General features: G+C 48.3%; 6 protein-coding genes and 1 long non-coding RNA gene across 9 annotated transcripts; 4 read left to right on the forward strand and 3 right to left on the reverse strand.

Annotated features, from left to right (window-relative positions):
* Positions 1-1,518: 1,518 nt before the first annotated feature.
* Positions 1,519-10,921, reverse strand: ZCCHC10 (zinc finger CCHC-type containing 10). The gene is made up of 4 exons (XM_048960404.1): positions 10,813-10,921; positions 8,696-8,857; positions 6,282-6,323; positions 1,519-3,291 (listed from the first exon to the last, which is right to left on the reverse strand). The coding sequence occupies exons 1-4, from the start codon at positions 10,887-10,889 to the stop codon at positions 3,027-3,029; spliced, it is 546 nt and encodes a 181-aa protein (XP_048816361.1). The 5' UTR covers positions 10,890-10,921; the 3' UTR covers positions 1,519-3,026.
* A 7,338-nt stretch (positions 10,922-18,259) lies between these two features.
* Positions 18,260-33,967, forward strand: HSPA4 (heat shock protein family A (Hsp70) member 4). The gene is made up of 19 exons (XM_048960403.1): positions 18,260-18,487; positions 21,770-21,827; positions 23,714-23,854; positions 24,530-24,652; positions 25,088-25,187; positions 25,555-25,688; positions 27,159-27,403; positions 27,761-27,837; positions 28,111-28,262; positions 29,162-29,268; positions 29,564-29,697; positions 30,127-30,308; positions 30,664-30,753; positions 31,248-31,400; positions 31,821-31,946; positions 32,402-32,509; positions 32,790-32,909; positions 33,300-33,461; positions 33,709-33,967. The coding sequence occupies exons 1-19, from the start codon at positions 18,381-18,383 to the stop codon at positions 33,910-33,912; spliced, it is 2,523 nt and encodes an 840-aa protein (XP_048816360.1). The 5' UTR covers positions 18,260-18,380; the 3' UTR covers positions 33,913-33,967.
* A 1,312-nt stretch (positions 33,968-35,279) lies between these two features.
* Positions 35,280-42,867, forward strand: RNF14 (ring finger protein 14). Of its 2 annotated transcripts, none has more exons than XM_048960694.1 (8): positions 35,280-35,419; positions 36,000-36,461; positions 36,954-37,105; positions 37,438-37,959; positions 38,350-38,578; positions 39,202-39,374; positions 39,932-40,062; positions 40,738-42,867. In XM_048960694.1, exons 2-8 carry the CDS (start codon positions 36,308-36,310, stop codon positions 40,787-40,789), a joined length of 1,413 nt encoding a protein of 470 aa, XP_048816651.1. In that variant the 5' UTR covers positions 35,280-35,419; positions 36,000-36,307; the 3' UTR covers positions 40,790-42,867. The 2 variants fall into 2 exon arrangements, with proteins under 2 accessions (XP_048816651.1, XP_048816652.1); XM_048960695.1 differs by having other exon boundaries at positions 36,299-36,461.
* A 544-nt stretch (positions 42,868-43,411) lies between these two features.
* GNPDA1 (glucosamine-6-phosphate deaminase 1) lies at positions 43,412-48,066 on the reverse strand. The gene is made up of 6 exons (XM_048960696.1): positions 47,868-48,066; positions 47,690-47,791; positions 46,576-46,758; positions 45,793-45,977; positions 44,950-45,124; positions 43,412-44,660 (listed from the first exon to the last, which is right to left on the reverse strand). Exons 1-6 carry the CDS (start codon positions 47,989-47,991, stop codon positions 44,563-44,565), a joined length of 867 nt encoding a protein of 288 aa, XP_048816653.1. The 5' UTR covers positions 47,992-48,066; the 3' UTR covers positions 43,412-44,562.
* A 4,321-nt stretch (positions 48,067-52,387) lies between these two features.
* On the forward strand, positions 52,388-66,441 carry NDFIP1 (Nedd4 family interacting protein 1). The gene is made up of 8 exons (XM_048960751.1): positions 52,388-52,551; positions 59,636-59,723; positions 60,862-60,992; positions 61,840-61,927; positions 62,129-62,253; positions 62,917-62,983; positions 63,583-63,688; positions 65,469-66,441. Exons 1-7 carry the CDS (start codon positions 52,513-52,515, stop codon positions 63,684-63,686), a joined length of 642 nt encoding a protein of 213 aa, XP_048816708.1. The 5' UTR covers positions 52,388-52,512; the 3' UTR covers positions 63,687-63,688; positions 65,469-66,441.
* Positions 66,442-79,092: 12,651 nt separating this feature from the next.
* SPRY4 (sprouty RTK signaling antagonist 4) lies at positions 79,093-92,187 on the reverse strand. The gene is made up of 2 exons (XM_048960887.1): positions 92,064-92,187; positions 79,093-82,606 (listed from the first exon to the last, which is right to left on the reverse strand). The coding sequence occupies exon 2, from the start codon at positions 82,558-82,560 to the stop codon at positions 81,667-81,669; it is 894 nt and encodes a 297-aa protein (XP_048816844.1). The 5' UTR covers positions 82,561-82,606; positions 92,064-92,187; the 3' UTR covers positions 79,093-81,666.
* Positions 92,188-92,271: 84 nt separating this feature from the next.
* Positions 92,272-117,704, forward strand: LOC125700188 (uncharacterized). Of its 2 annotated transcripts, none has more exons than XR_007379805.1 (4): positions 92,272-92,354; positions 97,851-97,942; positions 102,363-102,600; positions 115,105-117,704. It is a non-coding gene; the product is annotated as an uncharacterized LOC125700188 (long non-coding RNA). The 2 variants fall into 2 exon arrangements; XR_007379804.1 differs by having other exon boundaries at positions 116,579-117,704.
* Positions 117,705-118,025: the final 321 nt, after the last annotated feature.

Here is a 118,025-nt window from a genome sequence, read left to right on the forward strand (position 1 = left end):
TGTCTGGTTAGAGACACATCTTGGATAAATGTGACTTCATAAAACAGATTACATCCATGAGGCTCAGGTACATGGAATGATTTCTGTATAAAGCAAATCCACCCAATAGCTTTACACTAGAATATCAGGTTTCCCCCCTTCTTTTGCTCTCCTATCACTCAGCAGTGTTTTCCCTTGAAATGCAATGCCTTTTCCTGAGGCTGTTTTTCTACCAGACTGCATCAATTGCTTCACTTCAATTAGTGATGGCAGCTTTGCTTGAAATAGGAAGGATTAAATTGAACCTGATCCAAGATACACAACTCTCATGTAAAAATATACGTGCTCAGTAAATAATTTCAGAGAAGGGAGGGTTGCTTTGTTTGCTTCCAATTAATGCCTTTCTGTACTTAACCTAGAGCTCTGAAGGATGGTAATTAAAGAAATACCTGTCAAAAAGGATTGGAATTGAAGCATCTTGTGACAAGGTATCAGGATGCAGTGCGTTGAAAGGTGAACTGGTAAGGAAGGCTCTTCATATGCTGGTGGGTTTTAATCTGTAAAACAAGATACATAAACTCACAAAAATAAAACATACTCAAAAGTAAACACCCAGTGTGAGAGTAGATAGCTTTGTGGCTGGTCTGGGACCTTATCAGCTCTAGGCAGTATGTGATATGCAGTTAAAGCAGTAAGACACCTCAGTCTCCCCACTCATAACCCAACAGTGGGCTAGAAATTAAGGTTTCCTTAATGTTATCTGTAATTATGTTACCTTTTCATATCTCCTGCTAACAGAACATAACATACACAAGGATTTCCTTTTGCCTTGGTGAATTGACCCAATTTAGCTGGCTGCAGACACTGCAAACAGAAGTAGGAAGAGACCAACCCCCTGAACTTAGTGACTGGCTTTAGCACTTAGCAGGCTGTTTGACAACCATCAACTTTCCTTTCTTGGCAGAGATGAGTTAATGAGGAATATCACTACACTTCTGATGAACCACCCACACAAGTAGTGGCAGCATTACAGATTGCATAAACAAACACCCCACACAATCTTAATAGGGCGGCAAAGATAATTGAGACTTGATCCCTTGTCCCCTCCCTCCTGATTAACTGCTGTTCCTCATCACAGTCCCCCTTCACATCCACACTGCTGCTACTGCTGCTCAGCTCAACGCCACCCAGAGCGAGAGCCTGGATTCTCTGCACACAGTCTCCATGAAATGGGTGTTGTGTCCTCTTCCAGCAGTCCCCCATTCCTGCTGTGCCCCTACAATGGAAGTCAGGGCTGCAAGCTTCCCAACAACCTGCTTCAGTCATCAGTTTGCCAAAGCTGTCACAGGGCTGGGATTCGGGTCACCTCTAAGAATACAGCTCTCCAAATGCCTTCTCCCTACCACCACCGCCTCTTCCACACTTTACTACTGTATCACTTACATTTTGATTGCCATTAAGCATGAACTTAGAAAGCACCGTTTAATAATTTATTAACTTTTTCCCATTAAACAGTACATTCACTAAGGAGGACTTCAAACGATTTTCTGTTAATTTTATTTACAAGTCTGCAGCGTTCTGTAAAACACAGTAATGATTACAGACTAAAACACACAACATACATATTTTCAAACATTTAAATATAAGCACAGTTTATTCAAAAGTAATACTACACACTGCATTTTCCATAAAAATATAAAAAATAGTTACTATATTTTACCTAAATCAAGATATTTAAGAATTCTTCCACGTGTGACGTCCCCTCCCAAAAAAAAAGGGAACTCCAACAATAAGAAATCCAGGAGACAACATCCCAAGTGAGAACACGAATGCCAATGCTCAAATCCACCAAAAGAACACAGAAGTTTCAACCTGCAACCAGCAGTAATTGTTCTGCAGCACGTTGGGATTCCTTTGCACCAACCTGCACCTCCTGCTGCAGAGTCTCACAGACACACACCTCCCATGAGTGCAGGGCTGCTCCTACTGCACACCACAACGCCAGCCACCACCTGCCCAACAGCACAGCTTGGCAGTCTCACATTACACAACTTCTTTTGTTTTGGTTTGGTTTTTTTGCAAAAATATCAAAAGGGAAACTCTCTCCTTTGGGAATTCCATTTAGAGACGACTCTTCTCCTCACTGAACATTCAGTGAAAATAGCCTTCCTCTCTCCTAAAAATAGTGCCATTTTTGTTTGTTACTACCGTTTTTACTGCCTATTCTATACTGAAAGCTAATAGTTCTGAAACACACCTATTCAAGCCCTTCTTTCAATAGGATACAAGTGATTTACAAAACAAGGCACAAAGATGAAACTCCTAAGCAGCATCAGTCAATCCTTCCATCGTGCACTGCTCCTCTTTCTCACACAGACATTGCTGCAAGAGACACTGTCTCAGAAAAGCACTACAAATACACCAACTGTGGAAACAGGCAAAGCCTCTGTACAGCACAAGTAGTACATCCAGCATGAACAAAGGAACGCCACTGAAAGTTCTGTGGTGCAAGTGAGACTCAGCCTGGAAGCATCGGGAAAAGCCACCAGAAAAAAGCTCAGCAGCATGTATTTGTTAACAGTGAGATGGCAGGTCCTCCGTGTGCACTGTGCATTCCGTGTCAGCAATGACAGTGCACTACAGGCAGCGTGAAGCTTTTGCTTCTGATAGTTTAGAGGATTTTCTAAATGTAAGAGAAGTCGCCATAAACAGAGCAGTAGAACATGATGCACAGCATGATCTGAAATAAAGAGATTTTGCTTTCCAGCACGTAAACATCCAGGTTACTGGGCCTCAGCTCATATAAACAAATCTGATGATAGACTTTTAAACTAAAAAAGATTTCCCATAAAATGATAAACCTCAAAAATACTCTTTCAGTAAGTTTCACGTGCCATTTAATACCTTTCATGTCCTATGAACGACACAGAACATTTAGAGAGTTTTAGCAGAAGAAATGTTGACCAGTTAAACTGTTTGGCAACCACGTGCTCAAAACCTCTTTGAAGAATGTTATAATTCACTCAGAAGCAGTTCTTCCCTGTTCATTATTTCTTCTTCTTTTTCTTTGGTGGCTCATCATCAGAACTACTGTCTGTGCTGCTACTGCTACTGCTGGAGGAACTGGAATCTGATTCAAACTCCGAAGATGAGGAAGTACTACTTGAGGATGGAGAAGAGGAGGATGTGGAGGAGCTCTCATCACTGTCACTATCAGAAGAAGAAGAGGTAGAAGAATCATCACTGTCAGATGAGGAATCACTAGCTGAACTGTCACTGCTGCTGCTGCTGGAACTTGTTACACTTTTAGATCTGAAAGGAAAAAAATACACAGATGAGCACAGTTCTGCCTTTTATACTCTGCTGTAATCCAAAGATCGATTAATCGCTCTGAACATTTCCAGACCTGACAATCTAAGAATCTTCCCTCCCTCCTTGTCCTCCTCCCAGCTCCTGCCTTTATTCTGAAAGAACAAATTTTGGCTATTTGAGCAACAGCAGAATGACACCACAGATGTGAAGTAAGTTGGCCCATACAACATCAAAGCGAATGCAGGACTACAGGGAAAAAAGGTAAGTTTGAAAGTTGGCAAGGCTTTTAGGAACATCTAGTGACCTCACTGGCCTACCTCAACACAAGAACAAAGTTGCAGAAAAAGCATGAATGTGCTGCACTGCTAAAGCTTCAGGCAGAAATTAACAAAGACTGGATGCCCAGAACTGTAATAACAAGTGACATTTTGGCTATGTAAGTGTTGGTGGAAATTTTATCAGTGATTTCACAGATGTCAGAATTGTGCTCAATGGAAACTGTTCCTAGATTACTCCTGGCCAAAGGAGCCAAACTTTCTGCAATTACACAGTGCTTACGTTTGCAGGGTAGGAGAGAAGGTGTGGAAACAGTCCAGGATAAAGACATTAGGAACACTGGAAAGTGGGTTTGTGCATGCTCTGCAACTTCATTTATTCTCCCCCCATTTGTAGCCCTTCCAGTAAGACAGCTGTTCTCAAGATCAAGGTCTGTAACGCAACGTAAACAAACCACTGAAGTTTTTGTAATACATCTGCCATCTCTTATCTCTCCTCCTCTGTGCAGATGTAATGGCTGTTTATTAAAAAAATCCCTAAGGTCTGGTTAAATACAGACTTCTTGCTGATGTAAAACCAGTCGTAAAATGAGAGAGAACGGGACTATTTTAAACTGACCTTTGGCAGCTCCACACAAACTCTCTCTGTCTAAACAGCTTCACTGAATTTCAGACCCATTTATATGGGCAGGAATCTGACAAAGGATTCACCTATTCTAAAATTCACCTATTTTCTCTTGTCCTAATTAGGTGATGTAACATCCTCGATGCTAACCATCGGTAGATTCCAGATTTGTGGGTACACCACTGGAAAAGCACAACATTTCTCCAGCATCCATTCACCTCACAAGCTCATAAGTGTTACTAAACTCGTGAGTTTCCATGCACAAATCATGGAACAACTGCTGCATTTTGTAATGCATGTTATCATTCTTCTCAGACTTTATCCTTCCTAACTCCCCCTAAATCATCTAACAACCTCCAGTGATTTTAACACGCTACTTAAATCAAACCTGCAACGTGGAGCACAGTTACCTGGATGTTTACGGCTGTGTGCCCTGAAGGAACGAGTGAATCAGGACAAGTTTCACCCTTTAGACAGTTAGAGTTGTTTGTGATTCATAAAAAAAAGCCCTCCACGAAGGGGGCTTTCAATTACCAAATGAAGGATGCCACACAGCAACGATGAAGCCAACACAGAAGCCAACTCTGTGCCACCTGATGTTACAGCATTGTACAACGGCAGTTTTGCCCATTCCTGCTTTTCTGGTTAAGCCTGTAGCTTCGTGCTGCTATCAGAACACACACACACTGTGTCAAGGCTTTGTGCTCTCTGCCAGAACCCACTACTTTGGCTTTTTTCTTTTTATTCTGGAACCTGCATACTTAATGGCAATGCTTTGCTGAATTTTCTGCATTTAATTTTTCCTGGATCACAACAAAGAGACAGAAATCCCACATTATCTCAAAAGGAATTTATATTGCTGGATTTCATACTTGCATCAAAACAGGACACCAATTTGAAGAGCACAGAAGTTTTAGGGGAAAAAAATGGCTGAACAACTTCCTACCACAAATCCTTCTGCTCCTTTTTAAATCTGGCAGCAGTTCAGGGCTCAAATGCTCTGAAATACAGAATGCCAAATAGAGCACTGCAGCACACGAGAAAGCTGAGGAAGGAAGAATTATGAACTCCGTTGTTTAGAAATCGGTTGGATTTATGACCTCACCATTTCCAGGTAATTCCAGCAATAAATGGAACCTCCTGATAAAGAGCCCCTCAGCAATCCTGAGCAGCACCTCAATTCTGCTGTCAAGTATTCCGATAAAGCCAGATGGAACAACAGCTTCATATAAAGGCATGTTTTTAAAAGCTGCTGAGAACAACTGGCACACAAAGCAAAAGGCTTCTTCTCAAAAACCTCCTGAAATTGGTTTTGGATCAGATTTAGAGATAGAGGACAGGCTACAAAATGCAAAGAGACAAGGAGGTGATTATTGTAGACGTGCCCCATGTGTCAGACTAATGCTCAGCAGCACTGCAGCAGGGCTCAAGCTGCTCCTGAAAGGGCTCCGCTAATAGAGATTGCAGTGGATCCCCAAGCTAGCATTACCATGGATTTAAAGGAGGAAGAACGTCCTAAGAATTTCTGGCTCAAATTACTATTTCTTTTCCAGGAGTGAAGAGGAATGGGAGGTGGGCTGGGAACAGAATATTTACCTCCCTGATTTTTTATTATTATTATTTTTAAGATACTTATTTCATTCTTTAAACAAAGCTTCAGAGAGACAGCTGTTAAGAAAAGGGGATGCAAACAACAAACAGAAGAGCAAGACAGATAGGTGGAACAATACCTACTACAAACAGTGTGCTACTCTTGCACGTTTAACTATCTGATGAACTTTGAGGCAAAAACAAGAAGATTTCTACTAAAGCAAAATCACAAGAGATAAAAGAGTCAGTATGAAAAAAAAGAATCAAAAAACAGAAGACAAAGAATTTAAGAGTTTTTGGACAGGGAAGAATAGAAATTCTCCCAAGTATCTGCTATACAAACATCTGTAACGAGGCTAAAAGCTGCAGCATCAAAGTCAGCATTCACAATTTTGCCTTTCAGTTTCCATACACACCCCTCCCAAACTGCCTGCTGCAACACCCAAGTGCAAGATCCCACACTCAAATAGCTGCACATCTTGCCATCATTACCCACATACCTTTTTTTCTTGGTCTTCCTTTCTGCAGTACTTTCTCCAGTGCTAATTAGGGGGGAAAAAACAATGCCTTTAGTTAATGCATAGGAAAAGGAAATATTTAGCAGCACCGTGGAGCTGAGTTCAGTATCAATGAACTGCTGTCTCACTGGCAGAGAGTTGTGCTGCCCAAAACTCATTCAGGATGCATTTTCAATCATTTTTCAAACTAGAAGGAATGTCTGCAAACCCAGGGGAGGAAAAAAAAAAAAAAGCAATTCATCTGTAATTTCCTGTGTAAATATGCTTTATCCTTTACTCTTCTCTTTGTACTGCACAGACAGCATCTTGGGACAGGAAAAGCAGAGGGGATAAGGATACAGAGAGGTCCTGTGCAGCCACACTTCACAGTAACTGAATTGACTGAAACAAAGGATTAGAAGATGAAATTAGTCTGCAGCTTTCATCACATTTCTCACAGGCACAAAAGGCACAGAACAACCTGTTTCTACTGACCCTACCAGCAACCTGTCCTTCATATTCCCATATATTCATACACTCACAGAAGGCTTTAGTAGCAAATACCACAGGACAAAGTTTCTTTTAACAATCTATCTTAAGAGGTTCCCACCAGTCATCAAGTTCAGATTTTTTTGTCCCCTCCAAACATTTCAGTTAAATTTACCAGTTGCATCCTTTTCACACCTGACTGTCAGAACACAGCATATAACTTAGCCTGGAATTGAATTAAACTGATTAACGTCATTCCTCATCATGTATTTACAAGGTACTTAATGCACCTCTGACACATAAGGAGGTTGTCTGTTCCTTCACAAAGAAGAATACCTTTTCCTCAGCTGAAATTATTATTGAAAGCCATCTTAAGCGCACAGAACAGAAAGCACATAAATTGGAAGAGCTGCTAATACTTCATATTTAGAAATACTTTATATTTAGAAATCAGAAAGCAGTATTTGTTGAGAAAGACTCCAGAGAAGGGCAGGAACAAGAAAACATTAAGCATAAGCTATGTTATTTCAACAGAAGCACTCAGTGCCATTTGCACGCTGGCAAAATGAAATTTGGCACATTTGTGTTTTCATACAACCACTGTGAAAATATCACAATTATTACACGAGGAGTTTTCCACACCCTCACAAAATCCTGTAGGCAAGAAGAAAATTCATTGAACTCCAAACTGAACCAAGTTTGAATCTCTCCTGTATCTCTGCATGTTATAAACATTCCCATTACGAAGGCTGTAGAACCCTACCACAGGCTGCCAGGTCCCAGAGCCACCGTGAGCACACAGTAACACTCTGAAGCACCGTTAGGACTGAGCCAGGCTGCAGTGGCACAGCGCCGTGCCTCCCTCTGAGCTTTAACCCTCACATGAATCCAGGAGTTTGCTTCCCTAAGAAACTACACAGCTGAGAGTGGCTGATCCGCTGCAGATCAAACAAAGCTGCTCCACTACACCTGGTTATTTTCCCCGAGGCACCACGCTGTGTTTGCAGAGCCATAAATAAAACTGCAGCATCCTGGTTTCAGTTCAAAGTGGCAGCAGTCCTCCAAAACGCCTCGAAAGGAAGCGAGTTTTAGATCCCAGGCACTTAGGCTCTAGGAGTGCTTATCTGCACTACTAGAGGATTAAAATTGTTTCATGGTTACTCACTGGATCAGAAGTTATTTCAAAATCAAATGTTTTATAGTACTCTTAACACAAGACAACTCCCAGTTCAGTCAGTATTTCAGCACTGCAATTTACGTTCCTGTCTCAGCTGAAACAGACAATGAGGTCAAATCAGATCACTCTGACAGAGGTCACCACCTATCCTCTTCTTAGCAAGATAACAGAGCTCTTTCATAACTCACATCCTGGTAGCACTGATGACCTATGGTCAAAACACTGAGCTGCACGAGGTGGCGACCAGGAGGCACGTCTTCAGGTTCTCAGGACCAATACACAACTTAGTGGGAGGTCTTCACACTGCAAGGAACACAGGACTGAGAACCCAATAACATACCGCTCATCTGTTTGAACCATTATGCACTTAACAGTGGACCTTTGCCACCTGTAGGAACAGTTTAACAACAAAACTAAGCAGAAGTTAAAGAACCGCTTCTAGACATCTTCAGCTCCACACCAACCTGCTTGGCCAAGCACACAAAGATATGAAACTGAGCTACTCAGGAGTCAGCATTTCACTAAAAAAGTCTCCAACTATTTTAACTTCAGCACACTTTATTTTTTGCCTCAGATGCAATCTGAGTGTACCTCCCCCACCCAGCACACACTATGGCTTTAAAACTGAACAAGTATCACAGAGTGCAGATGAAAGGACAAAAGAAAATAACCTAGGGCACCACCTTTCCCACGCTCACACCAAATTACCTCTTCATTAATAAGCTGAACATTCTCATTCTGCCAGTCTTACCTTTGTTGCAGCAGTAGTTGCTTTTCTTTTTCTTTCAGAATTTTTGCTAACTGAGCTGTCCTTGAAGGTCTGTGCAGGTATTTTCTCTTCCCCGTGCACTCATACGTCCAATGTCCAAACTCTAAACATTTCTGACATCTTACATGCTGCTTGTTCGCCTCCCTACAAAAATGCAGAATTGTTTAAGTGACCGATCCCACATCTGCCTGTTTTACCTATTGAAAAAATACGCATTTTCTTTAGCACAGCCTTCACACCATACATCACTACGGTTAAAGCAGGCTGATGTCCATGGGTGCTTTCAAATCAGAACAAGAACAGTAACATCAAATACACACAGAACTTTGACAAACATGCTACTGCAGTTACCAAGCTACTCTCATACCAACTATTTATGGAAGGAGAAAGATGCTTTTACTCTATTCCAGAGCTTCAGCTTAAGCCTGCTTCTGGTTAAAGCAGCAAATGCTGAACTGGGACACTGGCTGTCGGTACAGTGATCAATTGCAGCTCAATTTCTTTTCTCACTTGTACACACTTCTGGAAGTCTAGTTTGCACTCCTCAGTTTCACACCCTGGTATTTATCACCCAACTGCCAAGCACTTCCAAATTCACTCAAAGCAGCCAGGATCTGAGCAAGTGAAGCAGAGCTGCTCCCAGCTGCAGCTTATCTGAATTTCCCTACGATCTATTAAAGCCTGATAGAAGATTTATTGTAAGAATGATCAGATTCTTATTCACTTTCTGCAGTGTAAATCAACCAAACACCAGAACCACAAGTGGGCATTTTATAACCGCATTTCAGTTTTTAGAGATAAATTTGATCACTTTTAGCAGAAAACTGAGAAAAAATTGTGTATTCAGATTTTAGCATTTGCTCCACGATTCTAAAGCTTTATTTAAGTTTTATTTATTTATTTTAAAGAACAGCTGCTTTTGTATCTTCTCACAGATACACTCCTGCTTTACAAATAAGGACACTCATAGAGCACTTAAGTGACTGACTCGAGGCCATACCATAAACTACTTCTAGAGCCAGTGAGCTTTATGAGAACTGCTGTATTTCTGCCCTTGTATCATGTTTTCAGCACCAAATGACTCATTTTTCAAGGCCAGGACACTTAAAACAAGGCCTGCAGAACAGTTAGCTTTGTCTCATCTGGGACTTCTGGCTCTGCCACCACAGTTGCACACAAGCAGAACCAGGAAAGCCTCTCTGCTTCATCAACAGAGATGGTGTCACAGACCAGGCCAGACCTGACTCCACAGGAGTAGAAGTTGAAAGCAGCAGTAACACAACTCCATATTTCTTGGGCTTTAACAAGGCTCACGTGACTAAGGCAGAGAATCCCATGCAAGCTAAAATAAGATCAAGCCCTAAAAGTAACGCAATTACCAGAAAACAGATCAAAAGAGCTCAGCAGAAACAGGGCTATAAATACCATCCCAACACCAACACGTGTGAATGGAAAGCACGAGATTAAGGTAATCATTTAACACAGATCAGTGACTCCTGCCTGAAAGCAAAGACTGGCAGATGCACAAATCAGTATAAACCTAGCAGGCATATGAAGACTTCAGAAGCGCTGAAATCAAGCAATGACTTCTTACAACTTAAAAGAGCAAGTACTGCAAAAGCGCTTTGAATTCCCAGTTACTTTCCTGTGGAAAATAGAAAATAAGTTACGGTACACAATGACAAAGGAACTGAAAGCAATAATGTCACAAATGCTTCCACCACTGTAATTCTCTGAAATTCAACAAGAATCAGTTCTGCCGGACAGAGCCAACGAGTTTTTACAGAGAGCAGCTCCAGCTCGTTTCTGCTCTCTGCGGTCCCGCACAGCCCCGGAGTGCGACCAAGCCTCCGACCTGCGGCACTGCGCGCACACAGAGCCACAGAGCCACAGAGCCACAGAGCCACAGAGCCACAGAGCCACAGAGCCACAGAGCCCCGCGGCGCGGCCCGGCCCGGCCCACCACCCCGCGCCTCGCACGGCGAGCTGCGCCCAACGGCCGGGGATCATCAAGCCTCGGCCGCTCTCCTCCCGCTCGCCCGGCCCGGCCCGGCCCGGCCCGGCCCGGCCCGGCTCGGCCCGCCGCCCGCCGCACTCACGCCTGTCTCCGAGCGATGAGGCGATGCATGGGAGTCGCCATCTTCGCGGCCGGGAAGCGAGGCGCGCCGCGCTGCATGCCGGGCCGGCGCGTCCCATTGGGGGAGGACGAGCGGCCGCCACAGAAAGGAAGTCCTCCCGCGGGCAGAGGGGGCGCCCTGCGGCAGGGAGGCGCGCTGCTCGGCCCGTCTCTCCTGCTTCGCCGTTGCCGTGGCAGCGATGGGTGGAGGTGTGCGGGAAGTCTGTGGCGCTGCTGGAGGCGGCGGGCGCTGGTCAGGAGGACGTCGATCGCACGCGGAGCTTCGCCTTTACTCGCTCAATCGAATAAGCCAACGCGGCCGCCTGCTGCGGCTTCACATCAGCATGAAGGTACGTCGCGAGTTGGGAGGAGGGCGTAACATCTCTGGTCGTAGCATGAACGCTCCAAAGAAGTGCTGGGAAGGGCTGGATTTCAGAAGAGGGAATGTGAACCTGTGTCACTCCTCAGGTGTTGCACCTCGGTAATTTTAAGCTGGTCTTTTTTTTCTTTGCCCCACGCTCTCAAAACTCCTCAGTACCCGAAAGGCTCGTTTCTGCTGCAGGCGCAGTGTGTAACCACGGCTCAGTAATCCCTGATCACCGGCCTTGCAGGCACTGCAGGTGCAGCTCATGGGGACCAGAGCTGTCCTGTGCTTGATTGTGAGGAGACACAGCTCAGATGTAGGAATCCAAAGGCACGTTGTTTTCTCCACATCACTAAGCCCAACACAGAAGCCCCCCAGCGATGCCAGCAGCTCCCCTTGCTTCCATCACCTCCTCGCAGGCTGTGGCACAGCAGAGCTCCGAGGACAGAAGAGGAGCAGCGTTCTGGTAGCGCACACCTCGGGCTCTGCGGGCAGCAGCCCTTACACTGAGCACGGGGAAGCACTGCGGCTTCATCTGTTTGCCTTATCAGAAGTCATTGTTATCTCATGGGATCTGTTTTAAAATATCTTAAATCTCCTTACAAAAATCCTCAAGAAAATACACTTTTTAATGCTGGCTAGGGATTGCGCCTGCTGGGAGCACTTTCTGTCCAGCTGTTCTCAGTATTCACTCTGAAGCGTCCTGTCACAGGGGCAGCTGGTGGGCAATAAGCAGGTATTCCATTAGACTCTTATGTTTATTCGAGTGCATGAACTCTTACGGATTCTCAGTAGGTTAGTAGCAGCTGAAATGTCAGTATTATGTCTGGTACATTATAAATGTGGCAGTTTGGCCTCAGTACTGAAGCCTGGATGTATCTCACTTTTAATGGAGAAAGTCTGACAGAAGCATTTCCTATTTTAGGACTGATCTATTTTTAATAATCCATGCTTTATAATGAATTCCTGATCCTTTTTTATTTCAGTATCACTTAAAATCTTGGAGTACATTACACACCGATAGCACTGTCTGCTCTAAGCTTAACAACACTGGGTGCTCCTGGCATCTGCTCTAAGCTTAACAGCGCTGGGTGCTGTGGATCTCTCCTAGTGTTACTGCAGCAGAACTACAGTTCCCTAAGTTTGCCAGTACAGCAAGGTTTCTGATGTCATATGCCAGAATACTCAGTGAGCATATGGGCTTTTCCTTACACAGGAAAACTGGATTGCTTTTGCTTACTAAAGCAATCCACTAAAAATCCTTCTATTCTAGGAGTTTGGAAGCGTATTTGTGCCTTTCAGAGCTTGAAGTTTCCTTGGAGCAATGCTTCAGGGTCATTCCTGTCACTCAGAGGGAACCCACCACAGCACCCACGAAAGCACTCAGCTCCCCCCAGTCTAAATGTGCAGAATCATTGCATGGTACTCGGCTCCCTGGCAAGTGGGACATTTCCCTGCTGTTCAATGAACTGAGTGTAAGCAGAAATTCTGCCTTTGCACACTTGGTTGCTATTTAAAGTCACAGTATCACTCATCAGGGAAATTACTTTCCAAAATGTGCCCCTCTCTATACAGGAAAGGGAGGAGATCTACAACAGTGCAGGAAAAAAAGCTGGGGATGGTGGTGAAGCTTCTGTGGCACGGACACTGAGCTGCCTTTTCATGGTATCAAGATCACTCCTGCCAAGCCTCAATTCAAGTTAGTTTTCATTGGGTCTGCTATTGTGAAAACGCACTGGAAGGAGTAATGTGCCCCAAAAATCTGTTATCTAACTGGAAGTCCAGCCACGGTTCGCACTGAAAGAAAAATTAAAAATCAGCTTTATTATTACAAGGCTCTTAAATTAGATTATTTCTGATCTTAACTGTAGATACCAACAGGAGGAAGTACTGGCTAGCTACAGATGAAATACTTAAAGGAGAAAAAGTCAGTATTCCCATTTAGAAAATTCTGTAGCAGTGGATATTGGACACTTGCCATTTTCAATACACTTTTCTATATTTTTAATGCTCCCAATCCATTCTGTGTGGGATTTGGGGCTCACCCCCTTCCCCGAGGCAGCAGGGCCGGTGCAGTACTGCTATGGGGGCGTTTTGTCCTCACAGCACCTCTGTAAGAGTGAGCAGTGGGGCTGCTCCAGCCTATAGCACGGCGCCGTATTTTTAGATCCTCAGCTCGCATTTCAGTGAACATGAAGTATCTTTGTGTGTCAACAGACCCAAAATGTCTCCCAATGGAGCGTGAAGCACGTCGACGTAGCAGGGACGTAATCTGGGCAGTTTGTGGAAGCTTACGTCATTAAATCTATCACTGGAATGTGTTTGATGTACAGCAAATTCAGATGTTTTCTTTCCTGGGAAGTCATAGTGTGCGAGGGAGCTGGGATGGCAAGGAGGGAAGGGCTGGTACCCGGGCAAGACATGAATTAGGGAACTTTCAGTTCAGCTTGTTGAAGGTCTTCATGGAGAAATAAGGCCTGAGCTTGTGCCCAGCCACTGTCCTTCATCTGTCAGTGAGGAGCCCATGGGACCAAGCCCTGGCTTTGTGGGCAGCCCAAGCACAGGAGCTGTGGAGGAGGACAGAATGGCAGAGCCCACCTGCAGACTGTCAGCTTTTTGTATGCTCAGGGATTGAGAAGCTCCTGGAGGTGCCCTGCTGCGGGGTGCCGCAGGCTCCAGTTATTGGGGAAACATTGCACAGGATCCCATCTACACTTCTGTGTCATCTCTAAAGCTGTTTTCTTCCTCCCACCTCTCTGTAGAAGGCTTCCCAAAGCTCTATTGCTCCAGTTAATCCAAGATCCCCACAATTTCTGAGTTAAATTTGCTAGCGATCTGTTTGCCCATTAATTATTGTCAGCTGTTCTTTAAATTAGTAATTTTCCATCTCCAGTATACTGATGGGCAGTGATAGCATCACATCTTGTGTTCATTTTACAGCATAAGGTCAATCTCCATCTGTAATACCGCAATACAGGCTGCCCTGATGTACTCATTTCTAGCATTAAGAAATATATGGAAAGCTCTGACCTAGCCTTAATTATACAGCTTGATATCTCCGTAGCAGGCAACACTGGGAGCAAATAATTGCCTCAGGAAAGACTTGTGTATTCTTCAGACTTACATGGTGTTTGTTTACCACTTTCCATTATTATTTGTGTCCATTTTTTGTCTTTTTTCCTCTTTGCTTCTGTTTTGCTTCTTTGGGACAATTTCAGTTGATTGCTTGAGGTTTGGTGGGCAGTTATCTAGCCCTGATACTTCAATACCCACAATGGCTGTATTAATAAACACATGAAATCTAATTATCTATTAAGCCTGAAGGAAAACTATGGAAATCATTAGAAAAGGGAAAATTCTCTTTTCAACATCTATTTCACTGCAAATTCTTGAGATAACTGCACGGGGGAAAATGGTCCCAGAGCAACTTTTCATAGGACACAGAGCATGGAGCTGGGATTTTCTGAGAACTGCAGTGTGATTCATATCAGAGTTGACGGCAACACGATACTGCAGCTACCCTCAGCTCAGGAGATTGCAAAGCCCATTTGTGTCTGCATGTCCCAGAATAGCACTATGAACCATACGTTAGATGACATGCAATGACTATTTACAGCAGACCAAAGAATAGCCTGTGACAGATATCAGCTAGAGCTTATTTTAAGCCCAGATGCGTTTTCCTGATTAGCTTTTGTTAATGAATTGCAAGATATGCCACTGTAAACAAAGTCTGAAAACGCTGGATTTACACTGGGATGCTCTGTAGTGGCAGATCTGTGGTTTGTAGGCACTTCTGCTTAGCACAGAGATAACAGGAAAAAGGAGGGTGTTTAGTCTGCCAGGCAAGGGTTTATCTGTGAAGTTCCCAAGAGAAAGTTTGTCACCTGGTTATGGAACTTCAGTGTTTTTCCCATTTTGTTAACATTATCTTCAAAAGTCTAAGAACTTCTGTTACATTTTGTTCTTGGAATAATTGACATCTATTTTAGAAGAGTCAGACAGCATCTTTAGCAGCGCCTTATTCTCTTTTCAGCTCTCCGTAATTTAAATCATGCTTATTGTTCAAAAGTCAAGCGCTGAAAAATTGTAGGAAAAACCCAGTGAGGTGTTGTCCCTGCCACTACTTTGCTCTTCTATCTTGAAGTCGCTTTCCCTACTGCAGAATAGTCTTCATCAGGTAAGAAATGCTAAAGCCTCACTGAAGAACGCATACTGCAAGCTGTGTCTTTCAGCCGCGACCAAACTCTGCTTAATTCTTAGCAGTACTTGTTACAATGTTTTCACATTTTTTACATTGGAAGTCTCATTTAAAAAAAAAAAAAAAAATACTGAGAAAATAAAGGAGAGTGGGGAGGCCCACAGAATCCTTTTAATTCCAGACCCCCACATAATGACAGCTCAGATTTGGAAGTGATACACGTGTTTCCCCCCAGAGCACCCCGTGTGGGGCCGTGGAGCTCCCTCACCCCTTGCACCCCTCAGGCAGCTCGGCTGCTCCGGCTGCTCGCTGCTGGCAGCGCACCAGGACCACAGCCCAGCGCGGTCAGCTGCGCGGAGGAGCGGCCGGAGCCGCTCAGCGCCTCGAGGCGTGAGTCCTTCAGTGCCGACCGCCCGGTGACGCCAGTCTGTCGTTGCCCCACAGCCCCTGTGCTGGCAGCTTTGCTCGTTTCGAAAATGAAAGTGAAAAAAAAAAAAAGAGGAAAAGCAATGATGTTCTGGTTCTTGACTGTGCCTCGAGTATGCGCTGCGTGATATTCTCCGTCCAGAACGGCAGGCTTGTTTTATTCACTGGCCCTTCCCCGTAAGCTCAAGGACGTCGGAGGTTAAGCACTTCATTATTGTTCCGTCATTAGCACCATGATGCAATTCCCAGCCCACGTACAGCTGCCAAAGCGGTGTCACTGAGCGTGCTGCAAGGAATTGCAGGCACTCAGAGCTGTCTTTGGGGCAAGAGTCCTTCCTGGTTTAAATATTGAGTTTCTCTACCATGTGTTTTCTGTATCATTAAAACAAAGAGCAGAGTTGTAAATAAAAGATTGGGAATTTCGAAACATCCTGTTTTGACACATTGCATTTCTGTATTTTAAGCACATTTTATCTCAGAATTTAATACATTCCCAAATATTAAGTTCCACAACAGTCACGAAGCATCTGAATTGCATCTGTGTCAGGGTGAATCAGCCACTCTGTTCCACATTCTCCCCTACCCTCTTCCCTCTCTATCATCTCTACTGTCGTCCCATCTTGGTCCACCACAGCCTTCCTCCACCACGCAGTCTCACCGGGTGACAGACCTGACACCACGCTACGCAGCAACCTTGGCTTTTCTTTCTGGAGTGAGAAGCCCACCCACCTTCCTGGTCAATGGCTCCCCTGAACCCTTCTCCCCAGTTTTGTTATACTGGGCCACCTGCGCTGCATCAGCATGGCCCTGCAGTGATGCCCACCTGACAGCTCCCCCACCACTGATGCTGTGGAACATGCTGGAGTTCTGTGATTCCCCAGCCCTAAAAAGGATTTTTCTCCTGCATACTCACAAAGCTCTTGCTGGCCAAATGCTTCCCTGGAAAACACGATGCAGCTAAACAAATCTGTAATACAGCAGCAGTGGCATGAGCTCTGAAGGTGGTTTTGCTTATTTATACTAAAATTCTACCTGTTAATTAGAGATCTGCTGTTCTGTTATTCCCACTGAATATCAAATCATCATATGACAAATTTTATTTGTAGGATAGGTGGGAACAAACTGTATTTTAGCCACATTTTCAAATAGTGAAACTATGAATCCAACCTTCTTGTTTCTGTAATTGAGAAATACAAAACTCAGCTGCATCACTGCCCAGCTGTGTTTTAACTGTGGACGTCTTTTGTTTTATCGGGGAGTTCCCACAGAAGGAAGTACTTTAGTAAATGCTGTACGTGCCCATGTATGCTTTAGATGTGTTTTTCCCAGTGCCCCTTTTGCTTTGTGTTGCAGAGGAGGCCTAAGAAAAACCAGCTAACAGCAGCCCAGCTGCTACCACTGTTACTGTAAAAACTGGCAGATCCGTGGAAGCGTTCCTGTGACATACAGGCACCTATAAAACATTACTGATATTTTAGCACCCAAGGTTGTGAAAATAGAACAAGGTGAAAGAGATGCATGTGTACCTGTGAAAGGCTTCAGGTAGAATCAGCGGTGTGGTTCTGTTTAACCAAAGCAACGTAAGATTGCAGTATCCTGACAGCAGAAGAGAACTAGGCTGTGGATGCCCCATCCCTGCAGGCATTCAAGGCCAGGCTGGATGTGGCTCTGGGCAGCCTGGTCTGCTGGTTGGTGACCCTGCACACAGCAGGGGGTTGGAATTGGGTGAGCGTTGTGGTCCTTTTCAACCCAGGCCTTTCTGTGATTCTGTGAACTACTTGGAGCCGTTTGGGTGCTCATCTCCTTCTGTCACATAAAGCCTTGATTTCTGTAAATTTTCCTTCTCTTGGCACTCTGTTCTTCCTCAAGATCCATTATAGTCAGGTCATCATAATAAATCACAAGTTTAACTTGGTGGGAAGAAAGTTTAAATAAAATTTCTGTGCTCACACTGAAAGCCACAGAAGCCTCATAAATCCTCAAAACCAAAGGAATCAACCCTAGGGATCTGCGGTGCTTCCAAGTTTTGACTTTACTGCACTTTATGACATTACATGAGAAAAGCCATTTCTGCGGAGGAGCACAAAGCACGCTGCCAGATCCTGTGGTCGCCAAGGGACGCGGGAGACCCTGACAGGTGAAAAAATTCTGGGAGCGAACTAAAGTGCCAACGATTCTTGATTTTCATATCACAACCAGGAGCCCGAGGTTCTCTCCACGCTCTGGCGGGCACAGAAGCTCTCGCAGCCGCTCGTCCCAGGCCCGGCACACCGAGCTCCGGCCCCCTCAGGCGGCGCCCCTCTGCTCTCCAGGGCCCTTCTGCGGCTGCGCGGCGACGCCGCTCTCCGCGCGCCCGGAGGAGATCTCGCGAGAACACCGGGTCCCCTCGCGTCCCGCTCGGCGCGTCGCTGCGGCCCTACGGGATCTTTCGAGAAGTGCCGGGCCCCGCCCCCCCCCCCTCTTCCACAGCGCCGCCACCGCCGCCGCGCATTTAAACGGGCCGGGCCGCACCGCGCCGCTCTTCAGCCGTCCGTCCGGCTCGACCGCCTCGCCTGGCTGCGCCATGTCGGTGGTGGGCATCGACCTGGGCTTCCAGAGCTGCTACGTGGCCGTGGCCCGCGCCGGCGGCATCGAGACCATCGCCAACGAGTACAGCGACCGCAGCACGCCGTGAGTGGGGCGCGGGGCCGCGGGCCTCAGGGAGCGGGCGGGAACGTGGCGTCTGCTCGCCGCCGCTGCCGAGGCGTCGGGCTGCGATATTGACGTCCGTAGCGCCGAGGTCTGCGCCTGCAGCCCGAGTGCTGCGCCGGGCGGAGCTCTGGACCTCCCTGCCGTGTGTGCCGAGCCTAGAACCTGAGCCACTGTGAAGGTGGGGGGTTTGAACCCCAGCGGAGGGTGAGGAGTATGGCTGTATAACGAGCGCAGTTGTGACGGTGGAGCTGGGCCGGCCGTGTGAGCCGGGGAGCCCGATGGGAAGCTCTTAGGAATGCTTTTGCGACTCCCTCTGTGCTGGAGCGTAGCTTTGTTTTGAGCGTGCTGAAACAAATGTCTGTGTTGGTGAGGAAATTGCCCTGTCTCGGTTTTCTTACCCTCGTACCTCCTTAGGAAGATGAGCATAGGGTGACCTTGTGTTTCATTAGATGCCTCAGCTCTGTTTGCTTCTTTCTGCTGAAAGCGGTGAATAAAAGGAGAATAATGCTTCTGTCTGGCTGTGTGTGCCAGAGGAAGGGCCGCTCTCTTAGGCTTCTTCAGCAATACAGTACATAAGTACAGATGGACTGAGGCAGTGTCCCACATAAAGCTGTTGAAAGCAGGAGCTGTGTGTCAAGTCTTCAGGCTGCTGAGGTGCTGCTTTGGTATATCTGAGATAAGAGCACAGATTTCCCTCATTGAAGGGAGATGAGTGATGGAAAGTGTTGTCCAATGTTGTATCTTTCAGGAAATGATTATGGAAAGTCAAAAGTGTGCAAGTGGAAAAACTGTCATATTGAAAGTGGCAGTTTTTAACTGGCCTTAATCCTCAAGTGCTGTTCTGGAAGCCTGTACACAATACTGAGGGAATACAGAATACAGTTCTGTGAGCACATGTGTTTGTATTAAAATGTTCTTAATGACTTTAAATGTCCAACTTGTAAATGAAGGCCTGGCTCAAAGTGTCGGAGCTCGGTGTCTCCTCAGTGAGTTCTGGGCTGTTGTGTGAGCTGCTGGGACCTTTCCTCAGGAACTGATTCCTGGTCAGGGTCAGGCAGTGTTCTGTGCTTTCTGCAATGAGCTTTGGGAGGGATTAGCAGGAAGAGTTTATTGCAACTGAGTGTTAATAAGCAGAGCCCAGTGAACATGCTGTGCTTGTTGCTCAATGGCAGAGATGACATTTTCACTGAATCTTCTTTCAGAATGCTGTGATTTGGAAGCTGTGTATGCAGAGTTGGTGCAGAATGATTGTTTTTGAATGGTGGTCTTGAAGAGGACTGGAGTAGAGAGTGAGCTGGAAATAAATGGGATGGGGGAGGATTAGGGCTGTTTCCTGCTCCACGTGGGGATGAGGGTGCTTGAATTACATGAAATAGTTGTAAGTGATCTGAGGAAGCTGGTGCTGGGTTTCAGCAGCGAGGAAGTGTGCTGTTAGACTGTGGGTGTCTTCCAGGGAAGTGGGTGAGGTGGGGTGGGTTTGGGGCTGTGCCTGCAGGGACCTCCTCGGGTTAAGGCAGGGCAGAGCTCTGCCGGGGCCGCTGTTAGACCTGACCTCCACTGTGGTTGTTTCTATTTAAAATGCTATGGTTAGTTATTCAACTTTCAGTGAAATGCGTGTAGTTACTGGCATAATTTGTATTTAATGAGCTCACCGTGGTTCCTTTGGGCTGACTGGGGAGTGAGGCTGGCAGCAGTCCCTGCTGTGGCTGCCACAGCCCCGCAGTGCCCCATGTGGGGCTGCCCTGCTCCGGTGTCCAGCGCCAAGCAGGTGGCAGGCGTGGATAAGAAGGATATTTGTGCTGGAGTTTTTGTTCCTGATGTTCTAACGGAGAAGTCTCAGTAGGTAGTTACTGTGCTCTATCCTTTTCTTGAGCCAACCTTCTGCCTTGAGGTTTAACTCTGGCAGATCTAAAGAGGTCTAAATAAATTAGTGGTGTGTGGTGATTGCGGCCTGATGATCTGTGTATTTAGTAGCAGGATATTTTTTTCTTGTAGGAGAAAAACACAAATCCGTGCTCATGCCTTAATTTCCTTCAGGAGAGCAAAGTAAATGAATAACCAGCTCCCTGCTGTGTGCTGCGGGGCTTCTGGCTGTGAGCTGTGCAGCCCAGCAGAGGCCTTAAAGTTTGCGTGGTACCAGAGTGACTCACTTTTCATTAACTAATCCCTTAATAATTGTTTCAGAAGATTTATTCCTGGAATGTTAGTTTGGTTGCCACGCATGCTTAAAGGGGTGGGCCTAGTTTCAGCTGCTGAACCTTTACTAAATTGAGATCTTTAAAAAAGAAATTATCTCAGTGCAGCCATCCATTCTGCTTTTGGCTCTTTCAGTTCAGAGGACCAGTTCTAAACCTTGGGATGAGCTGAAGTTTAGTTTGTGTGGGGCAGCCCTATGGTATAACCCTGCTCCAAGGTAGTCTCTAAACATAGAGATCAGCTTAATTATGTTGTTAATGTCTTGTTAATAGTAACGACCTGCTTGACTAATTGACTGATGAGGGCTTTTCCTCAGTAACTTCCTCAGTATGAGGGTCTGGGACAAGAGAGCAAGGTGGGAAAGAGTTTACCTTCAGAGCCTATAGAGTTAACTGAGGTGGAAGTTGGCAGCTCAGTAGCACTAGGCATTTCCTCCAGCAGGAGCATTTATCTGTTTTCTTCCATCTGTGAGCCCTGTGTAGAGTTTGGGGTAAATGATAGCTTTTTATCCTTTGATAATCTGTGCTTTCCTATCTTGAGTGCAGGTGAAGCCCATTAGTAGCAGTCTTTCTCTCCAGTTGTTTTAACGTGTGCTGTTGAAGGGTTTTATTTAAAAAAATCTTAATTAGCATTTGGTACAGGTACGTAGGAGTAATTTGTTACAACAGTGAGGTACCAGTGTGCTTCTGAGCGTTTGGGTGCTTTCTGTACTCTCAGCTGTCACTTTCTTTGGCTGGCCTTGGTGCACTACTAACCACTGAGATGAACTGCCTACCCATTGTTACTTGTTATTATTTAGGCTGTTTCAGGTTTATATCTGTTGGTTTTAGTGCTGTTTGGTGAGCAGTATTTGCGTGAATCCCAGAATGCCTGCATCTTTCTTGAGATCAGAACTAGATTGCATGTGTGAATTAGAATGAGTGGCCAACCTTCCTAATGGGCCAGATGTTAATTATCTGCAGAACCACATTATCAACATCTCTAACAAAGAGCCACCACCACTGGGACTGCTGATGCCGAATGCAGTCCTACCAACCACTAACAGGATGCTTCCTCTCCTTCTAGGTCATGCATAGCCTTTGGACCCAAGAACCGCTCTATTGGTGCTGCAGCTAAAAGCCAGGTACAGTTTGGGGTAAAAGCAATTTCAGCACTCAGCTATCAGATTAGCACAGTGTATTTTTATCAGTGAAGCTTAGAATGTCTCTGAACTGGCTCCTTGAGGGTCTCACCATAACAAACAGCTTAATGCAGTTGTTCAGCCTGTATTGCTGCACTGTCCTCTTGGATGGGAATCTCAAAGTTGTACATAATAAAATTGAAGAAGTTCATTACATGGAAATCTGAAACTTTTTTGAAGTTACAAATGTGGGCGCTAAAGAGAAGCTGTAGTGTTTTGCCTCCTTTGCCCGTTTTGCTGTGTGCATTGGGTAGCTTTTCATTATGTGATTCTATTCCATGTGAGTCTATTAAGTGCTTTCCTTTGGTAGAAAGGGGAAAACCTGAGTATGAATACATGTAGCTGCTTCTCATGGTTGAATTACAAGCTAAATGTCTGTAGGCTTTCTTGCATGTTCTTCTGAGTTTGTTGGTGTAGGCAGGCAAATAGCTGAGAAGACCAAGAAGAGGTTTAGCTGATTTTCATCCTGCTCCGTGAGACTTGGGTCCTGCTGTGTTGTCTCTTGTGTTGCTGTGAAACCCAGTAAAACGCGATTCTTTTTGAAGTCCTACAGGAGGTGACTATTCAAACACTTGGTTTTTCTTAGCCTAAAATACCTAGAGATGTGTGAAGATTCAGTATCTAGGACAAAAGTGACTGGGCACAACTGTGTTATTCAAGAACAGAAGAACTGTACTAAACTAAATCAGATGTTTTTCTGGAATTGGGTGTCTGCTTAGCTTAAAGAGATTCATTGATACAGAGATCCAGTAGAGGTGAGGTATGTCCTGCAGAAATTGAACTTACAGAAGATCAAGACCAGGTTACTTAGGAAATGTGATTAGGAAAACAGAGCGGTGCAGTGCTTGTCTGCTTGATCAGAGACCGTGGTTTTTTCCTCGGTGTGTCCTGCTCTAACTTAAGTGAAGGGGTTAAACAGGGTAATTTGTTGTAGTGGAAATGTTAAGTCAGGGCTTGAAGCAGTGATGGAGCACCTGGTGGGGAGGCAGGGCCAACCTGGAGGAGCTCAGCTGCATGCAATGCACTGAGTGATGGAAGGGCTGGAGCAGGATCCACCCCTTCCCTGCCCTCATTTAAGGGTTGGCAGTGGAGGCAGGGGGATCTTGCTGGAGATCCCTGCATACTGAGGTCTTCCAAAGGTAAGCAGCTCCTTTCTTTTGTCTCTGTGCCCATGGCTGTTGCATTTCAGCAACTCACTTGCTGCAGCCTGGGTCCTTGCTGCTCTGCTGCCATGGCTGTGCTTTCCATTGCGTTATACTTGTACTAGCTAGAAACAGGCTCTAATGACTTTTCAATTCTACTTCTGCACTATCTTTTAATGACATTCTGCCTTTTGTCAGTTATGTCAAATTGGCAGTGTCAGCCTGGGGGCCCTGCTGACTTTTAAAGCTTTACAACAAGGTTCTTGAGCTGTTTTGTAATAATGTTCATATGTTGAATGTCACTTGCATGTGAGGGGCTGATGTGAAGTATACCTCACTGCTTTTGTTGTACTTGTTAACTTACTGGCTGCATCACAGTCTAAAAGAAGGGTGGTAGGAAACAGGTAAATGAAAGAGGACACTTTGGAATGCTGTGCATACAGTACGAGAATTTGATGCTCACTGTGTGGCTCAGTTTTCAGGCGTACATTTTATATTGAATCTCCAACTCGTGTAGGTTGCCTGAGAGATCAGAGGGGAATTGTATTCTCACATCTGCCCTGGTACCATTAAGGTACCGGTGACTAATTCTCAGCAAGAAAAGCACAAGAGTAGATCTCTGTATGGTCTTTGTTTGAATTCAGTTGTTCCCTTGACAAGTTGTATTAAAGATTTCTTTTCCTCTAGGTTATTTCAAATGCAAAGAATACAGTACAAAGTTTTAAAAGATTTCATGGTCGTGCATTCTCAGATCCCTTTGTTCAAGCTGAAAAAACAAGCCTTGCCTATGAACTTGTCCAGCTGCCAACAGGCTCAACTGGCATCAAGGTAAGTCTGGAGTGCTTGAAAAGGTGCCAGAGGAGGGAAGCAGTAATGGTTTCCTTTTATCTCATTATTTTGAATCTGCTTGCTGAGGTTTCTGTGCTCTTGTGACTAGCGGGTGTTAAATAGAAGGCTAATAGTGCTGATGGTCTTTCCAGGTGTTCCATGAAACTGGTTCTGCAGTTGCACATTATTCTCCTTGCAAACCCAGTCCCATGCAAACTATTCTGTCAGTGCTGTTTTTTCCACGGTCACTTTTGGAAGGCATTTCCTTGACTGGTGTGCTTATTTAACTGCTGCCATGCTCACATCCTACACTCTTAGAATATGAGCATGTCAGGTGAAATGGTGAAAACAAATCATGTTTTTAAGTGATACCTAACAGATTTTAGCAGTGACTGATATAACTTTCCAAAGCAGTGGGAAGGAGGGTGTCCTGGGCATTGTGTAGCACCCAAGATGTAAAAAACTGTCCGGAGCAGTTTCATGTGTGTGAGCTCTGAAAGGCATTTTCCAGCATTCATGTGTAGGAGTTACAACTTGCTGTGTGTCAGTTAGGCCCTTGGGGAGGGTGGCATAGAGCTGTGTTACTTTTGGAGCTTACTTCCAGTAAGACAGCTTCTTGTGTGTGCTCTGTGCTTGCAGTACGTGGTTCTTAATGCAGTGTGCATGTTTTTTAAGGTTATGTATATGGAAGAAGAAAGAAACTTTACTATTGAGCAGATGACTGGAATGCTTCTTACCAAATTAAAAGAGACCGCTGAGAATGCGCTTAAGAAGCCTGTAGTTGATTGCGTTGTTTCTGTAAGTATGGGAGGAGCTTTTCTTGGACACAGGATCATAAACTGAAATGGTTGTTGGTAACAGTGTGGCGTTGCCCGTAGCACCCGAGTAGTCAGCTCTGTGTTCTCTGCTTGGGACTCAATCTTCTGTCCTGAAGTTAGACTGACTTCACTGATGACAAAGTGTCTTCAGGTTTTATGTCTGGTAAATGAACAGCTGAGACCTCTTTCTGGTTCTGTTTCTGTGCTAGTGAAATGAGCAGTTTGAGAGGGCAGAGTGCTCCCAGCATTTTGCCCTCACATAACATTGTGTGCTTTCTCCCTGTTGTGTCTGAAATGAACATCAAACTGGAATCCCCATGGAGGGGAACAGCTGTGCTCTGTTGTCTCTACACTTCTGTCTAACGGTTTGCTGTGGGTGATTCTTTCAAATGGTGGCCATCTGATCTTCTTGCAGGTTCCCTGTTTCTACACAGATGCAGAGAGGAGATCTGTGATGGATGCCACGCAAATTGCTGGTCTCAACTGTCTGAGACTAATAAACGAATCAACGGCAGGTAATGCCTTGTTTTCTTCTTGAATCACTTGATGTTTTTGTTTTATTAGGACTTGTAATTTGTCACTGCTCCATACCTGCTGGAGTTACAGCTGACTGTTAAGTTTCTTAAGCCTATTTTTCAGTATGTTAGCGGCATAAGGATGTTTCTGAAATATCTGTGTAATGCATGTAATCTCTTCTGGGAGTTGCTAATAACTGTTTGGTGTTCTTCCATGTTGCTTTAGCATTGGTATTTAACTTAACAAGAAACTTCTGTAGCTTGGAAAAGAAGATGAAATGCTAATGCTGTTTACTGCTGCACCAGTTAATGCCTGAGGATTTGAGAAACTGAATGCCTAATTATGCTGATTCTCACTTCTTTGCAGTTGCCCTTGCATATGGAATCTATAAGCAAGACCTGCCTGCCCTCGAAGAGAAGCCACGGAACGTTGTTTTTGTGGATATGGGGCATTCTGCGTATCAAGTTTCTATTTGTGCGTTCAATAAAGGAAAACTGAAAGTAAGCAATCAGTTCTGTGCCTATTCTAAGTACCAGCAGCAGTATTCACTAGCACGTATGAAACTGTGGCAGTCAAGTTTGCCTATCTTTATCCAGGATCTTCTTTTTATACTTCTGAAGTTGTACTTGGAGCTCAAAATGTAGAGTTTAAGGTAGGGCGGGGATGTAGAGCTTTTGAATGGTACAGAGAGGAAGCAAACCTGTGTCAATTGGTGACCTTTGGCAAAGGGGGAAAGGGCTTGATTATGTTCGTTCAGAAATTGATTTGAGCAGAGGCTGCTTTTGAAAATGCAGCCCAGTCATGAGGTGTAGCATGAAAAGAAATTCCTGGAAGGATGCGAGTTCAAACATCAGGTCACTGAGGTGCTCATGTGAAAGAGTAATTGCTGTTAACAATGTGAAGCTGCAAATGAAGCTAAGAAGTTAGTGTACTCCTCAGGACAAGTTGCCAAAGCATTACTGTTTTGCAGCAAATGCTGGTATTTTTCAATTAGGCTTTTACAATCTGTATTTCTGTAGCTGCAGTAGTTTTCCCTTACCTGAAGAAACACTTCAGATGTAATGTAACATGAGAAGGCAGGACTTGTAAAAACATTACTTTTCTTGTAGTTCTGTTTTCTCTTATGAGGAAACTTAACCTAGATTAAGTTCTTTGGAGCTATAGTAGTATTGAAGACACTTGAGTATGAACAGTGATGGATAGCAAGGCAGTTAAAAGCAGTGCAGTAACTGGCCCTAATCATGAATGGTCTCAAACTCAGTGCTGTAAGAACAGAGCAGCAGGTGTGGGTGGGCTCTGGGTTTTCTGTAGGTAATTTCTTCATCAAAAATGAGCTCTGATTTTCAACAGTTGCACTTTGTTGCTTTATTTTTAGCCTTGTGTGTGTTCCACCCTAAGGCATGAAATACTCAGCTGGGATGCATTCAGAGTGACAGTGGCTAAGCAGAGTTTGGAAACTTATGATCTGCTTATGGTACAGGGTGCTGACCAGGCTGCACCGAGGCCTTACCAAATCCTCTTAACTGGAGAAGTTGCTGCTTTCTTACAGAACTAGGCTGCTTTTTGGTGTGTAGCATAGTGGATATGTTTTTTTCTTGGAGCATATGTATGCTCTGCAGTTTTTTGAGGGAATACCATTTACTGAGTTGAAATACTTGTGGAGCTTTTAGAAGTCTCCTTTTAATGACAGTTCTTTCTCAGTAGTATTTAGGACAAATATTTAATGCCAGCTACAAAAGTCATTTATAAACCATGGTACAGGTTTTGTAGGCTTAAAAACCCAAAACAACAAAAACACATTCACATCTTCTAGGGTGTGTGCAGCTGCTTCTGCAACTGCTGTCAACAATTAAGTATAGGATGTTAGAGATGTACTTGAGGTGTAGATTTTTGGCATCAACCAACTGCCAACTGACTTTGAAGGAATGATTTGGTTGTACTGTTACTGAAGAGCTCTTTATTTTTTAAAGGTTCTTGCCACAGCGTTCGACACAACGCTCGGAGGCAGGAAATTTGATGAAATGTTGGTGGAATACTTCTGTGAAGAGTTTGGAAAGAAATATAAACTGGACATAAAGTCAAAGATCCGTGCATTGCTGAGGCTGTATCAGGAATGTGAAAAACTGAAAAAACTGATGAGTGCCAATGCCTCCGACCTCCCAATGAATATTGAATGTTTCATGAATGACATAGATGTTTCTGGAACAATGAACAGGTAACGTATGTGCTTTTACAAAGGTAAGTTGTGCAGAGTGCTCCTTTGCTGCTTCTGGGAAGGAGATGCTTTACAGAGTAGCAGGACTGGAGAGAAGTGTATGCTGGTGTGCTGCTCACAGTGGTCTCCACAGACTGGTCAGTGGCCTTGAGATAGAGGAGGAAGGGCTGTGAAGTTCACAGGCATCCCTGGGTCACAATCCCAGACCTGAGTGCAATTTACTCCAGTGCAGAACGGTGGCTGAGAAGCATGTGCTGCATGCAGCATTTGAAAACTGAATGCTTTCTGTTTGGGCAGCCTGTTGTGTCAACTGTAGCTTGCTTATGGTAACATCTTATTTATGGTGTCTTTCAACAGAAGTAAATTTCTAGAGATGTGTGATGGACTTCTTGCAAGAGTAGAAGCCCCCCTTCGTAGTGTGCTGGAGCAAGCCAGTAAGTGTGTGTGCATTTGTGTGCAGAGAGATGGTGTTCCTAGTGCAGACTTCTTTGGCTGCTGACAGAACGTGGGCAGACTGATTAATACAATTAACGTCTTTTGGCTGAGCGGTTTTAAGCTTTCCAAAGTTCTTTCACACAAGCTGAGATCTAAAATCTTACTGCTTTAAATTAATAGTTGGTTTAGCGTAACTCAATTCACAATGTTAGTGTACTCGCTTAAAATACAACAGTGGAATCAATAAAAACTAATGCCTGACTCCTTTCTAGAGTTAAAGAAGGAGGATATTTATGCAGTAGAAATAGTTGGTGGCACAACAAGAATCCCTGCTGTTAAAGAGAAGATCAGTAAATTTTTTGGCAAAGAAGTCAGTACGACTCTGAATGCAGATGAGGCTGTTGCACGAGGTTGTGCACTGCAGGTAATAAGTGCTATATGTTTTAGCTGTGAATACTTGTATTGAAATCACAAGTACTTGAGCTGAAGTCCATAGGTAGCATGAAAAATGCTTCGTGTGTATGGGAACGGAATAAAAGAAGCATCAGGAAGGTGGCTGGCAGAATGAGAATGGTGGCTTTAAGTGATCCTTTGCACTGAGCCAGGTCAGTGGGTCAGTACAGATGGAAGTGAAGCGTGTGCTTTGCTTCTGCTGTAGTTGGAAGCTGGTACTGTGATGACTGTCATATGAGCACTTCACTTCTCTGGGCTCCTTTGGGGGGCCTGAGTTAAACAAAAGCTGCTTTACAGCACTGCTGATAAACAAAACCTGTCCTGAGCTGGAATTGCAATTGCCCAGTGGGCTGAAGCATAGCAGATACTCTGTAGTTACTAGTGCTACCTTCTGCACCTTAGTTTTGCTCCTATCACCTTATTTTCCTCTTCATATGCTTAATAGATGCTAATCTGTTTGTCAGTGGTGCAAGCCAGCTGTTGGAATGGAATCTGTTTAAAAGGGATTGGGTTACAGTGTGCTTTGAAACAAAACAAAACTGTAAGGAAACAACTGGTAATGTCACACTAAAACTGTAGTGTCTGATTTTCTTACCCCGGCACTAAAAACAACTCAGTAGCCAAAGCATAACAAACTAAATGTGATTTGTTCTAAGGCAAAACCTGTGTATTTCCATTTTCAGAGTGAACAGCTGTGACAGCTTCCCAAAAGGAAGTGCACACATGCACTTCTGGTGCTTACTGTGCAGTTCTGCAGTCCATCAGTATTAGTAATCCTATGTATGAGTAGCTTAAGTAGCTACTTGCTGAATTAAATTACTGTTCCTCTGAAGCCTGGATTTTTGTAATAGAACTCCTGTGCTCTTTCAGTGTGCTATTTTATCACCGGCGTTCAAAGTGAGAGAGTTCTCTATCACAGACCTGATCCCGTATCCTATTTCTTTGCGGTGGAATTCGCCAGCAGAAGAAGGGTTAAGGTGAGAGTTCCTTTTTTCTGCACGATTACCTACAGTTTAAAACTCTGTGATGATGATTAGAGAACACAGCATTTTTGGGACAGCACCCATCTAACAGCTCCCAGCATGTTTGATAATTTGAAACTTGAGAGAAAAAAGGCCAAGCTTAACACTGCCTGCACTGCTGTTGCTCTTCAAATAAACAGGTTGGCTTTTGAAAACGAGGTTTTCCTTAATATATGAAGAACATCGGGAGATGTTTATTAACATCAGCAGGGTCATCCTGCATGCTATGTAAGTGCTGTTTTCTTTTCAGTGACTGCGAGGTCTTCCCCAAGAACCACGCTGCTCCGTTTTCTAAGGTCCTCACGTTCTACAGAAAGGAACCATTCACTCTGGAGGCATACTACAGTTCTCCCAAGGAGCTGCCTTACCCAGATCCTGCTATTGGTACGTAAAGCCTTCTTGTGGTTTGAAATGCTGATTTGCCTTGTACAGCTTTCTAAACCTGTTTCTGATTACATTAGTCTGGACCCTGTAGCTTACTACAAATTGCGTAGGGACAGACTTCTAAAGTCACGGATCTGCATTTTTACAAATGAGTGAGATAACATGAGTTTTCTGGACAGATATTCAGAATGTAGAAAGTACTGGTGGTGAAGTCTGTAAAGGGAATGCTCAGAATGCTGCAAACCCTGATGCAAATAACTCCATTTTCGTGACATACCATACGTGATTCCTCATAGCATGCAGTAAAGCACTGTTGACTCAAACTGCTTTGCCTGAGTAGGATTTGAGTGCATTCCAGTGATCTGTTGCCTGCAGTAGTCAGGATTTACTTCACGTTCAGTGATGGTTTTTGTTTCTGGAATTGTTCAGCTCACTTCTTGGTTCAGAAGGTCACTCCTCAAACAGACGGATCCAGTTCAAAAGTGAAGGTCAAAGTTAGAGTAAATATCCACGGCATCTTCAGTGTTTCAAGCGCATCGTTGGTGGAGGTTCATAAGTCTGATGACAGCGAGGAGCCTATGGAAACGGATCAGCATGCAAAAGAGGAAGAGGTAATGGACTGTGCTGTTGGCTGCTCTTTGAGGCCCTTTCATGAACCTTTTGGCCAAGTTCTGGAAAGGTTCTAGGATTTCTAAAAGGATTTAGATGTGTTTAGCAATTCAGTACTAATTTAGGTATGTCACAGCTGTGACAGATGCCTTGAAAGCAGAACTGGGCAATAGGTGAAAGACTTGATCGTTCTAGGAGTGAGCTGTTAATTGGCAAAGCAAAGGCTAAAAGTATGTAATTGATCCCTTGAGGCTCTACTTTCTTTCACCCAAAGAACACTGGAGGCACGTAGAGTGAGCAAGGCAAGAATCGAAGCATTCTTTAATATGCTGAACTGAATCTTTCTATTGATTTCAGAAGATGCAAGTAGACCAGGAGGAGCAGCAAAAGACTGAAGAACAGCAGCAGGTCCAAGCTGAAAATAAGGCAGAGTCTGAAGAAATGGAGGTAAAGTGAAAATTGGTTTTCTTACAGGATTCTTCTGAAAGATTCCAAAGGATGGTAATGTCTGGGCAGTCACCTGTTAGCTTTGTCATAAGCTTTGTCATAGCTGTGGAAGCTGTATGTGGAGTATTTGTGGTCTGTACTGTGAGTAATGTTTTAAACACAACGTAGCACTGATTATTGAAGGCCTGTCAGATGAGCTGGTACTGATGGAGTGAGAGCTCTCCATGGGAGAAGGCATTGAGATTTCAGTAATGTGGAAACTAGAGGGGGGCATCTGGAAACATTTGGGGGCACATAATTGCTGTGAATGTTGCCAGTGGCTGGTAGAAGTGAGCAGTTGCACTGCTTGACTCCTGTGGCAGCAGAGTGTGAGAGTTACAGATGTGTGTCAGTGTCAGAAGTGCGTGTGCTCAAGCCTTTTTCTGTTACCAGCCTTCAGTGCCTAATTTGAACCAGTAATGTTTTTTTACTTTGGATTTATTCCTTCAATATAGACTTCTCAAGGTGACTCTAAGGATAAGAAAGTGGATCAGCCACCTCAAGCCAAGAAGGCTAAAGTAAAGACTACCACAGTGGACCTTCCCATTGAGAACCAGTTGGTGTGGCAGATAGGGAAAGATATGCTCAACTTGTTCATTGAGAATGAGGTAAGCTCTACTTGTCTGAGCTGAAGAGGTCTGTAACTCACAGGGAATCTTGCTGTTCATGAGGTGTGGTTAAATGCTGATGGTGGGCAAGGAAAGATGAACATAGCTTTTTGTGGTGAACAGCAGTGGCCCTTGGAGCCAGGATGTGATACTCCTAATGGAGACACTTGTTTTGTAGGGGAGCTCGTGGAGTGACTCAGCTGCAGGCTGTGAGGCTGCTGCCCCTGGGGGCTGACTGCTCAGCTGGGGCAGGCTGGTCTGTACTGGATGTGCCTCCAGCAGCAAATTGTGGTTCCTTTTTGTCGTAGAGTTCTGCACATTGTTTCAAAATCTTTAACCAAACTGATCTCATTAAGAAGTATTTTGAGGTCTTGTAGATAATGAGCTTTTTAGCTAACTAATGTGTCAATTTGTTCTCAGGGTAAAATGATAATGCAGGATAAGCTAGAGAAGGAGAGGAACGATGCTAAGAATGCAGTAGAAGAGTATGTGTATGATATGAGAGACAAACTCTGCAGTATTTATGAGAAATTTGTTAGTGAAGACGTAAGTATTTCTGGCTTTGTCCTCTGTTTTATTGCAATTAACAGTTATTTTTAATAACCTTTGTATCATATTAGTGTGCTTACTTAGACTGCACTTGTAAGCTTTCAGACTTGAAACATCTCTAGCCTTTTTGTTTATGACAGTGACCCAAGTGTGGGCTGAGTGCAGGCAGGTGGCACCCAGGGCATATTGTTCTTTCCCAAAACATTTGCAGCTGTTGAAGTTATTGCCTGATCACCTGCTTTTAGACTGAAACAAGGAGCACTTGACAATCATTTGAAGGCAACCTGACCTACTTCAGCTCTTCGTTGATTTTTAGGAATGGTTTAAGATTAAAAATTTTTAAAAGTTCTTCACATTCTAAAAATGAAACCCTTCCAGAAAGATTCCAAACACCACTTTAATGTCATCCAGTGGGATCATTTCACTTAACTGTTTTGTGTGGATTGCTTCAGGATCGAAATGGCTTCACGCTGAAGCTGGAAGATACAGAAAATTGGCTTTATGAAGATGGTGAAGATCAACCCAAGCAAATTTACATTGATAAATTAACAGAGCTAAAGGTGAGTGGTTCTTGCATTTCAGTCAGAACTCAGTGAGTCCAGAGAACTTCATTCAAGTGAGGAGCTGGCTAGCTCAGGACCACTAATCTGGAGATTAATGCTTACAACAAACTGATTTATTTACTAATGATGTAGGCAGACCTGCAACTGGTCTGTGACAACACACAGGAGAATCTGCCCTTCCTCTAAGTGAAGGGAAACATTGCAAGGAGTTTGGAAATGCTGCTGTGCCCTGCTGAGAGGCGACACGGGGTGATCATGGTATGTTTTACTTTTTCAGGCCTTGGGTCAACCTATTCAGGCGAGATTTCAAGAATCAGAGGAAAGGCCAAAAGCATTTGAGGATTTAGGGAAGCAAATCCAGCAGTACATGAAAACTGTTCATGCCTTCAAAGCAAAGGTATTTCCACTCTTAGTTTCTGGCGGGTGCCCAGAAGTGATGTGAGGCCTGTTTTGAATCTTAAGTAAGCTGTGCAGAAAGTTCATGCAATGTCCTGGTTAGCTTCTGGGTTCTCAAGGCCGATCGTGTTCTCAGAAGTGGGTTTTTGGCTTGAAAAATGTGTCTTCATTAGGAAGTCAATCTTGATTTTCCTTATGAGGGGGAAATACCAGCAGCAGTGCAAGTTTTGTCTGTGCAGAGCTGAGGGTGGTTGGGTTGATTGCTAATCAAACAGCCTTCTAGCTAACTGGTCTGTTTGGTGTTTTATGGTGAGTTCTGGGCAATGAAGTGTTGAGAGTGCGTGCAGTTTGGATGTTCAATCACTTGCACAGCTACCATTATGTGTTTCAGGATGAGCAGTATGACCATCTGGATGAAGCAGATGTGGCGAAAGTGGAGAAAAGTGCAAATGAAGCAATGGAATGGATGAATAACAAACTCAATCTTCAGAACAAGAGAAGTCTTACTTTGGACCCAGTTATAAAAGCTAAAGACATACAAGCTAAAACTAAAGTAAGTCTTTCTAGGCAGTTATTTCCATGAGTCTTATGCTTCTTGATGAAGTTGTATGCTTGGATAAGGACTGAGGTGAGATCAGCTGTAGAAAAAGATGGTGTTTGGGCACTGACTTGTTAGGTGTGTTAGGGAACATCTGCCTCTGCTCTGGGTATCCAGTCGGTACCAAAGGTTGACTGGGCAGGCGGGTAACGAAACAATTGGTGAGAGACACCTCTAACAGTTCTTAATTCCTGTTTTACAGGAGCTGACAAGTATTTGCAATCCTATAGTTACAAAACCAAAACCCAAAGTTGAACTCCCGAAGGAGGAGCAGAAACCAGCCGAACCAAACGGACCAGTAGAAGGGCAGGGAGATGGCAGCAGTGGGGCCCAGAGTGCTGAGCCCAGCGCTGCGCCCGCCCCGACAGCTACGGAGAAGAAGCTTCCTGAGATGGACATTGACTAAACGTCAGTACTTGTTTATATTACTGCAACCCACAATAAAGCTTTAAGTTTGTCAACTTTGTATGTTCTGAATACGAATTGAAGCAAGTGAATACCACAGCACTTGGTGATCTTTGGAGAGGTTTGGTCAGTGCCTGAGGTCAGAATGCTTAGGTAGCCGACGACTCGGTCAAACAAGCAGTATTTCTTGCCATAGTGATTGTAGCTCGAGGCTTCTGGTACCGTTACTGCTCCTGCGGAAGCAGCCATCAGCTGTCTCCATGTTGAAGCATGTTCATGCTGAGTCAGTCTTGTTTTAAGAAGGGGACTGCACTTCCTCTAGTCCTATTTTCATTCTGTTCTTCATGTTCTCTTGTGTAGCATAGCGGTGTTCAGAAGAGAATGCCTGCTAAAGCTAGGACAGTGAGATGGGAATGGGAGGGGGCTGCTCCTCAGACCTGCAGCCTCCTCTCGCTGCTTACCTTAGTCTAGCCTGTGTTTAAGCATTAACACACCTCTAGGTTTTCTCTTGGTCTGCACCTGATCAGCTCCTGCTTGCACAAGGTACGCAGAGCAGCGGGTGAGTGTTCCCATGCCTTTATTCCTGCAGTGGGTGTCATCGCTTCACCCATAGCCCCGAATCAAATCCATTTACCTGAGATGTAGAATAGTGACTGCACTCCTAACAGCTCAGGCACGAATGTGCTCTGAACCACCAAGTTTAGATTCCCTGGTTAGTCTGTGAGCCTTGTCTGCAGCTCAGTAGGTGCTTGTAGGAAGGATGAGGGCTGCAGCCCAGCTGCCCGCACTGAGCGCTGACTGCTGTGTTCCTAACTCTTTAGGGGGTGTGCTTGCTTCCATGAGGCCTTCATTTGGAATGTTTGTTTTTCTTTTTCAGGAACAAAGCATTTTTTTCTATGAGTTTATGCAGTAATTTGCTTCTAGTACTGATTGTCATTAAACTTGCAAACATTAATTTGTATGTGTTAAAGCCGAAGTTGAAACACCGTTCAGCTGTTGGAAGAAATAAATGCACTGGATTCTACTGGACAACTTTCTGAAGCCGTTGATTGGGAGGGGGGGGGTGGTGTGAGCGTCTCCTTAGCGCCCGCGGCCCCGGAAGGCGGGATGAGTTCGTGGCCGCGGGGCTGAGCTCCGGGCCGGCGCTTCGAGTCCGGCTGCAGCTGGCGAGGGCGGCGTTCTGCGGGCGGGGAGCACAGCCGCACCCGGCGGCCCGTTCCGCAGCGCTGCTCGCGGTGCCTTCCGTCCATACGCGCAGTAGTTTCTGCCGCTCGCCCGGCCGCGGCGCCTCGCGAGGGACCCCGCGTTCCTCCTGGCCGCCGGGGGGCGCTGTGGGAGGGGGGCGGAGCACGGCGGGCGGAGCTGGGCGCTCTGCGCTGTCAGCGGCGCGGCCGGGCCGGGGCCTCCGCCCTCCGCCGGTCCTTTTCGGTTCGCGCGTCCCGTCCGCTGCGGAGCCGGCGGCGCCCCGTTCCGCGTCCCTCGGGCCGCGCGGCCGCCACGCGGCTGAGGTAACCGGGGGCGGCCGTGCGGAAGAGCGGGCGGTGCCGGGGGGTCGGCCGGGTGCTGCGGGGCGCCCCGTGCGGCCGCGGCCCCGCCGGTCGCCGTCACCGCGGCCTCCGAACTCAGTCCCGCCCGTGCGGGAGCGCGGCGGGAGGCTTTCTGTTCCCGGCTCGCTCCGGTTACGTTTCTGCCCGGCGGGAGCGGTGCCGGGGCGCAGCGGGTCGGGACTCCGCGGCGGCCGTTGAGCGAACCCTCCCGGGCGCAGCGTCTGGCGGAGCTGTGGCGGGGGGACTTCGATCCCCGCGGCTCCGTGCGCGTGGCCGCAGCCGGGCGGTGCCGCAGCGCCGTGCACTGACAGCCCGGCCGGCGTTTTGTGCGCGAGGCGCGGAGCGCTGCGGGACCGCGCTGCGGCTGTGCCGGGCACACAGCGCCCCCTGCCGGCTGGAGCGCGCGGCGCCCGCGTGGGGTTCGGAGTTTCTTAGGGAGGTATTCAGTAACTTTGTCGTAAACGCGCCTTTCTGGAACGCTGCTCGAGCGATTCTGTTCCTAATGCGTTTCTCTTCTTTTCTGCTCTGTTTTCCCTTCCAGTCGCTGTGCGATGTCCCGCTGCCTCTTTTCCCTTTGCTGTATTTCGCTGCTGTTCTTGCAGCTGTTCTCAGCTGCTGACGGCCGTTTGCTTTTTAAGTCCTCCACGTTCTGTCGGTGTTTCCCATTCTGTAAAGTTACCAACGCTTTTTTTTTCAATTCATAAAAGAAGTGTAATCGCGTTCTGTGTTCGTATCGGCTGCTTTGGTTTCTGACTCTTCCTGTGGAGGTGTCAAACAGGCGCGCAGTTTGGATGGGATGCTGAACTCAGTTGATGCTATAGAGCGGTGTTAACCCCACAGACACCTTAAATGTCTTCAGAAGACAGAGAAGCTCAGGAGGATGAGCTGCTGGCGCTGGCCAGCATCTATGAGGAAGATGAGTTTAAGAGAGCCGAGTCAGCACAAGGAGGAGAAACCAGAATTTGTTTGGAGCTGCCCCAAAACTTCAAAGTTTTTGTGAGCGGTGAGTTGTGGTGGCTTCTGTTATCTTTGACTTTCACCAGGTAGTTTCCTGGGGCCTTCTCAGATGCTCTCATAGGCTGTAGGAATATTTAGCTGACAGAGCTGTGTGGGATCCCTCCTTGTGTCTGTGGCACTGCTGGGGTTGTGTCAGGGTGGGCACTCTCACCATTTGGATGCAGCCTCTCCACTGAGATTCAAAACTCGAGCCGAGTCGTAGCATTTCTTTGGGGTAATTAAGTTCATGTATTTATTGTTCCCCTGGGGGTGTTTTTTGCCTTGTCCTTGGTTCCTGCAGGATCTGGTATTTCACAGCACTCCTGTTTATTGGTTTAACCCCACACAACCTCACGGCGCTTAATGCACCCTTATTTAGGGTTGAATAAATGATTTTAAAATGAGCAATTCATCAAACAGACAGAGAGGCCGTCTGTGCCATCCTTTGGTTCTCATCTTTTTGTTATGTCTCACATTGTCTCCATTGGCTTTGGCTCAGGCAATTCCGCAGAGAGTCCCCAGGGCAGGGGGTTTGAATGCACCGTTTGCTTTCTGCCTCCGCTTGTGCTGAATTTTGAGCTCCCACCGGACTACCCATCCACCTCCCCGCCTGCGTTTACCCTCAGCAGCAAATGGCTCTCCCCAGCACAGGTTGGTGAACCGCTTCTGACGTTCTAGCAGAGCTTTTGTGGTCGTGAGTGAGTGCACAATTAGCAGCGCTGTGCTGGATGTCAACATGGTAGATGCAACTAAAATTGAGAGTTGCGTGATGACACCTGGCTTTCACTTGGCTCTTTTCTTACTTGGTTACCCTTCTGAGAGTTCAAAGTCTGTGAACATTATTTTTATGTCTTTTACACATTACCTAAAAGTTCTGGGATTTGAGATGTAAATTTGCATTAAAGGAGGACCATGGCAGAGGGAGGAGAGCTGCCACGAGTTCTCAGAGCACACTGAAACCTGAAATGCTTTTTCTTTCCTAGCTCAGCGCTCTTTGCAAGCATTTAGACAACCTGTGGGAAGAGAACCGAGGCTGCGTGGTCTTGTTTGCCTGGATGCAGTTTCTGAAGGAAGAAACATTGAGTTACCTGAACATTTCCTCCCCGTACGAGCTAAAAATGTGCCAACAAGGGAACACACAGGGCAGGACGCCTTCGGTCCCTCAGGATGCCGAGGATTGTGGTGGTGCAGTGGGCTGTGCTGCAGCTGAGGAAGAAATTGATGAAAGAGCTGTACAGGACGTGGAATCTTTGTCCAGCCTGATTCGGGAGATCCTGGACTTTGATCAGGCTCAGAGAAGGAAGTGCTTTAACAGTAAGATGTACCTGTGCAATATTTGCTTCTGTGAGAAGCTGGGCAGGGAATGCATGTACTTCACCGAGTGCAGCCACGTGTACTGCAAAGCTTGCCTGAAGGACTACTTTGAAATTCAGATCAGGGATGGTCAGGTCCACTGCCTCAACTGTCCAGAACCGAAGTGTTCTTCTGTTGCTACTCCTGGTCAGGTAAGGGATGCGAGCGGTGGCGGCGAGGGCTGTGTGAGCCCAGCACTGTGGAGCACAGTCTGGCTTTTAACAGCAACCCAGGGAAATCCTCTCTCTGAGCCACACACATTCCTCCAGGTTACAGCTGGATCATGGGGAGCATGTTTTGCCTGCTGGCAGAGCGGTGGCATTGGTCAGAGCCTGAACTGATGTCCCTCTTATTTGTGCTGTGTGTTTGTTCTTTTGACTGTTTAACTGTTACCAGAATAGCTTTTCTAGGAGTAATTCTGTGGCCTCACTTGGAGGATCCAGACTGAATTCACGCCAGCTGCACTTTTTCATCTATTTAACATTTCTTGTCGTAGGTAACAGAGTTCCAAAGGCAGATAATCCTCCCTTGGTCTTTGTTAGGTGAAGGAGTTGGTCGGAGAGCAGCTGTTTGCACGCTATGACCGCCTGCTGCTGCAGTCCACCCTGGACCTGATGGCAGACGTTGTGTACTGCCCGCGGCCGGGCTGCCAGACACCCGTCATGCAGGAGCCGGGCTGCACCATGGGCATCTGCTCCTGCTGCAACTACGCGTTCTGCACTCTGTGCAAGATGACCTACCATGGGGTCTCGCCGTGTAAAATCACTGCAGGTGAGTCACTGTGCGTCAGGAATGGACCCCAAAGCAGTTAACTGGGTGTCGTGTGAAAAAGGCTGGAAGTCAGAGTTTAAACAGGGAGGCTGGTCGGCTCCTGAGCTAGGACAGGTTCCTTTAGGTAGGTCTGTTGCTGGCGATTAAAAGATCCCACTTTCTTGGCACTGCACAGGCCAGGAAGTCCCTGAACTACTGACTGCTGAATTCAGAGAGGCCACAGAGGGCAGAATGCCTTCATTTATTTGTGCCCTTTTTTACCCTTTCCTGTGAATCCACTTCTTTCTGCTCTTTCTGTACGTGCTCAGGTGACACTTCATGGGCCACATGGCCTTGGAATCAAGTGGCATAGAAATAACTTTGTGTTCAGAACAAAAACTTCTGGTTTTCAGTTCAATTTACATCTTAGACTTCTTCTAATTTCACTGAATTTCTCTTTATGATCAAGCACTGTAAAGCTGTTGAATGAGGGGCAGAGGTCTTAATATTCATTTTCTTACGTATTCTTATGTTTTACTCTTTAATGAACGATGCTGGTTTCCTGTGAGAATGCTTTATATGCTGTTAGCTGTACTTCCTCCTGTAATGCAGTGCAAAAGCTGTTTCTTTGTTTCACTCTGCAGAGAAATTGATGGATTTGCGTAATGAATATTTAGAAGCCGATGAGGCAACCAAAAGATTTTTGGAGCAGCGCTATGGCAAACGAGTGATCCAGAAAGCTCTCGAGGAGATGGAGAGCAAAGAATGGCTGGAAAAGAACTCCAAGTCCTGCCCTTGCTGCAGTACTCCTATAGAGGTGAGTGGTGGTGGAGGGGGAGAGGCTGGGATCACAGTAACTCCTGATGGAAATGAATGCAAAAGGCAAAGTCATTCTGTATTTGCATCAGCTCAGAGATTTACTCCCTGTGTCTGAGCTCACCAGTGAAAGCACATTTCTAGCAGCTGGCCAAGAGACCTTTGCCCTTCTGTCCGCAGTACACAGAGAGGGAGGTCATGGTTTATAGTCAGGGCCGTGAGCTGTTTTGCCCACTGGCAAAATGGTGGCATTGCTCAGAGGCAGCTGCTGATGGTTCAGTGCTGAGAAGATCCAGGTTGACTCAGCGTGGATCCACATGAACCCTTTCCAGGTGTTTTAGACCTTTACAGACTGCAAGTGGTAATACACAAATAGCTTCAGATAAACAGGAGTTTCCAGTGGTGCCACAGCTGAGCCTCGACTCTGCAACCTCCCAGTTCTCCCAGCTGTGGAAAACATCACTGCTGTGATGGTCAGGGCACGATGCAGCCGTGAGCGTTGTGGTTTTGAGGCCTGACGTGCAAACACCTCATTGTTTCTTTTCTTTTCCCTGCCAGAAACTAGATGGCTGTAACAAAATGACGTGTACTGGCTGCATGCAGTACTTCTGCTGGCTCTGTATGGCTTCCCTGTCCAGGGTGAACCCATACAAGCACTTCAATGACCCGTCTTCCCCGTGCTTTGATCGGTACGTGTCTCCGTGTGTTTCCTCCAGTGCTGCACTGCTGCTGTTGGGTTCTGTCAGATGCACATTCCAGAACAGCAGCGTTTTCATTGCTCTGCTTCTGTCCATCAGTGTGGCTGGCGGGATTTTCTCTTGTTCTTGAGCCTCGTTTCTCAGCACTTTTTCCTCTCCCAACAACAATTTTTTCACTTCCTACCCAATTTTCCTGTTTTTCTCCCTGTGTCTCCTGCTGTCCTTGGAGCTCAGCTTTTACCTCTCTCGACAAAGATGAACTGCTTCACAACAAAAACCCATACTCTTTCATTTTGTTCCCCCTGTTGTGCTGTAGTTGTTTGCCCAGCGCTGTCTGCTCAGGTGACACTCAGCTGTTTGGAGCAGGCAGGCTTGGCTGCTGATATGCTGCTAAAAACCAACTGGGAATTGCAGCATGCTGGTAACTTTTAATGCAGCTTGGATCATTATTGTCCAAGATTTCTTGACGTTTCATGTCCATAAGGTGCTGTAAGACCCTCTGTGAAGCACTGTACAAATGCAAAGTGGCTTCTTTTAACTGACCTTGGGAACTGCAGCTTGAGTGTCGTATGCTACTGATAAAAATTATGAAACCTGCTTTTGCTTTTTTATGTTTTCTTTTTACTTTATTTTCTATTCTGATGTAAATTTGTGACTGTTTTGCAGATTGTTTCAAGCTATGCAAATTGATGGTGAGTTCTGGGAAGATGAAAACTAGTATTCTTCTCTAGCAACAGATGCTGAAGAAACCAGAGACAGATGCTTTCCTTTTTTTGTCAAAGCTGTTTGATTTTCAGTGCTCTGATGCCATAGAAGGACAATACCACCTTGCACTGCAGGATCCTTGCACAACCCTTCTGTTGCCAGAACCAAAGGAGGCCATTTTACCCACCCTGTGGTCAAGGTTCCTGTTGAAAGTCCTAATAGTAACATCCAGTGATAAAGAGAAACGCAACCAAGAAGTGAGAACAGAATGGGGAAGTCTGCACCAAGAGGTGCCCCTCGCTCAGCTCCCGAATGGCAGCAATGTTTCTGGAGCGGCCTCCTGAGGAGGTTTGCCTTCCAGGGATGTCAGCTGGCTCCCGCTGTTTGGGGCAGCGCCATTCCAGGTGCAGAGCTCGCTCTGGAGCTGTTAGTTACACTGCTTGGGAAGGGAAAGCGTTGTGAAGCAGCACAGGGCTGTGTTCAGGGGCTGAGCCCGCCGCCTCCTGCATTTCCTGCCTGTTTCTGTGGCAGCAGCTCACTGCTGTGCTGCTGGCAGTGGCAGCGAAGGCGCTGATCCCTGACTCCTTGTGCTGCTGCAGTGCCCGTGTTCTTCTCTGAACGCATTGGCAGAACTGACTGACAGCTTCTGGAGTCGGGGTCGCCCTGCTGAGTGCTGCAGTGCTGTGCGCCTCGCTGCCAGTCCTCACTGAGCGCTGAAGGGTGATCTGAGTCTGGCCAGTGAAAGTAATACCAGACAGTTTCTGTGCACAGACAGCCTGGATCTGAAGTGATAATTTTTAGTACCTTAAAGAATTCAAATTTCTTTCTCAGCAGACATTAACTTGTTTACAGAATCTTCTTGTAAGGAATTTGATTAGTTGATGCTTTTGGTTCTGGGCCAGATGCCTCATTTCTGCTGTTCTTGCCCTTTACATATTTCAAAAAACATGGTTTCCCCTAAAAGCTCAGCAAGCTGTTTTGGGAACATGGAAGTAATTGCTGGAGAGAAACACTGATTTATTTTTTTTTTCCTGCTTACAGAATGGTCTAAAAATTTATTTTGGAATTCCAGCTCTTTAAAGCAAACAGCAGGTCTGGATGGATAGCTCAGGAGCTTGAAAACTGTTCAAACTTGGTTTTGATTGATAGTAAATAAATTTTAGTTAAATACCTGGCCAAAATGAGTGTTGATGTAGTTCCTTTTGCAGAGGAAAAGTCTCTATTCGAATTGGCAGTGATTAAAGTAGTAAGGGTGGATTTCCTGCCTTGATTTAGGCTGTAGGATGGTGTGTGTAGAGCAAGTTTACATTGTGTATGGTTTACTTGTATTTCCTGCACCTTTCACATGCACTAAATTCACTTTAAGACAGCAAATACAGTTGTCTTCCTGTTTGTCTTCGTTATGGCACTCGTGTTGGCTGTTGGTTTGTGGTACAGCTGTGGTGCTGGGCTCTGGTGCTTTTACACTGCAGGGCTGGGACTCGAGGTCTCAAGTGAACGCAGCAGAGCTCAAAACTTTTGTGTGAGCTTGATGCCTGGGGCATCCTGCTGAGGGAACTTGGCACATTTCTGTAGGCTCGGTGCCCTCAGAGCAAAGTTACCTTGGATTTTTGGGGGACATCAGGCCTGTAAGCGATGGATGTGGTGGCAGTCATAAAGCTGCCATGGAAACAACACGTGGGATGCAGCCAGCTTTGTGCTGCACTCCCACAGTAGTTTGCACTCTGCCCCAATTGTTAACACAGCACCTGAACCAGGAACCTGCTTTGGAAAGCACTTTCTTCTTGCTGTGCAGATTACGTGGGCAGACAAGGAGTGCTTGGCCCAGGGTGAAGCGTGCATTTATCATTCTCTGCCTGGAGGCAATGCTGCTGGATCTCAGGTGTACAGAGGCAGTGCAGGTCCCTTCTCCAAGGACAGAGGTGCAGAGCAGCAGCCAATGTTCCTGTGGCTGCTGGGCACTCAGCAGCCCTAGGCTGCAGCTCCTGTGCTTAACAGGCACAGAAGAACTGAGCCTCTCCCCAACAGCTGAGCAGGTGAGCGCGCTCACAGGACAAACAGCTGGCAGTGCAGAGGCAGAACAGCTCAAACCTCATCCTGTCTTCATCAATCAGGGCCAGGCGAGCAATGCCACTAACGCAGCACAGTTTTTTCCCTGAGGCTACTTTTCTTCTCACAGAATGCTGCTTCCTCATTTCTGTGCACACACAGACTGTGCTTAATTACAGACATTTGATGGTACTGGTAGGGAGCTGAGACCTGCTCCTTTTTCCTGTAGAAATTCCCACTCTTTCCCCACCCCTCACCCGGCCCAAAGGAAACAGCCAGCCACTGCCTGCCCGGCCGGTTGTGTGGGATGCCTACCAGCAGAGAGCAGCCAAGGAGTTGGGCCCTTAAGGTATGCAGCCACAGCAGCTACTTCTTCCAGTTCTTGGTTCTGGGTGACAGAAAGCCTTGTTCAGAACAACACACCCTTTTGGGCTTTGTTGCTGCTACTCAAATATGCCATCACAGCTCCCATTCAGACACGTAAGTTGTTCCATGTTTCGCAGAGAAACCAAGCAACACGTACAGTCAGAGCAACTGGAGAAAAATAACACTTTTACTGTAGAAAGTTATAGATGAACAGCTCTATAACAAACTTCTTGGACAAAGACAACGCATGCTCCCCAGTCTGGCTTGCACTGATCTTGTTTAGATCTTACAACAGAAGGACCAAATGGGCCTTGGCTGTTCAGGCTCTTGCCCACCTCTGTGGGGGCGCTTTGTAATTAAGCACACGCTGAGCTCAGGGAACAGAACGTTTCCTTTGAGGATTACCTGACATTTCCTGGAAGCACATGAAATGGAGAGAGAACTCGCTGCCTCAGGCTCTGCCCAACACCAGTCACAGAGCACTGAGGAGCACAAACAGAATTTATGTTTGTTGTGAAGAAATCTACCCTGCTGAAGATCATAAAGCACCACTGCATATAAAGTTGTACCTCGTAACTGAATGTATAAGGCCTCTTTTAGAATTGTGGCAACAAAGAAAATCACAGATTTGTGAGCCAACCATTCACTGCATTAATGGCACTGCACTGGGAATTGCTGCATCCCTTTTGTTGGGATCTCCTTACATCTGGCTCCATGCTGGGCTCAGCCAGGGCAGTTTGGTCCTGAAAACTTCCATCAGATTGAGACTGCACACCTCTGTGGAACTGTAACTGTCTCCTCTGCCTGGGCTGTCCTCACAGGGAAACGTTCTCATTATATCCAATGTCGATGTCATTTCAGTTCGTGCCCCACTGTCCCTTATCTCTCCTCCTGTGCACTGCAGTGGAGCACTGTTTCTATTTCTAGATGGCTTACTCATAGCTATGAAGCAGGCTACTGTTAAGCTGTGCTGATACTTTCCCTTCTCTGGGCTGAACAAGAACCATTCCCGTTTTATGGGAGTATAACGTAGGAGCATTTTGAGGGGCAGTGACACACAGATGTGTTTGACAGAACTGCAAAGAATACATTCCAAAGTGATCACATTTGTGTTTGGTGCCTCCAGTCCAAACAATTATAACTGCCTCTTTGCTTAAACAACTGATTCTCCACTGGTTTTGCCTTCAGAGAATGCATTGGTGGAGATTTGTGGAACACAGCGCAGTGGATCACATCCTCGTTTGCTTAATTAAAGCAGGTACTTGCTAATTGAAGAACAAAGACAAGATGAATTTCTGCAGCAATTCCCTTTCTTTGCAGCTGGTTTTCTACATAAAAAGATGGCTCAGAGTTACTCTAGGCAGTGAGAGATTAATCACTGTAAGGCTTCTTAGAGTGGCTTCTTTGTGCTTCTGTCTCCTTCATGCTGTATAAGGGTTCCACGAGCTTGTTATGAACCAGCATTAAACCTGATGTGGCAAGTAAAAAGATGACTTCAGTACACATAATAAAGCAAAATTTTCATTCATTGCATGCTGATGAAATTAGGTTAGTCAAATCTGTGCTCCTTTGTCCCACAGCCACAGAGATAAGTGAGAAGTGACTGACAGCCTCAGTGCTCTACGTTTCAGCTGCTGTCTGGGAAGAGTGTTCTCTTTTGGGAGTTTTTGGGAGATTAAACAAGCATTTAACAAAAATCATGGCTTCTGCCACTGAAAAAAGAAGTGCAACCACTGCCCGCCCTGGTCACAGACTCACCTTTAAAGTACTTCACTGTCTTAACTTTCAGTTCCAGCGTAGCATCCTCGTCACACACAAACACGGTCTGGGGGTGCTGCTGGAAGGCAGATACTGTCCACATGTGGTTGACACCTTCCTCGATGGCTTTGTACAAAGCAAAGGCTTTGTGGGCTCCTGTGATGAGAATCATCACCTGGATTCCAAGGCAAGAAGGTGGCAGTTAGAGTCCAGAAGACTTGCTGAGAGCAAACCCACACCAACTAATAAAGAGCTGCCCAGTCCCTAATGGGGAGTAAGGTCTGTCATGCCCCCAGAAGTCAGTCACAAGTTCTGTTTGCTTTAGCTACATTTTATTTATCATAGCCTGGAGGCTAATTTTAGGGATTTGGACACTTTGAGCTCCCATTAGGCACCTACATACAGACTTAACTTGTACAAATCAAGGTGTAGGTGCAGTGAAAAGCTATTCCATTTGCCTTTCATCATCTGGTATAAGATTGAGTCAGACAGGGGTTCTTGCAGCTATTTCACCAGATGAGCTCCTTAACTGAAGCCATTCTCCAAAAGCCCTTCCAGCTCCCTGCAATCACAACTGTACTGCAGGGTTCCACAAATGTTAGGGTTAGTAGAGAAAAAAAAAAAAAAAAAAAAAAACAACTGGAAAGCAGATTAAGCAGATTAAGAGCCTTTCTGTAGTGGTACAGGATGCAAGAAAGGAAGACTGTGTTCAGCTGTCTGTGGCAGGAAAAACGTGGGCTGGTTTACACCAGCAGGGTGCATAACTGCTCCAAGATGACCGTCAGTTATTTCAGAAAGCCCTGCTCTAGAGCTGCTGTATGCAGTGTCTGTTGTTTTCCTAACCTCTCTGGCATCCATGACAGTGCCTACTCCAACTGTCAAAGCCATCGTGGGGACTTTGGAGAGGTCACCATCAAAAAACCTGGCATTAGCCAGTATAGTGTCCATAGCCAAGGTCTTCACTCGCGTCCTAGACACCAAACTTGATCCAGGCTCATTGAAGGCGATGTGACCATCAGGGCCAATACCTGTGACAGAGACAGTTTGAGAAGCAGGTCACTGGCTGAAATGGTTTTTGTAGGAAACAGAACCAGCAGCACTCCTGTTACAGAGCCATTCAGCGCCCCCCAGAATAGACACAGATCTGAGAAACATGCTTCCAATTTCTCTGTTGTAGCTCAAATTTGCTCCTGTAAGTAATGGTAGCAAAAGCTCCTTATGAAGTCAGAGACTTTCTCAGTTGCACTGGGACAACAATAAAGCAAAGTATATAGCAGAATCTAAAGGCAAACTGATGGGGAAAGCTTGCTTGTGTTGGCTATAACTATTTCTAGCAGCTTCCTGTTACCCTAATTATTGTAACACATTTTGTAGTGGATAAAATTCAAGCCCTGCCTGGTTCTCCAGCTCACCACCTTGTGAGCAATTCCCTTCCTGAATTCAAACATTTAAGCAGGGGAATGAGATGTCAGACAACAAGGCTACCAGCACACACGAGCACTCAGTAAAAGTGTACGGGGTGCCTTCACTGCACATCCCCTGGACTTATTTGTCTTCTCCAGATAATAAATAAGAGAGATGGAGGAAAGACAGTGCATAGAGACTGCCAGTCCTTCAAGTGTTCACCTCCAACAAAGAGTTCAATTCCTCCAGCTGCTCTGATTTTATCCTCAAACGCATCACACTCCGCCTGTAGATCAGCTGCATTTCCATCCAAAATGTGAACGTTTTCTGCCGAGATATCAACATGCTTGAAGAAGTTGTTCCACATGAAGGAGTGGTAACTTTCCGGATGGTCCCTCGGGAGACCTGTTGACAGAGCACGCACAGGGCTGGGACCAGCCAGAAAAACATCACCTGTAATGCAGAACACCTACACAGGCTTGTGGTGCCTCTGGCAACAGAGCTGTTTTCTCCATCTGTCTTATAGAACTCCCTCAACTTTCAGAAGTTTTGCTTCCTCAAATAAGTAAAATTACACCAACCATGCCTAACGTTTGGCAACCCCGCACTCAGCAGGGGGGCTGAAACTGGGTTATCATGATGGTCCTCTTCAACCATAATGTGATTCTGTGGTTCTGTGTCCTTGTATTAACACACAGCAGATGTTCCAGAAGAGCAGGGATGCGCTGCGCCTCACCTCTTACTGCCTTTCCAGCCCACCTCCCAGTTGGCATTAGCAAAAATGATTTAAAAAACAACAGAGAAGTCTGGGAAATAACCTACCGCTTTCAGTTTTCTCCTCGAACGCTGCAAACCCACATAACTGCCCATTTCCTGACACTGCTGAACTGCTTACGGAAAAACTTCTTGCTCAGTATATAACTTATCACTGGCAAATAATTACCCTGCAAGTTTTTCACCTTTGGAGCTCTTGGTTCCCTCCAGCCATCCTTCTGAAGAGCCCATTTCAGCACAGCTCCCAGAGCGAACCGTCCCTCCGCTATCACAGCGCTGGGGCCGCCTGCGGGGCCGGCTCCACAGCCCGGGTGCAAAGGTGCAAAGCGGCAGCCGTTATCTCCGCTTACAGCGATAACGGGATCCTCGGCCGCTCAGCACCCGGCCGGCTGTGCGGTGCGGGTCAGACATCGCGCTGCTTCACGCGGGTTTCACACGGCGCCCATCGCGTCCCTCTGGCGATGCGCGTTTCGTCCCGCCCTCGCTCTGCTTCCGAGCCCCAGGGCACAGCGCGGAGCGCCCGCTGCATCCCGGCTGCAAGGGGTGCGCGCGAACCACTCACCTACGTACTCGTCCATGTTGAAGGTTTTCACGTACTTGAAGGACAGGTCCCCGTTTTTGTAGTACTCCACCAGCTTTCTGTAGCAGCCCAGCGGCGTGCTGCCTGCGGACACACGCCATGCCGTCAGCCCGTCCGGCCGTCAGCCCCTCACAACCCGCCCGGTCCCGCCGCCACCCACCTGTGGGCAGCCCCAACGTGAAGAAGCGGCCGGGGCCGGGCGCGAAGTGGACGATGCGGTTGCGGATGTACTTGGCGGCCCACTCGCTCGCCCGCTCGTACGTCTCCTGGATGATGAGCTTCATGGCGAGGCCGGGCGGAGCGCCGCCCCTACGCCGCCATTTTAGTGCCGCTCCCGCCCCGCCCCGCTGTGGGCGGTCAGCCCGGCTCCGCGGCGCGCAGAGCGCTGTGCGCGCGAGTTCTGCCCGACGGCTGCGGGCGGGCGGTGGCGGCCGTGGTGGCACAACCCGGTTCTCAGTTTATCTCAGAGCGCTTCCGTGGTAACTGTAGAATCAGCGCAGAGGGAAGCAGTTCAGCGCGCCCAGTAACGAGGCGTTCAGGCTGTGAGAGGTCTGTGCAAATAAATACAAATGATGAGCTACGGCTCCGCGGCCGCGCTGCGCTCCGCCTCCCGCAGTCAGACCGGCGGCCGGCTGCTTGCAACCCCTGCGCGCTGCTCCGGCACCGAGCGGCACGGTGCTGCCGCCCCCCCAAAGTGACCTTCCTTCTTTCCTTCCTTTCCCTCCTTTCCTTCTTCCTTCCACCGCTCCGGCTCTCTTCACGCTGTGACAGGAACGTGCCCGACCTCGCCTTGCAGCCTTGCTCAGAGGTATGAGGTTTGTTGAGGTGCAAAAGCTCTTCTTTCAAAGTCAGACGGCTTTCTGCTTTCATTAGAAAGGAAGAATGAAATACAAACTGCTTTCTAGCACCCATCCCACACAGCTCCTGCTTATTTTAATAATTTAAATGACCTGGTAAGGCTGAGTGCTGCCGATGCTGCCTCATCTGAGCGCTGAGAGCTGCTGGCTTGGTTTGCGCTTGGCTGGAGAGTGACGGCTGTGATGGGCCACAGATGGTTGTGGTTGAGCTCAGGAAGAGTTTTAGGCCACAGAGACTAAAAAAAAATGGAAAGTGCGGTGTGTTTCCATCAGCAGCAGTTATCCAGCGAGCACAGAAGTATTTCCGCGGCTGCAGTGCTGGGCAAAGAGCTGAGAGTCACGCAGTGTTCTGAGATGAGGCTTTTCCACAGGCTGTCGCCCGCCCCGTGGCTCCGGGTGAGACAGCTTTCCTGCTGTTCCCACTGGTCAGTGCAATACACCCATCGGTCCCGTGCACCGGGCAGCAATTACAGCCCAGCTGGTTTCAGCAGCACAGGTCAGAGCTGGATGAAGCTGCACCACACCGTGCTGCTAACAGAGCCCCAGGGCCAGCGCTGAACTTTGCAAAGGCGTTTGGCTGAAATTCAGTGCGTCTCTGTGCACTGCAAACAGTCTTCACTCTTGCTCTGACCCCTTTTGCAAGCAGCTTTGGCAGGAGCAGTGCACAAAGACAGCAGAGTCATCCCAGTAAAAAAACAAAAACAAAAACAAAACCCCAAGAACAACCAACCAAACAAAAAAATATGTTTTGTTGGGAGGAACAAACCACAACAGCGCGCAGAGGCAGGCACGTGCATGTGCTGCCACAGCTGCCCCGTCCTGCCCACGTCCCATGGATCTGCGTGCTTCAGGCAGCCTGCTGATGCTGAGGAAATGGCTCCAGGGCTGGGTTATACGTGTGACTGGAATGCAGGATATTTTTAGGTATGATTATTTATGCGTGTTGCTGTTTCTGCATTCTCAGCTCGCTGTTGAAATGTTGAAGAACTTCCTGGTGTCTGAACAAGCTGATTTTCCTTCCCAGCAAAAGCAGCAGATGGAAGGAAACAAACACTTCCCTGCAGAACCAGGGGGTTCTAACAAGCACAGCATTTTCTTTTTCTCTGCCTTGAAGTGATTAGAGTCAGCAGTTCACACAGACCAGAGCTTTTGCTATCAGGGGCTGCTTTGGAGCACTGTTAGTTTTTTTTTTTTTTTTCCCCTTCTGAAAAAAGCAACAATTAAAATTTTATGTGCATAAATTTCTCTTCAATTCCCATAATTAAAGCAGCTCCTAAAGGCCCGCCATCTGCCAGCATTTCCTGCTCGTGCGCATCTCACCTGCCTTCACTCTCCTGTTCATGAGGAAAGGAGAAACTGGATTCCCGGGTGGATGGACCTGCAGGGAGCTGCCCTTTTCCACAAGCCCTGCTTGCTGCCCAGCTCCTCCCACCATTGCCCAGATTCCAGAGCCAATGAGCACTACCAGCAGCTGCTGGCACTGAAGAATACAGCTCACAGCACTCCACTGCGTGTCTTTGGGCAGCACAGTGAAGTTTCTGCTGATGCCAGCAGTCTTTGGATGAGACTCCTGGTGAAGTTTCCATCTTCCTTGAGGCCAGCTCTGTAATGGCAGACAGTGCAGGCTTTATTTACATGAACAACACTCTGCCACCATTTTTTCTCAGCCTGCCAGTTGCAGCCTGTTTGCAGATGATTAAGCTATTACAGTGGAGAGCTTCAGAGGTATCATTTGATCCATTAACTCACGCAAACATTTGTCTTCAATTTTTTCTTAGGTGAATCATTTATTGCTATAAAGATAGCAAGGAAGAGCTAAGTTTTAATGTCTTGCTTATTCCTTATTTAAACAAGTCTAGCTTAGCCCTCCCCCCCACCTCCCCCCAAGCTTTATCATTTAGTTTGTTCAATATTGTTAGAAAGCATAGATTAAAAGTGCCCTCTTTGTTGTTCAGTCATACACCATAATCAAAGTAACGCTTGTGGAGCGTAGGGGTTTCAGGAGACTCACCATACTGCAGCCCTCTAACATTTTCAATTGCTTTCAAATGCTTTCACAGCATATCCCACACGGAAGTCACCGAAAAGCAATGAGTTCAAGCTTCAGAGCATCTCTTGGGAGAGAAGACATTTTGTATTGGAGGAAGATTTAGAAAATGCAGAGGTATGAAGTGATTTGCCTAAAACCATGCAGGAAATGAAAGCAGAACCAGTCATGCACTGTAACCACAGCATCATCTTAGCTGCTGTCCCTTGTAAAATAAAACAAACACACAGAGAGCAGCTGGAAGAAATTGCCATCAGCTCCCCATGTCAGCCGTGCTCAGGCTAGTTGGCCTAATTAGGGGGTGATATGCCTCTGGCTAATGACTGTGGCACAAACTGTTTTACCATCTCTTTAGGATACTGTCCAGCATTTTTTCTGAGGGTATGCACAGGTTGTGTCTGGTTTTAGTCTTTCAGATGTCCAAGTCAATCAGTGTACAGCTAATTACTGCTGTGGCTGTAGCTATACTTAGGGATATAATCCTACCTCGACAGCAAATCCACGCACGTCATCAGGACAGCTTCTTAGTGCAAAGGAGATTCTCAGTGCAAACTGTGAATCTTGTGGAAAGGGGAAACAGTGTGACAGTGCCTTCAGCTCTCACTCCAACTCCTTCAAAGGTGTTTTTCTTGCAAGAAACTTGCATTCTCCTCATGCCTACAGCATTTCTCAGGAGCCTCTCTTGGAGGTTCTTCTTGGCTAAAGTCCTTTACAATTCCTGTCTGTCCCTTAGGAGAACGGCAATGTTCACCCATCTCTTTAGGGCTAGGGTGAGCTATCCAGTCCTGTGAGGAATACAGAACAGATCCCAGCCTGAGCATGGTACTGAACACAGAGCTGTAATCATTCATTTATGACAGAGTTTGCAGTTCAGGACCATGTCCTCAGATTTAAACTCTTTCTCTGAATTGGCAGCTCAGAATCCCAGCAGGGCTGATTCAGCCCTCCTCATCCTAAAGCAGATATATTTAAGTCTTATCAACCTTAGGGACAGATGAGGGTGGTTCTGCCCAAGTCCAACCACAGATGAACTGTGCAAGCACAGAACAAGGGTGAAAATCTCTCAACCCATGTAACATTAAATGCAAAAAAAAAAAAAAAAAAAAAAAAAAAAAATCAAAAAATCAGAATAAACAAATGTATAACCCAGCGTGATTTCAGACGAGTGCTTACTCTGGGAGGCTTTGGGTCTGCAGCACCATCTGCTTGATGTGGATATTCGGGATTTCGTGGCACCTCCTGAGCAGCTGGCCAGCATTTCGGGGTAGCTTCTGCTGCAGTGCCACACGTGTGTGTGCTGGGAGCAGCTGGGAGGGCATCACGTTGGGAACTGACACGGACATTAACGGAGAGGGCGGTACAGCCCTGGGACGGGGCATGGGATGGCACTGGGGCTGCCGAGCTCAGGGAGCGTTTGGGCAGCGCTCTCAACACAGGGCTCGGCTTTGGGCGGCCCCGTGCGGCCTCAGGGGTGGATTGGGCGATCTTTACGGGTCCCTTCCAACTCGCCGTTCCGTGATTCTGTGCCCAGCCCCAGGGCAGCCGTTCGCACAGCCTACTCCCAGCGGGCCGTGAAGGCGGCGCCCATCTCCAGCGTGGGGCGCCGTGAATTTCGGATCGCTAGCTGTGGAAATCTCCGCACAGCAACCGCAGCACCGCCAGGCCCAGCGGGGCCGCCGGTTCCTCCCGGGCCCGAGGCCTCCGGCTGCCGGCGGGGCGGGGCGGGGTGGGGCGGGGCGGGAGGAGGGCGCGACCGAGCGTGACGGGCGGAGGGAGGGCGGGAGCGGAGCCGCAGCGAAGAGGCCCCGGCTGCGCGGCCTCCGCTTCAGCAGCGCCCGTCGGGAGGCGGCCGGGCAGCGCCGAGCCCCCGCCGCCCGCTCAGCCCTCGCCCTCCCAGCGCCATGGCGGCCGCCGAGCCCGGCAGCGGCCGCTACCAGCAGGTGAGGGGCGCAGGGGCTCCTTGGGCCGCGCGGGAGGCTGCGGGGGGGGCCGTAAGGAGAGCGCGGGGCCTCGGCGCCGATCCGGGCTCCGGAGGCCGCTGCAGGGCGAGGCGCGGCACGGCGCGGCCGGGCTGCTGGCGGCGGAGCGCCGCCCATCCCCGCGCTGCTGGCGGCACGGCGGTGACCTTGCCGGGATGCCGCCCTTCCGCCGTGCTGCGGCCGGCCGGCTCCGCGCGGGTGCTTCCCGGCGGTGAGGTCGTTCTGTACCGTCTTGGAGTGAGCGTTAATTTTGTTTCTCGTGCTCGGCGCGGTGCTCTCGGCCCGCGTTGAAATCCCCCTAGGCCGGATTGCGTGCTTGCGGAGCTCCCGGGTGCGCTCGGTGCGTTCTTCCTTCCCTGCCTCCCGTAGGATGGGAGCCCATCCCAGTCGCAGGCAGCAGCGGGCGGCGTGAGCCCGGCCCTGTGCTGCGGGCTGCGGAGCGGAGACCTCCCAGCTCGCAGTGAGGGGGAGAAATGCCCCAGAAGTGTGGGCACCTGCTGTTGGTGCTCCTCGGAGAAGCTGCTGGGCTGTGGCTGTGTGCTGGTGCCGTTTGGTGGCTGTGTGCTCTCCTCAGAATACCGGGTGCGGCTTCTCGTAGGACAGAGTGCTGGGCTCGGCCTTGCAGCTGGACATCACTGGTTTTGGCACGCTAGATTTGTAAAAGTTAAGTAAAACTTGCTGTTTTTTTCCAGTAGAACACAAATGTCTTCACTCACAGAGACAAATCTCTTTCTTTGTTGCTCTTCTCAGCCATGTTGGCTACAAATAACCGGTTTTCTTTGCTAATTGCCTGTCTGTCAGCCCTGAGAATCCTCCTTGTAAATGTCAATTACAAAGGGGTCTGGTTTTGTGTCCTGTCGTCTTGAGTTCATGAAGATATGTGACAGGAGCATCGTTCAGCTTATGCTGCCTTGTTCTCGGTGACACTCCAGACCTGACTGATAAGAACGCTGCTGATTCCCTTAAGAGAAATGTGGAAAGCTGTCATTTCACCAGATCTCACTCACACGTGGGGCAGACATGTAACAGACCCTGTTACTGCTGTAGAGCACAGCTCTGCGTGGTACAGCAGAGATTAGAGAGGCAGCCTGCGCCCCAGAGGATTTGTTCTGCTAAAGACGAGGTCCCAGGGAAAGACAGCTGTAATTGATTGCAGAATGAGAAACATACAGATGGAATTACTTCGCTGGACTGTTTAAAAGTTGCTTTTTTTTCCCCCCTTGCCCTCTGTCAGAACTCTGGTATTTGTGCTGTTGTCAAGCACGTTATTGGTTCCTCATGCTTGCCCTGCTCCAGAGAATCCATGCGTGCTGTGAAACTGGAGATGTAGAGCTGATGTTTAGAGGGGGTGGGAGAACCTCTCCAATGTGAACATGTTGTGGTTTTTAGATACTGAATCTCACTGCATGTACAGATGTCCAACTAAAATTTCTGCCAGAGAAGTATTTGTAAAGGATTGATAGCTGTAAGGGCTGGAGCTGAATGCAGGGTCTGTAAGTGTAGGCAGTGTGTGGAAATTACCAATACGCTCATTTAATCTTTTGAGTTACTGGAGTATGAAGCAATGAAAGAGAACTGAAAATTATCAATCTTGAACTTTTATTTTTGGGAGGGGATAATGCATCGGTGGCGGTTGACCCATCATTGGGCAGCTCGCCTGCAGCTGAATGTGCTGCCCTGTCTGCATGGCAGCTTAACGTCCATCTCCATGAGGGTTTTGTGTGTGGATCCGCGTGTGTGGGAACAGAGCATGAGAGCTGGGATCCCCTGAGTGTGTGCGTTCTCAAAAAAACAGAGAAAAGGTTTTTTTTCAGAGAAAAAACACAGAAAACTGAGCACAGAGGGCAGCAGAAATAAATGAGCATCTGAGTTCAAAACCCGCGTGTTCTTCCTTGCAGGCCTGTGTGGGCGCACGGGCTGTGCATCCCCCCGCAGCCTGTTCCACCACCTGTGTCTGTTCCTCTGTACGTGCTGTGTTAAAGAGGTGCTTACGGCACAGGGTTTATTTTCTGAAGCCAGTTTTCTGTAATCTTCAGCCCTCGTGCTTTATTCAGGCATTAGGTAATCTAACAGAAAATAGCCTGCGATTACGCCTCTGAGTGCTGCGGTGGTCTGGCTGAGCGCACTGAGGAAGCGCAGACGAAGCTAAGGCAAAACCCATGGAAGGAGGTGTGCCCTGCTGTGCTGGGGGTGTGGAGCTGGGCAGCAGCAGGCGGCTGGTTCTGTCCCTCGGTGCAGGGCAGAGAGGTGGGATGGGGTGCTGGGGAGCAGGGCAGGCTGCAGCACGCAGCAGTCTGTGTCCCAGAAGGACTGGGGCTGATGGCGTTGCAGTTTGGACTCGCTTTTGGGAAGGCTGTGCAGGGTGTTGCTGGGTTTAGGTGGCTTAAAGCCTTTTCAGCGTATCCCCTGGACTGTGAGTTCAGTGGCAGAGCTGTGTTTTGTGCTTAGAGCTGAAAGTAGTCTCTGTTCTGGAAAAAATACTTAGGCTTTTAATAGGTTTATTTACACTCTGTGTTAACTGCTTTTTACTGGAGGCATTTGAAGATATATGTGATGTATATGAGTAATGTAAACCCACCTAGAAAATGGTGGGTGTGTTAAATAATACTAACATACTCCTTTTTAAGTGGTATTTCTTCCAGTTCCACTTGTTGGAGGCCTACATGGATCATGAATCATTTTGTTATGGGAGGTGTCTATGGGAAATGTAAAGAAAGATTTCTCCGTTTGTTTGGCTTTCCTTTGGTGGAACTGCAGAAGAAATATGCTGCCTAAGATAGGAGAGTACGTTTGGAATCCATGGAGGACTGCAGTGCTTGCGTTCTGCCTGGGAAGACTGAAGTGAAATAGGAAAGGAGACATCAGTTGCCAGCTAGTGCTTACATTAGGCTCATATTTGATTTTTCAGTTGCGGTGGGTGTGCAGAATATCCCATATCTTGAAACATTAGCAGATAGAATTAGTGGTATCCTGGCTATTCATTTCCTTGGGAGCTGTTTGGTGCTTGCAGAAGATGTGCTGCCTGAAGATACCTGCAATTGGTGAGAATGGTAAGGAAATAAAGAAAGGGCAGGTTGGTTTCTTCTTTTTCCTTTTGTGCACGTAGATGAATGGAACTGAGGTGTTCTTTGGCCATAAGAGCAGTAGAGTCTTACAGAAATGAGTCACAGTTTTCTCACACCACTGCTCGCGTTGCTCTGCACCCGGTGGGAGCCAGGATTTGGGGTGAAGCTGTGCTGCCTCTGTGCAACGCAGCACTTGTTCCAGCTGGCTCTTGGTAGATATGTACTGCTTTGTTCTGAAACAGCACCTTCTGCAGGCAACCACACCTCTCAGGTGGGTTTGCAAGATTTTGGTGATTCTGTGTAGCTGTAGAATTAAAATAAATTCATTCTCTAAAGGTTAAAGGACTTGGGAAAGAGTGCTATACCGACAGTATCACTGCAAAACTTGTGCAGCAGCAGAATGCAGCCTTGCAGGCAGAAGTCTGTTTTAAATATTATCTTAGGTATCAGTATTTTGCTGGACTCTTAGGCTGAATTCTTTCTGTGACCTGTTAGCGTCCAGGAGGATGTTAGTGTGGTCCTAAAAATTGCAGCAGGGCTTTGTGCTTTGGTAGGTGCAGGAAAGGTAACTCTGGCTCCCTAAGATGGAAACCAGCTTCTTGTGATGGCTTCAGCCATCGAGCACGCAGACAGAGGACGGTCCCAGCAGAGGTGTGTTCTGCCTGACGTGCTTGTTGGTGGCTTGGGCAAAGCAGCACAGTGCTCTGGGTGAGCAGAGGTGGGGGAATGGGAGCAGTGCTTCGCAGCACTGGGGGTGTTTCTGTGGTGAGTCGGTGAGGAGCAGCTCCCTGGAGGCCATGGATGGCATTTCGGAGGGCAGCAGCTGTGCTGAGCAGTGCTGGATGCATGCAGTGTGGTGCAAGGCACAGCTGTGCAGCCTGAACAGCAGCGTGAGGGAAGGGCCTTGTGTCCTTGTGGTGTGCACCTCCGGGTGCAAGTGTAACAAGCAGCTCTGTGCACTGCTGTAATGCAGGTCAGTGACCTGCCAGAGCTTTGGGGAGAAGAGTTACCTGCTCCTCTAGGAGAGGGCTGCCGAGGGTTGGTGTGTGTGGGTTGGCTTGTCTAATGGCTTGTCGTTACTCCTGCTGATTATAAGCTGATATGAAGTTAGAGGAACCTAAAACTGGATTGGGTGCAAGTCAGGATTTCAAATCAGAGTCAGGGGAAATGTAGCTGAATAAAAGGAGGTATCTTCTTTGGGCTGGGCAGCAGCTTTTATTTGTGTCCCAAAGGCTGAAGATACAAAAGGAAAAAAGTAAGGGGCATTGCAATGGGATTAGAAAGTTGACCTGCTGGAGTACTTCCTATTTCAGGAATGATGTGGGTGGTTGTTTTTTGTTTGTTTTTTTTTTGGTCTTAGGTTGGAAGGGACCTTAATGATCATCTAGTTAGCATTTAACATTGCTCGTATTGGTTTGCAGAGGTTGTGATTCCATCATTCTGAAAAATCAACCCTGACACCTTTAAAACGTATATATATCTACATTGATTCTTTTGTTGTTATTAACCTAATTAGCTGCCTTTCTGAAATCCCACAGAAACCATAGTAACAACCAAAATGAGACCTGATCAGGGTTGCCTTCACTTGGATCCTCAGTAGGATTTCGTGCAGCACTACCTGGTGTGCCAGCACACGAATCAGAACTGAACTGCAGTGAGCACTGCTGAGCCGATGCATTGCTGACTGTGCATGGCTGAGACAAAGCTGGGAATGGGCTGCATGCAAACATTAATAAAGATGCAGAGCAATGCCAGCAGGCAGCGTGCTGAGCGTACAGAGTTTGGAAGAGGAAACAAACTTGCATGGAAACATTTAAAAATGTCCTTTAAGTTTAGAACTTTAGTGCTGCTGTGCTGCACGTTTCTGCACTGGCAAAGTGGGGCAGCAGCAGCACCCCGCTCAGAGCTGCACTGCTGGTGGCTTTTGTTGGTTGGGAAGTAAATGTCTGATGGAACAGGGTAAGACTCAGGGACAACTTCCTGGCATTTGGTAATCAGATGAAAAACTAATCTCAGCCAAGCTCTTGTTTTAATAAGTGTGCACACTGTGTAAATACGGCCTACTTTCAATGCAGCAAATGGGAGACTCACACTTTAAAAGCTGAGCTCCATCTGAGGAGCAAAGAAAGAACACCTGGCAGCCTCAGCAAAACAGGCTGTGTTCAAACCCGGCCTCAGTCAGATTCTCTGGGATCTGAAGGCTCCCAGCAGCGGCACAGAGGGAGGTTGCCTGCAGCCCCCCCACAGCACAGTGCTGGGTGCTGGGTGCCCGCCTCAGCCTGGGTGGAAAATGCAAGGCGAGAGCAGCAGGGCCGTGTTGTGCCACGTGAGACCTGGTGATTCATTCTTCCTGTCACATGAACCCTCACTGTTTTGCTAATAAGCACTTAGTTGAATTTTAGATGCCTGGAATCATTAAAAAGGCTGGAAGGCATTTGTGTACCTTGTCCATTAAAAGGCAAATCTGTTTCCTATAACTGCTTACCTTAGAGAGCCTCTAGCTCAATTTTACGAAGTAGAAGTAACTGCGTGTTTGATGTCATTACTTGACCTGTGGTGGTTTGGAGCTAGCAGTAAGGCCAGCTCGCCTTCTCCCGCATGACGCAGCAGTCAGTGGGGAGGTGGCAGCAGCCCTTGGACCCTTGGTTAATTGTTCCATGTGCACACGAGTGTGCAGCTGGCCCATCTGGTTTGCCTTCGTCAGCTTCTCTGATCAAAGCTGTAGTTGGCATACCTGGCTCATGCAGGGGATGCTGCAGCTGTCACTTGGTGGCTGGGAAGGCCCAGCAATGGATGCTCGCCTGCTCACTGGGATGGGTGTCATGCAGTTCATGCAGCTGTTGGGAAGCAGGTGTCCAATGGATTGCATCTAACTGAAGAGGTTTGGGCTTTGATTTTAACGAGGACGTGGATGCAGTCTGAGCCTTTGATCTGAGCTACTGAAAGGAAAAAGAAGGTGCAGTGCAGTTAGGTGTAAGTGAGACCTTCTTGTACGCATGTGGGCCATTTTTTTGTTTTCCTGGTAAGCTGTACAAGCAAAACAGAACTGCCAGCTCCCTGAGCAGTAAATGCTTGGCAAGGACTTGAGTGCCAACTTCAGAAGATGCCAGAAGTGTCTCTCCAAAGAGAAGAGAGCAAATGGCTTCAAGAACATTAGTGCCAGTGTGCAGGAGGAGTGGCTGAAGATGTTATGGGAGGAGCTGCTGTTGCTTAGCACTGGAGTAGCAGTGATGGCATCTCCCTGTGAGGGCTGAGTCCCAACATGCTTTTCTGAAATGAATTGTCTTTCTGTGTAAAGAGTTAATTTCTTTGTTGATGAGAAGTGGAACAAGAAAAATAAATCAGGTAGCAGCTGATTTGTAAGCTCTGTTCTGGTGTGTTCTGTTTTCAGCCCATCTGGTTTGCCCTCGTCAGCTTCTCTGGAGTTGGAGCTGGAGTTGGCATACCTGGGTCATGCAGGGGATGCTGCACTGCTGATAAGCTGCAGGGGTATTTATACCAAGCTGTGGGAATGTGGGAAGCACGGTGCACAAAGCACACCGTCTTCTCTGAAGTCATACATTGTGAAGGGGTGAGGAAAAATTGCAAGAGTCATATTTACATGCACCTTGTATCTGCTACAAACCAGGGGCAGCAGTGCAATCTGTTGTCTCCTGTTATTTCCTCAGCTAAAGCAGATGCAGTTGTGAGCTCACGGTGTGAGCTGAGGATCCTTGGGAAGTGCTGGGGAAATGGAGAGGTACTGATAGGTGTGTGCTGTGCTAGGTTGAAGTCCAGGTGTGTGTGGACGTGAAATCATTTTAATGTGCTTTTAGATCAACTGGGAGCTCTTTGGAGCAAAGCGAGGAACTGCTGGAATGCTCCACAATGCCACAGAGCTGTCTTGTTCCAGAAGAGGCTGCCATGTGCACTTAAAACTCGGGGGGCAGTTCCACAGACCATGGGGCACCCGTTTAACCTCTCTTGTGTGGTCTGTTTAGCTGCAGAACGAAGAGGAGCCAGGTGAGGCTGCACCAGTGGTCAGTGATGCCCCTCCGCCCTACAGCAGCATTTCTGCAGAGAATACAGGTAAGTGCAGCAGAGAGGAAGGAGTTGGGTTTGCTCTGTTCTTTCTTACCTCCTTAATTGTTCTCTGCATTGACAGATGGCATTGCATTATCCTTACCAAGGCGACGAAGGATCAGAATTGATCCAGAGGCACTATTGTTACTTGTGGTTTAGAATATGCATTTTGGCTGCATTCATCTGATGTCATCCTGTAAAGTGCTGTTCAGTTACATTGCACAGCGTTCTGAGTTGATTGAAGGCAGTTAAGATCAAAGTGCTGTGAGGCTTTGTGGTTCCCTCTTGTTATTTGGCTACTGTACTCCTTCCAAAAAGGATTTGTTACTTAAAAGGGATTAAAGAATTCATGATTTCTGCAGTTTTCAGTAACTAAGAACTTGGTCATAAGGTTATGCTTCTGAATCATCGTACTGTCATATATCTCACTAACAGCTTTGAGCAAAAGAGATTTTCTTTGTGCTGGTTCTGTATCGGTGTGCTTTAACTTAGGTAAATCTTTTCATTTTTCCCCTCCAGAACTTCTGTAGTTGACTTTACAGAAGATTTGTGAATCAGATGCGAGTCAGTATTTCCAGTAGCCAGCCAGCTTTGGCTAGAAGTTGGAGGGCTGTTTCTAAAGCTGACTGTTGGATATCCTGCCTCAGCACACTCATTGTGAAGATGCCCCGATTAGTTCTGATTCCTTGGTGTGCCTAAGAGATTGGGGCTCAGAAATGTGCTTTGGTTTTTGTCCCAGTCCATTCCCTGCGTCAAAAAAACTGTTAGGAGTCTTTCTCTGGAAACATTGCTTGCCAGCAATCTGAGGCTCAGAGCGATTCTTCTTTTGACTCAGACTGTTTGGGATTCATAAATAAAACTGCTTCTGTTTTACTGAAGGAGAGATGCATGTGTCATTGCTTTAAAAATAAGTAGAGCTGGGCTTGTTGAAGTAGTGCTCTGCGTATTACTTTGTATGAGATAAGATGTTCCTGTGTCTTTCACTTTGTATTCTGGGATGGCAGGAGGCTAAAAGGGTGGGGAGGGGATGAGAGCTTAACAGTCGGGATCCTGAGGTCTTTTGAGGGCTTCTGAAATGCTTTTTGTTCCCACTGTGGAGTTGGGGAGCACACAGGTTACCTGTTGTATAACTTTTGCTTTGCAGCTTATTTTGACTACAAGGATGAGTCAGGATTTCCGAAGCCTCCATCTTACAACGTGGCCACAACGCTGCCTAGTTACGATGAGGCAGAGAGAACCAAGGCTGAAGCCACAATTCCCTTGGTTCCTGGAAGAGTGAGTACACTTGGCTGCCTGGATCCTTCACATCTGTGTAGGATTTCTCTTTAAGTCCTGCTTATCAAGTGTCCTGCCTCTTGTTCCTCAGCCTTTTAGGGCAGTGGTATTACACACTCCCAAGAGTTCTGAGGTGCGAGGTTTTAAATTCTCCTCTGGGCAGCTATGAAGTAATGCTGTCCAGGTTAGTTTGGCAAGCTGACAGAGGTGGTGTGCTGTATCTCCATGCACTTTTGTGTGGGTTTTTTATTTTTAAAGGAATTCAGGATTAATTATTCAGCCATCTCATGTATATACTCTCAGTGCTCCTGCTGCTTACTGAGCTGACTTTACCACAGGGCAGTGATGCAAGGGTGAGAAAACCATTCCCCCTATCAGAGTACATGTTTTTCATTTTTTAAATTTCCTTTGTCAACATTACCTTTTGTTCATCGTGGTCCCCCACCCCAATAGCATTAAATGCCCACAGTTCCTTATAGTTCTTTATGAAAGCCAAATTACTCATTAAGATGAGAAGTGTATTTTTCTGATGAGTGGGGGAATTCTTTTAGCGAGGACAAGAGCATGCCTGTATTAAGATATAGAAAACACTGCTAAGGATTTAATATAGCATGCCTTGGGGTTTTTCTCTGCTTGCACTCGTAGCCTTCTGAGATTTAGGAATATCTTCCCCAAAAGGAGTTTCTTTGAGTGTGAACTGAGCACTTTGTATCCTTGTATTGCACACTGCTCTGAGGGCTGTGTGCTTTGCTGACCCTGTCTTGCAGAAGCAGGTGCAGATGTGGGTTTGCTGTATGGATTGGGCTGACTTGAATGCGTTTGTGTTGCCTTTCCCTTTGATTTGCAGGAGGAGGACTTTGTGACACGGGATGACTTTGATGACAGTGACCAGCTGAGGATAGGAAATGATGGCATTTTCATGCTAACTTTCTTCAGTAAGTACATGGTGCAACTTATTTTTGTAAGTCAGCAGCCCAAAATAGCTGGTGTTGTTTTCACACTTAGGTTTATGAGGCACCAAAGAAAAAAAAAATTGTGCCAATTTTAAGGTTTTTGTACTTTTTTTTTTCTTTTTTTTTTTCCCTTCTTGGAATATAAAGAGGACTTGATCTGCTGCTTTTCTCTTCCTTTCTTAGTGGCATTCCTCTTCAACTGGATTGGATTTTTCCTGTCTTTCTGTCTGACTACTTCAGCTGCAGGGCGGTATGGAGCCATCTCTGGATTTGGGCTGTCTCTCATCAAATGGATCCTTATTGTCAGGGTAAGCTGTGCAGAAACACGTACTGGTACTGCTTGTTTTTTCCTGACTCCTTTTTGTTTCACTTAAATGTAAATGTTATTTCTGGCAAATTTAACTTTTTATTTTTTACACTGAAATGGATTTTCAGCTTCTTGTTCACTGAGGACAGAGCTTTACTGTCGTTCTGTCTGGTTTATGAGTTCATATGGTGGGATCATTACTGTAATAAAGGAGGTGGCAAACTGCACCCCCGAGGATATCTGCCACATCAGGAGTGTTTGTGTGCTGGGCACGGCAGCGATCCGACCTTCATGGAACAGCATCCAGATGAAGCCAGCCCTGCATTCAGCTTAGTGGTGCATCTCACTCGTGTGATGCTCTTTAGGTGCTACTTTGGAAATGCGATTTCTCTGAAGTGTGAGGTCACTGTGGTCACCGATGGGAAGGGAGACAGGGCTCTGGAGGTTTGTTTTCCTGCTGGAGGAAGCGCAGTGGTGCTGTCACATGGCTGCAGCAGCTCGCTGGTGCCCTCTGGTGTGACACGCTTGTGGCACAGGTGGCAAGAAGCTATTCATGTTATTTTCCTTACTAGGGACTGCATATGCAGACAGCTTGAAAATAGATTTAGGTGCAGACACTGCTGTGTGCTCTAACTTGTGCGATTATTTTTTTTTCTTTCCCCAGTTCTCCACCTATTTTCCTGGTTACTTTGATGGTCAGTATTGGCTTTGGTGGGTGTTCCTTGTACTAGGTAAGTGTTTTGTTCTGGGGGAAGGAGTGCATGCTTAGAACTCTGTAAGGTGCACTGAGGCCCTTTGGGAGCATAGCAGTACTGGCTACTAAAATATTTATGTGCAGGTGTAAGACCAAAATGTAACCCTCAGGGTGCTCTTCCTGCATGCATTCTAGGTGTTAGAGGTCCACATAAGCACTGTCTTTTTGTTGTAACTCTGGGGGGTGGTGTCTCATTTATCACCTGGAAGGAAAAAAGAAGAGAAAAATATATTTCAATTTATAGTAAGTGATGTTGTGCCTGCTGTTGAGTGAGTTGTGATCTTTCTTTCATTATTTTTTTTTCCCTCCATTGGAAGCGACTAGATCTAATCCAAAGACTAGATCTAATTTTGGATGAAAGGTTTTGTGATGGGCTGAGGGAAATTTGGTTTTGAGGTTGCACAATATTGAAAGAGGAGGCACCAGTGGTGCAAGAGAAGTTCTTGTATCAGACAGCTGTTGTGCATCCCAGCAACTCAGGTGGTTCTGTGTTATTAACAGTGAGTTGATTTGCTGCTTCTCTAATTGCAGAAGCAAAATCTTTATTAACTACACAATTGTGTTTCTTCCATCTAGGATTTCTGCTGTTTCTCAGAGGATTTATTAATTATGCAAAGGTTAGGAAGATGCCTGATACTTTTTCCACTCTCCCCAGAACCAGAGTTCTCTTTATTTACTAAAGGTAAACTTTCTGCTTTCGTGATTTTTTTTTTTTCTGTTTCATTTTAAACTTAATTTAGTGACTTTCCTTTGCATCAGAATTCTTAGAATGCAAGGCAGCAGGGAACAGTTATTTCTTGGTATCCCACACACAGCTCCTGTTTCTGCAGAGGGACAGCATCCAGACTGTGTTGGTGGGAGCAGAGGAATATCTGACATTTTGTGCTGGGTTTTTCCTTTGAAGAATTTTGAGTTCATTAGATTAGATTTGTGCAAACAGAATCTTGGCCTTGCGCTGTGACAGGCATCTTCCTGAGTGAGTGACGTGCCTGAAACATGTGCTATGTTCTAAGCATGAGCAAAGGTCACAAAATGTGGTTAGAAAGCTGTGCCAGCCTGGTTTGTGTACCAAAAAGAACAACTTGTCTGAATTTTGTGTGTACTTTGAATTTCCTGCCAAGTTCATGAAGAAATTCAATTCTTGCCCACCGTTTCTCTTTGAAAACCACTGCTGTGTACTTGAGCACTGCCCTACCTGAGTGTTTTCCAAAAGCCTGAATGCCTGAAAGTCTTTTCTTTAAGGCTGAGCTCGAGCATTGCTCCCTTCCTAATGGGACTTTAAAGGAAGGCTTAAGTAGTCAAACCCTTATAGCACAATTTCCTGCTTACAGCAGATAATGGCCTTGCATTAACTGTCCCTCCCTGAGGGGAAGGAAATCCCCGAATAGTTTGCTTCCCAGATGGTGGGTGCAACATGATGCTCCCTTCAGAAATCCTGTAATCACACTCTATTTCCCCAAGACGGGGTTGAAGCAGTTGCAGCTGGGACAGTGGTATGAGGAGAGCAAACAAAGCCCAGCTTTAAATTGGGCTCATTAAATTGTTCAGAATTTGAAACCAAGGCTTAATGTTTCAGATGCGCTTTCCCTTTGTTAGAAGCTGCAGATTGCTTAAGACTGCTTAGTTTCTGTTCTGCAGCAGGAGCACGTTACGTGGAACAAGCAACAAGCATTGTGCAGCGTTTCACAGCTTTGCCTGCTGAGGATGGTGTGTAAAAATAGCTCTTCAGCCCATTTATTTGTGTTCCTGTTCTGTTTAACAAAGTTACTGGCTTACAGTGGGCTTTTCTGTTGACGTCCAGGATTTGTAACATCCTCTGGAATTCCTGCTGAGTCACCATGAGCATCACTTCCCTGGGCTGTGTGCTCACACAGTGCCAGTATTTAAGCATCAGCTGGTCACCTGTCGCTTGTTCTCACTGAATTTCATTTTACTTCAACTTGAAACTTTTTCATTTATCATAGGGACCACGTGGAGCATTCTTGTTCCAGAGGCCTTTCTTGTATTTGATTCTGTCATTCTATGATTCAGAATTTGAAATAATTTTGGAGACCTTTCTTAACTCCCTGCATGTAAGGATGGAGGTGTGGTGTCTTTGTTTTAAACTGTTGTTTATCCATTTATTTTTGGGCACCTGAGAGCTTTCAGAAAGCACTCCTTTGGAGATACTGAGGAAATGGCCTGCTAAAATGCTTTCACTGGGGATCTTTAATCCAAACTTCTGAGGAGAGGAAGCCACAGAAGACTTGCATGTTCACTGCCTGGTTCTCAGATCAGCTTTCCGCTGCAGGGCGTGAGGAGAAGGCAGAGCTGAGTGATCACTTGTGTTTTAGTCCTGTCATTGTGTGCTGAGCTCCCTCATAAGCCCCCCGATATCCTGCGCTCTTTGTGAGCCACATCCTTCTGCTGTCTGAAATAGCAATCTCACTGTAGGTTCAATATTTAATATCCTTCTCCAACAGATGTTTTCTGGCAAATGTCTTCCTGTGTGAGTGAATTCTCCCTCAAGAAGTGACAGGACACCTGCAGGAAGTGAATCAAGACTCTGAGACAGAAGAAAAAATAATCACCTGCTTTAAAAGAAATAAATAAAGTACTGTTGAAAAAAAAAAAGGAGAAGCATTTCTTTCTATTTGTTTCTAGGTGTAAAATTTTAATAATTAATGCGGAATTCTGTAATCATTAAATCGTTAGTGGCTAATGTTTGCAAAAGCTACTGCAGTCGAGTCTGTGACGTGCTAATGAAGCCTTATCTAGTATCTGTAGTCGTTTGGGTAGCATGAGCTGTGCCCCGTAGCCAGCAGGGGACAGGCTTGCTTTGTTTCGTTCTGCATCCTGGCAGCAGGTTGGGACTCCGGCCCGTGGTGTGCAGTGTGAGTAATGCTGACTGCCCTGAAGGGATGATCTCCAAAGCTGAAGTGATGGCATTGCTATGGTTACACACCTTTCTGCTGCCATCACTACCTGCGCTGCCTGCATGAGAGGGAAAGCTGGGCTCTGCAGCACGGAGCCGAGAGGTGTAATGAAGTGGGAGAGTCTTATTGTGAAGGTGGCACAAGTATTAATTTTCTAATAGCCTCTGGTATCTCAGTGTTGTAGTATACTTTCGTACTGCCTACTTTTTGGACTAACTAGGGATTTTCACAGTACACGTTGGTAGTGTAAAGATGAAAGGTCACACTGCAACTTTGTATAAAAAATATCTTGCAAAATAAAGGCCTTCTTTTCCTTTGGCTTTGGACTTTTGAGACGACTCCTAACGTACCTGTAACTTGCGTTTATAATTTGTGTTAGCAGAGATTCTGATGCATTATAAATGTAGATTTAATGTCCACTTTTGTGCTTTCTGCCAAGTGGTAATTCACTTCGGAGTTTTACTATGTTAAAACTGTAAATACAGCAGAACATTAATAAATGTCACTTATGTAGCAATTTTTGCTGTAGATCAGTGTTTAATTGAGTTTCGGTGCTCGATTGCATCTGGTTCTTGATCCCCATTGCAGGTTTCCTGCAGGAATTTCATCACAGCTGCACGGAAGGCGTGATGCAGATGTGACTCTTCCTCCACTCCAGGGCCTGTCTCTTCCTTTTTGTATCCAGGTTTGCCATCCCCAGGCTGGTTTGCAGCATTGGTCTCTTTCTCTGTCAGCTCAGGAGACAGCAATGCCGTAGATTTTGGGAGCGCTGGGTTTTTCTCGGTCTCATGTAAGCTATCTGCTTTATGAAATGATTAAATCATAGTTTGTTTCAAGGCTGAACTTCACAAATGTCTGCTCCTGACATCCAGGCAGTTGGGCAGAGCGATAGATGGGGGTCAGTGGGAACTTCCTTTTTAAATACGTGTGTGCAGAGGGAATTACTGAGTTCATCCCGCAGGACAAAATCTGGAGCACTGAGGCACATTTGCCCAAACTTGGTAGATCAGCCTTCTGTTTATTCTCTTGGCATATGGGCCTTATTTGGTCTTATGCATTTGGAGAACCGGAATATTTGGCATTCCTGTTTCTCGTCATTCGGTGGCCTGGTGCTGCAGACACCTAGAGCTCAGCTGTCCTATACAAACACTTCCAGCCATTCTTTTCAAGGACCACGGGCAGGGAGGGATGCCCTGTGGAAGAGGGGGGGTGGTGGCAGGGTTTGAAGAAGCCCACATCTGTGTTTGGTGAGGGCTGAGAGACTCCGTGCTCAGACAGCTGCCTTGGGTCTGCCAGCCCAGACACTGTGTGCCACAGCTGTGGCCCTGTGTGCTCGCTGGATCCCTTTGTCCCAGCTGCCCTGTAGCAGCCAGTCTGCCTTCCCTTTGCAGCAGCATAAAGCTCTGTGTTCAGACAGGATCTGGAGGTGCTGTGCTGTGAGGACCTGCTGGGTGGTGGGAAGCGTATTTCCAGCTGGCCTTCTCTGTCCGTTCCACAGCTCTCCCACCCAGCACCTGCAAAGCCGACGTCTGTAGCAGGGATGTGTCTGCCCCTGTGGTTCCTGGGACCTGAAGTCTTCTTGGATCTATTGCAAAGTAACTTCCAGAGGGTAACCTTGCAGCAGTTTTTAAATTGGAACTATTGCCAGGGGTTGGTGGAGGAGGAAACGCACGGAGCCCCCATCTCGCAGGATGCTTTGTGCCCCGTGTGCCACGGTGAAAATGCTCTTTGTCTCACATAACGTTTCCATTGGGGAATTCTTGAACTCTGCTTGTTAGCACATCTGGGCTGAGGGCTGGGCTGCTGCTCACACTGCTGGCAGTGCTGCAGGGCAGTGCTGGCCTGTCCTGCCGGCCCCCTGCGGCCGAGGATGGATGCGTTGTGCTGGGAGCTGCTGGGCCCGGCCGTGTCCTCAGCCCTCTGACATCAGCACGTGTTACTCAGAAGAGTTGGGCTGTTTTGGCCCAAAATCATTTCCACAACTTTTTTTTTCCTTTTTTTCTTTTGCTGTTGTTTGAAAGCAGTCTGAGATCGTTCTGCCAAGCTGATTGGTGCAGCTAGATTTAGCGAAGGCTTCTATAAACCTCTCTGCTGTACTGCAGAGATCCTTTCTCACATGAAAAACGCTGTGATGAATTCGTTGCTTTGTGTTTCGGCCACACAAAGCTGATGACTGACTCATGTTTGGTGGCTTTTTTCAGTGGCTGTAGTTCTTGTTGTTGTGAGCTGGAGGGCATCAGAGCAGGGAGTGGGGGGAGATGGGGGTCACCGACCCAGGAGGTGTTCAGAGCAGAGGGGATGTGGCACTGTGGGCTGTGGTGTGGGGGCCTGGGGTTGGGCATGGGGAGCTCAGAGGTTTTTCCCATCCTTAATGAATGAAGTTTTCACAGGACCTACTGCTGTTTTCATTGCGTCGTATGTAAAGCATGGTGTAGGTTTAACTGGGAGGAAAGATAAATAAATGCATTGCAAAAAATTTGTATTATAAACCCCAACTGGTAGCAGTTGGATTAAGGAGTGCTTTTAGAAACTCTCGAGTGCAGAGCATCTGCAGGGCTGTTCCTGGGGCTGCTGCTGCCCATCGTGTTCCAGCTGCTCCTGCTGCTAGAGAGCACTAGAGAGCTCTGGGCTGACTTTTGTGTGGGGGGTTTAATTGAATTGCTCAATACTGAGGAGGAATACCAATGCTTTCAAAGCGCTCTTCACCTCTTGGCTGCACTCCAGCCCCGCACACCAGCACGTGCCCCTGCTCTGTGCAGGGAAGGGGCAGGAGCCAGCTGCAGCAGGACCGAGGGCCGGTGGGAAGGAAGCCCATCTCCAACCCGGTTTGTGTTTGTTTGTGTTGTTGCTTTAACCAAAGCAATTGGAGTGCAGTAATTAAAGGCTCAGTGGCTCTAATTGGAATAGGTTTAAACTCGAGGTCAAAATCCCTTCTGGCACTTCCTTTGCCTAATAACCATCAACAGAAATCAAACAAATCCAACTGGCTCCAGCCACTAATCTGCAACAAGCAAAGGTCGTGGCGGTGATAAGGGAGTGGGGCGGCCGCAGGCAGTGCTGCTTATAAACACAGAGCTGTGCCGGGGTGACACTGAGCGGTGCTGGGGCACGAGGTGCTGCTGAGCCATGCCAGGGTGCGGAGTGACACCGAGTGATGGCAGCGACACGCAGGGCAGCATGGATGGGCACCGTGTGCTGGAGCAGCGTTGGTGCAGTGCAGGGCATGGGTGCTCAGCAAGGTTCCAATTTGCTAGGCACAGATGGAGGAGCTGAGGCCATGGTGGAGCAGGAGGAAGGGGATTGCACATGAGTACTGATCTTTGGGGCTGTGTGGAGCTCGCCTCAGCCCACCCACAGCTGAGCTTCCTGCCCGTGGCCGGAGGTCACTGCCCTGCCAGGTCGCCGCTGTAACTGCACTCCTAATTAGGGCCTCATTGGGGCCTTTAAAGTGGTCTGTGAGGGGGGAAAGAAAAGAGAAAAAATGAAAGGAGTTGCAGATGTGCAGGTGGCCGGGGGCCAGTGCAGCATCCTCCTGCCCCAGGATGCACGGTTTGGTTCATGTGGCACACAGCGCCGTGCCGCCCTGCTGGTCTGCCCGGCCTCGCTGGATTGCTTCCAGTCACTTCAGCCTACAGATTGCACGCAGTGTTCAGGGCTCTTTGCAGCTGCTCCCTCTCTGCCAGCCCTTGCATGTGTGGCACTGAAGGCAGCTTGTGGTGCAGTGCTGCACTGAGCCCCACCTTCTGCTTGGAGGGGTCTCCAGTGTGCCACCAGCCCCTGAGGCACCCCCTGCACCCAGCCCTGCTCTCAGCCCCCAGGCAGTGCCCATCTTGGGTGCTAAATCTGCAGCTTGATGGAGAGCTGAGTGGCTCTTCACCATCCAGGACAAACCACTGGGTGCTGGCATGGGACAGGGAGGCAGCAAGCAGGGCACCATCTGCCTCCCTTCAGCTCCATCTTAGTGCCAGCTTTCTAGAAGGGCTTTCACCAGACCTTGCAGATCAGTTACCCTGAGCGTCTCCAGCTGGAAGTGGGGAGAAGGAGGAAGTACTTTATGGGCCCCCTGCAGCAGCAGGGTAGGAGACAGGGGCAAGGGACAGCTCTGCCCATACCCTCCCCATCTCTGCACCCAGGGGGATGGTTCCCATACCATCAAGGATGGGTGCCCTCCTGCTGGGCACCACTCCCACCCCTCTCACAAAACCCATCTGACAGCAAGGGCTCTGTTTATGTCTCTGCTAATTGAAGTAAATTGTTTTCTGCAATCAAATTGGGAAGTTCCCCTTCCGATCGTGATGTGAGCTGCGCTTTAGTTTGTGAATTCCAGTATTTAGTCTGCCTTAAGTTTCTCCCCCTAATCAATGTCATGCATCCAGCCGGTTGCTCAGCCTGCAGTCTGAATGGCCCTGAGCCCCTGGAGTCCCCACAGGAGGGGTTCCCTTCTCCCCCTCCGCATCCCCCATGTGCTGTGGTGCATTGCCCAGGCTGCACTGGGTCATGCAGGGCTTGATGGCTCCCCCTACACTGGGTGCTCCTGGGGGACTGTGGGCTCTGCCCTCGATGCAAAAGAGAGATTTTAATCTGATCTGGCAGAAAATCACTATTTCTGATCAGAAGTGAAGACCGTGGTGGAGGCACGAGTCACTGCTGTGTGCTGCGGTCACAATCAATCCTCTCATTAATCTTATGGCCTATTTTCATGGCTATGCGCTGAATGGGAGGAGAACTGCTGACCAATGGTCCCCATCTGCTGTTTGCACTCTGCACAGTCACTACTATTCCTGCCTTTTTTCCTTCTTTTCATTCTATGGAGTGTCCTGATGTTATAATGAGTGTTGGCAATAGCCATGTTGAAAAGTAAGGCCTTACCAACAAGGAAACATGCACCATGTTGTAATGGTGCAATCCTATTTCAGATTAATACCCTTTTATTTCAGACAAGCCAAAACTGATTCTGAATTGACACAGAAAAAGGAAACAAATGCTATTGAACTGAAATGGGAGAAGACAGAGAGGACCCATAGTGGCACGGGGCTGCCTGGGCAGGCAGCGGTGCTGCATGGATGCATCTCCAGGTTTTGCTTTGTGCACGTGGTGACAGGAATTACTGCCTCTATGGACAGCATTCCAAACCAAAGGGCCAACTGTGTCCTGGGTGGCAGCAGCTCTGTGCTGTGACAGTGTGATCAAAACAGTATGGATCCTGCTCCTCGGATGGGTGCTGCTCCTCAGATGGGTGCTGCTCCTCAGATGGGTCCTGGTTCTCAGGGACACACAGGAATCCAAAATATCTGCTGACTTTGTTTGCATTTGTGTTCCCTTCCCTCGTGTCTTTTTTCATCCCTACCAATTACTGCTTCTAAGTATAAACTTAAAACAGAGACGGAGCTGAGTTTGCGAGGAACATATGGACAAATGGAAAATAAACAGCACGAGGAATTCCGGGCTAATGAGCTCTTGAATGATAAGATACCACCAAAAAAATAAAAGGAGAAAACAGAGGTCTAAGCTGCAGCTCTGTCATGCCTAGAGAAGAGGACTTCGCTGATGACACCCAGCAGCACTTTGAGGCTGTGCTGTATCTCAAGCTGTGCTCAGGTGCTGAGGACTCATTGCCTGCACTGGAACAGCGCTGCAGGAGCCATGCAGGGCTCACATCTCCCGTCAGACCATGGCAGCAGGCACCAAGTCTGCTCCTGGTCTTCCAAACCTGGGACATCACAGATGAGACCTGGAGGGTGGTGAATCTCCTCCACTGAATTCTATCTTCCATTGGAACTAGAGGATGAAATAAGCGGGTTTGAGTCTTTGCAGGAGAGAGGTTGGAGGTCTTTTCCATCCAAATACCCAGGGTCTTTGACACATGGAATAATGAGGGCTCCCTGGCCACAGCTGCTCATGATTCCCCTTTGCCCCTCAATAGCCAGGACACGGATTACCCTGAGCAACAAGAACCCAGCTGCTCCTCCCCGTGTTCAAGGCTCTGTCTCTCCTCTCCTGGCAGAAGAATGGCTATTTCCTCCCCCTGGAGGAGTTCACCACTCTTCTGGCTTTGCTGTTATGCTGTGGTGGGGCTGCTCTTGCGTTACTTTTTGTTTTAGGGTTGCTGATGAGCAAAGCACACCCCAGCTGCTTCCCTGACCCAAGCAGCCACTGCCAGGGAGGTGCAGCCTTGCTGTGCTCCCTTCCTGCAATGAAGGAATGTGCTGTAACTGCACCTATCACTTTCTGCTCTCTGGCCGAAGTGCTGCTTAAGCATTAAACCACACCAACCAGCACAGGGTGGCAGGTTGGTCCAACTTGGAAGCAATTAGTTAGAAACCAAAGAGGCAAATGAATTGTTTGTGACCACTTCACGTTTTTTTTTTTCAGGGGAAATTGGGATTCTTTAATTGACTCAGCTGGAGAAAAAAAAAAAAACAAAAACCAACAGATCAAACAGTCAGCGAGCTGGAACAACAAAGGAATGTCCTGGTATTTCTTTCTCCAAGTTTAGAAGTGGAAGTCAGGGCAGCCTTGAGATATGTGGAAATTCCTTTGTGCGTTGTTATGGGGCTGAGGAAGGGGTTCCTCACAGCTGCTGGGCTGGGTGCTGTGGGATCAGCTCTGCGCTGGGTGCTGGTGGAGCTGACCCTGCTCTGCAGCAGCACGATGCTGCATCCTGTGCCTGCTGACCGAGTGCAGCATTGAGGGCTGCCCTGCCCTGCCAGGCTGGCCTGGTGGCACAAAGCCTAGGAAAATACAGGGAAACATTCTTCCCTTTCTGCTGGTGTTGCTTTCTCACAGCTGCTTGGCACAGTTGGAGCTGGAGTCGGGTGTTCTCAGTGTGCTGTCAGCTTCTAGAACTGTTCCCGTTTCCATGCAGCACTGTTGATGTGGTCCTGGGGTACAGATCACACTTCTGAGCCTTCGCTGCCTGTTTTCAGTCACCATGGGGTCACCAGAACCTAGAAGCCAACGAGTTCCTCAGGTAGAGTGCTGATATATTGCAGGAGGGACAGAAGAAGGATCCTGGTTTAAAACACGTGTTGCAATCGAGGGCTGCCGTTGTCTTTTATTTTTTGGCAAGCTGGGCCAGGGCTGGGAGCAGGAAGTGGAGCAGGGCTGGGGCTGGGATGTGGTGCCTGGGGGCCATTTACTCCCCTCCAGGCAGGCTGTGCAGGAGCACTGCTGCACAGAGAGCAGAGAGCCAGAGCACTGCCCGCAGCGCTGTGTTGCTCATTGCAGCTCAGCACCAGTTGAGGATTTTTAACTGTTTTCTTTTTTCTTTCTTGCCATTTTTTTTTTCCTCCATACTTGGCTGATTTGGGTTCTAATGTTTCAATGCAGTTTCTTCCTACAGCCGCTGAAGCTCTTTGGCAGTTATTTGTATTACATTTTTGTGTGTTTTGGGTTATTTGTCTCAGTTTTTATTAGGCTTGTCGTGCAAGTCATCGGGCAAAAATGTAAAAGAAAATATTATGTGTGTGTGTTCGTACTGCAGACCATACCCAAGCGCATCAGTACATGACACAGGGATTGTTCCTTACCTTCCAGGGGAATTAAGGCCTGTATGAGGAAGCCATCGGGCTCCTACTGCCTTGCCCTGGTATGGATGTGCCACTGTAACACCGAGGGCCGATGTTTCAGGGTTTTTAACTCCCTCGTTTCTTCCAGCACCTCTAATTCTGAGGGCAGATTTCGTTGTAGCACAATCATTATAATAACACCATTTCCAGTGCTGGTGGGGTGGGAATGAAGAAATCCTGAGGGAGGAGAAGTGCTGTGTGAGCTGACAGAACGAGAGGAGCAGAGCTGAGGCTGGGCAGAGCAGCAGAGGGCTGCTGCTTCCTGTGAGCTCCTGCACCGGGCGCTGCATCCCCAGCCCATGGCCAAAGAAAGCTCTGGAGGGGATTCTGACATTGAGCACACAGGATTGAGCTTCCCTGGAGCTTTTGGGAGTGCTCAATGCTGTCGCATCCAGGCACTTGCGTGCCGCTCTTGCACAGCTTGAGCGTTGTGGTACCCAATGGCACTGTAGAGCATCTTACACTTTTTATTTGCGTTATTATCTCTACTCAGAGTGCTGGCAATGAAAGTCCCTTAGCATTGCGTGTGTGCTCTGGCAGCACTTCATGTGCAGCCTGGTGAGAAGCTGAAAGCTGGCCCTGGTGGGGCGAGCCCCAGTGCCTTCCCATGGGGCGCACAGGGGAGGCTGTCACACAGCACCCAGCAGCACTGCCTGTCCTGCTGGGGCACCCATTCCTCATGGGTGTGTTCCATCTTTTTCTGGGCAGAAGCTGCAAACCCTGAGCAGCTTTCAGGCAGAGCAGCCTCTGCTCGCAGTTGGGAAGCGGTTGCACGGTGTGATGGCAGTGCTGCGCAGCGCCTGCCCCGCTCATCCCACCCAACTGGGGGTGTGGGCAGTATGGACAAGTGCAGAGCTGGGATGTGGTGCTCAGCTCCTCAGGGACCCAGCATGGAGAGGTTAAAAAGAACACGTTGGAGAAAGAAAATCCTCATTTGCTGAAGAGAGAAAGGCAGGGTAAGGGGTAAAATTCTTCGTTAACAAGTAAAGAATGGGCTTCTACAAAGACCTCATGTCTGGAGCACTTCGGCTTCTCCTGGCATTTTCCATCCATTCCATTGTAAAGCCCCCCGTGTTGGATGGCTGTGCAGGAGCACAGCACAATCCCATCACCGAGCTGCACTCCCTGCTCACACACAAAGCAGCTTTTGCTCCTCAGATTTGGTTTCCTACTTCGAAGGACAAGAAAAAAGAGGAACAAATAATCATTGGTTTGTGCAGGGGCTGCTCCCGGCTCTGGGAGGAAAACTGCACCTCAGTGGTTTGCAGGGAGAGAGGATGGGCTGCAGTGCTTTCCCACATTTCTGAGATGGGACAGGAAGGCCTCAGTGACTCATAAACACCAACAGATTTTGTGTATGAGCTTCTCTTTGTTGTTTGTTATCCTTAATTTCATGGTTTCCCTTCTTTTGAGCGTGTTTGTGTATTTTAGACGATGCCATCATTTTGTCAGGACACTTTGTGTGTGGTTCCCACACAGGAGCAGTGCTGTCTGCCTTACGGCCGTGCTCAGAAAAATAAAATGAGCTGTCAATGGGGTGCATTCAGGGCTGTGGGCCGGGCTGCATCCTGACGTGGGGCAGCAGCAGGAGAGCAGCAGGAGGACGAGGAGGGCAGCGGCCGATCTTCCTCATCCCTGCCGCAGTCCCTGAGCCGTGTTGGAGCTGGAAGCATTCGGCCCTGGCATGCTGATGTGTTGTAAGGCCCAGAGGAGCCCCTTTCACTTCGTTTCAGTGAGATATAATGGAATGAAGCATCGCAGCTCTCAGCTGCTTGCATGGATTGCCAGTCGAATGCATGGAGGAGCAGCACACAGTTGCATCTCTGAGCGGGGGGAGGTCTGAAAGAGCTCTTCGTGCTCTTCTCTGGATGTGGGGACAATAATGGAGCAGCTGTTTAAATAGGCTGGAAATTTCAGAAACACACAGGCAAGCACTAAACTTTCCCAAGGTGGTTGAGTAATCTTGTTTGCTTTAGCATTTTAGTCCCCCAATTACCCAAGTGAAGGATATTGCCTCTTTAAACAGAGTTCAAAAAGCCCAAGAATTTTTTATAAATAGCTCACATCCTCTTGATAACAACCGGGCTGCTATTTATTGCCCACTTCCCCTCAGACAGACAGGTTGGAATATTTAAAACCACACTTCCCATGAAATCCAGAGGAACTTGGTTTTTCAGGTTCCTACAATTGTTTGTCATCCTGGGTTTCCTTTGCAGTTTACAGCGTTTAAGCTGTGCTAGCCCTTGAATGGAGCTGGCCAAAGGGCTGCTAAGATACACTGCTGCCTTTCTGGGGTCTCTCCAACCCATCTTTTGTCTCAGGACCCAATGAATTCTCTCTGTCCATATTTCGCATCCCCACCTCATGCACACCCAGAAGCCACGTGGCCAAAGCCCTCTCTCCTGGCTTGGACAAGTGGGCAGGTAGATGTACTGCTCATGTTGACTTGGTGCTGCTCCAAGGGGAATACTTCTACTCCAAAGCTGGGGTCTGTCCTGCTTCTTGTGGAGTGGGATAGAATGGAATGGAATGGAATGGAATGGAACAGTTGAGTTGGAAGGGTCTTCCAAAAACCATCTACTCCAACTGCCTGACTGCTGGGAGGGCTGACCAGAAGCTAAAGCATGCTGCTGAGTATCTGCATGGAAAAGCTACCATTGCCTGCTGGGATGGGCACGAGTCCTTCCCCAGGTTTTGGTCATTCAGAAGCACACCTAGGGGCTTCCTGGAAGCAGAGACAGACATCTGTGTAAGGAAAGAAGGAGCTGGCCATTGCCTCCATGGAGAGGGGCATTGGGATCTGGCTCACACCAGTGCTGTAAGCGACGCGCGGTGATGTGGTGCAGAGCATCCCAGTTTCATGCTCCAAGAATATAATGTTTCTGATTAGGAAAATCCAGTTACATAACGGCGTGACATAATCACAAACATACCTGGAGTGCAGCAGGACTCAATTTTATGATTTATTCATACAGATTTATTCATGCATAACTTTCTGTTTATTCCCTGTTCCCATTGGAAGGCGATGCGAGCAGCGGCTCTCTGTGCAGTGAGGTGCTGTCCATGGCTTTGTGCCCTTCAGAACACACTGGAGAGGAAGGCTGCCACAAGGAGGTGTGGCTGCTGTTCCTCCATTTGCTGGTTGGCTGTTTATGTGCTCCCAACTGAAATGCAGACCCCCAGGGTCCTCCTCTCAGCACTCTGCCCTGACCCGAGCATCCACCCTCCATTCCCCAGGGCGTCCCCAGGCTCTGTTTGCAGCACGGCTGCCACTGCTCTGGGTGCTGTTGGCATCAGGAAGCAAAACCAAACACAAAAGCAATCTATCTCTATCCCGACCATTTGTCTGCTGCTTACAAGGGCCAAACCTCGGACATGTGTGACATCCATCAGGCTTTGAACCCCGCCTTAACACAGCTGGTTTTTCTTTTATTTTAAGGGCAGACCAACCAAATCTTCTGTCTGCTGTCTCATTTCCACGTAAGCAGGGCAGGGATGCTCATTAAGGGGAACTGCTCCCAACAATCCGCTCTCATTTTGCATGGATGTGCACTGTGTACCTGTTGGTGTGTGTGCAAGTGACATGACTGTTGTGTAAGGAAAATGAAATAAAAGCCCCCACACTGGAGGGATGTTGGATGCTCTCCCTGCCCCACCTCCTGCTGTGGAGCCATTCCAAACTGTCACACGTCGTCAGGTTTTGTTTAACCCTTGGAAAAATCTCAAGGTGTTTATTAAATATGTATTCAAAGGGAATATTTTTTACAGGAAATGTCAGAATTTGTTTTTATCACCCATCTGTGAGTTTCAGCCCATCCCCTCCAAGGCAGTGCACTGCTGAATGGGGGCTGGCTGCTTGGATTCACCAGAAATTCCCTTTCTGGCCTGAAATGCAGGAGCTGGGGCTGTGCTGGAGCCACACAGCCTGTTGTCCTCAGCCTCGGGTCCCTTCAGTGGTCAGTTATTGAAAACAGAAGCAAAATTAATGTGACAACAAGGGGATGATTTTGAATGAGAAGTTATTACTTTAACATCCCCTGTCCAATCAACAAGGCTGCGCTGGTGTGCTTCCAGCAGAGAGACGTGAGCACCGAGCTGATATTTGCAAAGCCTGATGTGCAAGGCATCAGCCGGTGCTGCCAAACCCGAGTTTAAATTTACACATCCTGGCTAAGTCTGCTTTAAATAAAAACAACATAAATTCCGCATCTTCTCCCCATTGCAGACTTTTTGGCATCAGTGTCAGGACCTGTGCAGCTCAGCCCCTGCCTCTCTGTTAATTTTCAGCAGCACTTTGGGCTGGGTGCAGCACTCGGGTTGCTGCTGGGGATGAGGACCGCAGCGTTTCTGCCTGTGAGTCACAGCTGAGCTGTGGAGCTCATGCAAATAAACACAGCTATGGGTACAAACTCACTGGGCCCTTATTTTTAGCAGCCTGCCGTGCTGCTGGGGACAGGGCATGGGCTGGGTTAGCTGAGCAGGCAATGTGCAACGTGCTGCCTGGAGCTGGCACCCATTCTGCTGCAGTACTGGTGGAACTTTGCTCCCCGGTGGGTCTGTACCAAAGGAAATGTCTGTGTCCCAGCGTTGTGGTGGGAGGCCGTCTGCCTGTGGATCGCTGCAGATAGGATGGAAAGGCCCCAGGTGTTCTGGAAGGTGATGGGGAACAGAAGCTTCATGCAGATGATTGGGATTTCTCTGCAGCAACCCCAATCTCTGTGCTGCCAGGGATAGGCAGGCTGCACCACTGCCCTCTCCTGTGTGCTGTGACATTTCTCTCATGGTGCATGCACCGACCAGCGCTTCAACCACTGGACCACCTTTGTTTAGGGAAAGAAAGCCAACAGCCCTTGGCTCAGTTGGTCCCAGCTCTTTTGGTGGTTATGCTGTGACAGCCTCAGGAGGTCTCTGGGCAGAGCCTGGCCAAGGCTGTGCACTGCACAGGGCTGCAGGAGCTCGCACTGCCCTGTGCAAGATGAAGTGCCAGAGATCCCATAGGACAGCACAGCTGTGGCTCTCTTCCTGCAGCCTCGGGCATTGGGAAGCTGGCACCTGCCTGAGGCCAGGCACGTGCTGTTCTACTGGTGTTGGAGGCAGTGGCAGTGCTGAGCCCTGCTGGCCTTTCCCTGAGCCCATCCCCATCCCACTGCCATTGTGTGCAGCCTGGAAATGAGAACACAGCAGTGGGAATAGGGCTGAATGGCTGGAAGGCTCTGTAGGATCAGTACTGCTCTCTTGGCTTTTAATCTCCAGCCAAACATTCAAGCGAAGGGTTGAGCTTCAGCTTTGCAGAAAGTGCAGCCTAACAGCAACCCAGACTTCCCAGATGTGTGGGGAGGGAAGGAAAGAACTGCTCCTGTGAGCGGGCAGAGCCAGGAGCTCCCCTGCTCCAGTTCTGTGCACTGTGATGGATGGGAGCGGGGCTGAGCCCCCGGGCTGCCACCTGGGGCTGCTCTGCACTCCTATTTTTAGGATAATTGCTACAAACAATCCTCAGGATTTATTTTTTTTTATAGTCAAACCACAACAGCCACTTACATATTTAACAATATATATTTATATATATATATATATAATTTCTAGATCAGTACATTCATCAGTACTTGTTTTTCTTCACAAACAGAAGAACTCTTACAATAGTAGACTTTCTAAAATAAATACTATTAAAATAGAGCTTCAAAATAAATATTCTATACAAAGAAAAACCTTCTGTGGTGACTTCTCAGGGTGCACGTGTGGCAGGGTGGGGGGCAGAGAGGCGGGGGGCACCGGGGGCTGTGAGTGCCAATTGCTGGGGCCACTGCTGCAGCCCCCCCATGGGTCGCACGGCACCGGGCTGTAATTTTGGGTAACGCTCTGTGAGAGGCAGCGCAGCCCGCGCCTGTAGGACCTGGGGGTGGCACAAGACCCGAGTACCGTCAGAGGAAAAGGGGAAGGGAGGCGCTGGGATGGGGCAGGAGGGGAAAGCAGGACCTTATTGCCTCTGAGCCCAGCTGCCCCGAGCTGCAGAGCTGGCGGGGTCCCGGGGTGGGGGAGCACTGCTACATCGACCACTGCTCTAACACATCCACAAACACAGTACAGTCTTCCAGCAAGTGGTGGGCTTACATCACAGCAGGATTTATGCATCAAAAGAAACCAACAGAGAAATAGTTTACAACTATGTACAATGAAGGTAGAAGGAGAGGAAGCCTCGTTGCACTGGGGAACGGGGCGGGCACGGCGCAGGGTTGGCACAGTGGTAACCACTCTGACATTGCAGTTCCTGGCAGGAACCATGCAGCAAGCAATGGGATTTGCTACTGCAGATTTTCAGTACAGACCCCTCAGGAACAGCCAAGGACAGAGGGTCAAAAAGGTAGGTAGGGGCCATTTGGCTACTGCGTGTGCTCCCATAGCAGCTGCCCCTCCTGCTGCATTTTCTGGCCTGATTGTATCTTGGGGAAATCATTTCTATTATTAAATACATATACTTTATACATTCAACCAACAGCTCAGCTGGTCAGGGGCTGATTTGCCTCTTACATTTTCCCCTCTCATTTGTGCAAGACAATAGGTACAGCCCCACCTGCTTCCTTCTTTCTGGTGTCCCCATATGTTCAACATGAGGATAAACCATAGGAATTGGTATCTGGTAACAGACGTGCCCCCTTTCCTACAGTTTATCACATACAAGCTAGCAAATATTATAAATATAAAAACTTTTTTTAAAACTCACCATTCATTAAATATCCACAATTAAATGTAACCAAACCCCAAGTCATCCAAGGTAAACGGATTCCTAAAACAAAAGACACCAGACCTCCCATCAGCACGCTCCTGCCAACCCCTACGCAGCAACTGCATTGCAGCCGAGCAAATGGCACTCCTGGAAATGCTGCCCGAGCTCTGCCTATTGCTTTGCTAATTAGGAATGACATTTCACTGTCACTGCTGTGCATTTACTGAGGAAATTTCCTCTAATTAAAAAAATAAAGAGAAAAGATAGCCTGGATCCCTTTCCAGCATGCAATTAGTACCTACCCACTTAGGACAGCACGGTGTGCTCAGGCAAAGGTGGTTGGTTGGCACCTTGCAGCTGTCAGAGCAATGGGGTTACTGCCACTGGGGCTCATGCTAAATAAACATTACAAACATTCTCTGCTTTTGTACAGAGGGTGCAAGAGCTGAACAGCAGCAATAGAAGTAGGGGAGTGGGATGTGATGCACGCAAGTGCCAATCCCCCCCTGCACGAAAAAGAAAGAATATCTAAAGAGCAAAGAGCTTGTCCCAGAGAGGAGGTACTGGGTGACGGCACTGTGCGAATGCTCCTGCGTGTATCCTGCGCTTCAGCCTTTGGGGGGTGAGAGTTTGGAGAAACAAACGTGGAGTGTCTGAACTTCACAGATTGTGTTTACACTGCCTTTGCTCTGGGAGCGAGCACACGGCAGGGAAATGGGATTTGAAACCTTTTGGGGCAGGCTTGTGCTGTTGGTGTAAAATCATCATTAGGTGGGATGAAACCTGGTGCTACAGACCTGGGCAGAGCAGCGCAGTGCTGGGACACGGCTCAGACCTGTACCCCGTTCTGCTGAAGACTCCAAAGCAACGTGAGCAGGTGAGCACACAACAGAGCACTGTGCCTAAATGCTGAGACCCCTACAGCACTGTGCTGCGTGTCTACCTCTGGTTCAGACCCTCTGAGGGAGGCAGAAAGCTCGAGGGAAGGGCTTGCTGCACACAGGTGGCCCTGATAATGGAGCAGGTGGTTGGGGGGCAGGGGGAAGGAGCACTTTTTCCACCTGCAGCTGGGAGTGAATGTGGCTTAGGAGGGGAGAAAACAGGAATCCCACAACGGATGTCAGCTCAAGGCGGTGCTCTGCAAGCAGTGGTGGGAGCTGTGTGTGCTGGTGCACCGGTAAGTGAGCGGCTGCGGGTCCTGGCGGTGAGCACTGCATGCATTGTGTTGCACGCAGGCTTTGCTACGAGTGATTGAGATTCCTCCTTTGGCCCTATGAAGTTAAATGCTGACCAGTCCCAAAACCCTGAATGACCCGAAGTGCTTCAGTCTGTAGAAATAGTCGCTTCTGCTTTCTCTGAAGGCGAAAAGCTCGTGTTATCCTCAGAACACAGGTTACGAAAAACACAACTCCACCCCCTTGGGGAGCGTCCTCCCCCCTCCCTCCTTCCCCAGTTATCAAAAGGGCTTCTCGGCCCTGCTGGCTTTGCTCTCGGGCAGTGCCTTGCACATGACACTGTTTGTGTTCTTGCACCTGCAGCCAGGCCGGCGCAGGCGGTCGTAGCAGCGCTGGGACAGCTTTACGCAGCCGGTGGCGGGCAGGTAGCAGAGCAGGCAGGGCAGCACCAGAGACACGGCGCTCATGAAGGCCCAGCGGGCGCAGCAGTTGGACTGGGAGCAGGAGCAGGGGTGGTCGGCACACGTGCCTTCGTCGTCCTCGTTGGTGCAGTGGTAGAAGACGCCCTTGACCAGACACATGCAGGTGGAGTAGTTGACCAGGCTCTGCGCCGAGCACAGGCACGCCTGGTTGCACACCCAGCAGGACGGCAGAGTCCGGGGCAGTGCACACTCCTTGCACTTGCATTTCCCACAGGCTTCGCACAGCAGAAAGTGCTTATCCAGTTCCTGAGACACGGGTTCCTTCAGGTCCAGGGGTTTGCAGTGGATTGCTTTGGGCTGGATGCGCACCGCCCTGGGCGAGGACTGCTCAGCCACGGGTGCCGGGGCCATGTGGTCCAAGAGCCTTTGGTCAGACGAGGTGCTGCTGCTGCTGCTGATGGAGCTGGGCCTCCCGTTGAAGGAGATCCAGGGGTGGGTGACGTCCTGTTCGCAGCGCTGCGTGTGGCTTGGGGCTGCTTCATGGGGACCCCGGGGTCTCTTGGGGGCTGCTGGCAGGGGAGCAGTGGGGTTGTCAGTGTAGTCGTTCTCTATGTGGGTCGTCTTCATCTGGTCAATGGGCAGGATGGTGAGCGGGTGCTGCAGCCTCCCGTAGGGGATCCGGCTGTCCAGCAGGGGCTGGACCATCACAGAGTTGGGGACGACGGTGACGTTGTGGGGAATCCGGGGCTCCATCGATAAAGCAGCCTGAGCACTGGTGAGAAATATGCTCTTAGGTGTCCTGGGGGGAGGAGAAGAGATAGAAAAGGGATGGGGGAGAGAAAGAGCATGCTGTTATTGAGTTATCCTCCAACCCCAGGCCAAACAGGGCTCAATGCACTGACTTGTCATGCAAAATCTCTTAGAAAGACTGTAAGTCGTGGAGCAGGAAGTCACAGAGCCTGCCCAGGTGTAAAGTACATTGCTTCCTTGGCTATTCCTTCCCACTCCATACCCTTGCCTATAAATGACACCAGCCTCAGTAGGGCATCATCACTGCATGCTCTCCAGTGGTTGTTCCTCTTTTTTTTTCTGCTGGGACCTCAGGGTTACTGTGTACATTCACATGTGTTTTGTTGGCAAACGGCTTGAAATGACTTATCTGGGTCTGGGCGCTTCTCTCAGCTGACAATGACCCCTTCCAAATGATGCAAGAGAGCACAGGCACAAAACCTCACAGGAGCACGGTATGTAACGCTTGCCCTGCAGCCCAGGCTCTGCATCAGCTGTGCGAGTACGGCTCAGCCTCAGGAAGCATCCATCCCCACCGGGAGCTGCTGGTTTAAGGCTGCTTCCATCCCTCCTGCGGGAGGAGGCAGATCCCACTCAGCAGCTCTCGGGTTGCACAAGAGCAGTAGGCTGGGGGGAGGCTGGGGAGCACGCAGCCAGGTGGGGCTGTGCCTCCTGCAGGGCTTGGGCTCTTCTTCAAAACACCGAGCGCACTGATATTTGGCTCGAGGGCTGTTTACCAGCTCTGCTAGCTGAGCCCTCTGTTGCTACAGTTTCTAATTTCATTGAAAGAGTGCAATTTATCCTGGAGGAGATCCAAAGATTCAACAGCAGCGTAGGACAAGAAACCACAGGAAGTAACTAAACTTAAATCAAAGAGCGGAAACTACTCGGTTCAAATTTAGAAAGTGCACATTGTTTTCTGGTAGATGTGCCATTTCCTCGCTGGGTGACCTTTATTCATAAATAATATAATGTTGGAGATCAGTTTAGAGAAGCGGTGAGTAAAGCTTCGGAGCTTTACAGGAGGGGAAAGGCTTTGGTATCAAGAAAAAGGAAGCAGGGAGCTGCCGAAGGCATTTCCAGTTGTTTGTGTTCAGGCAAATAAATGAACCTTTTCCAACAGCACTAAATGCCTCCATGCCGGGCGGTCTGTATGGACCGGGTCAGAGATCGGCTGGTATATGAGAAGTGCATGTTTCTGTAAAAGTATATCCCTGCACCAAATGTAAAACAACTGCAATGATTGGAGCATGGACAACTGCACGCTTTCAGAAAGAGAAAGGGAAAAATGTTACTAGGGCCTGCTGTTATCTTTGCAAATGGTTGCTTTGACTTTGGAGGGGCTGCAAACCCGTCGGTGTGGCTGCGATCAATGGGAGATGGGCTCCTGCAGGAGGAGCTCCGAGGTGTGGGCAGTGCATGGCACAGCGTGAGGGGACAGAGCGCCCCTCTGCCTGCAGCAGTGGTCACTGCCATGCTGCTCCTCTTTGCTAGTCAATGTTCTCTGCTGGGTCTCTCTCATTCATCCAGACTTATTTCATTATTCATCGATGCTTTGGCAACGAGAGCTTTTAAAGCATCTATTTCCTAATCACTGCATTTCATAAGTAAAGATAAGCGATGATTCTGACAACTGTGGGGAACGCGGAGGGGAAAAAGTGCAACATCCTTCTGGGCATCAGAACCCCACGTCACATAACAAACACTTGCAGCAAGGCTGAGCTCAGCGAAGCGGTGCGTTCCGTCCCTGGGCGCCACAGGAAGGCTGCGGTTTCACAGCTGTTTCTTTCCTCTGAAGAGAGGCAGCTGTGCTGGCTGGGCTCATCTCCGTGCAGCAGAGCTGCTGAAGATGGGAGGTAAGGGAAGGAAGTGGCAAGCAGAGGGGTGGCGTGCTGCTCTGTCCGTCTGTCCTTCCTGCTGCCTTCCTCAGCTCCCCACAGCTCCCAGATAACTTCTCACGTGTGACTCTGTGCTCTGGCTGGGTTCAGCCCCGCTCGCTGTGGTCTCTGGAGTTTGGTCCTCATGCTGTAGGTTCAGACTGGATCCGTAGATCATTTACCTTGAGGTGCGCTGTGCAGAGCGGTGCAGTTTGTCCCACACCTCTGGCCGTGGGGTGGACGTGAGGCTGACTGCCAACAGTGCTCTGTGCTATGGACTGTAGCAACCAAACAGGTTGGTTTCCATCAGCTTTGTAGCTGTGTGGCCAGCAGTGGCCCAGCACTACCAGTGCTGTCACTTGAAGGTACATCATCACGTTAATTGGTGGCCGTAGGCAGTGAGTGTTCACTCCCAAACCCCCAAAACCAGCAGTGCTGTGTGCTCAGACACAGCCATGTGAGGAAGACTTCAAAAGATAATGCTAATCAGGATTTCAGTGTTAGTTACCACAGGAAGGAGATGAACCCTACACGAAGTACCCCACTTCAGGACAGTTAATGCTGAAAATGATTCATCATCTTTTTTTTTTTTTTCCTTTTCATTAGAATACTGCTTCAAATTGTCCTTCTAAGAGAAAAAAACGCTTGTGGGGCAGAGCCCACAGGTATTTGGGCTCGGGATCCTTTCAGATAAAGCCTTTGGATCCAGGTGAGATCCAGCTCTCCTAATGACCTGACCCCTCCTGCAGACTATGTCTGCCTTGCAGCAGCTCAGCTTTCAGACACCACGCTTTCACACCCACCGGTTTGTCCCCACTCAGTCCCTCCTTTCTGCCCAGTCCTCATTGCCAAGCAAAGAATTCCACAGTTAGCTGCTCTCACTTCACGAGTTACACGTCAACAAAGCACATCACTGATATTTAGGGGATTTTCCAAGGACTGTGACCATGCTGCTGCTGTGGCCTTGTTGTCAGAGGTCTCAGCACTGCAGTGAGATTGCTGGTGACAGATCCAGGTCACGCATCTCTGGAGCTGAGCTGGGTGTTGGGCCTGCCTATGGGGTCTGTGTATGGGAACAATGATGACAGCTTATGGTGTGCTTGTTTCAGTTTCTGCATGCTCCCACTGGCACATCCCTAAAGCTGTGTCTTTCCTCGAGCTGCTTTCAGCCTGATGCCTGCATCCTAGGAAAAGAGATTTTGGATTTCGTGGCAGGCATCAGTCAGTCCTGCCAGCTGTTAGCAGGCTGAACTCAGAGAAATGTGTGGCACAGTGAGGGGTACAGGGCTGCTGTGGCTGTATTGCAGGAGATGGGTGCTTCCCTCACACACAACAGGGATCCCAGGGAGCTCTGGTTAAGAGCTTGCGTTGGACCAGGAACAAGTTGAGAGTTAGACTGCTCCCATGAGTTCTCGCAGGCTGAGGTGTACCTGCCTGAGAATGCTGACATCCTGCCCTGGGACACCCCGAAGGCATCAGCACTTGGTCCTTCTTTGGTTATTTTGTTCCTTGGGGGAAAAACGTGGCTGCAACCAGTGCCAGGATGGCCGGAACAAACAGGCGAGTCTGCTTGCGAGAGGCAGTCGGCCTGCAGGGATGTATGGGGACACCAGGCAGCTGTGGGGAGGCAGGAATAAGACATTCACTTGTTCCTGTCCCAGGAGTGGGATGCTGTGCCCTTCCCTGCTCCCCACCAGGAGCATTCTGTGCACGGACATCCACCAGTGAGGATGGTGCTGCTGCACAGAGGTTCCTGAACCTGTGGCTCCTGCTGCACCGCATCTCCCACCCAGCTGGTGCTCGGGGTGAGCAGGCTGAACATCAGCCCTTGGCAAAGGACAAGAGCTGGGGGTTCCTTGGCTCAAGGCGCTGAGCCCAGCCGCTCAGAGCAGCCTGCTGGGCCCTGCGCTTCGTGCTGCTGGTGTTGGGAACAGGGCTCTTTCTGGCAGCATCAGTTTGGTAGCATTCAGAGAGACTGAATTAATTGCTTGGATTGAATGGATTTAGTGCAGTGAGATGTTGCATTCAGAGGAAATTGTAGATTGAGGAGAGCAGAAAAAGACAAATAGAAGAAATAATCAGGTGGAATCCAAGGAGATAACTGAGGAGATCCAGGATACTTAAGCACTACAACTTCATACAAGCTATGAAACTTGCTGCAGTGCCTTTGTAATCCATTGCACTAATTCAGTCTGACTGGAAATAGCATTTTAATTCTGAGGAAAAAATGCCATACACAGTACTTGTAAACAAAATTGGTTAACCTTTGATCATCAGTAATTGCAAACATATTATAGCATTAACGTGGGCACAGATTCACTGGATGCAATTGTACAGGCAATTTTCTGTAAGCAGGCAACAGGAAGGGAAATTCAGGCGTATGTTCTTACATTGGGATTCACTCATTCTTCAGAGCTAGGTAAAACAGTGACGCTCTTTTCAAAGCAGAAACGTCAACACAGTCCCATGTAGAGAAAACCTCTCCCCCTGTGCCATCCAGGAGCTGCAGGGCTGCTCCCCACATACTGTTCTGAAGTCAGAATATATTGCCTTCCAAAGGATCTATGTTGGATTCAGAGAGCTCCATAAACGTGCTGCAGTTCTTGTTTCGTCTCTCCGTTTGGGTATTGCCCATTTAAAATGCCTATTATACAAGATAATTACAAATCCTCGAGTTGTAGGAAACCAGTGGGTGTTTTGAAGTCTTCTGGTGGTTGTTTTCAGACTCAGAAGTTTCGTAAGATTCTTTCTTTTGTCAAATGAAGTTGAAACAAAAGTGTTCTTATGTTTTAATAGGATTTTGGACTTGCCTACATAATGTTATGGAAAGCAACATCCTTGTGGGCAATTCTGTGAGAGAGCCATAATAACCCACAGGAAAGCTCATTCCCATTAATGTATTCAGAGCCATTTCTGCAATTGAAAGCAATAAGGTTCTGGCATTTTTATTTTCAAAGTGATGTGGGATAACTTGTCTTCCAGTTACTGAAAAACAAAAAGGATCCCGAAGTACATGTTTAATGAGTGCAGATGTGCATGCTGTTCATAACTGCCTCAATTACCTATTAGTTCATGGTTCTAATATGGCCTCGTACGTTTAACAGCTTTATAGATGTGTGGTAACAAACAAATAATGAGAATAAAGGACTTCTGGTGTCTGGAATTGGGTCTTGTGTGGAAGAAACGTTCCCAGGTTGGGCTGAGGAAGCACTGATGTGAGACTGCAACCCCTCAGTGCCTCATCTACTGAAGTCAGCAGGAAAAGAGGAAAACGTGTCCTGTGAGGCAGCCAGCACCATGCAGGGCACGCTGCTCTGCCCCAGCCATTGCTGGGGGACGCGAGAGCTTCAGCATGCAGGTGCTGATGTGCTCACATCTGGGCTCAGTCTTAAATGTAACAGAAGAGCCCAGATGGCTGCTTGGGGTCTGTTATGAGCACAGGAGCAGCGCAGCCACCAAAAATTCCCAGCACTCACACTTACAAAGGGCAGACGACCAGGAGTCACTTGATTTCTTCCTAAGGAAGATTTCCACTGGGCTGCTGGCACTGGGCTGTGCCTTAGCACCTCTGCTGAGCCAGACCTGTCCCGTAGGGCTGGAGCTGCTGGGCCCATGGGATCTGTGCAGCCACCCCAAGGCTCCTTGCCATAATGACGTGGGGTGAGAAGAAAGGTAACGGGGTCAGAAGAGTCCCCTTCCTTTTTACTGTAAGCTGGAGAAGCGTTTCCAGCAAAGTAAACCAAACTTGAATTTTCAGTAAGAACTTGATTGCTGTTCTTCCAAGATTTTTCCACACTGTGAAGCACCACTTTTGTGAGGAAAGGATGGGGAAGTTACTGCAGAGAAATGAAAGGGCAAATCCTGACTGCTGTCACAGAGAGCCTTTCAGGGCCCTGGAGCATTGCTGTGGCTCAGTGGTGGCACAGAGGCCCTGGCATCTTATTGCCCAACAGCGAGGCTGCACCTCCTCCTGGCTATTGCCATTAGACCTGCTGTTATCCACATGCATTCTGAATTCCATTCTCTCAGAGAAAAGTGACAGCCATCTAATGGAGATTAAAATATTTGTAGCAAAAGTGGCAGTAAATGCACTGTGGAAATTTGCTTGTTTTCTTTGCTCTAATGGGATATATGATATTTTGAGACAGAAATGTCTCAAAAGGAAAAGAATCAAAAAAACCACAACAATGATGTCTTTATAGATGCATCCGAATACAAAGAAACTGTCATAATTGAAAACAATAGGCTTGAGCATCTTGTTGTCAAGGGAGGCTGTGCGTATTCCAAAGCCTGTGCATGTTGGCACCATTCAGAATCGATGGCAACCTGTGTGAATGGTCCTTCTTCTAATTTATTGCTACCTCTGGAACGGTCATGCCTGTATTCTCACTTCTGTGCTGGTTTGGCTGTATAGTCTGGAAAATCTTATCTAGAAGGGGTTCATCTCAGCTGCAGCCACGGTGCTTTGGGGCAAACTCAAAGGTGCTGCCTTCTGCATCTGCCAGCTCTACATCGGCAGCTCCTGGCTGAGGGGGTGGGAAGAGAGAAAGCAGGTGGGACGTGCAGCAGGCAGAGCCGGGCCCAGAGCTTCCTTGCCACAAAGCAGGACTTGCACAGAGAGCAGCGAGAGCCGCAGGGTGCAGCACAGCGCGGTGCAGGCAGAGCCGGGCCCTGCTGGTGGCAGAGGAGCAGCCGTGCCGTGTGCTGTGTGCCGCCTCCTGCAGCACGGGCACAGGGACCCACAGTGCAGAGAGCTGCAGGGGGACAGCGGGGCCTTGGGCTGCGGGTGGCATGAAGGACCCAGAGCTCCGCACTGAAGGAGGATGTGCTGCTGCTGCCCCAAGGGAGAGGGTTCAATAAAAGTTTTTAATGAGGGAGGCTGTGCTGGAAGCTGGAGGAGGCCCCTGGGTAAGCGCGTTGTAAACGTGCGATGCGGAGCAACGTGTGAGGTTGGAGTTCGTTAAGACTGACTTATTCTGCTTAAATTTGGAGTTGAGCAGTGAATTCTTTAACATCAGATTTAAAAAAGAAGAAAGAAAAAAAATCTCTTTTCCACGAAGTGAGAATTGACATTAACACAATGCTGGTATTGACCCTTTTTTTCCCCCACTTCACAGCCTCGTCTACACGAGGACAGCTAGAATTTTCTCTACTCGTAAGGAGGAAAAAAAATTAGAAAGCTTACTGGGGAAATCTGCCATTTTTGAAAGGAGGCCCTGCACTGCTGCCAGAGCTGGGAGATTCAGGAGCTGGGAAATGAGAGCCGCCGACTTCCAAGAAGCTGTCTCTGTCCAGCTCCAGTCTGTTCCTATGGTGTGAGTGAATAAAGCACATTTTGGCCCGTGAACATTCAGATCTCCAGGGACTCAAATTTCTCAGTAAAGGCCTTTTATTGGATAAGAACATTTATTTTAAGGCCAGAAAACTGAGCTCAGATGTGATCTATTAAGCTAATGGTACCAAATGATGACCGTATTATAAGGATTTTATTATCTGACGGAATTACGTCGTGTTGCATTGAAAAGGAACAAACAAGCAACACTTGTGTGACTGCTTGCCTATAAAAAGGCAAGCTGAAGGATAGGGCTGAATCTGGAAAATCGCACGGCAATGTGATTAATGAATGTTAGGCTTTTATGGTCAGTATTTGGAAACCATCAGAGCTGTGAATTAATTATTGCTGTAGTGTTGCAAAGGTGGCGAATTTCATTTCACTGAAGAGATTGCAGTTTTATCTGGGAGGTGGTCGGGGGGGGGGGGGGAGGGGGGGGTTGCTTTTGGAGATGCAGCATTTCCCAGCGTGATCCAGGAATCAGTCACTATTCCATAAAAACAGCTTTTGTCCTGCAGTTTCAGGAGGAGAGCAAATTATTTCTCCCGTGCACAAACCTCACACAGAATTTCAGAAGGACTGCAGCGCTCAGAAATAGTCCATTTGATTTTACAATACCAATATAGAGTCCTTTCTAGCAACAGAAACACAGTAGCCCATGGAAAATGGCACATCTATCAATGAGAAATCCCCAGTGGGGTTCCAATAGCTGAGAACAACCCCTCCTCCTGCTATCAGTCATTTTTATATGGAGAAGGAGGAAGCTAGTCATCAAGATCACTGTGATTCAGGCACAAATTATAACTTTATTCTTCAACCCAAAATATAGAGCTAGGGGGGAAGCCTCGATGCTGGGAAATTTCCCTTCACCTAATTAAACCACCATTCCTAAGCTGATTTTTTGACATCCTGCACCCTTGGCGTGGTTTGGAAGAATGGCAGCAGCTGGAGAAGTTTTAAAGAATCTAGAACGTGCCTTCTGTGCTCTGGATTAATCAGTGATGTCTTCCATTTCTCCACCTTTCTCTCCTACAGCCTTTAAAGCAGAAGTTGAATCCACAAAAGATATCAATCCAGAAACGAGACCCATCTCTTGGTCACTCGAGGAAAAAGCACCACGCTTTTTCCTTCTGCTGATTAATGCTGGTATTCATTTGCACTGTCATTTCCAAGGTCTGCATTTCCAGTCCTGCTTTCCTCCAAGACCTTTGTGCCTTTTATATGCCCCGTCTGCTTTTTCCATTCCCCTTCTGATAATGAATTTTCAGAACATGTCGTCTCCAGCTTGCCTTTCTCCTGTGATGCCGGGACTAGTACCAGAAAATAAAATCCTGGCTTATCTCTGCTACGCAGTTGGTAGAGAAGAGCAGCCTAGACACATTTCCCCTCCATCTATAACACATTCCATTTACCTTTATGAAATGATTCTATACACACATTTTTATTGCTTATTTAGCCTTTAAGATACAGAATCCATCCAGATTTAACACCGAGGTAGCCAAATGTACAGCAAAATAGGGACCAGAATGATGATGGAATCAGGCACAAAGGCCAGGGAAAAAAAAAAAAAAAAAAGACAGCTGTGTGAAATAAAATGCTGAAGAGCAAAGGTCACACAGGAGAGACCTGACACACCAGTGCCTGATCTCTGGAGTGTCCTGTCACGGAGAGCTCAGAACTCCATGACACAACCAGGACAGAGGGCTTTGGAAAAGAGAGGAAGTAGGTAAAGCAGCATTCATATTCCGAAGTGAGAAATACCCAATTCTTATCTGTCAGCCCAAGCGACCACACATTTATGACCCTTTATCTGATGAGAAAGGAGAAGAGGACACCCCATCACCAGGGAGAGAAGTGTTGCTCTGGTAGGAAAGCCCTACGAATCGCCCTGCCGCAAGTAGGGCCAGCACTGCCTGCCTCTGCCATCCCCTGAATGCAGATGTTGGGAGAACGTAGAAGAGAGGCATAAATAAGAATTACAGGAACAGAAATGTAAATTCTGCAGGAAAAGGGAGATTTCTTCAGAATGTGAAGTCTCCTCTGGATTGGGGAGCACCGGGCAGCTCTCTACTGTATATAATTATAGATAATCGCTGTTAGAAAAGTCACGGTGCGGAATACGCTTGCGATCAGCGATCTCTAAGGGGACGGACAAATCCATCTAGAAGGAGTGCGAGATTTTCCCTCGGGGAGCAGGCTTGATTTTTCCCAGTTTAAATCCACGTAACATTTCCCCCGAGCTCGGATCCCGCACTTACCCGAGGGATCCCAGCCAGGAGCATCTCTGCAACGCGAGCGGAGCCCTCCGGGACCGGGGCTGCGAGCGCGGCTCTGACAGCGGCTCCGCTGCCCCCGCTCCGCCGCGGTGCTGCAAAGCCGCTGCCTGGGAAAATGGCTATTTTATGAATGGGAGGGCAGCGGCCCCCACTGCGCAGGCGCAGCCTCCCTACTCTATGAATGGGTGGGCACCGAGGCGCCACGGCGCATGCGCGGCTCCCTTTTATGAATGGGGGGCTGGAGAGAGACTGGCTGCGAGCCGCGGAGGACGGGTACGGCTCTCGCTCGCTGTTCGCGTGTCCCCATCCCCCGCTTATTTATTTATTTCGTCGTTTTGTGAATGGAGGGCAGGCGGTGACAGCTGCGCGCGTACCGCGCCCTCTGCCCGGCCTGAAGGTAACGGCGGCTCAGGGCGGGGGGCAGCGGCGGCCCCGGCCCCCCCGTAGCCGCGGGCACGGAGCGGGTTGGGGGCAGCCGTGCTGTCCGGGCTGCGGCCCGTTGCGGTGGTACCGCACACGCACCTTCTTCTGCTCGTACATAGCAGCTTGCGTGTCGTGCTGGCATCATCGGTATGAAAAAGCAAGGAAAAGCTGAGGCTACGTTTGCGTTACATACGTGGCGTGTGGATTTATTTCATGGCTCTTCTCCTTTGAGAAGACCAAGGGCAGAGCTGTGCAGTTCGCGCAGCGCCTCAGAGATGTGGTCCCGCCCGATGGAAGCGAGGCGTCGCGGTGCCGCTCTCAGCTTTGCATCCGTTTCCTTGACGAGGCTGCTGTCAGCCCCGCTGGGTGCAGTGTAAGGCAGCCCCCGGATCAGGTTTTCGAATGGTCTTCAGCAAACAATAGCTGCTTGCTGGTAGGTGCGGGGCTCCCCTGCAAACCTGGCCCTGACTGCGCGCTCTGCCCTTACGTGCTTCAGATCCTATTCAGGAAATGGAGACCCTCCTTCAATTCTCAGCTGGTGCGGAATGGCCCCGGGCTGGCGTTTGCTCCCTCAGGAGCACATTGCCTTACAGGAAAAACGCACGAGGAATAATGATGTATTTTTTAATATGTGAGAAGAGTAAAATTCAGCGTACACAACAACCTCTTTGTCGTTTTACAGCACGCATTTAATAGCTCACACCGCAGTGAGGGAAGGTCCGCGTTCAGCACTGCCGGTGTGAGCGCTGCCCCTTACTGCAATCCGCCTCCTGGGAAGGTTTCTCCCTACGGAAGCGTGCGCTCAAAGACCAATCGTTTGGTTGCGTGCATGTTTGTCTCTAAGGACAGACATCATTCCGAGGGGGAGCAGCAGCTGTGGGTCGTGGGCAGACGCAGTTTGACGAGGAAAGGACAGAAGAAAGGGAATCTCTAAAGAATTATCTGAGCCGTACTCAAAACACTACTGAGCTCAAATACACAGGATTGATGCTTTCTCTTCAGAGAATATGGCTGTTCATGGCTTGCTTTGTTATTGGTGGGCTTTACAGTGTGCTTTTTGAAGGTCGGGAATTCTGTCTGGTTTTGAAAATTAGCAAGTAAAGGGCAATAGAAGGAAATGCAGTTTTAAGGAGCTGGGAGGGAGACCCTCAGAATACAGCGTGATGGAATTATAATTCCTCAAGAATTACCTTTTGCTGCATGAAGCCGGCTCAACGATGAAAGGCCTGAGCACCAGACCTGCCCTGATTTCTCACCGTGCTTCTTGGCCCTTGTTTCCATGGGAGGTTCGAACGTTGCTTTGAGTTCTGCAGTAACACTGCAGCAATGTGAGAGCCAAACATCACTGAACTAAAAGCTTTTACGTATGAATGCTGATTTCTGTGTTGAGTGATTAGTACAGTGATGGTGAAGGCAGATCACAGTTGCAATAATCGTTTCCCCATGAGACCCGAACTGCAAAATCCACCCTGGGTGGCACCATGTGCTTCTGGTGGGTTTGACCCTGTGAGGATTCTAGCCATAGGGAGAGTAGGAAATGTTGGGATGTTTACTGATGTATTGTGTCAAATATCTGTGTGATGGGCACTAGGAGAGCGCTCCTCTATCGCATTGCTGACAGCAGTTATGGGCCTCTCTGATAGCTGGAGGTAAATGGGAATGGTGACTATACTGGCAAAATGGTGACTGCTGTGTTGACAACTGGTGTGTGACCCTGCTTGCCACAGCCTGAACTGGGGCTGTGCTGAGATGCTGAGCTTAAGTGCCACAAAGCAGGTGGCAGAAAAGTGTGTGCTGAGATGGAGGGGTGTGAGGGCTGAGCACTGCTGGTGTGGGGCTGCTCCCTCAGGGGTTACTGCTTCTGTGAGCTCCCCTGTGCGACCCAGCAGGGATGGCTGGAGCAGACCTTGTATTGCTGTGGGTGAGGGGCAGTGCCAGACCCGTTCCCACAGTAATGCAATGGGAAAGAGAGGTGCTGGGCTCTATCTTGCTTTGAAACACTGCTGTGTATGGCTGCTGTCCAAAGCCTGGCTTGCTGATATGAGGCAGCAGTGTCCCCTCTGCTCCAAACTCCTCCACAGTCCACCCTGGAGGTGACTAAATGTCATTATCTCAGTGACACGAGCTGCTATCTCAGCTGTCCGCTGCTGCGGTGCGGATGAAAGCTCCGTGCTTCCTGCTGCCCTATCAGGCACCTGTTGTCTGTACCCAGACATTACTCACATCCTTGAAGTCACATCTTATTTTACATAATTAACACTGACTCTTCTCCGCTTCCTTCCTTCCCTGGTAGGGGAAGGCTCCGTGCTCCGTGGCTTTACCTGGCTGTGGAGGCATTGGCTCTTATTTTTGAGCTCTAGCACAAGGATTTAAAGTATCTGCTGCTGCAAGGCATGGGCTCACAGCCAACAGGGATGTCACAGCCTGGTCTGGGGATGCCCTTCAGTCCTGAACTGGCGCTGCAACCGCAATCTGTTGTGTGTGCTTCTGTGCCACTTCCTCAGGAGCAGATTTCAAGCAAGCAAACCAGAACCCAAACAAAGTTCTGTTCGCCCGCAGGGTGAGCTGGGAGGTTGAGCTCAGAAGAGGAAGGCAGAGAGAAGAAGGAACACAACGCCTCAGGGCAGGCTGGGGGCTCCTGAGGCACACTGGGGTGTCCCCAGAGGGAAATGTTTTCTGAGGCACGTCCCCTCGCTGGTGATGTCAGGTGGCTCCCAGTGCCTGCAGCTGACTCATGGCAGCCTATGAGGGCTGTCTCTGAGATGGAATCATTACACCAGCACTTTGCTTTCTGCAGTAGTTCACCATTGACTTCTGTTTTGGAATTTGCTTCAGCTTTTAATATCTATTGACCTGGTTCTACATGAATAATTTAGTGTTTATGAACAACTGCAGTAACCAAACCTATGCCATTAACTAAACCATGAGCTCAGCAAAACCGGATAAAAATTCATAAAATATAAAATGAAGGCTATGGGGTCTCCATGGAGCTGAGCAGAAGAGCCGTGTGACCTGTAAGCCCCAAAGCATGTAACTGCTCACTGCTCAAGCCAAGGACTCCTCCCTCTCCAGACGTGTGCAGTTAGCTGCAAGTGCTGCAATACACTTCCCAGTCACAGCACTGGGATTATTCAGTTGCAAGCCTGATGCATGCATGTTTTCTGCAGGATCAAGTATTACAGTTCTTTAGTTTTTGCACTTTTACCTGACTTGCCTGGCATCCTTCCTTCCAGTTGAGCACGCTGTCTTTGCATTTGCTTTGCAAAACGTTGCCAGTTTGAAGATGTTCTCTGATTTGTTTCCTTTCTTGGCGGATGGCAGCCTGGGTGATGCTTTCTCTCAGTCTCAAGATCTGACCTCAGCAGAGCAGAGGCATTTGCAATTCACTGAGATGAAAAATGGCAAATGCAGAAGTTGGTGCCTTACAGGAATGAAGGTTTTTAGATTCGTGACTGTGCATAGCTGTAGTTTGCAGGGGTAGAGGTGGAGAGGAAGGTAGGGGCTGGCAGTAATGAGCAGACAGGATCCTCTGCTGAAGCTGCTGCGATTTTTGCCGCTGCCCAACTGGCAGAGCAACAAAGTGTGTTATCAGGCAGAACTCTGGGAATCTGAGATACGGATTTTGCCATCATAGGCTCTGGACGCAATGCTGGATCTGCTCAGTAGCAGTGCAGGGGAATGGGGCTGTTTACCCGCAGGGAGATGGATGAGGGGCTGTGGGGAACCCTGCCAACTGCTTGGGATTGAAAAGATGATCTCAAGGACCATAAATCGTGAGCCTTTCTAATATTTTTCAGAATATTTATTTACAGTTCAGGTCAATAATCTCCAGAAATGCAGTTCTGCTTACAAACAAAATTCCTGGGCTGCATTCCCAGGCATTCCCATGTGACTGGAGCATTTTTAGCAACAAAACGAACAAATGCAAACCTATGTTCAGGGCGGTGGAAGCATTTCTGTTCCCATTGTTCCTATGTGCCCAGGAGCCACGGCAGCGTGCTGAGGGCTGAGCAGGGCAGTGGCTCTGGGGCAGCTGGGCTATTGAGTGTGTAAGTGCAAGGGAACAGCGGCTCGCCGCCTGTTACCTGCTGGCATCTCTTCCTCCAAAACCTGTCTGTTTACTCATGACTAAGAAAATGAATTTTCATACAGAGAAAATTGTGTTACCTGACAAACAAAGCAGCGTTGTGGAAAAATACTGGCATTAAAAGCCACCGTGACTGTGGAGCAGTGCTACAGAGCTCGTGGCGTTCACAGCGCTGCTGCAGGGCGCTGTGATCCTGGAAAATCCACTACTGGGATTGTTCTCAGCTCTCCAGCAGTGGGCCCTTGTCAGTGGGTACCTGGACAGCTTGCTGCCTCCTGCCTGTGCCCCGTGCCGTGCTTGGACCCACCTGGAGCAGAAAGCTGTCCCTCCTTCCTCAAATCCTGTGTGACTTTCCCTGCAAGGCCCCATTGAGAAATAAGGCAGTTAATGAGCAGCAAAGCGAGCGCTTCAGTATCACCTCGTTTTTGCATGTGTATTGCAGTGAATGGGTGTAAAGCAGACAGCAAATTCGCCTTTATTTTGACAGGAATAAGGTCGATACATCCTACCTGATACAGATGGGGATACTGACTGTTCAGAGGCATGAACATTGTAGCCTTTCAGCTACAACATAACTGCTGTGGTAGTAACAGTGTTTTTGCTAACCAGTTCCTGGCGTTTCTGAGGTTAAGGTTTAAAATGCGTTGTATAGTAGAAGCTTTCCATATTGCAGCTCTTTCCTGTGTCCGCAGGGTTGGGGATGATTAACTGCATATCTTAACCACAGCTCCTTCTGCCCTCTGGCATGAATGTAGTTTGATGTGGCCCTGGCTTAAACCCCCGTGCCGTCATTTTCAGCTTTCTGACTCGATGTGTGCAGATAGCTCATAGCAGCTGTTAATGATTCACAGCCCTGATTTCGCTCCAGGTGAGATTACAAAGCTGCCCTCCTCGCAGAAGGAAGGGGCCGAGGTGTGCAGCTCCCAGAGCAGCTGTGCTATGGGGCGGCTCTGTGCCCCCTGCAGTGCTGGGCGCTGCAATGGGAGCGGATGGAGCCCACCTGTGGAGCACTGCTGGGCTCTCTGGAGTCGCATCCTTGTATGTAATTACCGTATTCTAACACTTAAATATTTTCCTGACTAATTTCTTCCTGTCCCGGCTTTGCAAATAGCTGGCTTATAATCAATAAGAACTTACAGACTGGAAAAGTACACGATTTCAAAAGATTTGTTTAATGCTTAGAAACAACTTTTCTTTGGGGGCTTGACCTGTCACCTTTCACAGGATTTACATTTACTTATTTTTTTTCCCCTTTTCAGCCAGCAGCCCTAATGCTGTGAACACCCCCAGCTGCTGCAGCTCTGCCTGGTGGACGGTGCAGTAACGAGGAACCTTAACAACAGGAAGAAAAGTAAATGTTTAATGATTTGCCTTTAACAGATCTCAGAAAGCTTTTCCTTCATGCTTTGCTGCTTATGAGATCTTTGGATGCCTCTGTGTTCTCTTTCTCCCCATTCCTGGCTTTCCTCTGGGTTCTCTTCCCTGCGAGGCAGTGGTGCTATGGATCCTCAGGATGGGCAGTCTGGGCAGTGGGGTGTCAGACGATGCATTTCCTGTGTGCAGCAATCAGTCCTTCTCACTCACAAACAAAGGCAGATAAGCATTAGAAATTAATATTAGCTCCCTCCTGCATGCGCTGTTTTCCTGACCTTGAGGAGCAGAGGCCGGGCAGCACCGCATCGATCCATGGACAGGGGAAGGAATGGGGCTCAGGGGCTCCTTTGTGCTCTGAGAAATGTGAACGGAGCACGCTGCGTGGAGCTGTGGTGCAAGCTGGGGCCATTTGGAGGTAGGAAGTGGTCAGCTTTGTACCTCCCTGCCAAAGAAAACTGCTGACTCTTTGAATGCAATATTGACATTAAGGTTTGGAGGAGGATGTTCAGAAAGGAGAAGGCCTGGGGCTGTTGGTGTGATGAGGTGAGCAGGCAGATTCTGAAGCCGTGTTTTGCTGAATGCTGCACCCCTCCACACCCCTGCATGCCGCTGTCTTCTGCAGCCATTATGTGCAGCTGTGCTTCCAGGGCAGCCTTTTTTGCCCTATTGGTGGCTGGCCCTGAGAAATTTGTTTCTGTTCATAGAACCATAGAATCATTCAGGTTGGAAAAAAACCTCTCAGATCCCCAGGACCAACTCCAGCCTACCTCACTGTGCTCACTGACCGCATCCCCATGTTCTGCAGTACCTCCAGGTTGGTGACTCCCCATCCCCTGAGCAGCTGTGCCAGTGCTGACCACTCCTTTGGGGGAGAAATATTTCTTAATATCCAACCTGAGCTCACTGACAAACCATCCTCAGCAGGTACAAATATTTCCCTGCACCTCAGATCTGTCCTCTGCTGCATCTCATTTGGCTCCCACTGGCTAGTGCATGTGATGGACTCATCTCAGCTGCAGCATCCTTTGTTTCTGCCCCTCATCAGCTATCTGTTCTGTGAGTAAGATAGGGTGATTGGCATGAAGATTCCTCCTCACCCCAGCTCCTGCTTGCACTGGGAGACTGTAGACAAGTGCCAGCCTCACTGGGCTGCTGCCGTGCCCCAGTGAGCTGACACACATCTGCCATGAGGGACTTTGTTGGGCTGAGGTGTCATTGGGAGTGAAGGGAACAAATTAAGGAGAAATTCAGTCATTGCTCTGACAGGAAAACCCAATGAGGACACAAAGACTTAGTGATGCGTGTGGGCAAAAATAGGTCAAATATCGAGAGTGATGGGATGTGAGGGTGAAGTTCCTCTGAGGGAAAGCATGCCGAAGTCCTGGTGCACATCTCACAACATGAGCTTTTGTGCACAGGGCAGTGTAAGAGCTTTTCAGATCTATGTGGCAGATAGAAAATGCTTGAGGAATGGGGAATTAGAAGAGAAGCTGCTATACAAAGTAAGGTCTTGTTGGCTCTGGGTTACAGGAGCTGTGGAAGTTCAGTTCAACCTAAGACCTCTGCTTGTCAGCATAGAAGCTTAGTTTACTTCCAGGGCTGTTATTTCTGACTTTTTGGTGTTCAGTGGAGTAGTTTCAAGTTCACCGCTTGAAATGGGAGGATTAGGATTCAAAAGACTGAAGGTTGAAGACCTCAGTTTTGGGTTATGCCCTTTGTTGGCAGGAGATGCAAAGGCCCGGGCCTGTTAAACTTCTGTCTCTTTGAATAGCAAGGTAGAATCTCCCAGAAGAAACATAGTGGACAGGAACAAGTTATTGCATGGTCAGCTGATCCCGTGCTTCATCTCAGCCCAGCCCAAAGCCAAGTCCTGGCTATCGGCCCCATCAGTCACTCATAAGCTATGAAAGAAGGTTGTGGCAGTTGAAAGCCTGATACAACCCACTTTGTTATTAAGATGGATTACTTTAAAGAGGATGTGTGTCAACACAGCCTGGAGCAGTCCTGTTCAGAGGCAGTCAGAGCTCATAGCCAGGGGTTTACCACGCGTGGCAGTGTGCTCAGGGGTTTTGGGGGAGCAGTGCATCACTGCCACAGGGCGAGGAGAGCGTTTCCCACGTGCCCTTATAATTCACCTTTAGGATGGGGCTGTTGCTGTGAGCAGAACGCCGTGCGTGACAATGGAATGGCTGTACAAACACTGCTGGGTTCTTAACACAAAAAAAATGCAGCGAGGAATTTTTAGCACGTTGTCATGCAGCACTCTGTTTCCTGGCTTGTACGTTCAAGCTGTGTAATAATATTTATATACAAATGCTGACTGTGATTTTCCACCCTGGAAAAAGGAGATGTCATTTAAAAGTGCTGCGCATGATGTAAAGCAGAGCCTTTTGACTTGCGTACTTGCATATGGTGTGGGTGTGAATTTTAATTGTTTGAAAAGGGATCACTTAAAAAAATGTAACGTTCCTGCTGCATAAGCACATTCTACTGAAGTAAAGGTCATTTTGCTCTTCAGAAGTTGCTCTTGGAATGGCCGGGGAGTTCCTCGTGTTGTCTTTCCTACCGCCTCCTAAAATTTTCTGAAAAATATGAAGTCATCGATTGCCAGGCGAAAACTCTCCTCAGACCACATTTGATGCTGGGATCCAGTAATGGGAGAGCGGCAGCCATGGCTGAATGAACGCTGGCACGTGAAGGAGCATTTTTCCCTTGAGAGCTGTGCTGTCCCATCTCCCAGCGCTGACACCTGCCTCCCGAAGCACGCGGGCTGCTCCTGCTGTGTGAATGACCACGTTGATTCCCTGAAGCTTTTCTGGAGCTGGGATTTATGAGCAGTTCCAAGGCAAAACCTCTGCTTGTCGGCTCCAGCCAAGGAAGCTCTTCCCAAAATCCTCCCTATTACCAACATGTTCCCCATCCCGATCTGCTTGGCTTTGGTTTTCACGTCATGGTCTGTGCTCCTGAGAATTGCTTGGGGGGTTGTATGTATTGAAAATAACGGCCTGCCAAGCGGAAATGTGCAAGTTCATCTTCTGATCCACGCTTGACCAAAGAAGGTTGGATCTCAGCTTTGTTTTATCCTGTTACAGTGACAGAATCCAGATGTCAAGAGCTTAAATCACTCGAGTTCCTGTGTTCTCCCCTTGGAATGCCATGCAGTCGGGGCTGCCCTGCTGTGGGGGCTGCAGGTGGCCTGTGCCTGCTGTGCTCCTGTGCTGTCCCCCAGCAAAGACTGATGCTCTTTATTGACAGCAAAACAGGTCCAGTTGTTGTTGAGGTACTGACATAAAGAAGTGGGGGGTGCTGAACAACTTGTGGATGTGTTGTGAGAGGGAGCGATCCTCCTGGCTGCCTACCAGGGCTTCCAGTGGGACACTTGGATGGATGGGAGCAGTGTGGGCTGTCAGGGCAGTAGGAGCCTGTTTTGACACTTGTGCTTTTCTTGTTGGACGTTTAAATTACTGTAGCATGGTGGGGGTCAGCCTCTTCTCCCAGGTAACAGCAATAGTATGAGAGATAATGGCCCAAAATTCCATCAGGGGATGCTCAGGTTGGATATAAGGAAGCATTTCTTCTCCAGAGAGAGGTCAGCACTGGCACCCATCTGCCCAGGGGGTGGGGAGCCACCAATCTGGGAGGTGTTCCAGAACCGTGGAGATGCTGCAATGGGGCACGTGGTCAGTAAGCATGGTGGGATGGGGCTGGGCCTGGGGATCTGAGACGTCTTCTCCAACCTCAATGATTCTGTGGTTCAACAGGGGACAGACACAGTGGGCAGTTGGGCCTGGGGCTGCTCCTTTATCTGGTGTGGAACATTCTGGTGAAGTCAGAACACAATGTCAGTGCCACCTCTTCCTGCTGTGTGAGGGAGGACGTGGGGGGCTGGCAGGGGATCAGAGCTTTGTTGTGCCCAAATAATGGGCGATTCACTCGGAATATCAGTATATAGAGCTGTATCTGTTCTATGTAGATTGCTTGATGCTGATTCCCTTTGAAATGATAGTTTTAAAATAAAGTAGAAATAAATAGATTTACATACAGCCTCCTTTCTCCCACGAAACCTGCAGATGGGGGCTTTGGTACCAGGGGGCTGCATGGAGCTCTGACACCTGAGCTGGTAATTGGCCAGAGCCTGGAGCACTGCCTCTGCTGGGAAAGGGATCTGTGCTGCAGGGAGAAAAAGGGCGCCCAAAGAGAGACCCCCGCTTGCAGATGAGCTGTATCTGATGGGAATTTTATCCTGAGCTGTGTAGGGGCTGCTGCTTTTTGCAGGCAGTGCAGCGTGGCTGTAGCAGCCCCGGCTGGTGGGGCACCGGCAGCCACCCTTCCTTCCCCAAAGCTGCTTTAAATCGGATTAGGATTTTAACAAACACTTCATGGTTTGCTCTCTGCAGGGAGGATCAAAGCCCGGGGAGGATCCTTCAGCTGTTTGCTTTTCCTTTATGCAGAAACTTTACCACGGCTGCCCTAAAAACCCCACCAAACACAGCTAAGAACCCCTCCTCAGGAAAGCAAAATGACTTCCTACAGCCTAAAATAAGGTGTTGGATATCTGCTGGCATTTCTTCCCCTCTGCTGCAGCTGCCTTGGCAGAAGAAGAGCCTGGAGTGATGGGGCTGTTGCGTGGCACAGGTGGGTTCACGGCCGCTCATTTGTCTGTTGGTTGTTTTGTTTTTTACCTTTTGGACACCTTTTCTAAACCAGAAGTGGTTTGTATGTGAACTGCTGCTCAGAATGTCCCGGGGCTTCTCCTGCTGGGAGGAAGCTCTGAGAGATAAAGCTGCTCAACAACAAAATTCTTTGAAAAACTTAAAAGGAGAGGGAAAGTAGTTCTGAGGTTAAGATAAAGCATTGAGTGTGGACCTCTGGCTCCTCCCTGCTGGTGCATGGGATGGTTTCTGAAACCAGCTGCTAGGGACCGCTGAACCTGAGAGTTCTGAGCTCTGGTGCTGCAGTGACAGCCCTCAGGGGGTCCCTGAACCACTGCCAGCTCAGTCTGGAGGGCCTGGACAGCATGAGCCCACCTGTCTGAACCATGCCAGTGTGCCAAGGGGTGTCTGCAAGTCTAGGCTCAGGTCCCACCATGGGCTGGGTAGATGGCAGCCTGTTTTCTCCTCTCTGCAGTGCAGTTTGGTTCAGCTGATGGACTAAATGCAGAATGAGGATCGAACCACACACCACTGTATGCTCTGTAGGTGATGCTTCGGGGACAATCATTCATTCGAGATGTTGGTACAGCAGGGATCATTTTTCAGGCAGAACATATTGTGGGAAAGAGGCTCAGAACAGATGTACTCATAGCTGATTCCATTTATCATATTAAAAATAAAGAAAAGACAATTTCAGCTCATTTTCTGCTTATTAGTTCAAATAAACAGCTTTTCTAATCAATGTGTATGGCAAACACAATGCCTTCATAATTGGCAGTAGTGGTTCCAAAATTAATGAGACGGTCCTTGTTTATTCTCTGGTAACAAGTCAGACAGTTACTGCACTGCTCTAATCCTACCCTTCTATTCCTTTGGATACAGGGAAAAATTATGCTCTTGCTTTAAAATTTAAAGAGTTTGAGGGGTTTTGCTCCCCATCCATTTGGGTGAGCGCAGCCAGGAGTGGGAGCAGCTGCCCTGAGCACCTGAGCAGCACTGTGGGATCTTCTGCTCTCATTTATCCACAGGGCTTCGTCGATTCTTACTTCCCTTCCAAAAACGCTGATCTGATTTATGAAGTGATAGAAGAGGTCGGGAGAGTAATTTTACCTATGAGAGCATAGTGCTGTCCAAGTAATTGCCCAGGAAAAGGGAAGATCTGCTGATCTGCTGCTGCAGATGTTTCTCATCTGGATACAGACCCATTTTTGGGGATTACTGTTTATTTTGATGCTTTATTATACTGCAAATACCAGGAAGGAAGCGATGCACAGGAATGTATATCTTTCAGTAACAGTTTGGGGGTTTAACCCCTTTCTGCCCTCTGCTTTCAATACTAGTGAGCTCTTGGTTCCATTCTTTCAGCAGGAGCAGAACCTCGTAGTGCTGAGGGGTCCTGCTGGCTCCTGTCACAGCTGGTGCTGTGGGCAATTTGGGGATGCCTTAATGCTCATTTTCTGAGTGTGACTAATGAGGACCTGTTGGCTTTTTTTGCCACCTAGTGCTTCTCTCCTTGCATTACTGTGAGGTTTTGGGCTGTGCAGGAAGGAGCCCCGTGCTGCTGCCTCCCCAGCCAGAAGTGCTCAGAGATGCTTTGGAATGAACTGAGCCCTGCTCTTTGTTGCTAAAGAGCTACAGTGCAAGACAGCAAACCTGAGGTATGCTGAATGGGAAGAAGCAAGCTTACTCCAATACTTTTGGATCTGGGGCTGTGTGTGACCAGGATTTTAAGCCTGGCAAATCCTTTACAAAGATGCTGAACTTGCTGATATGTTGCACAGGGCAATGCGTGGTCACACTGCAGGCAGAGCTGCAGATCTGTTCGCTGCATGTGGAGCATTTTGTTCTCTGGGCCTGCAGCCTTCCATGCTCTGAGACACCGTAGCAATCACTCTGTGATTAAGGCCATCACTTCTAAGGATGGATTATAACTGAGGGGCATAGGCAAGCTGTGGGGAGCAAACCACATTTCCAATGGTCCTTGTTCTTACCAGGTTCATATTTATGGCTGGTGTTTTTTTTGTTGTTGTTGTTTTGTTTTTGTTTGTTTTTGTTTTTTAAGCTTGCAACACTATTCAAATTTATCAGCACCAAAAGTTGTCTGCAGAGAGGAGGCAGAGGCCTGACAGCATGCTGGCTGTGTCCCCACTGTGGTGCTGTGGAGCAGCAGCCCCGATGGGAGCCGGGTGTGTGCTGATGGGTGTTAGGAGCTCTCCCTTCCCTGCGTGGCTCCAGCCCTGGCTTGACAAATCCCTGCTGTAATGCAGCTGTTCTGCTCTGGAGGGGAGCAGGAAGGTGGGTGGATTAGGAAAAATGTCGTATTAGTGATTTTTTTCCACCAGTCCATGTCACGCTTCTTGGCCCCTTGGCCTCTCAGCTTTCCAGGCTGCTCGCCCAACGCCCCATGAGCTGAGCCCACTGCTGCCCACCTGCCTGTGGGTCCAGGGCTGCTCTCCACTCATGCTAGGGGGGCTGTGGGGCTGGGAGCTCTACAGAGCCTTGTAGTTGTTATTAGTGATAGGATGAGAAGCGATGGCCTCACGTTGCACCAGAGAAGGGTCAAGTTGGATATCAGGAACAATTTCTTCTGCAAAGAGCAGCCAGACACTGGCACAGCTGCCCAGGGGTGTGGGGGAGTCCCCGTCCAGGAGGTATTTCAGAGAGTGGAGATGTAGCACTGGGAAACACGGTCAGTGGGCATGGTGGGGTGGGTTGAGGTTGAGCTTAGGGATCTTTGAGGTCTTTTCCAGCCTCAGTGATTCTGTGATGGTTGCTGTGTTTGGCAGACCCATGCAGCATGTAATGCGTTACCTTTTGGTACCTGGCTGTGGCATGTAGACCTCCCAGCATTTCATAATCCACAAATGGAAAAGTGGCACTTAAAATGAATTTATTCAGGTGGGAGCACTATAAAACATAAAAATAAGGCTTTTGAATCGCTGCACATGCATCTGAGTGTCAGTGAAAGCTCTATTTGACTGCAGAGGTAGACGCTCAGAAGTGATGTGCGACATGGGCTGGAACAAGGGCACCAGACCAGGGGAGGGTGTGAGGAAGGCAGAACCCAAACCAAAAGTCCCGTGGGATTAATGCCAACTTTTATTTTGCACACTGCTGTTCTCCTCCCTGTTTTCCTCCCTTTTCTCCCTGACATGCCTTGAAACAACAGCGGAGCTGCCAGCAGAGCGAGTGGGTGCGTTTTCCCTTTGCTTATTTAATTTGAAGCTGTCCTTAAACATAAGGTCACTTTATAGCCTGCTCGGGGGCTGCCAGGCGCAGGAAGCTACCTTGCAAGGAAGGAACTGGCCTGTTCTGTCTAAATATTGTTGATTGTGTACTGAACAGAGACGGCTACCAAATAGTAGCTCTTTGTGCCTCTGGTCGCCTCCTGCCAAAGTACTTTCCATAATTAGGTGTAAAGCATATTTACATTCCTGTTGTCTTTGGTTGTGGGCACACACCTGTATGCGTGTGTAGAGATGCAGGCATTCATAGTCCTGCATTCAGAAACTACTCTGTGCCTGTGAGAGCAGCTGCAGTGACTGATGTGTGTACCTGGGCTGTGAGCTGCCAGTGAGTTTGGGACGCCCGGTGTGAGAGACAGAGGAAAGCCATTGGGCTCATCTGCCATGCATGGTTGTTACCCCCATGTAGAGAGATGCTGCCTTTGAACGGGAAGGCCCTGGATGAATGCTCCCATTTAAAATTCATTGGTGTTTGCATGGAAACCAGAAAAATGGGCTTAACTCAAGAACGCAATAACCTCACTTAGGAGTGCTCTCTGCAGCAGGCACTCATCGCTTGCAGCCTTTCTGCTCGCACAAAGATAAATGGTGGAATAAAGAACTGTGTATAGCTGTATCTCCAGCATATTTATAACAGAGTGGTTGATGTACAACAGCTTCCTAGCGTGCGTTGTTCCCCTTCCCTTCGTGATAACTGGTAGCAGACATTGATTAGTTCAGTTTGGGGGAGAAAATGTCGTGCAGGACAACTGCATCCTTTAGAGGAGATTCATGAAAGGAGCCCAAGGAGTGCTGTGTGGTCACGTGGCATTGGCTCCTCGCCTGCTTCCAGCTGTACAGCTTCATTAAAACACAGCAAACATACGTTAATTTCTCTTCTCTCGTAAATTCCCTGCATGAGCAGCAGTGTAACCTTCGCGTCCACACGATCAGGTCAGAGAGGAGAGCTGTTTGTTGTGATATGTGCACAGGGGTTGTGCTCCATCTTCAGGGCTGGGGCTGAAGTATGGCTGTTGGTGGCAGCTGGGAGCTGCGTGGGGCTGGGCAGCATTGGGATCTCCTGCTTGGGGTGCTGCATGCAGTGCAGCGCTGCTTCCTGCTGCCCCTGCCTGCCCGGTGCGGTGTGCCGCTGGCACTTGGGGTCTGCTCTCTCATGGTAGAGCTCCAATCTGGATTTGAACTTTCCCAAGATTGCCACAGCTCCAGATGCTACAGGGATTCCCAGCCCACCTCTGTGTGGAGCCTCCTCTGAAGGATGCTCCCTAGAGAGCTCCAAGCAGATGCTCTCAAATGGCCACCTGTGGGCTCCTCTCCATGGGAAGCCACGGGGCTGCCGATGTGCTGGGGCAGATCCCCGCTCCTGCTGGAGGAAGCCTTGGGATGGCTGTGCAGAGCCTTCCGAGCACCGAGCCATGCCTGCTCTTGCTGGGAGTGCACTTCTGTTCCGGATGCCTTCTGTGCTTCCAGGCGCTTAATGGAAATGGCAGTGCTGCTCTTGGAGGGCAGGCCGGAAAGTTTCTGCGGACTTGTCCGTGTGCCAGAGCGACATTTTTGTCGGGCGGAAGCTGATTTCCATTATGTCTTTGTCAGACTTTGCAGCCATAGAGGGGAATTTGGGGCTTTCTGTGTCAGAGTGCTGCACAAATGTTATCCGAGGCCTTTACCTCCCGCTAACGCTGCGGTTTTGCGCTGTGCGTGGGAAGCGTCTGCCCGGCTGTTAAGCAGGGGTAGCTCAGTACGTGCACTGGAATCCTTGCAGCTCTTCACGTTTTGCTGGTTCTCTGAGGTGCTGGATTCTCAGGAGTGCTGTGGTTTGGCCTCTCTGGAAATACATTTGTCCTTTGTTATGATACATCTGTCTTTAAAACAAAGTTTCCTCTTTATCTCAGGTTTAAAGTGAAAAGTTTGAGGTTTGGAAGCGCGTTAGTTTCCTGTTCCAGATGCATCTGCATTCAGATCTGGGAACAGAGGTTTGACTGTAACAAAATAAGCAAAAACACACACACACAACCACACTAAATCGGTCTTGCAGGTAAAAAGGAAAAACATACCCAGAGAACAGTATTTGCAAAGCCCATCAGGCAGTTCTCAGGTAGCTCTGCTTATTTCAGAATAACTCCTATCACTGGGCAGCAATTAAAAATAACCAAACCCAAACCAACTCCAGCCCCCCTCCCCAGTGAACACCATGGACTCAGCATGGTGTAGCTCCTGCCCAAACATCTGTTCCCCCCATGCTGAGAGGTCTCCTTGCTATGAGTTAATGCGATTCTCTACACAGAGGTTAAGTAAAGTTGAGAGGCTCCCATCAGTGGCTTTGTGCCATGGAGGCCAGCTCTGCAGAAAGAGTTTCACTGCAGAAATGTCCGGTTCTAATTCAGAGAAAAACTCAGGAGGGAAAAAACATCATCTAAGCTGGGCTTTAATGCTGTGCTGTTTGATATGGGAGATGCTTCAGTATGGAAAGTGGGATTGGAGCAAAGTGGTGCTCCTGGGTGGTAGGAGCTGTGTGGGCAGTGTGCTCTGCATCCTCTTCCTTCTGCTGGCATCTTTGCTGTTTGTCTGCTGGTGGGACTTCCAGCAAGGAGCTCAATTTGGTGAACACAGAATGCACAGCTCATCATAGCTTTGGTCAAGAGGAGCTGAACTGTCTGCTTGGTTCGGGAAATATCCAACGTGAATCCTATAGCAGTGATTCACTATGAGGAGCTGTGGATGCAGGATTGTATGGCTGTCTGTAACCCTTTCTGTGGTGTTTCTCTGGCAGGCAGACCCAACAGCCTCCTGTCCCATTCCCAAATCACAAGTAATGTCTACTGTGTAAAACAGTAAAACATGTTTGTACCACCCTTCCTGGCACGTGTGGTGTAGGTGGGTCACCGGGCTCTGTCCCCATCCTGCCCAGCACAGCCCTCAGGGACACCTCCATCCCAAACAGAGCCACCTGGGATGTACCTCAGTGTCTGCAGAGGCAGTCAGAATTCAGGGTTTAGAGCGCATGAGACTATAACCTATAAGGTTTTTTTATTTGCCTGCATTGGCTCATCTTTAGTTTTTTTTCCTCAGTTAGTTTTTGGATTTGAGGCTGCTTCTTTTAATTTGCTTTGTCCTATCCATTAAGGATGGAAGCCATGTTAAGACTTGGATAAAGGTTTTATTCCAACCACTGAGCCCTGCTTTTGGGACATCTCCTCCTCCCGTATTTCAGAATGAAGCTATGAAAGAGAGCACCAGGGTTTGTTTAAATGCAGGTGATGCAGGACTGAAACAGAAGACCCAGTGCATGGAGTTCCTAACGCAGTCTATCTTGTACCTAGCAGTGGGATTGGGTCTTTTCTCCATCACCTCCTGTTGGAGCTGCCCTGGCCCCGAGTTCTGCATGGCCCTGCAGGGATGGGGGTATGGCTGCTGCGTGCTGTGCTCTACGTCTGGCTTTGGAGGCTTACTGACAAACTGCATCCACGCTTTTACTTTCCTGCTCCGTCTCCTCAGTGTCGGCTTTCGGCTCCTCTGGTTCCACATCCTGCAGGGCTGCAGTTCATACCGAGGAGTGCGAGCATCAAAGAGGAGATGGTGAATAAGAAACCGCTTTATGACATGTCTTCAAAGTGCCTTTTTAAGAGTTCAAAGGACAAGAGGGAAGGAGGGAATAAAAATCAAAGGAAGATCGGGGGGAGAGAAATTAAAGCCTCAGAGGAACTTTATGGCGTGTTCTATGTAACACTTTCAGTGCCGAAATCAGGGCTGCTCCCAGCAGTGGTGTTAATGCTGAGCAGCAGTGCCTGCAGAGCTCCCGTCCTGCTCCCAGGCACCCGCAGCTGTGTGCTCCTACATGAACTTCATTCCAGACCCACACTTCCCATTCTCTTGCCAAGGGGAGGATGCTGGCTCTATGCTGTCTGGGAGGGCCGGGGTCTGAACTAAATCACAGCTCTGATCTGCTGTCATCTCCACAGGTTGGAGGTGTCATCCCTAGCAGCCCACAGCTCCCAGACCAGGAGATGATTTGCCATCCTTGGAAGCCTTCTAGGCAATCGGGCTCATCTCTATTGACGGCTCTTTCCTCTTGCTTCTTTTTCTTCCCAGAAAAGCATCTTGCTCTCTTCCCTTCCTACCTCCTACCGCAGGACCATCAGTCCATGCCTGGGAGAGCTCCATCTCTGTTGAGGGAAAGGGACTTTTCCTCATGAGAAAAGGCGGTGGGTCTGTCTGTAGGCTGTAGAAGAGGTGAAGCAGACTGTCTGTGTGGATGCCTCATGTGCCATCTAGGGACTCTGCTGTGCTTACATAGACTGGGAGGAAACCCAGATGAGTGAGCTATATGATTGTTAACGTTCATTAGGCTCTTGTTCTCACCATTTTCCTGCTTCTTTCTGTCTGTTTTAAAAAGCTCACATGTTGGTGGGCATAGAGGTGGCATGGAAGCAACTCATTGCTGCAGGGAGTGGGTCCCAAGTCTGCAGCAAACAGGGCAGGGATGTGCTCTGGGAGAAACAGAGCAATGGCTTTGCTGATTTGTGTTGCCATTTTGGGAGTTTTCAGGCCTGTGCATTCAAATGGAAGCAAAAATTCTGGGATACCAAATTAATTTTCTGAGAAAAGCAAGCAGGTGTCTGAGCAGGGCTGACGGGTTCCTGCCTGGGGAGTTCCTTCATGAACAGAAGCAGCCCATAGTTCTGTTGTTGGCCATGTATGAGCCAGGAAATGCGTTTCACACTTAGATGTAATGGTGTTTCCTCCTTTGATTGCTGCTAGAGAATTTGTGGAGTGCACTGGATCTCAGTCAGTCCTCCTCCCAGCCAGGCAGCTCACCAAATGCAGCTCTATTAACACGGATAATCTCTGGGGCTGCTGCTCAGAGGGAGTCAGACACTGCTGCAGAACTCCTCATTCTGCCTTTCTGCAATACCTTACAGGGCACCCTGCTGTGCTCCCTGCTGTGGGCAATCATCCACAGTCACAGCGCTGCAGCTCTGGGGTCAGCCTTCACCGTGTGCTGTGCTGCTGTGGAGGTCTCAAACCTCAGTGCATGGCTGGTGTTCTAGAGAACAACTGGTGCAAGGAATGCGTTCAGTGCCTTGTCTTCCTCCTGATTTTCCCTAAATATTGCTGGGAAGGTTACCTCACAGTGGGATTCCCCAGCATCTGCTCTCCCTCCGTCCTGCTTGTTGCAGGATGTGATGGTGTTGGGGAGGTCACTGCTGGCTTCGTGTGAACCAGGACCCTGTGATTTCCACTCACCTCACCCAAGGGCTGGAAATAGAAATGGTTTTACTGTACTCTCCCACACTGTGCTACAGACAGCAACGTGGGCTGCTGTGGGAACACTCCTGGTGCTGGGGTTCGTTTTCCCTGGAGGAAGCAGCAGTCGGTCAGCAGAGCTGATGTCAGCACTTCCCTTTGACCATCAGACGTGGCTCCTGTCTGTTGTCACAGCTGGTGACACTGCGAGGGGCATGTGTGTCACAGGACAGAACTGCCGGGGCAGAATGAAGATGTGGTGCTCTGTGGCAGCACAAAAGTGCTTTGGGAAGGTGGCTGGGATGCTGGGTGGAGAGACTTCTGTAGTTGGGCAGTGCCCTGTCGTGCCCACCAGAATGAGGGGGGAGGATGCAGGCAGAGGGCTGCAGCCTTTGGGGTGATTTGAGCCCTGCCTGTGAGCAAGGGGCAGCTGCTGCAGCAATGGGCACAAATGTTTCCCATGAGGCTGGATCCTCCTGCCTGGGGGCAGTGCTGCAGCTGAAGGTGTGCTGTGCCCTCGCAGCACTGCAGTGCAGTGCCAACAGCCCCATGAAGAGGATAAAGGTGCTCTTCTTCTCTTCCAAGCTAAGAACTGATGGCTGTCAGTTTAAATCTTGGTGCCTGCCCTCCACCTGCTGCAGGTGGGCTGCTGGCTGCCTCCCCCTCAGGTTTATGTGGTTTTTCATTCTATTTTGTGTTTGTGAGCGTTGCTAAGAGATGGTTCCCCACGGAAGCTGCTAGACCTACCCAGCTGCAAAACTGGTGTAGAAGGGAGGGGGAACTCCCAGCAAGGCCAACCTCTGCAGCACCAAGGAGAATCTGGGACATCTCACTCAGATATACGTGGGCACGTGGAACAGAAACGCAGTTTATTGCTGTTTGTCAGTGGAGCTCATGGGCTGCAGTGACAGAATGCTCGGCTGATGCTCGGGGCAGAGCAGGGATGGGGACGCAGTGCTGCCCTGCTCAGCGCCTGCTGCACGCACTCACTGCTCCCGACGCTGTTTTTGTCTGCTCTGCTCAGACTGCAAATGGTTATGCAAATTCCTGAATATTTTCCTACTTCCTTTTTCAGATGTCTAACATTATGTATTATTTTCTGATACTTACCTAAACCGGGAAATCTGTTTTCCATCTCATTTCAGTGGAGGTTTTCTTTCTAACCAGTCCTCCCCAACATTTTCCTTTAACACTTCGGGTTTGCTCAGTGAACTTTGCAATATGAGGATAAATGAAAGTGAAAATGTATTGCTCGTCACATACTTGCTGTTTAGAGAGGGTTTGTTTTTTTTCCCCTCTGGATTTGAAGAGAGAGATATAAATCATTGCTTTAAAAACAGGGTAATTTAACAAGATTATAGGAGAGAGAAAATCCACTTCCTACCCAAAGTAACAGTCTCTTAGCTTTCTCCACCTACACAAGCCATATGCATCCTCCGAGCCGCCTGAGATCCTCTTTTGTGTTTTTCTGGCAAGACTGTGGTATCATAATTAAAGTCCATGTGCAACGCTTTCTCTGTGGAGCCCACACTGGTCTTTTAATTACTCTGTAATTGGTCAGAGCGTTGCCATCGCTCAGCCCCCAGCCTGCTCTGCTGTGTTTGAGAGGTCCCAGAGCTGAAGGGAGTTTAGGAAGCTCCAAATCCCGGCTCAGAGGCTTCTGCTGCAGGGTTGCTTTTGTTGCCATCTCCCTTTTTAACAACAGAGCCAATGGTAGCAATGTAAATATAAAGGAGTGGTGTGAGCTGGAGTCGTTCTGTCCCCAGGTAAAGGTGTGTTAAGGATGTGGTGCTTCCAGCCTCCACAGCAGCACTGCTGAAATCTCATGGTCGGTTGTGGTTGCCCCTCTTGCTTGGATTTGGGCTCCTCAGCAGGTACAGAACCTGCAATTGAGGATGCTTTCATTGATGCAACAAACATCACACGTGCATTGGATTCTAGGAGCCAGAACTCCAAGATATTTCTTCTGAAACAAACTTCAGCATCACGGTGGTTCTCAGCTGACCCATAACATATCCCAGGCCTTCCCAGTGTTGAGCTGCAGGACGGGCTTCCAGCAATGAATTCTCAATGAAGTGTTTTTCTAATTATAGCAAATTATTTTTACAAACATTTTCCTGGGAAGAGAGTCTGAAATCAGAGCCAAAAAGGTGGAAGGCTGAGAGGTAGGCAGTGCCTGAAATAAAACATGGACAGCATGCTAATTTTTTTTTTTCACTATCAGGCCAGATATTTCTTCAAAATGCAGAACAACACATTTCTGAGCTACCCAGATAAAGCTGGTGAGTGCTGCTGGGAGGCTGTGACTGGTGGTGTGTGCACTACTGGCCCTCAAGCCTCATGTCAATGGGTTGTCATGAACTCCGTTCAAACACAGCCAGCTCGTGGCTTTGCAAGGCTGCAGCAGCCCAGAATGGGGACATCCCTCTGCTGCCATCCTGCAGTGCAGGGCTGCCCAGCATGGAGCTGGGGCTGCTCCCAGTGCCAGGACAGAGAATAGCTCCTGGCCTGAGGGCTGCAGGTCAGCCTGTCCCAATGGGAAGGATTTCAGATGTGCTTTTCCATCTCAGTGTTGCAACCTATCTAAATGTCACGACTTCTGCTCTTTTTTTGGAGCAAACTTACTTTCCTGCTTTCAGATGTTCTCAGTTTTTTTTGGGGGGGGGTGGGAAATAAATGAGCTGTTATTAGAGAAAGTGTAAAAATCCACCTTGGGATGTACTGCGCCATAGAAATGCAAAGTTTGTACCAATGGAGACAGCTTGGCTGCTCGGTGCCACTGCTTTCCAGGAGAGGTTTCCAGTCCACTGGTGCTGCAGAATGCTGTATGTGCCGTTCCCATGGCTCCTATGCTCAGCTGGGTAGTTTAATTAAAGTTAACCATGGAAAGATCCATAACACTTGGATATAGGTGGGGTTAGAATAGCTGCGTATAGCCGGTTGGTCGCCTTACTGCCAACCTGACTGCAAGCTATTGTTCACCACGAAGGAGTTAGCTGTTTTTTTTCTTACAACAAAGCAAAAAAATCCTCCCCAAACCGCAGCCCAGCAGATGGGCTCACCTCAGCTCAGCCCCTGGTGGTACGGTGGGCTTGGTGGGCTTGGTGGGGTTGGTGGGGAGCCCGCAGGTTGTCCAAGCAGCGGTTATTGGCACCACACATGGGGCACAGAGCAGAGGTGGTCTGAAGGAACACAGGCAATGAATGTTCTATGCTGGGCATAACTGTCTCACGAGGAATTTGAGATTAAACTGCCTTGAGTGGTGGATACTCATCTGGAAGCCCGCAGTGACTGCGCTGTGTGGGCAGACTCCTCCTGGCTCGCTGTGGCTGCTCTCACGAAGCACCTAAGGGTTAAAGATGGATTGCTGCCCTCTCCCCCCGCCCGTAAAGGTAATTATACCACCATCTATTTAGCTGCCGAAGAATTTGCCATTGAGTAGATAGGGCCCTGCTTCACCAGAGCCCTTCAGCCGCCCAACAATATCGCATTACCCAGATTGTATAAAGAGCACGAACGATTTCCGCTCGCGGATCTATAATGGAGGTATCTCTTTACAAAGACCCTACTTCAGGCCAGCTGAATGCCTCCGCCGTGCCTCAGAAATCCCGCAGCCCTAATCCCTTCAGCAACAAAGATCTGTTTCTTTGCTTAGCATGAAGTAGACCTCAGAGGCCGGTGTGTGCCTTGGCCTGTAGGCCAAAAGCCTCCTGTTTACAATTTCCCTATTCCTGTTTTTAATGTTGTTCTGAGAGCAGCCACAAAGGGCCAGTTTTGTCCAGCAGGAACAAGGGAGCTATTAGAGAGGGACGGAGGAAGGAAGGAAGGGAGATCCAAAAGGAGCAGCCCAGGAGGGATTAGCATACACAGCTGTTCCCCGAGGGACAGGAGCTTTATGCTTTTTATAATTTCCCTCTCATTTACATTTTTTAATATCTCGTTTCCTCCTTTCTGTGCCCCTTCCCCCCTTCCTTCAGGACCATCTGCCCGTTTTATTGCAGTTTTGTTTTTCAGCACACCCGGTGCCTCGTGCTCCCCGGCTCCGAGGATCAGCCCCGCTGCCGGCATCAGCTGCAGCTCATCGCTCACCCCGAACCCCGTCTGCCCGTTGTTCACCTTACAGCCACGTCAGTCCTCGCAGCCCCGACGTCCCTTCCCTGTGGCAGCGGAGCGGCGGGTCGCGCCGTGGCCGTGCTGGCGATTAGCGAGCAGCCAAGGCTGAGAGCTCTGTCCCTGAATGCGCATTGTTCTCGCAGCTTCCAGCACCAGAGGGGAGAATAGTTGAACTGTTTACAATATTGTTTCATAGACTGCTAAAAAGTGGCTGTCTGTTTTTCAGAAGTGCAATGAAACATTTATGAGTGTGGGATTTCCTCCAGCCCCGCTGAGGTGCCATCGCTGCCCAATGCCCCGCGCTGCTGGCCGAGGGGCAGTGGGATGAGCACAGCCACTGCTCCCAGCCGTTCCCTGGGGGGCTGTGCCAGGTGCCTGGTTTGCAGGCACAGAGCTGCGGCACCTGGCAGGACTGCTTCAGAGCTACAAAGCGCTCTTGCTGCCTCTACCTGTCATAATTCATGTGAGCTGTCTTCCACGTGTGCAGGGAGGGCAGTGAGCCGCTGGCACTGCAGCCCACAGCTGTGCTGCCCCATCCCCAGAGGTGCCCAAAACCATGGATGGGCCCTGGTCAGCCTGAGCTGGGGGGCAGCCAGCCCATGGTGGGGGTGGTTGGAGGTGCTGCGAGGGCCCTTCCAACCTGGGATGCATCTGGATGATGCCTTCCAACCCAGGCCATTCTATGATTCTGTCCTCTGCCTCCATACGTTTACAGCTCCGTGTTGGTTATTTCCAGGACCACAGGCTGTTCCTCACGTGGGATTTGCAGCAGGTCCTTCCAAAAAGTGACATGTTTTTTTCCCATGAAAAGACTTCAACACAAGATCGCTCTGTAGCTCATTAAGGTCATTACAAATGTTTATTTTTAGGCAGATGGATGTTCTAACCAGAATTGTAATCTGGTTGCAGCTAAGTGCAGGAACAAGTCAGAATTTGGGTTTTACTGTAATGGCTATGAATGTTTCACTGTGTCTTCAGCATAAGGGATCCCATTGTGCATATTTCGGATGTCTGCAGCTTTTACGTGGTTTCGTCTACATTTCTCAGGATTTAATATTTGAAGTTCCTTCTAGGGATGTATTAGAGGAAAAACTGGATTTGAACTCCAGTCAGAAAGTTTTCACATATTCAGAATTACACAGTGCTTATAAAAGCAGTTCGCTTCTGTGGGGTATGGTTAATCCATCTATCTCCTGGCATGGGGCACTCATCCCATTCCGCAGGGCTGGGACGGGAGCGGAGCCGTGGTTAGCGTCCTCCCAGCCACCCGGGGCCGTCCAGCCTAAGCCCTTCCTTCCTGCCCTGAGTGGAATTATCATTAACTCGTAACTTGTTTTCAAGAAGAACTTTTTTTTTTTGTAGGCTGTGGAGTTCTTCCAAGAATTTTTCAATTTCTACAGATGAAAATACAGTCTGAACCAGATGCCAGCTGAAACGCGCTCGCTTCATACCACCTCGCCAAGGCAGCGCGCCATGGGCTCAGCAATATGACCTTTAAAATAGCCTTTCTAGAACACACTGCTAAGAGCACTTTCGAAAAAGCCACAATTGCAGCTACTCTTATTACTCATAATGTCCTTGATGGAGAGAATACTTAAGGAACTTCAGCTTCAGCGACCCGGTAGAGCCAGCTCTGTGCAGCGCAGGCTTCCTTTGTGGGATTGCAGATTGGAGACCACGATGAGAGTGTTGATGATAATGAACATTTCCTAAATCATTACTTGTATAAGAGTAAAACCAAATAAAAGCAGTGAAGCCTTTGCTTCGCCTTGCCCATGTGAATGAATGGCTCTGTCATTCAGCCATTTGTTTCCAGAAGCGGCTCTGTACCTCCGTGCTTTCTCCATGTGTTTACGAAACTAACAAACATTATACACACAGTCATGCAAAATGCATTCAGCGTATTTCAAATCAATGAATATTTTGAGTCATCAGCCTAAATGCTTTGTAGATGCATAACTACACACTACTTTCTGGGATTTTTGAAGTACTCCGAGTTGTGCTGAGCTACCACTTCTTTAAAGCTGTCACATCCAATTCCTTGGGGTTTTTTTTGCATGTGCCAGGAAATTTGGACTCTTATATGGCCATCACTGCCATGCACTGCAGCACTGTGTGGCACTGCATGGTCCTGGTGGGCACAGGGAGCAGAATAAGATGAAATGCAGTTTGCTTTGATCAGTTCAGGAGAGATTTCACACCAGCAGTGATGCGGTACTTTAGAGTTGGCTGAGGGGAGTTTTCCTATCATTTCTGATCTTTCTGTCCTTAAACTGATTTCACTAAATATGTGACATTTTGAGGAACGTGCCCTGTGTCTTTAACTTCTTTCAAGCTAGACAGGGTGGAAACAAGATAAGTTTGCCTTAAAAGCCTTTGTTCTCGCTCACTTCTCCTTTGGTGATCCAACACATTGGTATTCAGATTTGGCACCTCACAGGGTCCTGGTTCTGCCAGAGCTCCTGGTTCTGACTGCCAGCAGCAGGATATTGAAGGGTTTGATCCGCAGCCATTAAGCAGCAACAAACTTACTGTTTTAATCTGCTCCTTTCCACGTGAGATACAACTTGCTCAGCCCCGTGGTTCCTAGAGGTAATGCTTCATTTCCAAAAACTCATGTTTCTGACCATTGCTGTGGTTTCCCTGGAGTGGGACAGCCATCCCTGCCCCATCCCTGCCCCATCCCTGCTCCATCCCTGCTCCATCCCTGCCCCATCCCTCCCCCATCCCTGCCCCATCCCTGCTCCATCCCTGCCCCATCCCTGCTCCATCCCTGCCCCATCCCTGCTCCATCCCTGCTCCATCCCTG

Source organism: Lagopus muta, chromosome 14, assembly GCF_023343835.1.
Source record: "Lagopus muta isolate bLagMut1 chromosome 14, bLagMut1 primary, whole genome shotgun sequence".
NCBI lineage: Eukaryota > Metazoa > Chordata > Aves > Galliformes > Phasianidae > Lagopus > Lagopus muta.

Excerpts from the sequence above, each read along its gene's own strand:
- ZCCHC10 (XM_048960404.1), bottom strand. The coding sequence starts at position 10,889 with ATGCAGCGCGGCGCGCCTCGCTTCCCGGCCGCGAAGATGGCGACTCCC. Across the intron at positions 8,858-10,812 it reads CTCATCGCTCGGAGACAGGC|GGAGGCGAACAAGCAGCATG; the intron begins GTGAGTGCGGCG and ends GCATTTTTGTAG. Across the intron at positions 6,324-8,695 it reads CAACTACTGCTGCAACAAAG|CACTGGAGAAAGTACTGCAG; the intron begins GTAAGACTGGCA and ends CCCCCTAATTAG.
- NDFIP1 (XM_048960751.1), top strand. The coding sequence starts at position 52,513 with ATGGCGGCCGCCGAGCCCGGCAGCGGCCGCTACCAGCAG. Across the intron at positions 52,552-59,635 it reads GCAGCGGCCGCTACCAGCAG|CTGCAGAACGAAGAGGAGCC; the intron begins GTGAGGGGCGCA and ends TGGTCTGTTTAG. Across the intron at positions 62,984-63,582 it reads GTGGGTGTTCCTTGTACTAG|GATTTCTGCTGTTTCTCAGA; the intron begins GTAAGTGTTTTG and ends TCTTCCATCTAG.
- RNF14 (XM_048960694.1), top strand. The coding sequence starts at position 36,308 with ATGTCTTCAGAAGACAGAGAAGCTCAGGAGGATGAGCTGCTGGCGCTG. Across the intron at positions 36,462-36,953 it reads CTTCAAAGTTTTTGTGAGCG|GCAATTCCGCAGAGAGTCCC; the intron begins GTGAGTTGTGGT and ends GCTTTGGCTCAG. Across the intron at positions 40,063-40,737 it reads TCTTCCCCGTGCTTTGATCG|ATTGTTTCAAGCTATGCAAA; the intron begins GTACGTGTCTCC and ends ACTGTTTTGCAG.
- SPRY4 (XM_048960887.1), bottom strand. The coding sequence starts at position 82,560 with ATGGAGCCCCGGATTCCCCACAACGTCACCGTCGTCCCCAACTCTGTG.
- HSPA4 (XM_048960403.1), top strand. The coding sequence starts at position 18,381 with ATGTCGGTGGTGGGCATCGACCTGGGCTTCCAGAGCTGCTACGTGGCC. Across the intron at positions 23,855-24,529 it reads CAGGCTCAACTGGCATCAAG|GTTATGTATATGGAAGAAGA; the intron begins GTAAGTCTGGAG and ends ATGTTTTTTAAG. Across the intron at positions 27,404-27,760 it reads GTTTCTGGAACAATGAACAG|AAGTAAATTTCTAGAGATGT; the intron begins GTAACGTATGTG and ends GTCTTTCAACAG.
- GNPDA1 (XM_048960696.1), bottom strand. The coding sequence starts at position 47,991 with ATGAAGCTCATCATCCAGGAGACGTACGAGCGGGCGAGCGAGTGGGCC. Across the intron at positions 47,792-47,867 it reads CACGTTGGGGCTGCCCACAG|GCAGCACGCCGCTGGGCTGC; the intron begins GTGGGTGGCGGC and ends GTGTGTCCGCAG. Across the intron at positions 46,759-47,689 it reads CAACATGGACGAGTACGTAG|GTCTCCCGAGGGACCATCCG; the intron begins GTGAGTGGTTCG and ends CTCTGTCAACAG.